We start from the raw sequence: 144,179 nt of genomic DNA on the forward strand, positions 1-144,179 counted from the left end.
ACCGGAGACGCGGTTTCCAAGCAAGGTTTGCTGTGTTTAGCTTACAAGGGTGGTCAGCTGTTTGGGTCTAACCTCACGGAACTGATTGCGAAGGCCAAGGCAAAAGAAACGGCTTTACCGCAGCGTAGAGCTGTGGCTTCTGCGTCTGGCAAGTCTAGTGCCGGTAGTAGTCGGCGGCCCTTTCGGCCCAGGGGACGGTTCGGTCAGCCCTCTTGGAGATCGGGTCGTCCCTCGTTTTCGGGAAAAAAGATCTCTCAGAAATCCCGCACTCCCTGGAAACAGAACTTCCGTCAAGACAAACGGGAAGCTGACAAAAAGCCCGCTAAGGCAGACTGAGCCAGGGTTTCACTCGAGGGTCCTCGAGTGGGGGGTCGCCTGCTCCAGTTCGAGTCGACTTGGGCGTCCCACGTTTCAGACGCCTGGGTGACGCGGGTTGTGTCGGCAGGCTATTTCATAGAGTTTCTTTCTCGACCCCCGGACAGATTTTGCCAATCTCGCATTCCGTCAGAGCCCGAGCTAGCTACCGCTTTACGGCGGGAGGTCGATTCCCTTCTGCAGAATGGTGTGGTGGTGCCGGTTCCGCCGGAGGATTGGGGAAGGGGGTTTTACTCCAACCTCTTTGTGGTCCCCAAAAAGGAGGACAAATTTCGCCCCATTCTGGATCTCAAAAAATTGAATCTGCATGTCCGGACCCGGAAATTCCGCATGGAGTCACTTCGCTCAGTTGTGGCCGCTCTGTCGCAGAACAATTTTTTTGTGTCAATCGACATTCGCGACGCTTATTTGCATATTCCCATCGGAAGGGCTCACCAGCGCTTCCTACGTTTTGCCATAGGTCAGGACCATTACCAGTTTGTGGCCCTGCCATTCGGGTTGGCATCAACGCCCAGAGTTTTTACAAAAATTCTGGCGCCTCTCATGGCGATCCTTCGAAGGCAGGGGGTGACAATTCTTCCCTACCTAGACGACCTTTTGATTGTGGCGTCCACAGAGGAGGAGGCAGTGAGGGCTCGCAATCTATCCCTTCAGCTCCTGGAGGACTTCGGATGGCTAGTCAATTGGAAGAAGTCATCTCTGGAACCGTCGCAGTCAATCCTGTTTTTGGGGATGCACTTCGACACGGTACGGGCAGTGGTGTCCTTGCCTCCGGACAAGCAAGCAAGTCTTCATCAACATGTACAGGTTATGAAGTCTTCGACGGCAATGTCCCTTCGAAGGTGTATGCGCCTTCTGGGTTTGATGGTGGCGTCAATGGAAGCGGTCCCGTTTGCTCAATTTCATTCCAGGGGTCTCCAAATGCTCATTCTGACCCGTTGTGATCGATCGCAGGCTTCGCTGGATCACAGTGTCATCATCTCCCACAGGGTGCGAGAGTCTCTAGGATGGTGGTTACATCCAGAAGCGTTATCCCAGGGGAAGTCCTTCCTCCTTCCGCGGTGGTCGGTCATAACCACCGATGCCAGTCTGACGGGCTGGGGGGGGGTCTGGAACGACCTCTGGGTTCAGGGAGTATTGTCGTCAGAAGAGTCTGTCCTGCCGATCAACCTCCTGGAGTTGAGGGCGATTTTCCTTTGCCTCCAACACTGGACGGTCCCTTTAAGCGGTCTGCCAGTCCGAGTGCAGACAGACAACGAGACGGCGGCCGCGTATATCAACCATCAAGGTGGGACGAGGAGCTCCAGGCTCATGATGGAGGTCTCTCGGATCATGGTATGGGCCAAAGTCAGGGTTCCAGCCATCTCCGCGATTCACATCCCAGGAGTCCAGAATATCACGGCGGACTTCCTCAGTCGCGAGAAGGTGGATCCCGGAGAATGGAGTCTTCATCCGGAAGTTTTTGCACTACTGTGCTCCCGTTGGGGAACTCCCCAAGTGGATTTGATGGCATCCAGGTTCAACGCCAGGTTACCGACGTTCATGTCTAGGTACAAGGACCCGGAGGCTGTGGCGGTGGATGCTCTAGTGGCTCCGTGGGACCAATTCGAACTGATCTATGTGTTTCCGCCGATATCCTTACTTCTTCTGGTGTTACGTCGGATCAAACTGGAGAGAGTCTCGGCTATGTTGGTGGCCCCAGATTGGCCAAGGAGGACGTGGTTCTCAATGCTGGTGTCGCTTCTGGCAGTGCCTCCGCTTCCACTTCCACTTCGCCCGGACCTGTTAACCCAGGGGCCCATTCGTCATCCGGACCTGAAGTCTCTGAGTTTGACGGCGTGGCTCTTGAGACCGAAATCTTGACCCGTCAAGGATTTTCAGCCGAAGTCATTGCCACTCTGCGAGCGGCCAGAGGTCCTGCTACCACTAGGATTTATCACAAGACTTGGAAGCCTTCTTCTCGTGGTGTTCCGGTTCTTCAAGGAACCCGAGGATTTTTTCCATTTCCAATTTGTTGGCCTTTTTGCAGTATGGGCTGGACAAGGGTTTGGCAGTTAGCACCCTGAAGGGTCAGGTTTCCGCTCTATCCTTGCTGTTTCGGAAGGCTATCGCCTCGCGTAGGGACGTACGTTCCTTTTTTCGTGGGGTAATCCGTCAATTTCCACCGCGGAAGGCACTTGTGACTCCTTGGCGGCTCAATCTTGTCTTGGAGGCTCTTCAACATGGGCCTTTTGAGCCTATGGGCTCTGTTAGCCTTTCATTGCTTTCCTGGAAGGTTGCCTTCCTGGTGGCGGTCACCTCTTTGAGAAGGGTTTCTGAGTTGGCGGCTCTTTCTTGCTCGCCTCCTTTTCTGGAGTTTCACCCGGATCGTGTAGTGCTTCGCACACGGGCGACTTTCTACCTAAGGTGGTGTCACAATTTCATGTTAACCAGGATATTGTGTTGCCCTCGCTCTGTCCAGAGCCGAGGAATGCGAAGGAACGGGCCTTGCACACATTGGATTTGGTGCGGGCGTTAAAGTTCTATTTGTCTATTACTCAAGGTTTTCGGAAGTCGGACTCACTTTTTGTGATTCCAGCAGGTCGTCGTCGTGGTCAACGAGCTTCCAAGGACACTATAGCTCGATGGATTCGGTCGGCCATTTTAGAGGCTTACCGATTTAAGGGCGAGCCTTGCCCAATTAAGATTCGAGCTCACTCCACGAGAGCTGTGGGTTCATCGTGGGCTTTTCATCAAGGGGCCTCGGCAGCTCAACTCGGCCGGGCGGCTACCTGGCGCTCCGTCCACACTTTTACAAAGTTTTATAAGGTGGACGTAAGTGCTTCCGCGGATGCGGCCTTAGGACGTAGGGTCCTGCAGGCGGCTGTAGTTTAGGTTATCTCCTTATCTTGTGTTTAGCGCTGGTTGCGCATTTATCTAAGTTGTTGGGAATCTGCCTTTGTTGTTTTTCCCACCCTTAATTTCTGGACTGCTTTGGGACGTCCCACTAGTAATGTCTGTGTCTCCCTTCCTTCCATTCTGCTGCTGAAAGACGGATTTTGGTAAGAACTTACCTGTAAAATCCTTTTCAGCAAAGGAAGGAGGGGAGACACAGCTCCCTCCCATGGCAGAAGTGTGTTGTTGTGTTTTCAGATGCGGCGTGACCCTTCTCTGATGGCGGTTATCTGGGCTGGGGCCGGCGCGCTAAGGCTCTGTTCCAGCATTGCCAGCTCATCGCAGTCTTCAGGTCCAGTGAGTAGTACCTGGGACTGTGTGTTTTTTTCTGTTATATGCATAACCTGGCTTCTTGCTTTTTTCTAAGTTTTTCAGAAGGGGTTGTGTTGCTCCGCTGGTGTTAATTGCTCTTCCTTAGCTTGTGTACGGACTGGAGAGCTGGAGTAGGAGGAGCCCAAGCTGGAGGGGCCGGTCAACACTTTTTTGTAATCTGAGGTGTTCTATCCTGTGTGGGCTCCGCCTACCCACTAGTAATGTCTGTGTTTCTCCCTTCCTTCCTTCGCTGAAAAGGATTTTACAGGTAAGTTCTTACCAAAATCCGTCTTTTCCGCTATCCCCATTGTTCTCATTTTATGTATCAACCTTTTGTGTGGAACTGTATCAAAAGCTTTTGAAAAGTCCATATACACAACATCCACTGCATTTCCTTGGTCCAGTCCAGAACTTGCCTCCTCATAAAAGCTGATCAAATTAGCTTGACAGGAACGGTCCCTCGTAAACCCATGTTGATATTGGGTCATGAGGTTATTCTTCTTCAGATACTCTAGTATAGCATCTCTTAGAAAACTCTCCAGGATTTTACCCACAGTAGAGGTTAAGCTTACTGACCTATAATTTCCAAGTTCGGTTTTTGTCCCCTTTTTGAATATTGGCACCACATTTGCTATACGCCAGTCCTGTGCTACAGACCCTGTTATTATGGAATCTTTAAAGATTAAAAATAATGTTCATCTATGACTTTACTTAATTCCTGCAGTACTCGCGGGTGTATCCCATCCGGGCCCGGGGATTTGTCAACTTTAGTGATTTTTTTTAGATTTTTAGACATTTAATGAAGAATTTTTGTTATCACTAATCATGTTTTCTGTCATGTGATTTTCTTGTGTAAATACTGTTGAAAAAAAATCGTTTAGCATCTTGGCTTTTTCCTCATCCAACATTTCACCCATAGTATTTTTAAGGGGGCCAACACTATAATGTTTTAGTTTCTTACTATTTATGTAGTTAAAGAATAGTTTGGGATTATTTTTACTTTCTCTGGCAATGAGTCTCTTTGTCTCAAACTTTGCTGCCTTGATTTGGTTTTTACAGAATTTATTTTATTTTCTGTATTTATTTAATGCCTCATCACTACCTACTTGCTTTAGTTCTCTAAATGCTTTCTTTTGTCACTTATTGTGCCCCTTACAGCTCTATTTAGCCATAGTGGTTTCCTCCTATTTCTTGCATGTTTATTCCCATAGGGTATATATTGTGCACAGGTCCTATTCAGGATGCTAATAAATGTCTCCTATTTGCTTTGTGTAGTTTTATGTCTCAGGATATCGTCCCAGTTTATTGCACTAAGAACCTCTCTCAACCTTTGGAAATTTGCCTTCCTGAAGTTTACTGTCCTTGCAACCCTTCTACTACACATTTTATTAAAGGATACATGAAAACTTATTATTTTGTTAACACTATTACCCAAGTGACCCCCAGCTCGTATATTTAATATGCGGTCTGGCCTGTTGGTTAATATTAGGTCTAGCAGTGCCCCCCTTCTTGTTGAGTCCTGAACCAGTTATGAAAGGTAATTGTCTCTCATTGTTGTCAGAAACCTATTACCTTTGCTTGAACTACAGGTTTGTGTTTCCCAATGTATTTCTGGGTAGTTAAAGTCCCCCATAATAATGACTTCTCCTTGAGTCGCTGCTTCATCTATTTGCTTTATGAGGATATTCTCTGCTGCTTCCATTATTTTTGGAGACTTATAACAAACCCCTATCAGTAATTTACTATTTTTCCCCCTCCCCTTATCTCCACCCACAGGGACTCTACATTTTCATTAGATTCATATATATTCTCACGCAAGATGGGTTTTAAGGATGATTTTACATATAAACACCCCCCTCGCTTGTTTGTATGGTCATTTCTGAACAGACTATAACCCTGTAAATTAACTGCCCAGTCATGGCTCTCATCCAGCCATGTCTCAGATATCCCCACCATGTCATAATTATTTTCCAACAAAATTAATTCTAATTCCTCCATTTTGTTGGTGAGGCTTCTTGCATTAGTGTACATGCATTTTATGTATCTCTCTGTACCTCTATTCCTTCTTACTATATTGACTTTTCTAACCCCACCTCCAGTTTCTTTATTTCTGCCCAGGTCACTATCTGCACTATCTTCCCCACCTATAAAATGAATACCCCCCACCCCCCCAATCCCTAGTTTAAACACTCCTCCAACCTTCTAGCCATTTTCTCCCCCAGCACAGCTACTCCCTCCCCATTGAGGTGCAGCCCATCCCTAGCGTGGAACCTGTAACCAACTGAGAAGTTGGCCCAGTTCTCTAGGAACCCAAACCCCTCCTTCCTACACCAATTCCTGAGCCACTTATTTATCTCCCTACTTTCCCATAGCCTCTCTGGCGTGGCACATGGTACAGGCAGTATTTCAGAGAATACCACCTTGGAGGTCCTTACTTGAAGCTTGCAGCCTAAATCCCTGAAATCATCTTTAAGGCCCTTCCACCTACCTCTAACTTTGTCATTTGTGTCAATGTGCACCATAACCGCTGGGTCCTCACCAGCCCCTCCCAGCAATCTGTCAACCCGATCAGCGATGTGCCGGACTCGAGCGCTAGGTAGTCAGCACACTGTTCGACGATCCTTGTCTTTGTGACAAATTGCCCTATCTTTTCCCCTAATAATTGAGTCCCCCACTACCAGCACCTGCCTGGCCTGCCCTGCTCTTCTATTTCCCCCCTTACTGGAGCTGACACTCCTCCGACTTTCAGAGGACATGCTTTGCTGCAGCAGTGCTACCCCTGTACTGACACTCCCCTCATCTCCCAACTTTGCAAACTTATTGTAGTGTGCCAGATCAGGACTAGCCTCCCTTGCATTCTTCCCTCTACCCCCCCCTCCTAACTGTCACCCAGCTAGCTGCCTCACTGTCCTGCAGCTACCTACTACCACCCTCCCTCACATCTACCCCAGTGAGCAGCTGCTCAGTGAGCAGCAGACTCCTTTCCATATTGTCAATGGAGTGTTGCCAGCTGCTCATTTAGATCTAGTACCTGGGCTTCCAAACGCACAACGTGCACACATCTCGCACAGCAGTATGCACCCACGCCGGCTGTTCAAGGATTGCATACATGTGGCAAGATGTACACACTGGATAGCATTGTCAATAATGGAGCTCATTTCCTAATGGGGATTGCACTAGACAGAAATGTTAAGTAAAAAGAAATGTAAAGATTTAATAAAATACAGACAGCAATTCAGTCTAAATTCCTCCCTTCCAAACTCCGTGAATCCAAAGTCACTGAATCAGAAGTCACACACATACTTCCGTTCGAACTTGCGCTCCAGTCACACTCAGCTCGTTCACACTTGCTAAGGAAGAAGATTTAAAGAGTTTTTTTCCCCCTTTAGCAGCAATCCAACCTACAGCTCAATGCACTTCCAAAGGACTGGAAGCCCCAAACAGCTGCCCTTTATAAACCAATAATTATGCCCCCCTCACCCTTAATGAACCCCTTGTGAGTATAGCTACACCTCAGGATTTAAGTGCAATGTAGTTAACCCTTAAACACACATGTAGTAAAATAAGAAACTGTAGAACTGTAGAGAGCAAATAGGTTTTAAAAAGTCCAATAAAATTAAACAGGTAGAAAAGCACTCAGCAGTTGACAATTCAGCAACTCACAGCAATTCACAGTGATATTTTCTGCAGGATTCCCAAATACCTTTTCACTGAATCACAAGTCACACACTTTCTTCCGTTTGCACTTACGCTCCGGTCACACTCAGCTCGTTCACACTCGTTAAGTATGTAGATTTAAAGAGTTTTTGTTTTTTTTCCTCTTTTGTAGCAATCCAACCTTCAGCTCAATGCACTTCCAATATATTGCTCCATGCTGAATAATGGACCCCATGTAATGCTCCATACAGGATTCTGGCCTCCATATAATGCTCCATGCAGGATGGGCCCCATATTTTTATTCATTTATTTTACTCACTTATATAGTGCCATTAATTCCACAGCGCTTTACATACATTATCGGCACTGTCCCCATTGGGGCTCACAATCTATATTCCCTATCAGTATGTTTTTGGAGTGTGGGAAGAAATCAATGCAAACACGGGGAAAACATACAAACTCCTTGCAGATGTTGTCCTTGGTGGGATTTGAACACAGGACCCCAGTGCTGCAAAGCAACAGTGCTAATGCTTCATGCAGGCTTGTCCCCATATAATGCTCCATCCAGAATACTGGCCCCAATATAATGCTCCATCCAGAATACTGGCCCCAATATAATGCTCCATCCAGAATACTGGCCCCAATATAATGCTCCATGCAGAATACTGGCCCCAATATAATGCTCCATCCAGAATGCTGGCCCCATATAATGCTCCATTCAGAATACTGGCCCCATATGATGCTCCATACAGGATTCTGGCCCCATATAACGCTCCATACAGAATACTGGCCCCCATATAGTGCTCCATGCAGGCTGGGCCCCAAATAATGCACCATGCAGGCTGAGCCCCATATAATGCTCCATGTAGGCTGGGCCGCAAATAATCCTCCATGCAGGCTGGGCCCCATATAGTGCTCCATGCAGTCTGGGTGCCATACAATGCCCCACATAATGCCCCACGCAGTCAGGGCCCCATATAATGCTCCACGCAGGCTGGGCCCCATATAATGCTTCATCCTGTATGGGCTCCATATAATGTCCCATGTTGTATGGCCCCCATATAATGCCCCATCCTGTATGGGTTCCATATAATGCCCCACCTTGTATGGGCCCCATATAATGCTCCATGCCTCCATACATAAAAAAATAAAATAATCAAATACTCACCTCTCCTCGCTGCGGCTACTCTGCTCTGCTCTGGACTCCTCAGCGTCGCCTTCTTCCTGCTCTCTGCGCTGTGACTGCGCGCCGGGATACCCGACGGTGAGTGGGCCCCCCGTCTGCTCAGGGCCCCGGTGCTTGCCTGGGTGCTGACGCTGGGCCTGGTTATAAGGTATAGCAGTACAGGATCACTGCTATTCCTTATGACCTGTCAGTGCTGCAGACTGTACTGTGCATGATCAAGCTATCTTGCTAGTGCCTGGTGACCCGAATGTCGACATGACAACACTGGCACTGAGTGCTGGCTGTCATTTGTCAGAATCAGCTGACACCCGGCAGCGATCACGCCCGCATAGCCTCTGTGCCCACGCGATTGCCAAGATGTAATAATGCGTATCTGGTCCATAAAGCCCAGAGCACACGGACGTATTAATACGTATAATGTCAGAAAGGGGTTAAAATAATTTATGTCTTTTGTATTATCAACCAAACCTGCTCCTTTGGTGCGATTTTTTTTTTTTTTTTTTTTAAAGGTAGATTTTCTTCTTTTACCTTTTATAAAGGTTCTCTGAATTAATGTTTAAGACATCTTTAAGCTTGTTTCAAATTCAGGAGATCATTTTGAACCCCTATAGTTAAGGATTTTTTGTGTAACCTTTCTAGAGTGCTTATTTGATAGAGCAAGGAGGAAACTTCTTTTTCTCTAACCTTTTTTAGGTGGGAACTTAGCGCGAGCAATTCACCTCGAATAACAGCTTTATTTGCTTGCCAAACCACTGGGGGAGGGGTGCCAGATCCTGAGTTTTCAAGGAAGTAGAGATCTAAAACCTTGGATATTTTGGTAATAATTTCCTCATTACCCAGCATAGATTTGTTTAACCTCCATGTAAAGTGAAGATATGGCCAATTCCAAGAATACAGGTTCATGATGAGATAGCGTTATAAAACCAATTGAGGTAGATTTAATCAGGGACAAACACAAGCTTTGAAGAAAGATGTAGTCAAGTCTATGATATGTGGAGTGTGGATTAGAAAAAAAAGTATAATCTTTCATAGAGGTTGAGGAGGCTCCAGGTGTCAATAAGTTGTAAGGAATTTAAAGATAAATGGATTCTTTTGAGGGCTCTTTATGACGAAGTGGAGAGACCAGTGGAAAAGTCAAAGAGTGGATTTAAAGTGGTGTTAAGATCTATACCTAGTATGAGAATGCCCTCTTTGAAGGAATTCAGGGTCTCTAATGTTCTGATGAGCCATGCTGATTGGCCCTTGTTTGGTACTTCAAGGTTACAGAGTGTGACAGTGGTATTAGTAACATATCCCTTAACAAAAACTTATCTGCCTTCTGCATCAATTAAGTGATCTTTTGACGTGAAGAGCAAAATTTTGGGTATTGCAATCCTAACTCCCTTAGCTGTAGCTGAGCTACACCTATGGAACCATAGACTAAAATTACCGTATTTTTCGGACTATAAGACGCACCGGACCATAAAATGCACCTAGGTTTTAGAGGAGGAAAAGAGAAAAAAAATATAAGCAAAAAATGTGGTCATGATGCCCTGTTAAGGGGGAGGGGGTCTGCTTCTGACACTGTTATAGGTGTAATGTCCCCTAATTCTGTTAATATCCCCCATCCTGGTATATATGGCCTTCTCTTTCCTGCTATACGTGGCCCTCATCCCCATCCTGATATGTATGGCACCCCAATCCCCCATCCTGGTATGCAAGGCTCCCTCATCCCTCTTCCTGGTATGTACAGTATGGCACCCTTCATCCTGTTATGCATGGCCCCCCTCACACCCATCCTGGATTGTATGGCAACTTCATCCTCTTCCTGATCTGTATGGCACTCTTCATCCCTATATGTATGGCCCCCCTCATCCTGGTATGTATAGCCCCCCTCATCCTGGTTTGTATGGCTCCCTACATCCATGTATGTATGGCCCCTTCATCCCTGTATGTATGGCCAACTTCATCCTTGTATGTATGGCCCCCCTCATGCCTCATCCCTGTATGTATGGCCCCTCTCATGCCTCATCCCTGTATGTAGGGCTCCCCTCATCCCGCTATGTATGGCCCCCCTCATCCTTGTATGCATGGCCCCCTCATCCTGGTAGCCGCGCAGCAGCTAAAGTGTGTGCGCTATTAGGGAGAATGAATGGTCACTGCTCCCCATACATGCAGTCCTGGCATGGTGAGCAGTGACTATTCCATTACAGAGCGTGACACAGTGCTGGAGGAGAGAGGAAGTGAGTATGAGTGTTTATTTTTTTTTTCTGTGCAGCGTGACGGGTATTAGCGGGTGCCAAGCATACCTGAATGAGGGGGACATAAATACAGGGATGAAAGGGGCCATAGATACCGGGATGAGGGGGGCCATACATACAGGGTGCCATACTTACCAGGAGCCGGGCTGGAAGCACAGTGTGTCAGTTATTAAGGAAAATTAATATTCACTACTCCCCACGCCCATGGACGTGGGGAGCAGTGAATATTCATTTTCTTTAGTAGCGGGCACAGTGTAGGCTGCAGCAGGTGGCTGCTGCCTCCTATGCACCGCTATTCCGCCACTGTCGCTTCCCCCACCACCCACAGCCACAGTATTTATGTATATCGGACTATAAGACATACCCCCACTTTGCTCCAATATTTTGGAGGAAAAAATTGCGTCTTATAGTCTGAAAAATACAGTAGAACCAGAAATATTTGGAGTGCGGCCTGATTTGCAGGCTATTGAAGCATACTATGGAACCTTGATTTCCAAATGAAAACCTTCTGAACTGTGTCAATGACTGCCTTCTGGACATCTGTCAAGTCAGCAGTCTTTCCCATGATTGTGGAGCCTACTGAAAAAGATTAATGGATCTTTTTAAACGCTTAGGAAGCCTTTGCAGGTGTTTTTTGTTAATTATTTTACTTTACTGAGAAAATTAGTTTTGTGTTTTCATTGGCTGTAAGCCATAATCATCAACATTAACAGAAATAAACACTTGAAGTAGATCACTCTGTTTTTAATGACTCTATATAATATATCAGTTTCACTTTTTGTATTGAAGAACTGAAATGAATTAACTTTTTGATGATATTCTAATTTAGTGAGATGCACTTGTACTTGTAACTTGAAGACATACTTGTAACTTGACGGTGAGCATGTGGGTAAACATATTGTAGTACAGAGTCAAAGAAAAATATCTATGGTGTGATGTGTTCACTACGGACCCTCTCTTTATCATAATTATATTCTCACCACATTTTACTATCACTTTCATTTTACTATTACTTAAACAAAAGCCAAGTTTTATGTCCTGCTACAGATAGATTATTGCAATGGTCTTCGGCCTTCCTGCAATTTATTGTAATTTCATCCCTCCAAGGAACATTTCTTCTGCAGGTTTATTCAAACACGACATAAACCAGTGCAGAGATCAACATAAACGTGGCCTTTCTGGCAATATGGGAAAACAAAACATAACTTATAGCACAGTCCATATACCTGTGGGGTTCGGTCCCCTCAGGGTACAATCAACAGTCCTGCACAGTTGCACATAACCACTTCCCTGGAGGTCTCTGGCCTCTACACACACAGAGAGAGAAAAAAACCATCAGTGGCTGGGCATTAAATTTCCTGAACCAAACCCTTGGGGTGGAGATGTGGTGAGTAGACGCTGCTGCATGTAACAAAGCAGGGCTTGAACAGCACCGATGCCGGGGAAGTGGCCCTGCACAGATGCCGGGGAAGCAGCCCGGGCCCCGATAACGAGTGGGCCCCCCTGATGGCCCAGGGCCATGTGACATGCCTGAGGCCCTGCACTGCCACATGACTGAGGAGCTGGACGGGACACAGGCCAGGGGGCAGGTGAGCGAGCTTCCCCAATCCCCATATATAAAATATTTTTATTGTGTGTGCGCATGTATGATGTGAATGTCTGTGTATGTCAGTGTGTATGACTGTGTATATATATTTATGTCTGTTTTATATGTGTCTTTAAGAATGTGTTCAAATATGTATGTGTATGTATCTGTGCGTGTCTGTATATTGTGTGTGTATATCTGTGTACCATGTTTATGTGTGTATGTGTGTGCATGCCTGTGTACCGTGTGCATGCGCATGTCTGTGTACTGTGTGTGCATGTCTGCGTATTGTGTGCATGTCTGCGTATTGTGTGTGTGTGAGTGTCTGCGTTTTGTGTGTGTGTGTCTGCGTACTGTGTGTGTGTGCGTGTCTGCGTATTGTGTGTGTGCGTGTCTGCGTATTGTGTGTGTGCGTGTCTGCGTATTGTGTGTGTGCGTGTCTGCGTATTGTGTGTGTGTGTGCGTGTCTGCGTATTGTGTGTGTGTGCATGTCTGCGTACTGTGTGTGTGCGTGTCTGTGTACTGTGTGTGTGCGTGTCTGCGTACTGTGTGTATTTGCGTACTGTGTGTGTGTGCGTGTCTGCGTACTGTGTGTGTGCATGTCTGCGTACTGTGTGTGTGTGCGTGTCTGCGTACTGTGTGTGTGTGGGCCTGCGTGTCTGCGTACTGTGTGTGTGTGCGTTTCTGCATACTCTGTGTGCGTGCATGTCTGCGTACTGTGTGTGCGTGCATGTCTGCGTACTGTGTGTCTGTGTGCGTGTCTGCGTACTGTGTGTGTGTGCGTGTCTACATACTGTGTGTGTGCCTACATGTCTGCGTACTATGTGTGTGCATGCGTGTCTGCGTACTATGTGTGCGTGTCTGCATACTGTGTGTGTGCGTGTCTGCATACTGTGTGTGTGCGTGCGTGTCTGCGTACTGTGTGTGTGTGCGTGTCTGCGTACTGTGTGTGTGCGTGTCTGTGTACTGTGTGTGTGCGTGTCTGCATACTGTGTGTGTGTGCGTGTCTGCGTACTGTGTGTATTTGCGTACTGTGTGTGTGTGCGTGTCTGCGTACTGTGTGTGTGCATGTCTGCGTACTGTGTGTGTGTGCGTGTCTGCGTACTGTGTGTGTGCGTGTCTGCGTACTGTGTGTGTGCGTGCGTGTCTGCGTACTATGTGTGCGTGTCTGCAAACTGTGTGTGTGCGTGTCTGCGTACTGTGTGTGGGCCTGCGTGTCTGCGTACTGTGTGTGTGTGCGTTTCTGCGTACTCTGTGTGCGTGCATGTCTGCGTACTGTGTGTGCGTGCATGTCTGCGTACTGTGTGTCTGTGTGCGTGTCTGCGTACTGTGTGTGTGTGCGTGTCAACATACTGTGTGTGTGCCTACATGTCTGCGTACTATGTGTGCATGCGTGTCTGCGTACTATGTGTGCGTGTCTGCATATTGTGTATGTGCGTGTCTGCGTACTGTGTGTGTGCGTGCGTGTCTGCGTACTATGTGTGCATGCGTGTCTGCGTACTATGTGTGCGTGTCTGCATATTGTGTGTGTGCGTGTCTGCGTACTGTGTGTGTGCGTGCGTGTCTGCGTACTGTGTGTGTGTGCGTGTCTGCGTACTGTGTGTGTGCATGCATGTCTGCGTACTGTGTGTGTGCATGCATGTTTCCATATGTGAAGGATGAGGTGGCAGCCTGGGACCTGTGTTGTGTACCTATATTTCTCCGCCGTATCTGTGCTTCATGAATCGTGGTATGTGCTAAAGGCGTCTACTGAGACTCTTTCGCCCGGGGCCCACAAAAACCTGGAGCCGGTCCTGGTAGGAGGTCTGCTATGTTCCCAAATGATAATCCGCATGTGCTGTGCACATGCTGCGGAAATTTCCGCTGCGGTTATCATTGCGGAAAAGTCCGCAGCACTACCAATTATTTTGCGGAATCGCGGCGATTTCGCCACCATTGACTTGCGTTGAATCGCTTAATATCCGCATGACTACATGTGCACATGTGGATATTAAGCGATTCAATGTGCGCATGGTACCCATGTCTGGATAAGAGGAGACTCTCCTCCAGACCCGGGTACCATAGTACCTGTAAAAAAAAAAAAAAAAGAATTTAAAATAAAAAATACATTATACTTACCTTTTGATTTGTCCCCGGTCTCCAAAGCGTCCTGGCTCCCCGGCAGCTCACGTTGGTCTAAAAGGACCTTCCATGACGTCATTTAGTCATGTGACGGGTCACGTAACCGCTGACGTCGGTGATCGCGTGACCCGTCGCATAACTAAATTACGTCATGGAAGGTCCTTTTACACCACCACGAGACACCGTAGAGACCGGACCATCGGATTAGGAGACCGGGGGCCATCGGAAGGTGAGTATATGTTTTTTTGTTGTTTTTTTTTTACCATTTTTATTCTTTATTTTAACAAACTTGGTCACTCTTTATAAAATCCATGCCGTTTGCTTGGATTTATATAGTGTGACAAAGTTGTCAAGCACTTTCCAAGTGATGCTAAAATCGCTTGGAAAGCTCTTGACAACCCGCATGCGAAATCGCATGATCAAAACCCTTCACAAACGCTGGTCCATGACTGAAAAAATGCATGTAAACCCGCATGCGTTTTTTCCGCCAGGTAGATGCAGAAACGCTCAGGAAAAATCCGGAGCATTTCTGCATCATGGGCACATAGCCTAACAGCCACTCACAAAAAAGATCCATCCCTGTCATGGCCGATTAACCCCTCTGAGGAAATAACATGCTGGAGTCAAATGGTTTTCACATTACGGGAGATAGCAATCTGCGTGATGCATATCATCCCCCCTACTTACATTGCCAGTGATCCTTTCAAACCGTCCTGGCAGGTTTTGACAACTGGAATGGTGTTCAGCTTTCACACCATTTATGGTTTCTGGTCTCCGTCAGAATACCGACTCTGGATCAACCTTACGGAACGGAAAACAATTTTTCTGACTCTCAGTTTTTCCTCATGCTGAGGAACCTTTAGCTTTGAGAACAGATGGACATCTCGACAGCGATGGCCTACTTTGAACCATTAGCAGAGCACATAGTGTGGTTGCTGACTTTGCCAGGCTAGTTAAACCTTGTGTCTGTTCACTTGGCTTGTTGCATTCCGTGACATGCTGTAACATTCCCAGAGTCCCCTATTCAAAAGAAAGAGACTAAAAAAGGCTTCTTTCAGGCTCATTATGGAGGAGAAAGTTTCTGCATACCATTTGTTTATTGTAAAGGAAGCGCAGTGGGATGTGCCTTCCTACACAGAATGCCACAGCAAAGGAGGGTATACTATGTAATATAGGTTTTCCTTAATCAGCTTCTATAGCAGACAGAAGTGGCAGACAGTCGCCCTGCAGTTGGCTGCAGGAGATCTCTACTTTTGGCATTACAGACATCTTACAGACTGTCTGGCTATGTGCCCACGATGCAGAAATGAAGCAGAAAATTTCTGCAGCATTTCTGCATCTCCCTGGCAGAAAAAACGCATGCAGATTGTGCATGCGTTTTTCCTGCAGAATACATGCGGATTCACATGCGTTTCCGCATGCAGATTGACAAGCGCTTTCCAGGCGATAGCATCACTTGGAAAGTGCTTGACAACTAGGTCACACTGTATAAATCCTTGCAATCAGCATGGATTTATACAGTGTGACCGTAAAAATTAAAACAAATAAAGCTATACTCACCCCCGAGGCCCCGGCGTGGCTGCAGCGCTCGTTCCTGTCTGGTTCCCGGCTGCCGGCATATCGCGAGACAGAGCGGTGAAGGGCCTGCGGTCACATGACTGTGACGTCACCGCAGGTCCTCAAGCGATGCCGGCATTCAGAGAGAAGATGCCGGACAGGTGAATATAACTTTATTTGTTATTTTATTCTTTTTTTTACAGGTAAAATGGTACCCAGGTCTGGAGGAGAGTCTTCTCTCCTCCAGAACTGGGTACCATCCGCACATAGAGACGCATAGAAGCCGCTTGTACAAATGTACAGTCGCGGTTTCTATGCATCTCAATGCAAGTCAATGGCGGGAGTTCCGCTGCGCTTCCGCAAAATTAAATGACATGGTGCGGATTTTTGTACGCATCATAAACGCTGAGGAAAAATCCGCAGCATGTGTATAGAACATGCGGAATCCCATTGGGGACCATGGGGTGCGGATTACCTAGCGTTTAACAAGCGTTTATGCTGCGGAAATTCCGCAGCATAAACGCTTGAAAAACGCTACGTGGGCACCCAGCCTCTCTAGGACCTAGCGGCTACCTTCCTCTTGTTAAATAACTCAATGGTCTGGGTGTATAAATACCTGCTGTGTATCATAGGGAGGTACTGGCAATATTCATTTACTTCTTGTGAAGGCTTTTGCAAGAGCAGTACTGCTTCCTCTCTGGTGCCTGAGTACGTGTGCGCATTTGTCTGGAGTTGTCTAAAGCTAAACAATTTCCCCTGTTTGTCATCCCTTGTTGCCTTTAGTGTTCTGTGGGGATCGACTACTGCTCATCTCCTCCCTTCCCTAGCCTGAGTCTAATGCCAGGGAAGGACAGAGCGAGGTACGCGTGCGGTGATTGGTGAAGAGCCAATATAGGGTCGATAGGGGAGATGGGATGACATTAGACCAGACTAGGAGGTTTCCACTCCCCCCTTTCCCTAGAGTCTGGGCTCTCTTTTTCTCTTCCCTTTGTGTTGCACTAAGTCTTTCCACACTTTGCATGACATTATCGCTGGCCAAGCACATTTTGAAAAGGAAAATAAAAACAAAAAAAAAACCTGACACTTTTTTTCTCTGTGTGTTTTTTTTTTTTCCTTTCTCCCCTGGTTTGGGTTCAGTTGCAGAGCTCGCAGAGCAGTTTCGCTCTCTGTTTCTGGAGGTGAATGACCTCCGCTGTGATGTTAAACAGCAGCATAAGTGGCTTCAGGTTGCCAATGTTGGGTCTCTGCATGTAGGCCTGCCCAGCCTGAACCCAAGGTTGCCCTCCCGGACAGGTATTCAGGAGGTAGGGACAAGTTTTTTGTATTCAAGGAGGCATGCAAATTGTATTTTGAACTTCGTCCTTATTCCTCCTGAAATGAGGAGCAATGGATTGGAATTGTGATCTCTCTACTGCAGGGAGATCCTCAGTCGTGGGCGTTTTCTTTACCCCAGGACTTGGTTTGTCTCCAGTCTTTGGAGGGTTTTTTTGAGGCTCTGTCCCTCATCTATGATGACCCTGACCGAGTCGCCTTGGCTGAGTCGGTTAGTGTAAATGTACAATTCGGAATTCTGTATATGGGCAACGGATTCCAAATGGAATGACTCAGCCCTTAGAAGTCAATTTTGTGAGGGGCTTTCTGAAAGGTTGAAAGATACCTGAAACCCCTCAGTCCTTGGAGGCTGCCATGCCGTTGGCCATACGTCTTCATAGATGCCTTTGGGATAGACGAGTGATACCACCTTCTCCGAGGCCTTCTGGTCGGGGTTGTGTACCTCTGCAGGGGGAGCGGTCTAGGGGTGTACCAGTACTGGGGGAGGTGGAGGAACCCATGCAGTTAGGGGGTATCTCTGCATCATACATCTCCCTGAAGATTTGCAAGAAAAAAGGCGTATTTTTTTTGTGGGAAAAAGGGACATTTTGTTGGGACCTGTCCTTCAATTCCTAAACAAAAGGAGACTCGATTAACTCTTGGTAGTCTGGAGTTGGATAACCAAGGGGTGCATTTGTGGCCAACCTGCAGTTCCAGCTTTGTCCTGACAGCAGATGTGGTGCTAGAGAGCAAAACCGAGAAAATTTCTGTGTTTGTTGACAGTGGTGCCGGAGTCAGCATGGTTGATGCTGAGTTTGTGAAAACTCATGGTCTTGCTTGCTGTACTTTAGATAAACATATTTCCATTTTCCCCATCGACTTGGCACCACTTGCTCAGAAAGCATTTACTCAGATTGTACATAATGTAAAACTGAGGGTGGGGTGAGTTCATTGTGAAATAATTCCTTGCTATGTCTTGGACAATCTTCCCACACCGATTGTTTTGGGTATTTCCTGGCTTGTTAAACATAACCCATTGGTGGATTGGCAAACGGGAGATTATTGAATGGGGAGATTACTGCCATGAGAACTGTCTAGATATTTCCCTTGCTACTGTCTCTACAGAAATATTACCTGCTTTTCTGTCTGGTTTTGAGGATGTTTTTTCTGAGAGGGGGTGTCAGGATTTGCCTCCTCGTCGTTTTTATGACTGTCCTATTAAACCTATCCCCGGAAAGTCTGGAGAAGGGACATATCAGACCCCCATCTTCGTCCGTGGTGGCAGGGTTCTTCTTTGTGAAGAAAAAAGATGACTGTCTACATCTCTGTTTAGATTTCCGGGCATTAAATCAAATTACTATCCTTGGCCCATACCCTCTTCCTCTGATTCCTGATTTGTTCATCCAGGTTGTTGGAGCTAAGGTAGTCTCCAAGTCGGATTCAAGGGGAGCCTCCAATCTGGTTAGAATCAGAGAGGGGGAAGTCCAGAGCTGTAAAGTCGAGGTCGGTGTCCATTTTGGTGGAGTCTTAATCGTAGTCGGTATAAAATGCTGGGCCGTGGAGTTGGTAAACTAAACCTTCGACTCCAACTCCGACTCCTCAATTTCCATGACACCCACTCCAACTCCGACTCCACGATTCCATCGTATATTGCTTTGGAATTCCTAACTAAATAAACCATCAATTCTCTCCCTAGCTCAGCAGCACCTCTCCCTACTCTGCCTGTCTGAAGGGTAGGGTCTTTATGACCGACAAATCTTGAATCTGGAATTTCTATGAACAATAAAATATTTCAGTCTATGTGAAGAAGCCAGTGCCAGGTCCTACTTGTGCACCGAAGTATACCCAGAAGTGTAGTATTTGGTATCATAAGTATTTTTTCTCAGGAGTTGGAGCCAAAACTAGGAGTGGGTGATAAATGAAGAATTTGTGCTTTTGTTTCTATTTTATACCTTTTCTTTGATTGTTCTTCACCTGGTTTTGACACCCACTCCTGAAAAAATATACTGACCGAATACTGACCAAAACTCATAGTGGGGCCGCGGCCAAATACGGATAGTGGGGCTATGGCCTAAGGCCAAGGATTGAAACTCACAACTTAATCATTGAATTCGGGTTTTTTCTTTTTGTCCCATTGCCACAGGTATATAAAATCCAGCACCTAAATATGCAGCCTGCCCCTTCAAACATTTGTAAAAGATTGACTCATTTTAAAGAGCATCCTGAATTCAGCATGTTTCTGTAAGGCCTCATACCCATATGTGAGAAAAAAAAGGTCCGTATTCTAGACCGAAGAAACGGACGAGTGCCATGCGAGTGTCATGTGACTGCTATGCGATTTTTCACACCTAGCATCCGTATTGCATCTATATACAATGCGTTTTTTTTCTCTGCAGCTATTATTCTGCAATCACTTACAGGATCATTTACAGTGTTCTGTGCTACAGAATGGTAATGTATCCGTAAAAATCAGATGGCATAAAGATGGTCCGTATGCCGTCCGTTTTTTTTTCTCGCACCTATTGACTTGCATTGGCGAGTCTCGTCCGAGATACGCGGCAATATGCAGCATGCTGCGATTTTTTTTCTCAGTTCGATTTCAGCTGAGAAAAAAAATCGCAAATTAGATGTAACCCATTGATTAGCATTGGTCAGAGTGCAATCCGATTTTTTATCGGATTGCACTCTTCCGTTTTTCTCGCAAGTGAGCCCTAATAACATGTTGTCACAAGTCAGTTCATGAAAGTCCAAAACAGACATGGTTGGGTGAGTTTGGAGTGGAAGAACTTGACTGACCTCAACTCTATCAGATACATTTTGGCTGAACTAGAGATTACAAGCCAGGTCCTCTTGTCCAACATCAGTGGCTAACCTGATAAATTCTCTTCTGGATGAATAGATAAAAAATTGCACACAAAAAAAAAAGTTTTTTTTAAAATGCCTTCCAAATGCGTGGGAGCTGTAATATTTCCAAAACGAGATCAACTCCATATTAATGACCATGCATTTAGAATGGAATATCATAAAAGCTCCTTTGGGATTAATGTGTATGTGTCCCAATTGTTTTATCCCAATAGTGTGTAATAGGTTCTGCATGTGTAAATCTTAAGGTGAATGAGAATTATAATCAGTTTTTGTATAAATTGTAGGAAACTATAAACAAAAAGAAAAAGCAAAAAAAAACAATCAATAGGAAGAGGCCGGTAACAGATAATGAAGATGAGGAGGTGCAGCCAAGGTAAGCAAGAAATATGGCTATCATTCCGGTATTGTTACATTGTAGTATAAGGCTCTGTTCACATGTCCAGTAGTTATTTCCATTTTTGGATCCATTTGATATGATAAAAATGGAAATATTCAATGCAAAATTATGTCATTTAAATAGGGACGAGAATGTCTTAAATTGTCTTCTTTTTTTACTGCAGTCCATTTTTTTAGCATGATAAATGTGAGGAGCTACCCATTTTCTAAAGACTATGATACTTTTCCAGCAACGGACCACCATTTTTGTTAATATTATTATTGTGTTTTATTAGTGATTTACTTGTCATGTTTTATATAGTTCTGCTAACTTGTCAGTGTGTACACTAGATTCACTTGTAAAATGTCCAGCATTCCACTAATCTGTATCTCAGGACATCTTTATCACAGGAGTCCATTGTTTCAACAGCCAATGGTCTCATTAGGTGAGTGGATTGAGACACAGTGGAGCCGTCATCACAGGGGGTCTTACATCTTTTCTCAAATGAAGGCTTCTAGAATATTCTTCATTGCTTTTGGCTTACAGTGAATGCTTGAGTGGGAGGGTGATCACTTCTGTGCTGGGAGGTGGCTGACCCCAGAGATGTAGAGAAAAAGACATGTTTTAGTGGGAGAGTTGATGGAAGGACACTGGAGAGATAGGACCTATGGCTGTGGCAGAAGAGATGATGGATGGATGGCTTGTGGAGTGTTGGAGCTCAGTTATCAACTGATCCCAGGTTGAGAACTTAAGGACTGAGAGAACTGTATTTTGGCCATTTACTTGGAATGCAAAATTATGTCATTTAAATGGGGACGAGAATGTCTTAAATTGTCTTCTTTTTTTACTGCAGTCCATTTTTTTAGCATGATAAAAGTCAGTGGTACATGGATCTTAATGGATGTCGTCTGCCGTGCCACCTGTTAACTAATTGTTTTTTAGAACTGTGAATGCCCAGAACACTGGAGGTGTTCAGAGACACTTGTAGTAAAAATTAATTTGTAGCAAGCTGTAAATGTTTTGTGCTACGTGTTTTCCCAGACACTCGTGCCTGAATACGCCTGGGAAGAAAAGGAGAAGAGGATGTATAATATATATGTATATATACAGTACAGACCAAAAGTTTGGACACACCTTCTCATTTAAAGATTTTTCTGTATTTTCTTGACTATGAAAATTGTACATTTACACTGAAGGCATCAAAACTATGAGTTAACACATGTGGAATTATATACTTAACAAAAAAGTGTGAAACAACTGAAAATATGTCTTATATTCTAGGTTCTTCAAAGTAGCCACCTTTTGCTTTGATGACTGCTATGCACACTCTTGGCATTCTCTTGATGAGCTTCAAGAGGTAGTCACCGGAAATGATTTTCACTTCACAGGTGTGCCCTGTCAGGTTTAATAAGTGGGATTTCTTGCTTTATAAATGGGGTTGGCACCATCAGTTGTGTTGTGCAGAAGTCTGGTGGATACACAGCTGATAGTCCTACTGAGTAGACTGTTAGCTGCTTTTTCTTGCCATAATACAAATTCTAAGTAAAGAAAAACGAGTGGCCATCATTACTTTAAGAATTGAAAGTCAGTCAGTCCGAAAAATTGGGAAAACTTTGAAAGTGTCTCCAAGTGCTATTGCAAAAACCATCAAGCGGTACAAAGAAACTGGCTCACATGAGGACCGCCCCAGGAAAGGAAGACCAAGAGTCACCGCTGCTTCTGAGGATAAGTTTATCCGAGTCACCAGCCTCAGAAATCACAGGTTAACAGCAGCTCATATTAGAGACCAGGTCAATACCACACAGAGTTCTAGCAGCAGACACATCTCTTCAACAACTGTTAAGAGGAGACTTTGTGCAGCAGGCCTTCATGGTAAAATAGCTGCTAGGGAACCACTGCTAAGGACAGGCCACAAGCAGAAGAGACTTGTTTGGGCTAAAGAACACAAGGAATGGACATTAGACCAGTGGAAATCTGTGCTTTGGTCTGATAAGTCCAAATTTGAGATCTTTGGTTCCAACCACCATGTCTTTGTGTGACGCAGAAAAGATGAACAGATGAACTCTACATGCCTGGTTCCCACCGTGAAGCATGGAGGAGGAGGTGTGATGGTGTAGGGGTGCTTTGCTGGTGACAATGTTGGGGATTTATTCAAAATTGAAGGCATACTGAACCAGCATGGCTACCACAGCATCTTGCAGCGGCATGCCATTCCATCCGGTTTGCGTTTAGTTGGACCATCATTTATTTTTCAACAGGACAATGACCCCAAACACACCTCCAGGCTGTGTAAGGGCTATTTGGCCAAGAAGGAGAGTGATGGGGTGCTACGCCAGATGACCTGGCCTCCACAGTCACCAGACCTGAACCCAATCGAGATTGTTTGGGGTGAGCTGGACCGCAGAGTGAAGGCAAAAGGGCCAACAAGTGCTAAGCATCTCTGGGAACTCCTTCAAGATTGTTGGAAGACCATTTCCGGTGACTACCTCTTGAAGCTCATCAAGAGAATGCCAAGATTGGGCAAAGCAGTCATCAAAGCAAAAGGTGGCTACTTTGAAGAACCTAGAATATAAGACATATTTTCAGTAGTTTCACACTTTTTTGTTAAGTATATAATTCCACACGTGTTAATTCATAGTTTTGATGCCTTCAGTGTGAATGTACAATTTCCATAGTCAAGAAAATACAGAAAAATCTTTAAATGAGAAGGTGTGTCCAAATTTTTGGTCCATACTGCATATACAGGTGCATCTCACTAAATAAGAATATTATCAAAATATTAATTTATTTCAGTCTTTCAATACAAAAAGTGAAACTCCTATATTATATGGAGTCATTACGAACAGAGTGATCTATTTCAAGTGTTTATTTCTGTTAATGTTGATGATTATGGCTTACAGCCAATGAAAGCACAAAAGTCATTATCTCAGTAAATTAGAATACTTTATAACAACAGCTTGATAAATGATTTTAAAATCTGAAATGTTTCCCTACTGAAATGTGTGTTCACTAAATGCACTCAATACTTGGTCGGGGCTCCTTTTGCATCAATTGCTGCATCACTGTGGCGTGGCATGGAGGCGATCAGCCTGTGGCACTGCTGAGGTGTTATGGAAGCCCACTTTGCTTTGATAGCAGCCTTCAGCTCGTCTGCATTGTTGGTTCTGATGTCTCTCATCTTCCTCTTGACAAGGTCTGACGAGTTTACTGGCCAATCAAGCACAGTGATACTGTTGTTTTTAAACCAGGTATTGGTACTTTTGGCAGTGTGGACAGGTGCCAAGTCCTGCTGGAGAATGAAATTTCCTTCTACCAAATTTTGTCGGAAAAGTGAAGCATGAAGTGCTCTTAAATTTCCTGGTAGATGGCTGTGCTGACTTCAGTCTGGATAAAACACAGTGGACCTACACCAGCAGATGACATGGCTCCCCAAACCATCACTGATTGTGGAAACTTCACACTAGACCTCAAGCAGCTTGGATTGTGTGCCTCTTCACTTTTCTTCCAGACTCTGGGACCTTGATTTCCAAATGAAAATTGGAACGCTGGGACCCTCTGCTGTGTGTCAATGACTGCCTTCTGCGTTCAAGTCAGCAGTCTTCCCTATGATTGTGGAGCCTACTTAAACAGACTAAGGGACCTAAACGCTTAGGAAGCCTTTGCAGGTGTTTTTTGTTAATTCTTTTAATTTACTGAGATAATTACTTATGTGTTTTCATTGGCTTTAACCCATAATAATCAACATTAACAGAAATAAACACAAATAAGTCACTCTGTTTGTAATGACTCTACATAATATGAGTTTCACTTTTTGGATTGAAGAACTGAAATAAATTAACTTTTTGATATTCTAATTTATTGAGATGCACATGTATGTGTATATATATGACGCGCCCCTGGGCCTGCTGTGTCGTGCGCACGGGGCTTACCCGGAGCCGGATCTCTTGAGGGTAGTAGTCTCCGTGGCGGTGACCCGGTCCGTGCCCAGGGAGTCAAACTGAGAACGGCAATGTCTATAATAATAGAGGTAGCAGGAACCACTCAGAGACGGTGCGGTGTAATTCAGGGTCTTTACTGGCAACACAAATAGACCCTCCCGGAGTACTTGCTAGCGATCGGGGCCTGGTCAGTCCTTGAGCAGATGGGATCTCCCCTGGCCAGGTGGAGTTATAGGCCTTCCCAACCAACTGCACTCTTCTGGCTACCTTGCTAGAGGCGGGTAAAGTAGCCCACGTCCCTGAGTATACCGTGTGGTGCTCACCCGTATGGCCGGTGACTCGGGGCCTTCAGTAGCTTCCGCTCCACAACGGCGGTGCTGGTCCCACGCGTGTGACCGTGCCTTCGGGTTTCTGGGCCAGAGGACCTGAAATCCCCTGCCGGTCGGTTTCTGCTGCGGGGTAGGAGTTAGTCCCCACAGCCTCGGACTCCGGGTCCGGTTAGAAATCTTCTCAGTCAGGGTGAGCGCTGCAGCTGCCAGCCCCTGACTCTTTGTAGTACTGCTTCTGCTGTTTCTCTCTAAGCTGTTTCTCTACTCTTCTTAACTAACTAACCCTGCCGCAGCCCCAGGTTTATATAGGGGAAGTTCTTCCCCTCCCAAGACTGGGCAGGAGGTGTGGCATGCACAGGATCCCTGACCAAAGGACCTCCCACCTGCTCTCAGACATAACATTACATTACTGTGGAAACCAGACCCCTGGGGTGCCACATTCCCCCCTAGTGAAATTTAGTACTCCGGGACTAAACAAATTTTAGAAAAACATAACAAGATATAACAATACAATAAAGAAACACATAAAGATGGTCACGGCGTGTCCGTAACCGGGTGCAGTCTCTGAAGAAAAGCAAGGTGTCCATTTCACCAAAACAGGGAGACGTAACCAGGTAGGGGTCTGTCCTGCCCCGAGTCCTTAACAGTCTTTTAGTCCGTCCTGGGTTACGCTCCAACTATGTACAAAGGATTCCCGGTGAATCCACCGAAGACTCCTATAAATAACTGGAAACACATAATTATACACAAGCAACAAGAAAAACAGGTAAACATAAATAAAACAGTTTATACACTTCAAATCCTCCAATGTGCGGGTAACTGGCCTCTAGTGGCCCTAGTGGACCTACGGAGCTGGCTGTCTGGCCCTGAACTACAGGGTGTGGGAGCTGTCAAGGGCAAACTGGGCAGCTGTCTATGGGCCCTTTGACTCACTAGGGGTACGGCAGGCTCACTATAAGCAGAGGGTTGATCCTCCTGGTCTGCTTGTGTGGAGTCTTCTGCCTCCTGGACCGGCTGTTCTTCCAGCTCCACCTGTTGCTCCGTAGGTGCTTGGGATGCTGGTTGAAGGAAGGTGAGTACGGGTACCACAACTGCACCATTGACTTGAGTCCAAGACCGAGGGAAGTCCCCGAGCACAGTACTAACCATATCTTCCCTTTCCTCTACGGGTCGATGGTCTTCTTGTTCCTCTTCAGGGTTCCTTAGTTGTTCGGGACACTTCTTTAGGTGATCCCGGGATACAATGGCTGTGGTCTCCCCTCCGTCTTTGCTGATGGTACAGACCTCCGGGTTCTCGTGGCTTGAGGGCAGTACGGTGTACGGGTCCTTCTCCCACTGGTCGTCCAACTTGTGGAGCCGTCTTTTCCTCTTCAAGACCTGCTCTCCGGGCACCAGGGGAACAGCGGGAGCATACTGGTTGTAAGTTTTCTCTTGTCTTTCCCTAGCTTGACAGAGACTTCGCTCCACGCTCTCCTGTACTTTCCGGTACTGCTGCTGCCTCTCTGTGTCCCAGTCTGCTTCTGGTGAAGTGTCCTCGGGTGTCAGGACTCCCATCTCCAGGTCAACAGGTAACTTACCAGGTCTCGCCCTCATTAGGTAAGCCGGGGTACAGTTGGTAGAACCTACCGGGATGTGGTTGTATAGGTCCACCAGATCGGGCAGCTTTTCAGGCCACTGACTGCGTTCTTCCAGGGGCAACGTTTTTAGAAGATCCATTACCACCTGGTTCATTTTCTCACAAAGTCCATTAGTCTGCGGATGATAGGGTGTTGTCCTTATCTTCCGGCAGCCATACAGATTGCAGAATTCCTGGAAGACCTCCGCTTCAAAGGCAGTTCCCTGGTCCGTCAGCACTTGGTCCGGGTACCCGTGTGGACGGCAGAAGTGCTGCTGGAAGGCTCTAGCTGCTGTTTGAGCCGTTAAGTCCTTGACGGGGACGACAACCAAGAACCGGGAGTAATGATCCACGATGGTTAACGCGTAGACGTAGCCACTTCTGCTTGGGGTCAGTTTTACATGATCCAAGGCTACCAGTTCCAACGGCTGCCGGGTGACGATGGACTGCAGGGGAGTTTTCTGGCTGGCACGGTCCTTCCTTCTCAGGTTGCACGGGCCACAGTCTCTGCACCACCTCTCGATGGTTCCCCTCATGCCTACCCAGTGGAACCGCCCGCGCAGCAGGAACTCCAGCTTCTTCCATCCGAAATGTCCAGCTCCGTCGTGGTATGCCTCCATCACCATGGCTGCGTCTCTTCGTGGCACAACTACCTGCCAGATTAGTTCATGCGTCCGGGAGTTAACCATTCTGCGGCACAGCTTCCCCTTGTAAAGGAACAGTCGACTCTTCTCTGCCCACAGTTGTTTGGCTTCCTCCGGAGCGTCTGGGTCAAGGCGAGCCTCCGGCCGAGTCAGCATCTCCTTCACCAGTTGGACGGCAGGGTCGCTGTCTTGCGTTTCCGCCCAGTTGTAGTGAGGTAAGGGGTTAAACGTAGCAGCCTGCTTATTCCTCACCCGGTGGGAATACTGAATAGTCCCATGACGGTGGAACGCGGGAAGTTCGACTTCTTCCAGTCCTTCTGGATCTTCTCCTCCGTCCGGTAGGTTGGGCATCCTGGACAGGGCATCCGCATTGGTATTGGAACGTCCTGCCCGGTATTTGATTGTGAACTCGTAGTTGGACAGACGGGCCATCCATCTCTGTTCTAGGGCACCGAGCCTTGCCGTGTCCAGGTGTGTCAACGGGTTGTTATCCGTGTACACGGTGAACCGGGAAGAAGCGAGGTAGTGCTTAAAGCGCTCGGTGACTGCCCACACCACGGCCAGGAACTCTAGCTTAAATGAGCTGTAATTCTCGGGGTTTCTTTCGGTGGGTCGCAGTTTCCGGCTGGCGTAAGCGATTACTCGCTCTTTCCCCTGCTGAATCTGGGACAGTACAGCTCCTAGCCCGATGTTACTTGCGTCAGTGTAGAGGATAAAGGGCTGGCTGTAGTCAGGGTACGCCAGGATTTCATCCCCCGTGAGGGCCATCTTCAGTTGACGGAAGGACTCTTCCTCCAACTTTTCCCATCTGAAGGGCGGCTTCTGATTCTTGGCCTTCCGGGACTGGCCTATCAGGAGATCCTGCATAGGTGCTGCCTTTTTGGTGAATCCGGGAATAAACCTTCGGTAGTAGCCTACCAACCCGAGGAACTGCCGCACTTCTTTTACGCTGGAGGGGCTTGGCCATTCCTTAATTGCGGTGATCTTATCAGGGTCGGGGGCCACTCCGTCAGCACTCACCACGTGTCCCAGGTACTGCACCTTTGGCTTCAGGAGGTGACACTTGGAGGGCTTCACCTTTAAGCCGTAACTTGCCAGAGCTTCGAACACTTCCGCCAGATGTTTCAGGTGGTCCTCATAAGTCTTGGAATATACAATGACGTCGTCCAGGTACAACAGGACCGTCTCGAAGTTTCTGTGTCCCAGACAGCACTCCATTAGCCGTTGGAAGGTTCCCGGTGCATTGCAGAGTCCGAACGGCATACAGGTAAACTCGCTAAGTCCCATCGGGGTGGTGAATGCGGTCTTCTCCCGGTCCGCCTCTGCTACAGGAACCTGCCAGTACCCGCTAGTGAGGTCCAAGGTAGAGAAGAAGTTAGCAGATTTCAAAGCAGCCAAAGACTCCTCTATCCTGGGTAAAGGGTACGCATCCTTGTGTGTGATACGGTTGATTTTCCGGTAATCTACACACATCCTCATGGTGTTGTCTTTCTTTTTGACTAAGACGAGTGGGGCTGCCCAGGGGCTACAGCTATCCCTGATCACCCCAGCCTCCTTCATGTCTCTAAGCATCCCCTTGGCATGTTGGTAGTGTGCAGGGGGTACGGGCCGATACCTCTCTTTTATGGGAGGATGGTCTCCCGTGGGGATGTGATGTTCTACCCCCTTGACTCGCCCGAAGTCTAACGGGTGTTTACTAAACACTCTCTCATACTCGTGAACCACCCGATAGACTCCTTGTTTCTGGTGTGAGGGAGTGGAGTCAGTACCCAGATGTAATTGCTGACACCAGTCCTCCATTGTTTTCCTAGAGCCATTACCTTCCTCCGGGTGAGATGGAGGCAAGGGTTCCACAGATTGCATAGAATTTTGGTTAATGGTATATAATTTGGCTAGCGTGGCATACCGGGGCAGGTACACTTCCCTCTTCCCGATATTTATTATGCGAACGGGCACCCTTCCATGGCCTACATCGACCACCCCCCGTGCTGTCAAAATGGTGGGCCTACTGTCTGAATAAACTGGCTCTACCATTGCCTGGTAGTCTCTACCTCTCAGACCAATAGCTGCCCGGCACCAAATCATCATTTCGCTTTTTGGGGGCATGGCAATGGGGAAAGGGTCACACATTCTTACGCTACCAATCTCACCGCCGGAGAGTTCCACCTGTTGCCGTTGCATCAGTGCCCGGATTTCTTTCTGGAGCACTCGCTGCTCACCGGAGCTGGCGTTCTTGGCAACCTGCTGTAAAAGGAAAATCACTTCTGCAAGACAATTTTCAATTACATTAGTTCCTAGAGTTATCTTCGGGTGACTCTCATGTTTGTCAATGTCTACAATGATCAGTCCCTGTGCTGCCAGTTCAACTCTACCAATTTTAATGGTCACCTCTTTAAATCCGATCTGTGGCACGGGCTGACCATTGCTGGCGATGATACTCAAGTCGTCGTCAGGGTAGCGGGTAATATCCGAGTCATTCCAGTACTGCTTAAAGAGCACGTACGGGATGGTGGTGACCTGTGACCCGGTGTCCAGTAGGGCACTCATGGGAATGCCATCCAGTACCACAGGCAAGACTGGACGTCCTCCCACATATTTGTCACGCCAGTTCGATGGGCCTGGTGATCTTTTTCCTGGGGGTTGGCCCTCTACCCCAGGTTGTGCCCATTTAAAGGACAGTACCTTGCCATATGTCCGGGTTGATTGCAGCGGCGGCAGATGGGTCGTCCGTCCTCGCTGTATCGGTCGCTGGGTCTTCCTCTGGCCGGTGGGGTCCTCCTTGGTCGACGCCACGGGATGTCCTCCGGTCCGGATGCCAGCTGGATCTTCCCTGGAGTGGAAACCTGTAAAGACTGCACAGTTCGGGTTAGCGCAGCAACGCTTTTAGCCAGCTCTTGAACTTGGTGGTGCAGGTCTGGAGCCGGGTCATTGTCCAAAGCCTGCGCATCAGCTCCCACAGGCCCTGCCGACAAGGGTATCGCCTCCTGGTGGTAAGCAGGAGTAGGGCGTTTGTGGGCTACAACGCCACCCGGTGCCGGTTCTCGGAGCACCCGGATGGCTCTGTCCTTGAACTGTGCAAAGTCTAGATGAGGGCCCTGTAAGGCCATTGCCCGCAACTGGGTTCGGTGGGCATTGCAATATAGTCCCTCTATAAATTGTTCAGTCAACAGCCTGTCCTCGTTTCCCACTCCATCAGGGTCGGTCTGTTTAATGGCCCTCAGGGCCTCTTGTAGGTTTAGTGCATAGTCCCTTATACTCTCATGCGCTCGCTGCTTGCACCCGTAGAATCTAAGCTTAATCTCAGCCGAGGTGCGGGTATCAAAGGTGTCCTTCAGCCGGGCTAATATCCCTGCGACAGTCCTCCTCCCAGGTGGCCAGGATTTTACCTCCCTTTTGGCTGCCCCGGTTAGTTGGGCCACCAGGATGCTCACTTTTTGCTCTTCGGTGAGGGGGTACACCTGGAAGAGGCTATCCAGCTTTTCTCTAAAGTCATGCAGGGTATGTGACTCCCCTGAGTACTGGGGTAGCCAAGCTGCTCCCGGGATATAGGGCATGGTGAAGGGCATAACTGCAGCAACGGTGGCGCTGGCGGGGGTTGAGGCAGTGAAGCTCTCCTCCGTATCCGACATCTTCCTCCCCCCTAGTGGACCGTGGCCTACCTTGCGATGATCCTGTTCCGTAGGCCGCGGCTCCGCAGTGGATCGGCAGGGTTGAGGACCTTCCGTCGCGCTCCTGTGACGTCGGCGTCTGCTGGGCTCCTTCCAGGACCTTACGCAACGTCCGGACGTGAGGCGGGGCTTCAGTTCTCGCGCGCTTTCGGAGTCCACGCCCCTCTTCTTCCCGCGCGGCGTCTTCAAGATGGCGCCGGATGGCGGGAAAACTTCACCACTGGTAAGTTTTTATAGTCTTTTTCAGGCACGCAGTACCCGGTGGTTGCGGGCACGAAATCCTGCCGACTACGCCAAAAGTTGACGCGCCCCTGGGCCTGCTGTGTCGTGCGCACGGGGCTTACCCGGAGCCGGATCTCTTGAGGGTAGTAGTCTCGTGGCGGTGACCCGGTCCGTGCCCAGGGAGTCAAACTGAGAACGGCAATGTCTATAATAATAGAGGTAGCAGGAACCACTCAGAGACGGTGCGGTGTAATTCAGGGTCTTTACTGGCAACGCAAATAGACCCTCCCGGAGTACTTGCTAGCAATCGGGGCCTGGTCAGTCCTTGAGCAGATGGGATCTCCCCTGGCCAGGTGGAGTTATAGGCCTTCCCAACCAACTGCACTCTTCTGGCTACCTTGCTAGAGGCGGGTAAAGTAGCCCACGTCCCTGAGTGTACCGTGTGGTGCTCACCCGTATGGCCGGTGACTCGGGGCCTTCAGTAGCTTCCGCTCCACAACGGCGGTGCTGGTCCCACGCGTGTGACCATACCTTCGGGTTTCTGGGCCAGAGGACCTGAAATCCCCTGCCGGTCGGTTTCTGCTGCGGGGTAGGAGTTAGTCCCCACAGCCTCGGACTCCGGGTCCGGTTAGAAATCTTCTCAGTCAGGGTGAGCGCTGCAGCTGCCAGCCCCTGACTCTTTGTAGTACTGCTTCTGCTGTTTCTCTCTAAGCTGTTTCTCTACTCTTCTTAACTAACTAACCCTGCCGCAGCCCCAGGTTTATATAGGGGAAGTTCTTCCCCTCCCAAGACTGGGCAGGAGGTGTGGCATGCACAGGATCCCTGACCAAAGGACCTCCCACCTGCTCTCAGACATAACATTACATTACTGTGGAAACCAGACCCCTGGGGTGCCACATATACACTGCTCAAAAAAATAAAGGGAACACTTAAACAACACAATGTAACTCTAAGTCAATAAATCTTCTGTGAAATCTACCTGTCCAGTAATGAAGCAACACTGATCTGATTGTGAATCAATTTCTCCTGCTGTTGTGCAAATGGAACAGACAACTGGTAGAAATAGGCAATTAGCAAGATACCCCCTATAAAAGAGTGGTTCTGCAGGTGGTGACCACAGACCATTTCTCTGTTCTCATCCTTTTTGGCTGTTGTTTTGGTCACTTTTTCATTTTGCCATTGCTCTCACCCCTAGAGGTATAGTAGCATGAGGCGGTATCTACAGTACAACCCACAGAAGTTGCTCAGGTAGTGCAGTTCATCCAGGATGGCACATCAATGCGAGCTGTGGCAAGAAGGGTAGCTGTGTGTGTCAGCACAGTGTCCAGAGCATGGAGCAGATACCAGGAGATGTGGAGGGAGCCATAGGATTGCAACAACCCAGCAGCAGGACCGTTACCTCTTCCTTTGTGCAAGGAGGAACAGGAGGAGCTCTGCAAAATGACCTCCAGCAGTTCACAGATGTCCATGTGTCTGCACAAACGGTTAGAAACCGACTCCATGAGGGTGGTATGAGGGCCCGACGTCCACAGATGGGGGTTGTGCTCACAGCCCAACACCGTGCAGGACGCTTTGCATTTGCCAGAGAACACCAGGATTGGCAAAGTCGCCACTGGCGCTCTGTGCTCTTCACAGATGAAAGCAGGTTCACACTGAGCACATGTGACAGACGTGACAGATTCTGGAGACGCCATGGAGAGAGATCTGTTGCCTGCAACATCCTTCAGCATGACTGGTTTGGCTGTTGGTCAGTAATGATGTGGGGTGGCATTTCTTTGGAGGGCCGCACAGCCCTCCATGTCCTCGCCAGAAGTAGCCTGACTGCCATTAGGTACCAAGATGAGATCCTCAGACCCCTTGTGAGACCATATGCTGGTTCAGTTGGCCCTGGGTTCCATCTAATGCAGGACAATGCCAGACCTCATGTGGCTTGAGTGTGTTAGCAGTTCCTGCAAGATGAAGGCATTGAAGCTATGGACTGGCCCGCCCATTCCCCAGACCTGAATCTGATTGAGCACATCTGGGACATCATGTCTCGCTCCATCCATGCACCACAGACTGTCCAGGAGTTGGTGGATGCTTTAGTCCAGGTCTGGGAGGAGATCCCACAGGAGACCATCCGCAACCTCATCAGGAGCATGCCCAGGCATTGTAGGGAGGTCATACAGGCACGTGGAGGCCACACACAATACTGAGTCTCATTTTGACTTGTTTTAAGGACATTATATCAAAGATGATACAACGAGTAATCAGTTAGGAAAAGACACTTTAGTGCTGTCATACATGTATATGTTTTATAAAGCAAAAGAAAATAGTATATAAGAAGAGTTTAAGTGAAAAAATATACAACGTATACCTCAGATATATTGTGTTCAGGAAAGCTACTGTTTACTCGTTGTATCATGAAATGATGTGTTTATATGTTATAAAATATGACATTGTTTCTGTATAGATCCTCATCCCTGATGAAAATCATGTTATGATTGAAACCATCGTCGGATTTTTTCTTTTGGATCAAATGAATAAAAGGATCTTCTTTTTGCATATTATCTCCTTGTCTTCCAGGATAGTATATTATATATTGGACATCTTTTTCCTGAGCACCAGAATATTATCGGTTGAACACAGCCTTATCCTCTATTATTACCATCATTTTATAGACGGTCATCTTGGCTAGCTCATACATAAATATGACTTGTAACTATGTAGTATATGATTTGTTACACAGAGTCCCGTCAAGTCACTGCTTAGTTATTGTTTTGCTCCAAAAAATCAACATTTTAATTTTTATTCAAGGACAGAAATCCTTAAAGAAGTCGTCCACTACTTTCACATTGATGCCCCATCCGTAGGGCATCAACAATTAAAAACACAAGAAATGCACTGTACAAGACCACAACATTATACTCTCATGGTCAATCCTCAATTCATATTATAATTCAAATATCGCAGAATGCAAAAATACCCCACAGGAAACCCAAGACAGTATATCAATGCCAAAGTAGTGGACAACCCCTTTAACTGTATTGACTGAACAGTACCATTATATGCCACCATAACATTACTAAATATGTAACTGTAACGAATACTGCCATATAGCTAGTAAATTATAAAATAATACTTTTCTAACATGACTTTAGCACCACCATACTGTAACTGAAAAGCAACATCATATTGTGACTTGATTGCTTGGGGGCTCAGCAGTTGGATCCCCAGCAATCAGTATGTTGTCACTTAATTCTAATTCTCATATAGAAGTTGGCTAAACCTATAATTTGGTCTTGAATCGGTTGACTATCTAATGTCTGTGGGGGCAGGGCTGATTGTAGCTTTTTTGTTGCCAGACGTGAATATTCAAGTGTCACTGCTCCCAGCAGTTCAATATAAACCTGCAATGAATAGACACAATTCCATCATTGTTTTTTTTGGAGTTTTGCTTTTAAGATATTCATTGTGTGGTAAAAGTGACATGTGAACATGATTCTCCAGGTCATTGCAATTACAGCAGTACCAAACTATCATAGATTTTTACTTTTTGTAAAAAAAAATGAAGATTTGGTTTGTGATGCCATTTTTGAAGACCTGTTATATTTTTATTCTTCTGTCCATAGAGCAATGTGAGGGCTGTTTCTTGCTTTGTAAGTTGAAATATTTATTGAAATCAATTCAGAGTGCAGAGAACATTTTGATGGCTTTTTGCTGCATTTTCAGGTGTGAAAAAGCAGTTCTATTACTTTTTTTCTCTGTACTGTATGGCTAGGTTGACACATGTTGGGTTTTTCAGTGTTTTTTGCTGCAGATTTTTATGCAAATTTTCAGCTGCATTTTGCAGTACCAGCAAAGTCTATAAGAAACCAGAATTCTCTATTCACACATCTTTTTTTTGCGTAATTTGGGCCTTGGTTGGGTTTTGGAAAATAGAGCATCTCACTTCTTTTAGCGTTTTTCCACCCATAGGAAGTAATGGGTGGGGAAAAAAATGCTGAAAAAACGCAGGTAACGTTTTTTCAGCGGTTTTGATCGCAAAATAGAATGGGGTTCTTTTTTCACAGAACTTTATGTACATGCATAAATAGAGTGTGGGGTTTTTACTCACTTGGGTGTGTCAGGAGGCAAACAGGAAGCATTTTCCTTTAAATGTTCGTGTCAGTTTATTACTTCATAAACCAGGCAAAAACAAAGGAATACAAACATCCTTTAGTTCAGGCAAAAACAAAGTAAAGAGTCCTTAAGGCAAAGTTTCTGCTTAGCCAGTCGTGTGGGCACACAGGCTGGATAGCATCCCGTTCTCTGGCTCAGTCAGGAGACCACAATACACAAGAGGCCTACTCCCTGCAAACACACAGACCATGTGCCAAACAACGGTCTCCATTTTATAGCTTAACCACACCCAGAGGTGAGGTATGTGGCTAGCTAGACCCGCCCATCTCTCCAACTACCCGCAACCCTGGCCAAACAGTCTTCTTAGTGCTTATGTGCACTAGAGCAACATTCTGGGTTATGTCACAGAGGACAGACATCTCTTTGATACATACCTCCCATCAACTATGTGTTCATTAGCTACCTTACATACCTCCCCCTCTGCCTATTTCAGTGGGGCTTGGCACCTTCTACTACTTGACAAGGGATTCTCGAGAGGGCATCGGCATTACCATGTACAGTTGTGCTCAAAAGTTTACATACCTCGGCAGAATTTTTGCTTTCTTGGCCTTGTTTCAGACAATATGAATGATAACAAAAAAACTTTTTCTCCACTCATGGTTATTGTTTGGGTGAAGCCATTTATTGTCAAACTACTGTGTTTTCTCTTTTTAAATCTTAATAACAACCAAAAACATCCAAATGACCCTGATCAAAAGTTCACATACCCTGGTGATTTTGGCCTTTTAACATGCACAGAATTTGTCACAAATGGGTTTGAATGGCTACTAAAGGTAACATCCTCACCTGTGACCTGTTTGCTTGTAATCAGTATGTGTGCATAAAAGCTGAGTGAGTTTCTGGGATCCAGACAGACTCTTGCATCTTTCATTCAGCCACTGACGTTTGTGGATTGTGAGTTATGGGGAAAGCAAAAGAATTGTCAATGCATCTATGGGAAAAGGTAGTTAACTGTATAACACAGGAAAGGAACACAAAGAGATATCCAGGGAATTGATAATGCCAGTCAGCAGCATTCAAACTGTGATTAACAAATGGATAATCAGGGGCTTTGTAAAAACCAAGCCACGGTCAGGTAGACCAACAAGAATTTCGGCCACAACTGCTAGGAAAATTGTTCGGGATGCAAAGAAAAACCCACAAATAATAGCTGAAATTCAGCACTCTCTAAAAACTAGCGGTTTGGCTGTTTCAAGATGTACAATAAGGAGGCACTTGAAGAAAAATGGACTGCCGGGTTGAGTCACCAGAAGAAATCCATTACTGCGCAAATGCCATAAAGTATCTCGCCTACAATACGCCAAACAGCAAAGAGACAAACCTCAAAACTTCTGGACCAAGGTAATTTGAAGTGATGAGACCAAAATTGAACTCTGTGACCACAACCATAAACGTTACATTTGGAGATAGGTCAACAAGGCCTATGATGAAAGGAACACCATTCCTACTGTAACGCATGGAGGTAGCTAGCTGATGTTTTGGGGATGTGTGAGCTACAAAGGCACAGGAAACTTGGTAAAAGTTGAAGGAAAGTTGAATGCAGCACCTTATCATAAAATACTGGAGGCAAATTTGCACTCATCAGCCCGGAAGCTGCACATGGGAGGTACTTGGACGTTCCAACATGACAATGATCCAAAACACAAGGCCAAGTCGACCTGTCATTGGCTACTGCAGAACAAAGTGAAGATTCTGGAGTGGCCATCTCAGTCTCCTGACCTCAATATCATTAAGCCTCTCTGGGGAGATCTGAAACGCACAGTTCATGCTAGATAACCCAGGAATTTACAGGAACTGGAGGCTTTTTGCCAAGAAGAATGGGCAGCTTTACCATGTGAGAACATAAAGAATCTCATCCACAACTGCCACAAAAGACTTCAAGCTGTCATTGATGGTAGGGGGGGGCAATACACAGTATTAAGAACTGGGTTATGTGAACTTTTGATCAGGGTCATTTGGATGTTTTTGGTTGTCATTAAGATTTAAAAAGAGAACACAGTAGTTTGACAATAAGTGGCTTCACCCAACCAATAACCATGAGTGGAGAAAAAGTTTTTTTGTTATCATTCATATTCTCTGAAACAAGGCCAAGTAAGCAAAAATTTTGCCGGGGTATGTAAACTTTTGAGCACAACTATAGCTTCGCTGCTCTATGTTCTACCTGGAAGGTGAAATCCTGTAGGGCTAAAAACCAGCGGGTGACCCTAGCGTTTTTTCCTTTTTTTCCCCTTCATTCATCTGAGTGGGGCATGGTCGAATACAAATCTAAACTTTCGTGCGATAGTACCGTAACGTGTCCACCACCCACTTTATGGCCAAGCACTCCTTCTCTATGATAGAATAATTTTTCTCGCATGAGTACAGCTTCCCACTCAGGTAGAGAACAGGGTGCACCTCCCTGTGTATCTCCTGGGAAAGGACTGCTCCTAATGTGACATCTGATGCTTCTGTTTGGAGTATAAATTTTTTCTTGAAGTTGGGGGCAACCAGAACCGGTTGCCTACACAGAGCCACTTTCATTTCTTGAAAGGCCGTCTCCGCCTCTCCAGTCCATTTGGCCATGGCTCATTTTGTTCCCTTAATGAGATCAGTCAGGGGTGCGGCCATCATGACGAAGTTTGGGATGAACCTCCTGTAGTATCGCACGATTCCCAGAAAGGTTCTAACTTGCTTCCTCGACAGTGGTTTCGGCCAAGCTTGGATTGGTTCCAATTTAGTGATTTGGGGTTTGATCTCGCCTCTACTCACTACATATCCCAGGTCTTTGACTACTACTTTCCCCATGGCACAATTTTTTCAGATTTATTGAAAACCCCGCCTTCTTTCGAGCATCAAACACCACCTGGACCTTTTCCAGATGACTTTTCCAGTCCAGTTTGCAATATCATCCAGGTACAGTTAGGTGCATATATATTTGGACAGAGACAACATTTTTCTAATTTTGGTTCTAGACATTACCACAATGAATTTTAAACAAAACAATTCAGATGCAGTTGAAGTTCAGACTTTCAGCTTTCATTTGAGTGTATCCACATTAAAATTGGATGAAGGGTTTAGGAGTTTCATCTCCTTAACATGTGCCACCCTGTTTTTAATAGGACCAAAAGTAATTGGACAATTGACTCCAAGGCTATTTCATGGACAGGTGTGGGCAATCCCTTTCTTATGTCATTTTCAATTAAGCAGAAAAAAGGCCTGGAGTTGATTTGAGGTATGGAGCTTGCATTTGGAAGGTTTTGCTGTGAAGTAAACATGCGGTCAAAGGAGCTCTCCATGCAGATGAAACAAGCCATCCTTAGGCTATGTGCCCACGATGCAGAAATGAAGCAGAAAATTTCTGCAGCATTTCTGCATCTCCCTGGCAGAAAAAATGCATGCAGATTGTGCATGCGTTTTTCCTGCCAGGGACATGCGGAAATGAAGCGTTGTTCATTTGCATTTCCGCATGCGGGTGTCAAGCGCTTTCCAAGTGATTTTAGCATCTCTTGGAAAGTGCTTGACAACTAGGTCACACTATATAAATCCATGCAACCGGCATGGATTTATATAGTGTGACCGTAAAGAATGTTAAAAATAAAAAATAAATCTTTACTTACCTTCCGATGGCCCCTGGTGTCTTGGTGCGCTCATGTGCTGGCTGCCGGCACATCGCGGGACACTGTACTGAAGGATCTGCCGTGACATGACTGTGACGTCAGCGTAGGTCCTACAGCCCTTCGCGATCTGCTCTCTAGCACAGGGAAGGAGTCCGGGGGCCGTCGGAAGGTGAATATAATCTTTATTTTTTATTTTATTCTTTTTTTTTACAAGTTTTATGGTACCTGGGTCCGGAGGAGAGTCTCCTCTTCTCCACAACCGGGTACCATCCGCACATTAGAACGCATGGAATGCGCATGTACAGATGCAGTGATGCGTTTTTCATGCTTTCTAATGCAAGTCAATGGCAGCGAAAAAGCAGCGCTTCCGCAAAATTAATGGACATGCTGCGGATTTTTGAGCGCAGCATAAACGCTGCGGAAAAATCCACAGCATGGGCATTGAAAGTGCGGAATTGCATTGGTGACCATGAGGGAAGGTTTCCCAAGCGTTTACGCTGCGGAAATTGCGCAGTGTAAATGCTTGAAAAACGCATCGTGGGCACACAGCCTTAAGCTGCAAAAACAGAAAAAAAAAAACATCTGAGAAATTGCTACAATATTAGGAGTGACAAAATCTACAGTTTGGTACATCCTGAGAAAGAAAGAAAGCACTGGTGAACTCATCAATGCAAAAAGACCTGGGCGCCCACGGAAGACAACAGTGGTGGATGATCGCAGAATAATCTCCATGGTGAAGAGAAACCCCTTCACAACATCCAACCAAGTGAACAACACTCTCTAGGAGGTAGGCGTATCAATATCCAAATCTACCATAAAGAGAAGACTGCATGAAAGTAAATACAGAGGGTTCACTGCACGGTGCAAGCCACTCATAAGCATCAAGAATAAAAAGGCTAGACTGGACTTTTCTAAAAAACATCTAAAAAAGCCAGCACAGTTGTGGAAGAACATTCTTTGGACAAATGAAACCAAGATCAATCTCTACCAGAATGATGGAAAGAGAAAAGTATGGCGAAGGCATGGTATAGCTCATGATCCAAAGCATACCACATAATCTGTAAAACACTGCGGAGGCAGTGTGATCGCTTGAGCATGCATGGCTGCCAGTGGCACTGGGTCACTAGTGTTTATTGATGATGTGACACAGGACAGAAGCAGCCGAATGAATTCTGAAGTATTCAGAGCCATACTGTGTGCTCAGATCCAACCAAATGCAGCCAAACTGATTGGTCGTCGTTTCAGACTACAGATGGACAATGACCCAAAACATAAAGCCAAAGCAACCCAGGAGTTTATTAAAGCAAAGAAGTGGAATATTCTTGAATGGCCAAGTCAGTCACCTGATCTCAACCCAATTGAGCATGCATTTCACTTGTTAAAGACTAAACTTCAGACAGAAAGGCCCACAAACAAACAGCAACTGAAAACCACTGCAGTGAAGGCCTGGCAGAGCATCAAAAAGGAGGAAACACAGCATCTGGTGATGTCCATGAGTTCAAGACTTCAGGCAGTCATTGACAACAAAAGGTTTTCAACCAAGTACTAGAAATGAACATTTTATTTACAATTATTTCATCTGTCCAATTACTTTTGGTCCCTTTAAAAACAGGGTGGCACATGTTAAGGAGCTGAAACTCCTAAACCCTTCATCCAATTTTAATGTGGATACCCTCAAATGAAAGCTGAAAGTCTGTGAACTTCAACTGCATCTGAATTGTTTTGTTTAAAATTCATTGTGGTAATGTCTAGAACCAAAATTAGAAAAATGTTGTCTCTGTCCAAATATATATGGACCTAACTGTATATCATTAAGTATTTTTTATGGGGTGCAAGGATTCAATCCATGACTCTCTGGAAGGTGTCAGGTGTTCCCTGCAGTCCAAACTGCATCCGAACATATTGGAAGCATCTCTCCGGCATAGATAACTCAGTCTTCTCTTTAGGCTCCCTGTGAAATAGGGATCTGCCAATATTCCTTCATCAACTCCAAGGCGGTTATGTACCTTGCTGGCCCAAGTCTCTAAATCAGCTCATAGACACGCTGTATCGTATATTGGTCGAATTTAGAGACCTCATTCAACTACCGATAGTCATTGCAGATTCTCCATTCGCCCTCTCGTTTTGAGACCAGTACAGTTGGGCTCGACCAACTGCTCTTGGATTCCTCAATGACCCTGAGTTTCAGCTTACGACTCACTTCTATGGAGATCAACTCTCGTCAGGCCTCAGGAATCTGATAGGGCTTCAAGTTCACTCGCACATGAGGTTCCGTCAGAACCTCGTGCTTTATAACCTTTGTGCATCCCGGAAATTTCGAGAACAGATCCCTGTTCTTCTGTAGCAATTCCCGACACTGCTGTTTTTGGTCTTTCATTAGTGTCTCCGCTATTGCGACTCCTCCAACCTCGCCTTCTGGTTTGGCCAACAAGTTAGGAGCTTCAATAGCCTCTCTGTCTTGCCACGGTTTGATGAGATTCACGTGATAGATCTGGTATGGCTTACGTCATCCTGGTTGATGAATCTTATAATTCACTTCACAAACCTTTTTCACCACCTCATAGTGCTATTGCCACTTGGCCAAGAACTTACTTTCAACAGTAGGAATTAACACAAGGACTCTGTCACCAGGAATGAACTGCCACACTCTGGCTGATCCGTTGTAGACCCTGACCTGAGCCTCTTGTGCCCGGAGGTGATGTTATTTTATGATGGACATCACCTTCGCAATCCTCTCCTTTATCAGGGCTACATGCTCGATGATGCTCCTTTGGGGTGTGACCTTGGCTTCCCAGGTTTCCTTTGCTACATCCAGGAGACCCCGCAGATGTCGGCTATACAGGAGTTCAAATGGCGAGAACCCAGTAGAGGCCTGTGGAACCTCTCAGATAGAGAACAACGGATATGACAGGAGACAATCCCAGTCTCTGCCGTCCTTTTCTATGACCTTCCTCAGCACAGTTTTGTTGAACCTCTCCACGAGGCCATCTGTCTGAGGATGGTATACTGATGTTTTCAGTTGGGAGATTTGCAAGACCTTACGCAATTCCTTCATCACCTTACTCAAAAAGGGTGTTCCCTGGTCGGTCAGGATCTATGTTGGTAACCCTGTCCAGGAGAAAACATTGACCAACTCGCGAGTTATACTCTTAGCTGAGGAGTTTCTCAGAGGGATCGCTTCAGGATAGCGGGTGGCATAGTCCAAGATGACCAATATATATTGATGCCCACAAGTAGATTTATCGAGGGGACAGACCAAATCCATAGCAATTCTCTCGAACGGCACTTCAATGATGGGCAAAGGCACGAGGCGACTTCGAAAGTGAGAGGTGGGGGCGGATAATCTGGCATGTAGGGCAGGACCTGCAATACTTTACTATTTCCTGGTGAAATCCAGGCCAATAAAGCTTCTGCATGATTCGTTCCTGCATTTTTCCACTCCCAGATGTCCTCCCAAGACATGTGAATGGGCCATGTCCAACACCCTTAGTCTGTAGGGCCCTGTACCAATAACTGTTCCACAAGCTCCTCCCTCACTTTCGTAACACGGTACAACAACTCCCCACTCAACATTAAATAGAGAAGTCTTGTGTCAGCCCCCGGCTCCTGTGCAATCCCATTCATGACCGTGACATTATTAAAGGCTTCCCTCATAGTTAGGTCCCTATGTTGGGCATATCCAAAATTCTCACTGGTCACCCCTAACTCCGGAATGTCTGACTCAGGAGACACTATCGCCTCATCATCCACAAGAACACAAAAGAGAAATCCGTCTGACTCTGGGTGTGGTGATACCTCTTATGCTATGTTCACACACGTTGTTTTTTTCTGCTGAAAATCTGCTGCTAACTTTTCTCTGGCAGGAAAACAGTTGCGTAAAAAACATGCATATTTGCTGCGTATTTTGTTGCATGTTTGCTGCGTATTTTTGACCAGCCATTACTTCCTATGGGTTAAAATATGCAGCAAAAACTCAGGTGCGTTTTCTGTGCAGAAACGCTGAAAGAAGTGACATGTTCTATTTTTCAATTACGCAAGCAAGGCAGAAAATACGCAGCAAACAAAAAGCAACATGTGTGAACAGAGAATTCTGGTTTCTCATAGACTTTGCTGGTACTGCTAGACCCAGCTGAAAATTTTCATAAGAATCTGCTGCAAAATACGCAGCAAAACACAACGTGTGTGAACAAACTGGTTTCTTATCAAAGCAAGAGAGCCCAGAACCCTTCCCCAACAGATCCCAAAACAAACAAAAGTCCCGGCCTATAATGATGGGGTGCAACAAGTCTTGGACAACAGCGACCTCGTGGGACTCAATACCGTGGGCCGTTTCATTGTCCACTCTGGCCGTGGGGAAGTCTTTAGCATCACTATGAATGCTTCTTTCCTGGGATCAGTTGGAGAGGAAATGTGGCCTTCACAAGTGTCACCAGACTCCCGGAGTCCAGCAGTCCCGTTACCTGCCAACCATTTACCTTCATAGGACATGCTTGTGGCCCCTCGTTGGGTGGACAGTTCACACTGCAGGCCAGACACTGCAGTCCATCTGCTCGAGCGTCAGGGGACAACGGGCAGCTATATGGCCTGGGCCGCTGCACTTCCAGTAAATAATTTCACTCGTAGGGACTTTGAGCATTACCTTCCCCGCTCCTTTGGACCTGGGACGTCCCACCCCCTTTTGGGCCTCCGCCCCCTGTATTGAGTGGGCTGCCTTCCCAGGGAGCCCTCAACCCCTTGTTATCTCTCGACCAGTCCATCTACATTCCGGGGACCACCTTGGGAAAACCAGGTCTTTACTGGCTTCGGCATGGAATGCACAAACCGATCCATCATCACTCGCTTTACCATCAGCGCAGGGGTAGAGGACTCCGGCTGCAGCCATTTTTGACCAGGTGCAAAAGGTCAAACATTTGGGAGCGAGGGGGTTTGTACCGGTAATACTCTCAGCGGTGGACCCACTGTGCCCTGACAGTCAATGTCACCCCCAGGTGCGCTAGAATTTCGGTTTTAAGTTTTCCATATTCCTTGGCGTCCTGCAGAGCTAAGTCATAGTAAGCCTTCTGGGACTCCCCCATCAAGTATGGCACCAGCACTTCTGCCCACTGCTCTGTCTGAAGTTTCTCCCTCTCGGTGACCCTTTCAAATACGGTCAGGAAGGCCTCTGTCATCCCCTGGGTCATTTTCTGTAGGGCTCTCCTTACTGCCTTCCAGATAGAAAAATCGTCCACTGACCTTGTCTTTGCGGTCACCGTGCCACGGATCGTCTCTGTAAGTAACTTGAACTGCTGCTGCTGTTGATGATACTCATCCTGTTGCTGCTGCTTCTGGAGCTGGATCTGCTGCATCAGCAACTTAGTGGTCTCTTGTTGCACCATTTTTTGCTACTGCATTAATTGCTGGTGTTGCTGATGTTGTGCCTGCTGCGCCTGCACCAAATGTTTCAGCAGGTCCTCCATTTTGTCTGCTGTCACTTGCTGGCTTGTGGCAGACTTCACCCTGAACATGCAGTCTTCCTTTTAGCGGTCACACGTTTCTGCTGGGAATGCTGTCCAAACTACTAACACCAATTGTGGGGTTTCTACTCACTTGTGTTCATCGAGAAGCATTTTCCTTTAAATGTCCATGTCGGTTTATTACTTCATCAACCAGGCAAAAGGAATACAAACAGCCTTTAATTCATGCAAAAACTAAGTAAAAAGTCCTTAAGGCAAAGTCTCTGGTTAGCCAGTCGTGTGGGCACACAGGCTGTGGATAGCATCCCTTTCACTGGCTCAGTCATGAGACCACAACACACAGGAAGCGTTCTCCCTCCAAACACACAGACCATGTGCCAAACACCGGCCTCCTTTTTATATTTTAACCACTCCCAGAGGTGAGGTATGTGGCTAGCTAGACTCGCCCATATTTTCCAACTACCCGTAACCCGGTCCCAGGTGCACCAAACAGTCCTCTTACTGCTTGCGTGCACTGGAGCAACATTCGGGTTACATCAGAAGACAGACATCTCTGTGATACATACCTCCCATCAACTATGTGTCCCTTAGCCACCTTACAAGAGACAGTAGGACTGTTAAAAAAAACGCACAAAAAATACAGTAAAACCTGCATTTTTGACACAGCTGATTTCCTGCCAGAGACTAGGTTTTGCTGCAGATTTGTGACGCTGAAAAACCAGACATGTGTGAACAGAGCTTATGTGTTTTTATGCATATGGACATAACAAAATATTTTTAATTGTGTATTTTATTTTAATGAGGGAAGGCAACACCAGAGCCATTATCTTTTCATGAATATATCACAAGAACATTTCATCAGTGTATAAATACAGCACCAGCACCACCATCAGTACTTAAACACAGCTGATACATAAATTCATCACTAGAACCATAATCAGTAATTGAATATAGCACTGGAACCATCATCAATGCACAAGTACAGTATCAGAACCCTCATCATTACTTGAATACATCAGCAGAACCACCAACAGTACATGAATACTTGACTAGAACTACCATACAGAGATAACAATATCACCAGAACCACCATCAATACATTAATACATAATCAAAAAAAAACAGAATTTGTGCATGATTACTTTTCCAGAATCATCATCAGTACATAGATACAGCACTAAGCTTAAAGGATTTGTCCTGTTAAACTCTGAAAATGTTGTACCTCTGCGCAGTTTGTTATTAAAAAATAAACCAGCTGTACTCATTGTCCCCAGGTCCACTGATACATTTCAGCTGCTGCACTAGTGTCTGGAATTGACTGCAGTCCTGATGTCACTTTGACAATGAGGCAGCTAATAAGTAAGCTCTGCCAGAATAGATAGAATGACTTGCTCAGAGCCGCTGAGCTAGGTTGTTGTCTGCCACACTGTCGATGTGACATCAGTAATGCAGCCAATTCCAGACACCGATGCAGAAGACTTAGCACTGCACCTGGAGACAGTTTGTAATGCACGTATTTTATGTTTATACAGTATAACAAACTGCACTTGGGTAAAAAAAATTCTGAATTGTGACACCTCCTTTAAAGGTGCTCTGTCAGCACAAAATTACTGCTCAAACAAAGTACAAGCTCTCGGTGCATCACCGCTGGGCCAATAATTTAAATTTCACTTTCTCATCTGCTTTGTTTCCATCTATCTCTGCCTTTCTCAGGCCTTATGAATTTAGAGCTGATAATCAGAGAAGAAAGGAGTATGAAGCAGATGTAAAGGTGAATTTAAATGATTGGCACAGCCGTGAAGAACCAAGCACATGTACTTAGCTTGAAGAGTCATCCTTTGCTGAGTCCCTTTAATACAGCAATCAATTGCAATGTCAAATCTTGCCCCAACATATAAATTTTTATCTCCCAAATCTATAACTCCCAGTATGTCCATAACAATGGTAAGGAGATATTAAGCGTTGCTATCAGTCAACATCAGACTGCGGACTATGCAGAAGCCACAGTACTGATGAGACAGGCAACATCACAAATAAACATTTATATCCCGGTACTTTATAAGCGACATCTTCTCTGATTGGTGTTGTTTTCTTTCTATTCTTCTCCATGTTGTCCAGACGCCATGATGACTTTTCACATCCACAGCTTGTGTCTACAGATTTCCATCTTCTCTAGTCTTCTGCAGCACATCCCAACACAGTACCTTTCAAAATAAGAGTATCATTATAATGTTCCTGATTGAAAATATCTGCCCTATGCTGCAGGGCTGTGGAGTCGGAGTCGTGGAGTCGGTGTCCATTTTGATGGAGTTGGAATCGGAGTTGGTATAAAATGGACCGACTCCAACTCCTAAAATATATAATAAATTGGGTACAGTAGTTCAATGAAGTTTGTGGGGAATATTTTTTTCATAATAATTTGGGAAATTTATGAAATGTCCTATAAATGTCTGTCCTATTCCTCATCTAAGGGTCTAGGACGTGCAAGAAAGAGTTTCCAGTTTGTCAGGGAGTGCTTCCAGGTGATTCATTACGTACTCCAAATCTTTCAGGAATAATCCAGTTTATTTTTATACAAACAACGTGTTTCGGCTATACATAACATTAGCCTTCATCAGGTAAAATCATAATTGTCTTTAAAGGATACATTTATATAGAATAAAAAGAGGAGGAGGAACTAATCCAACCCCTCAATCAATTTTCAGCAATTTAAAACACATGTGCAATTTCTAAAAGGTATTAAGCAGTTAATAAAAAGTGAACTCTATGAATTTAGAAAGGGGAGAGGGGAAAAAATAAAAAAAAAATAAAAAAAACACCACTATATATTGTTTTTTCCTATTCAATAAAATTTTTTCTATAAAATTGTTTGTCATATGACTCCATTTACTATCCTATTTTCTACTTCACTGATAAGGGAAAAAGGGTCTAGACTTTTATCTGAGATGAATCTGTGCTGCTACAGTAAATTTATCACTTAAACATGAACTATGTATGTCTGAGTCGGAGTTGAAGTCGGTGTCATGGAAATTGAGGAGACAGAGTCGGAGTCGGAGGTTTGGCTTACCGACTCCACATCCCTGCTATACTGTGCCCCTGAATAATTGCCCCTCACTGTGCTTCTTGTACAAAATTTGACACCCACTTTGTCCTTCTCAAGATATATGTCCTAAACTTCCCTCTACTAGAAAATATTTCCTCCACAATATCCCCCCTTATGATTTATAACCGCTACACTGCTCTCCTTGTCAACCACAGCCTCCACACAATTCTGTCTTAGGAGCGATGACCGCCACAATTGTCCTTATGAATTATAACCACCATACTGTTTGCTCATATTAGCTATAACCGCCAGACTGTTTTCCCTTTTGAACTATAATGTCTACATTCTCTGATTTTGTGAACTATAACTGCCACACTAACCACCCTTATGAACTTTAACCTCCACACTGTTCCCTTATGAGCTATGACATCCACACCATCCCCAGTTTATGCTGTCCCCTATCTACTAATTATGTTGATGCTCTAGCCATCTCCACACTGTCCCTTCTTTATCAAGTCTCCCACAAGCTGTCCCCTCTCCATTCATACTTCCCCCTCATGCTGCCCCCTCTCCATTCTATCCCACACACGATGCCTTCTCTACAAACAGTTCACCACAAGCTGCCCCTTTTCAATACTGTGCATCCCACAAGCTATCCTCCTTACTGACAACATAATGTTCCTCCCATGCTGCTTTCTAGCACATTTCTCCCCCCTCTTGAACCATGTTCTCCCATACTGCCCTCTCATACTCAAGGCTGTGGATTCGGAGTCAGTGTTCATTTTGGTGAACTCGGTATAAAATGGACCGACTCCTAAAATATATAATAAATTGGGTACAGTAGTTCAATGCAGTTTGTAGGGAATATGTTTTCATAAGAATTTGGGAAAGTTATGAAATGTCCTACAAACGTCTGTCCTTTTATAGTCTAAGGGTGTAGACTTTTAGCTGAGATGAATCTGTGCTATCGTAAATTTATCACTTAAAGATGAGCCATGTATGAGGGATTCGGAGTCATGGAGTCGGAGTCGGTGTCATGGAAATTGAGGAGTCAGATTCGGAGGTTTAGCTTACCGTCTCCACAGCCCTGCTCATACTAATACAAAATTATAGTTTTCAGTGTCTTCAGCTAATACCGAGAACTTACCTTAAAGAAGTTGTCAACAACTTTTACAATGATGCCCTATACGTAGAATAGGGCATCATCGTCTGATTGGCTAGGGTCCAGCACCCTCGCCGATCAGCTGTTATCGGTGGTGGTGGCGGCTGCTGGAAATGCTTACTTGTAGAGCTTGGCCATCTAATTGTAGTGGCCACCACGGGGTACTGCATATCCGCCTCCTATTCAATTCATTGGGAGGCAGATATACAGTACCCACAGCGACCTCAACAACTAGATGGCCAAGCACCGCAAGTAAGCACTTTTGGCCAACGACAGCTGCTGCCGACACGGATAGCAGCTGATAGGTGTAACGAGTCTGGGAGGTGGAACCTCTGAGCAACTATACAAAGGGGCAGTCCTTGTAAGGAAGCGGGTGGCTCCCAGGGAAGGCGGGCAGGTAGTCACGGCAATTGACAGGGACAGTCTCTGGGTAGAAGGGGCAGGAGGTCACGGCTAGTGACGGGGACAGTCTCTAGACAGGCGGATGGTCACGGCAAGTGACAGCAGGGTAAGAGTCTCTAGATGGGCAGGTGGTCACGGCAAGTGACAGCAGCGAAAGAGTCTCTAGACGGGCAGGTGGTCACGGCAAGTGACAGCAGGGAAGAGTCTCTAGATAGGCTAGCAGGCAGGTAGCACGTGAGCGCTCCCAGGTGAGCGGGCAAGAGTCTCTGGACAGGCAGGTGGTCACGGCAAGTGACGGCAGAGCCTCCAGGTAGGCTAGCAGGCAGGTAGCAGGTGAGCGCTCCCAGGTGAGCGGGCAAGAGTCTCTGGACAGGCAGGTGGTCACAGCGAGTGACGGCTAAGCCTCCAGGTAGGCTAGCAGGCAGGTAGCAGGTGAACGCTCCCAGGTGAGCGGGCAAGAGTCTCTGGACAGGCAGGTGGTCACAGCGAGTGACGGCTAAGCCTCCAGGTAGGCTAGCAGGTAGGTAGCAAGTAAGCGCTCCCAGGTGAGCGATTAAGAGTCTCTGGACAGGCAGGTGGTCACAGCAAGTGACAGCTAAGCCTCAGGTAGGCTAGCAGGCAGGTAGCAGGTGAGCGCTCCCAGGTGAGCGAGTAAGAATCTCTGGACAGGCAGGCAGGTATCAGGCAGGTATCTGGCAGGTACTTCCTGGTCCGCAGGCGGACTGATCCATAGACAGACTGGCAGGTGCTGGTAGGCAGACTGTCGGACCACAGGATAGCAAGCAGGTAAGCAGATATCAGGCAGGTATCAAGCAGGAATCTGGCAGGTGACTGGCAGGTAACTGGTAACGGGACCTGAGGGCTGAAGCAGAGTTGAAAGGCTTTGCAACAACATTGCTCGGGCACCTCCATTTTGGAGGAGGTGCCTTATATATGGTGAGGTCCTCCGGCCATTGGCCGGGGACTCCTTAGGACAACGCGCGCGGCCCCTTTAAGAGAGGGGGAGCGTGCTCGCGCGCCCTAAGCACAGAGGCCGGGAAGCAGCGCGCGCTGCCAGCAGAGCGGGAGGAAGCCGCCGGGCACGGAGCGGAGAGGTGAGGGGAACGGCGTCCCTGTCTGGCAGGAGGCAGGGACGCCGACACTACAATAGGCCAGGGTCCGCCAGCCCTGCCAATCAGACATTGATAGAGCATCAATATAAATCTAGTGGACAACTTCTTTAATGCACCTCTAAAGCACAGCTGTGATGTCAGCCGTAAAATAAGTTCACTTCATTATGCCACTGCACATCGTGGAGGTGGAGGATGAGCGCTTATTCTCTGCCGTGCCAGTCATTTGTGCAATTGTGAACATGTGTATAAGTGTAACATACCTGGTGGCGGGCTTGCATGGTGCACCATCTCTCACTATGTAAGATCGCAAACTTGATCTTCAGTCCAGTCTGCTAGCCTGGCTTCTATTCATGCTGTCTGTTTGTCTCTGTTCTGACTGCTTAGGGCGGCGGCCCGGTTACTTCCTGTTTCTTGTAGCTGCTGTGGGCACACCCCTAATGCATACTCAGCCTATTGCAGTCTGTCACTGGATATTTAAACCAGCTCCACCTGAAAGCTGATGCCTGAGCAGCTCTATCATTTAGTGTGCTCCTTGACTCTGAATGTGCTAGGTCCTGTTCTGTGTTTTCTTGCCTGTCTTTCTGCCTTCCTGGAGGCTGTATTTCCAGGCCAGTCTGAACATGCTCCTAGCCTGTTCGTCCCGCTTTCTAGGGGCCGCATACCTAGATCTGTTACCTGTGTTTTCTTGCCTGTCTGTCTGCCTTCCTGGAGGCTGTATTTCCAGGCCAGTCTGAACACGCTCCTAGCCTGTTCGTCCCGCCTTCTGGGGGCCACATACCCAGACCTGCTCCTGTATCTCGCTGCAGTGTCAGCTCCTGTCTGAACACTCAGTTCCTGTCTGAACACTCTCCTAGCCTGTTTCCTGTTTTTCTCTATGTCCGTTTTTCCCTCTATGTCCCTTTTTCTGCAGAGTCTGAACCTGCACCTAACTCCTACTCGTTGTCGCTGTACTTCCGTTTGTGAGTTTAGAGTCCACTCGCTACTTCATTGAAGTATCTTGTGTGTATCTGGTTCTGCCTTTCCCTTCCAGTCTGTTCGGTGTGAACAGAGCCCTGTCCCCTCTGCTCTGACTTGCTCACCGCTCTGGCGGATTCTGCCCGCTCTGCCTTGCTCACCGCTCCGGCGGTTTATCTCTGCTCTGCCTTACTCACCGCTTCGGCGGTTTCTGCCCGCTCTGCCTTGCTCACCGCTTCGGCGGTTTCTGCCCGCTCTGCCTTGCTCACCGCTCCGGCGGTTTATCTCTGCTTTGCCTTACTCACCTCTCAGGCAGTTTCTGCCCGCTCTGCCTTGCTCACTGCTCTGGCGGTTTCTGCCCGCTCTGCCTTGCTCACCGCTCCGGTGGTTTCTCTCTGCTTTGCCTTGCTCACCGCTCCGGCGGTTCCTGCCTGCTCTGCCTTGCTCACCGCTCCGGCGGTTTCTGCCTGCTTTGCCTTGCTCACCGCTCCGGCGATTCCTGCCTGCTCTGCCTTGCTCACCGCTCCGGCGGTTCCTGCCTGCTCTGCCTTGCTCACCGCTCCGGCGGTTCCTGCCTGCTCTGCCTTGCTCACTGCTCCGGCGGTTCCTGCCTGCTCTGCCTTGCTCACCGCTCTGGCGGTTTCTCTCTCCTCTGCCTTGCTCACCTCTCCGGTGGTTTCTCTCTGCTCTGCCTTGCTCACCGCTTCGGCGGTTCCTGCCTGCTCTGCCTTGCTACTTCATTGCAAGTATCTTGTGTGTATCTGGTTCTGCCTTTCCCTTCCAGTCTGTTCGGTGTGAACAGAGCCCTGTCCCCTCTGCTCTGCCTTGCTCACCGCTCCGACGGATTCTACCCGCTCTGCCTTGCTCACTGCTCCGGCGGTTTATCTCTGCTCTGCCTTACTCACCGCTCCGGCGGTTTCTGCCCGCTCTGCCTTGCTCACCGCTCCGGCGGTTTATCTCTGCTGTGTCTTACTCACCGTTCCGGCGGTTTCTGCCCACTCTGCCTTGCTCACCGCTCAGGCGGTTTCTGCCCGCTCTGCCTTCCTCACCGCTCCGGCGGTTTCTCTCTGCTCTGCCTTGCTCACCGCTCCAGCGGTTCCTAACTATGCTTACCCCTTTAATTTAACTGCACTAATACACTTCTACACCCTGACATTTTCTTTAAATATTGGAAGCAGCAACTTGATGACGTTGAAATCCCTACTAAGATCACATTAGGCTGGAATATATTTAGAAAATACATTATAAACGAATCATGGAGAGAGACTCAGAATAAAATAATACACGGGGCCATTTACGCTTTTAATATACCGAAAAAAGATCCCTTGTCAAATAGGATGATTGCATGCCCTAAATGTCATCACCCATACTCTGATCTTATGCACGGCCTATGGTCCTGCCCTGATTCAACAGTATACTGGAATCAAGTCTCAGATGTGATAAAGACTATATGGGGCCCAGGATACACTCTCTCTCCATATGTAGCCATACTACATCATTGGAATAACCCAGAAAACCCTGACCAAAAATCAAAAGGCCCCCCAAAACTACTTCATGCTCTATTCTTCCTGGCAAAAAAAGTTACTTAAACATTGGCTGGATCCTATCATTCCCCCTATAGCAGAGCTAATAATCCAAATGAAACATTTTATGGGAGTAGAGCAATTAGATACCCTTTGTAACAAAGAACAGCAAGCTGGCAAATTTCTATCAAAATGGAAGCAGTTTATTATAACATGCTGTTCTCTGTCTGAAAAGAATAAAATTGTCAAACCATTTACTTCTACAGAATGGTATATTCTGGAGGATCTAAATAATAACCTAGGACTCTTACGTGTTAACTAAAGCAGGGGAGATAATCATCACAATTTATCGTTATTTAATTAATTCCATTGACTGTAGATGACTGTAACTTGCTAATACTTAGTTTAGATGTCTATTTGTTAAGCCAGCTAACCGGAACTTATTGATTATTCATTGTGGATGATCTGTGTACAGGTTCCTTATTATGTGCATCCTGGCTTTGATTTATTTGTTTTATATGTCTTTCTATGATTTGTTCTGTTGAAAAAAACAAATAAAAATGATGTTTGAAAAAGACTGATGTATCTGATAGGGACGCCACTGTCACAGTTCCTCCTTTGGTGGAAGACGGCGAATATGAAATTTCTCGTATCTTGAATTCTAGATGGCATAGAGGGAGATTACAGTATCTTGTCTCCTGGAAGGGTTTTGGTCCCGAAGATAACTCCTGGGTAAGGACGGATGATGTATCTGCTCCTAGGCTTGTTAAAGCTTTTCCACAGGAGGTTTCCGGATAGGCCTGGGCCTGGAGAATCCGGAGGATCCTCATAAAAGAGGGGGTACTGTTAGAACCCTCCTGTTTGTTTTTTCCATCTTGTGTTTTGCGGTCACGTGACCATTTGCCTTTATATTCCAGCTCCGCCCTTCTGGCTGTGCTGGACTTCAGTGTTTGACTGTTTCTCTAGCCTGGTGCTTTGGTGCCCTTCTCTGTCAGTTCGCTTGGTCGCTTGTATTTTACCTGCTCTGTTTCCCTGCCAATAGTATTTAGCTTTGCTTTTCCGTAGGTTATGCCCGTATTTATGTTGGAGCAATTGATATAAATCGTATCTTAATTTTTGTAATTTTTGGAGAGTTGTGTTTACGGGGCTGTTTTTATGCATTTCTTCTAGTGAGGCTTTGTTTTGGTTGATTTCCTCTATTTGGCATATTCTTTCTTTTTTGTTTTGGGATGCTATTTGAATTAGTTTTCCTCTAATATAAGCCTCATGAGCATACCATACTGTTGATGCGGACACGTTGGGTGTATTATTAATTATAAAATATTCTTTCAAGGTCTCCTGCAGTTGGGGCCTAATTTTATGTGTTGCGATTAGGTAATTATTTACTCTCCATGGGGAGTATGTCGTGTAGTTGTATCCCTCTTTAATGTGTTACGAGATGGGCATGGTCTGACCATGTGATGTTACCTATCGTGGCTTTTGGATGTCATGTAATAACCATTTATCTGTAAGAATTAGGTCGATTCTTGAGTAGCCTTTGTGTGAATGTGAATAGAACGTGTAATCACGTACGGAGGTGTGCAAAACTCGCCAAACATTGTAGAGTTCTTCTGCCAAGAGAGTCTGAGAAAGAGAACGAGCTTTTTCTTTTTTTGAGGATGTACAGATTTGTCTATGCCTGGCATGGGGTGATATTAAAATCCCTGCGCACCAGGAGGGCTTTTTTTTTGCATCTGTTATTACCGCTAAAGTTTCCTTAACAAAGGAAATCTGCTTGGAATTAGGGGCATATTTGGAGGCGATCGTGTAAGTTTTGTTATTTCTTCTGCATACTAAGATGATGTATCTGCCTTCATTGTCTACAATGCTGTTGATCAATTGGAAGGCGACGGTGTTTTTTATCACTATTACTACTCCCCTTTTTTACCAATTGCGTGAGAGTGAAACACATTGGGAAGTTTCTGTTCTGCAACCTATGTGCGTCAACACTGTTTAAGTGAGTTTCTTGAACACACAGTCGGGCCTCTCTCCATAGGAGAGATCTTTTAACCCCTTTATGACCTGGGGCATACTAGTTCGCCCCAGGTCATCATACCCGCGGTTCAGCACGGGCTCCGGCGCTCAGCCTGCGCTGAACCAGTGATTTATACAACTGACATGTGCTCGCAACAGCCGCGGGTGGAATCGCGATCCACCCCCAGCTGTTAACCAGTTAAATGCCGCTGTCAATCTTGGCATTAGCCCCGCCCATCGGTGTTCCCATCACATGATCGCGGGTCACCGATGGGTTGGCATGACAACCCGCGGTCTGCAGCAGACCCCAGTGGTTGTCATGTCCTGATTGCTATGAGCGCCGCCGGCCAGTGGTTGATGCTCATAGCAAGTGAACAATAGAGATGAGCGTTGTTCTACTCGAACTGTTCGCCAATCTCAAATTCGAGCTGTTTTGGGCGGTGTTCGAGCCATTCGGCGAACACGAACAATTTGAGAAAAATTCGGCTGTTCGAGGTTATGTTCGATAACTGTTCGTGCACCAAAATCATAACTGGATTTTTTCTCAGTAATGATGAAAATTAATGTTAATACGCAGTTTGAGTGTACAGCGGGGTGGGGGGAGGGGCAGGGGATGGATCTCTGCAGGAACAATGAAGATCTCCATTTTTTTTTCTCTTTCCCGCATTTGCAGTGGGGAGGTGCAATCTGTCAGCCTATCAGCAGCGCACACACGGAGCGAAGTGCTTTTTTTCACACAAGCAAGGGCATGTGTCATTGGCAGTGTATGTCACATGTCCTTGCCCTATAAGACCAAGCCATTTTCCCCGTCGCCACCATTTTCTCACTGCTGCAGCTGCGTGTTAGACGGCACCGCTGTTGCTGTGTGCGCTATACCTTGTTAATTTCAAGCCAATTTTCGCACAAATCTACAGATAGCTTGGGAGTAGGGAATAGTTGTGATTGCAGTCCTTTTAAGGACTAGGTTACAGCATTTCCTACGACTTTTATCAGGGAGGTCTGTGCTCTTAAATAGATAGATTGTGGCAGTAAAGACTAATTGTAATTGGAGTCCTTTTCAGGACTAGGTTACATCAGTTCCTATCAGTTTTTGCCAGGCAGGTCTGTGCCAGTGCTGTGCAAGTTTTTTTCACAGCATTTGGCTGAATCTAGCAAAGCTAATCCTTTTTGGCCTATTGCAGAGTGTGTTAGTCAGTGGAGTAGCCTATCTGTGTTGCAAGATATACCACCTGTGTATAGAATACCAATTTTTTTACTGCACCTAGTGAAGTAAAATCTTTTGGGCATAGCATCATTCTATTAGTCCATCTATACTGACCTCCATCAGGTTGCAAACTGAATATAATTTTTTTCTGCATCTAGCTCTGAAAAAATATTTGGCCTTCTAGTAGTGTGTCGGACTTTCTCTATTAGTCCATCTATACTGACCTCCATCAGGTTGCAAATTCAAAATAATTTTTTGTATGCATCTAGCTCTGAAAAAATATTTGGCCTTCTAGCAGTGTGTGGGACTTTCTCTGTTAGTCCATCTATACTGACCTCCATCAGGTTGCAAACTGAATATAATTTTTTTCTGCATCTAGCTCTGAAAAAATATTTGGCCTTCTAGCAGTGTGTCGGACTTTCTCTATTAGTCCATCTATACTGACCTCCATCAGGTTGCAAATTAAAAATAATTTTTATCTGCATCTACAGTACTTCTGAAAAAATATTTGGGCTTCTAGCTGTGTGTGGGACTTGTTGTATTAGTCCATCTATACTGACCTCCATCAGGTTGCAAACTGAATATATTTTTTTCTGCATCTACCTCTGAAAAAATATTGGGCTTCTAGCTGTGTATGGGACTTGTTGTATTAGTCCATCTATACTGACCTCCATCAGGTTGCAAACTGAATATATTTTTTTCTGCATCTACCTCTGAAAAAATATTGGGCTTCTAGCTGTGTGTGGGACTTGTTGTATTAGTCCATCTATACTGACCTCAATCAGGTTGCAAACTGAATATATTTTTTTCTGCATCTACCTCTGAAAAAATATTGGGCTTCTAGCTGTGTGTGGGACTTGTTGTATTAGTCCATCTATACTGACCTCCATCAGGTTGCAAACTGAATATATTTTTTTCTGCATCTACCTCTGAAAAAATATTGGGCTTCTAGCTGTGTGTGGGTCTTGTTCTATTAATCCATCTATACAGACCTCCATCAGGTTGCAAACTGAATATAATTTTTTTCTGCATCTAGCTCTGAAAAAATATTTGGCCTTCTAGCAGTGTGTGGGACTTGTTCTATTAGTCCACCTATACTGACCTCCATCAGGTTGCAAATTCAAAATATTTTTTTGTATGCATCTAGCTCTGAAAAAATATTTGGCCTTCTAGCAGTGTGTGGGACTTTCTCTGTTAGTCCATCTATACTGACCTCCATCAGGTTGCAAACTGAATATAATTTTTTTCTGCATCTAGCTCTGAAAAAATATTTGGCCTTCTAGCAGTGTGTCGGACTTTCTCTATTAGTCCATCTATACTGACCTCCATCAGGTTGCAAATTAAAAATAATTTTTATCTGCATCTACAGTACCTCTGAAAAAATATTGGGCTTCTAGCTGTGTGTGGGACTTGTTGTATTAGTCCATCTATACTGACCTCCATCAGGTTGCAAAATGAATATATTTTTTTCTCCATCTACCTCTCAAAAAATATTTGGGCTTCTAGCTGTGTGTGGGACTTGTTGTATTAGTCCATCTATACTGACCTCCATCAGGTTGCAAACTGAATATATTTTTTTCTGCATCTACCTCTGAAAAAATATTGGGCTTCTAGCTGTGTGTGGGTCTTGTTCTATTAATCCATCTATACAGACCTCCATCAGGTTGCAAACTGAATATAATTTTTTTCTGCATCTAGCTCTGAAAAAATATTTGGCCTTCTAGCAGTGTGTGGGACTTGTTCTATTAGTCCACCTATACTGACCTCCATCAGGTTGCAAATTCAAAATAATTTTTTGTATGCATCTAGCTCTGAAAAAATATTTGGCCTTCTAGCAGTGTGTGGGACTTTCTCTGTTAGTCCATCTATACTGACCTCCATCAGGTTGCAAACTGAATATAATTTTTTTCTGCATCTAGCTCTGAAAAAATATTTGGCCTTCTAGCAGTGTGTCGGACTTTCTCTATTAGTCCATCTATACTGACCTCCATCAGGTTGCAAATTAAAAATAATTTTTATCTGCATCTACAGTACCTCTGAAAAAATATTTGGGCTTCTAGCTGTGTGTGGGACTTGTTGTATTAGTCCATCTATACTGACCTCCATCAGGTTGCAAACTGAATATATTTTTTTCTGCATCTACCTCTGAAAAAATATTGGGCTTCTAGCTGTGTGTGGGACTTGTTGTATTAGTCCATCTATACTGACCTCCATCAGGTTGCAAACTGAATATATTTTTTTCTGCATCTACCTCTGAAAAAATATTGGGCTTCTAGCTGTGTGTGGGTCTTGTTCTATTAATCCATCTATACAGACCTCCATCAGGTTGCAAACTGAATATAATTTTTTTCTGCATCTAGCTCTGAAATAATATTTGGCCTTCTAGCAGTGTGTGGGACTTGTTCTATTAGTCCACCTATACTGACCTCCATCAGTTTGCAAATTCAAAATAATTTTTTGTATGCATCTAGCTCTGAAAAAATATTTGGCCTTCTAGCAGTGTGTGGGACTTTCTCTGTTAGTCCATCTATACTGACCTCCATCAGGTTGCAAACTGAATATAATTTTTTTCTGCATCTAGCTCTGAAAAAATATTTGGCCTTCTAGCAGTGTGTCGGACTTTCTCTATTAGTCCATCTATACTGACCTCCATCAGGTTGCAAATTAAAAATAATTTTTATCTGCATCTACAGTACCTCTGAAAAAATATTTGGGCTTCTAGCTGTGTGTGGGACTTGTTGTATTAGTCCATCTATACTGACCTCCATCAGGTTGCAAACTGAATATATTTTTTTCTGCATCTACCTCTGAAAAAATATTGGGCTTCTAGCTGTGTGTGGGACTTGTTGTATTAGTCCATCTATACTGACCTCCATCAGGTTGCAAACTGAATATATTTTTTTCTGCATCTACCTCTGAAAAAATATTGGGCTTCTAGCTGTGTGTGGGTCTTGTTCTATTAATCCATCTATACAGACCTCCATCAGGTTGCAAACTGAATATAATTTTTTTCTGCATCTAGCTCTGAAATAATATTTGGCCTTCTAGCAGTGTGTGGGACTTGTTCTATTAGTCCACCTATACTGACCTCCATCAGTTTGCAAATTCAAAATAATTTTTTGTATGCATCTAGCTCTGAAAAAATATTTGGCCTTCTAGCAGTGTGTGGGACTTTCTCTGTTAGTCCATCTATACTGACCTCCATCAGGTTGCAAACTGAATATAATTTTTTTCTGCATCTAGCTCTGAAAAAATATTTGGCCTTCTAGCAGTGTGTCGGACTTTCTCTATTAGTCCATCTATACTGACCTCCATCAGGTTGCAAATTAAAAATAATTTTTATCTGCATCTACAGTACCTCTGAAAAAATATTTGGGCTTCTAGCTGTGTGTGGGACTTGTTGTATTAGTCCATCTATACTGACCTCCATCAGGTTGCAAACTGAATATATTTTTTTCTGCATCTACCGCTGAAAAAATATTGGGCTTCTAGCTGTGTGTGGGACTTGTTGTATTAGTCCATCTATACTGACCTCCATCAGGTTGCAAACTGAATATATTTTTTTCTGCATCTACCTCTGAAAAAATATTGGGCTTCTAGCTGTGTGTGGGACTTGTTGTATTAGTCCATCTATACTGACCTCCATCAGGTTGCAAACTGAATATATTTTTTTCTGCATCTACCTCTGAAAAAATATTGGGCTTCTAGCTGTGTGTGGGTCTTGTTCTATTGATCCATCTATACAGACCTCCATCAGGTTGCAAACTGAATATAATTTTTTTCTGCATCTACCTCTGAAAAAATATTGGGCTTCTAGCTGTGTGTGGGACTTGTTGTATTAGTCCATCTATACTGACCTCCATCAGGTTGCAAATTGAATATAATTTTTTTCTGCATCTAACCCAGCCAATAGTTTTGGCCTAATACCACAGTTTGGCCACTCAGCTCTGCTCGGTTACCATCCATTGTTTTTTTGTGCAAACAACTCCAGAGTTGTGAATTAGTTAACCACCAAAATGAGTGGAAAAAGGCCTGCTGCTGGTGGAAAGGGGAATAGGCGTGTTGGGAAGGGGAAAAAAGGTTGTGTCCGTGGGGTAGGTGTTAAAGCAACAGTAACATCTGCAGAAGAAAGACCATCTTCCAGCCAAACTAAAATGTCTACTTCTTTTAGCGGACAATGTGATAAGATCCCTTTCTTACGGCCACGCCAATTGCTACAAATTCCAGATGAGGCACAAAAACAGCAGGTGCTTCAACGGATATCAAGTGCTCCTTTAAGTGGGCTCTCCTCCACATCAACTTCAACATCACAAATACTCCAGTCCTCAAAGGTGTCACCCCAATCGCACTTGCTTCCTCACAGCTCCCAAATCTCCAGCTGCCCGTCTGAGTATGAGGTAGAACAGATGGTTGAGTCTGCAGAGCTGTTTACTCATACTATAGCCTGGGAATCAGAGGTCGACTCCAGCGCTTCTGTGAATCCAGACGAGGAAATGATCTGCACTGATGCCCAGAATCTTTATGAGTAGTGTTGAGCCACCCCCGTAGTGTTCGAGTTCGGTTCGGTTCGCCGAACACCCGTGTGTTCGCCGAACTGTTCGTCGAACTGTTCGTCGAACACCTTCGAACACCGTTAAAACCAATGACAGGCAAACAAAAACACATAGAAACACATAGAAAACACCTTCAAAGGTGTCCAAAAGCTGACAAACTGCTCAGAAGACATAACTAACACATGGAAAAGTGACAAGTACATATAGTCATGCGAAAATAAAAGAGGTGGAGGAGTAAAAGGAGGGGGAGACACAGATATAGGCATGTCATGCCCTTCTAAAATCCAAAAAGTGAGAAGCCGACACGGCCAGTCCGCTCCTGCCCGTGCCACCTCCGTGTCGCCGGGTTTGTGCCAGAGCCGTGGTGAACCCTGATGGCCAGCCCCCCTCTCCCAATACTGGTGCCTGTCCGCTGGTGGGTCGAGCGAGCCCCCCTGTGGTGGAGGCAGCTCTAAGCTTTTTAATTTAAATTGTCTCTCTAATTTGAATGAATACACTTTAAATCCATTTACAAGGATCTATTGGAGGGCAAGTCTCATGCCAGCAGCCGCGTAATTCCAGCTCCAGTAGCGTCCACTAAAGCTGCTGCAGTTAAAAAGCTTTTATAAGGATCGAGCTCGGCTGTCCACCGCAAGGCATCCTACTGCCAGTCCCAGCCCCTATGCCTTGGAGTGCCTCCTGATGCTCTTCACTGAGTATCCCATGGTCCCGAAGCATTTCCTTTGAAAAAATTAAGTGTCTAAACTACAGGTGGTGTAGCTTGCTTAACAGCCGGGATAATCTGCTGACTAGCAGACACTGCTACTAGGCACAAAGTATTTCCTGGGCTAGATGCAGTTAAAAATTTGTAATTAGATACTCTCGTTGGATGCTGAGAAAGCATTCCATAGAGTCTCCTGGCACGCCATATATGATTCTCTTAAAAAGCTTGGGGTAGGGGTCTAGGGGACCCTTTTATAGCCAAAATCACGGCCCTGTATCGCAATACGTCACCTAGGCTGAAGATAAATGGAACTGTAGCACCCTGAGGGCTCGGTTGCTACAGACGTATTGCACCTCACCCAGAGGTGTGATATCTCACTCTCAGGTAAGGATGGAGTGTGGATCAGGACCCGACACCTGCATGCATTACACCACATTGCCGTGGGGCAGGGCGACCAATATGCCCCTGAGATGGGCACGTCAGTCCCTGTCCCTGGCTGGAGTGGGGGGAGGGAACACTGAGGAAGGGGAACCCTGTAGTGCAGGAGCAGGGAGGACGCAGTTCCTGGGTGCATTGAGAAGGGAGTATAAAAGGTGGGCACCATCTTAGTTCAGTGCAGAGAAGTCTGAGCAGAAGTGGCAGGGAGCAGGGGCTCTGCATGAGCTCTGCTCCGGAGGCGGGCCTAGTAACAGAGGCCCAGGCCTGGAAGAGGGAGAAGGAAGGAAGAGGAGCGGAGAAGGATCCAGGAACGAGGAATGAAGGGATCCCAGGGGTGCGGACGGGCGAGTCGCCACCGCACGCCCGAATCGACCTGCGTGGAGGGGTCAGGCCAAAGGGGGAGACCGGTCCCCTAACTAGTGGAGGCAGGAAACGACCCTCAGCTAGAAACCGGAGGCTGTGACATTTTATGTGGCGCAGCCCCTCGCTACACCCGCTAGGAAGGCACCACATAGGGTCAGGGAAACTGGCGCCAAGTTTACCAAGAGGAGGCCCGAGGCAGCCGGACAGAAGTGTTGGTAAGAAAGGCCAGACAAAGGACACACAAAGGGGGTCCTGTGAAGTGCTCCAAAGTTATCTGGGAGTTGTCTGAGCCCCTCACCTGGTGAGCACAGTACGACGTGGGCAGCCGTTACCTGCAGATGTGGTCTTTATAATAAGAACTGTGAGTAAAGGCCCTGGACTGCATCACTGACTCCGTGTCGTTACTGCTGCTGCCCTGCACCATCACCCCCATCCTCCGCATACACTGCCCTGAGGCTATACTCCTCCCGTGGGGAGTTATGCTACGCTCTGCTGCACCCACAACACCAGCCTCAGCGGTCTGCCCTGTAGCGGCGGTTCACTCTGACCGCAATCCACGGGTGGCGTAGTCGGACATTCAAACATCAAAACCACATAAATAGTTCCGCCACTGGTTTGACCGCCCTGAGCCACTGAACCGGGTCGCCGCCACGAAGACTACAACCACCAGCATCCACCAAAAAGGGTCCGGCTCCGGGTGTCCCAAGGCCCAGGGGGTGCATCAGAACATTTTCATCACCTTTCACAATCACCAATGGGACAAGGCAGGGATGTCCTCTGTCCCCTCTCTTATACATCCTAGTGACGGAGCACCTGCTCTCATCAATTTGCCATAACCCCAATATTAGGTAGATTGAGGTGGAAGGCACCGAGTACAAGTGCTCTCTATTTGCTGATGATGTCCTAGTATATATCACTCAATCACATATATCCATCCCTGCTGTTATGGCTGAAATAGATCACTTTGTTACATGGTAAAATTTTAAAATCAATGCAGCGAAGTCTGAGGCCCTCGATGTCTCCCTCCCCAAATCCATATAGGATTCCATCCAGTCCAACTTTCCCTTTGCCTGGCCCTCACAGGGTATCAAATACTTAGGAATTCCTATTCATAGAGACCTCTCCCATCTATGTTATCTTAATTTTGGGCCCTTTATTGAACAACTCCATACAGACCACGGTTGGCAAGTTAGAACTGTAAGATTCACTACGTGAACCGCTGGTGTTTTGTGGAAAAGCACATGTACACCGCGTTCCAAATTATTATGCAAAAAGTGTTTAGGAGTGATAAGGGAAGAATTTGTTTGTTTGTCAGTTAAACTCATTGATGGTGATGTGTGTCAGGGCTCTTTATATCACTGTAAGCAATTGCAGACACCTGTGCTAATTAATTTGGCAGGTGTGTCCAATGAAAGGCAAGACTACTTAAGAAGGCTCTCTCACATTATTAAGCAGCCTACATTTTCTGCCAAAATGGGAAAGAAAAAGGATGTGTCGGCTGCTGAGAAGCAACAAATTGTGGAGTGTTTAGGTCAAGGCATGACTACAATCAACATTGTGCGATGATCAGGATGAAGTGTCTTGGCAATCAAGAAGTATGTAGCTGATTCACAGTACACACGTGTGCGTGCTGATAAGGGCAAATTGAGGACTCTTTCCTACAGGCAATTACGTCAGGTTGAAAGAGCAGCGGCAAAAAAGCCTTGTCATAGCAGCAGACAAGTTTTTGAAGCTGCTTGTGCCTCCAACGTCCCCCGAACAACAAGATGCAGGGTCCTTCAGAGGTTTGCAGCTGTGCATACGCCATCCTGTCGACCTCCTCTATCCACTTCACACAAGCAGAAACGGCTCCAGTGGGCCAAACATTACATGAAGACTGATTTCAAAACTGTTTTGTTCACGGATGAGTGCCGTGCAGCGCTCGATGGTCCAGATGGATGGAGTGGAGGATGGCTGGTTGATGGACACCCCACGCAAACACGGCTACAGCGCCAACAAGGAGGAGGTGGAGTAATGTTTTGGGCTGGAATCATGGGGAGAGAGATTGTCGGCCCCTTTAGGATCCCTGAAGGCGCTAAAGATGAACTCCATAATGTATGTGGATTTTCTCAAACAGCACTTCCTGCCATGGTTCAAGAAGAAGAACCGTGTATTTCACAGCAAGATCATTTTTCTGCATGATAATGCACCATCTCATGCTGCACATAAAACATCTGCATCTCTGGCTGATATGGGCATAAAAGGGGACAAACTTATGGTGTGACCCCCATGCTCCCCTCACCTCTACCCCATTCAGAACCTTTGGAGCATCATTAAAAGGAGTGTCTATGATGGCGGGAGGCAGCTCACATCTAAGCAACAGCTCTGGGAGGGTATTCTGTCCTCATGCAAAACAATTGAAGCAGAAACCATCCAAAACCTGACAAATTCAATGGACGAGAGAGTTCAGAAGCTCCTTTCGAACAAGGGGTCCTATGTGAAAATGTAACATCACCTAGAATAAAGTTTTGAGTTGAAAACTGTTTGATTTCAGTTTCTAACAACCTGCTAATGCTTATAATTTCAAAAATGACCATTTTTTTGGTCTTTATTAAAATGAAAAGGTTGATCGAAAAGTTTGGGGGATCTAAGAGTGTGGCAACCCAGTAGTCATGATTACTTCGAATTCTGACAATATGAGGGTCATGCTGCAGGTAGTGCAGCAAGAAGGCACTTATGTGTCTTGCGCATCTCGGAGCCCCAAAATTATTTTCCGGGCTAGATGCAGCTAAAAATTATTTTTAATTTTAAATCTGGTGGAGCTTATTATAGATGGCCTAATAGGATCAGTGCTGCACACTGCTACAAAGCCCAAATTATTTTCCAGTCAAGATACAGATAAACATGATTAGTAATTTGAAAGCTTAAAACGTTTGGTAGGGTGATTTTAACCAATCATCAAGCTTTTACTCTCCCCAGGATGACACAGGGGTAGAAAAGTCGTTTCGGATCCATGATTTGTTCATCTTTATGAACGTGAGTCTGTCTACATTATCAGTGGAGAGCCGCGTGCGCTTATCTGTCAGCACACCACCAGCAGCGCAGAACACACGTTCAGACAGAACGCTGGCTGCGGGGCATGACAAGATCTCCAAGGCGTAAGTGGCTAGCTCCGGCCATTTATCCAGATTGGAAGCCCATAAAGAGCAAGGGTCCAGTGACACAGTCGTGGCTTCAATGTTTACTTGGAGATACTCCTGTACCATCGTCTCTAGGCGTTGACTATGTGTCAGACTTCTTGTCTCCTGTGGCCTTGCAAAGGATGGGCTAAAAAAGTGGTGAAATGATTCCGCAAAATTGATGTTACCACCAGATACTGTGGTTCTGTTACGGTTTGAGTGCTGAACACTTGACGGTCCCACGGTTGGCAAGTTGGAACTGTGAGATTCACTACGTGCACCACTGGTGTTTTGTGGAAAAGCACATGTAAGATTCTGCAACAGTCTCTGCTGATACTCCTGCATGCGTGCATCCCTTTCTATGGCAGGAATAATTTCTGCAAATTTACTTTTGTACCGGGGATCTAACAGTGTGGCAACCCAGTAGTCAGGATTATTTCTAATTCTCACAATTCGAGGGTCATGTTGCAGGTAGTGCAGCAAGAAGGCACTCATGTGTGTTGCGCATCCAGGAGCACCAAGTCCCTGTTGTGTTGGTGGCGAGGTAACAATCATGCTTCCTTCCTCTGTCCTCTCCCCCCAACCTCGCACAACAGAAATGTGATCAAGGTCTCCCTCATCTGATGAGTCTTCCATCAGTTCGTCCTCCACTTCTTCCTGGGCTCCTGCACCTTCCTCACTAGTTTGGCTGCTACCATGCGCCCTGGTAAAACCATCTCCCCCACCCTCACATGCCTGCCGCCTTGGTGCTGCCGACCTTCTGGACCTTGCAGATGTTAGCCCTTCCGCATACAACTCCTCCTCCTCTACTTCCTCCACCTCCTCTTGTGCCACCACCTGACTCCGAATTCTGTTTAACATGTGCTCCAGCATGTAAATCACCGGAATAGTCATGCTGATAATGGCATCGTCAGCACTAAACATCTTCGTCGCCATTTCAAAACTGTGCAGAAGGGTGCATAGGTCCCTGATCTGAGACCACTCCTCCAGCGTGATTTGCCCCACCTCTGAATCTCGTTGGCCCAGGCTATACGTCAGAACGTATTGCACCAGGGCTTGTCGGTGCTGCCACAGTCGCTGCAACATGTGCAGAGTTGAATTCCACCGGGTAGGCACATCGCATTTTAGCCGGTGAAGTGGCAGGCCCAACGACTTCTGTAGAGATGTAAGTCGCTGAGCTGCGGGATGCGAACGGCGGAAGTGAGCACACAGCGACCGTGCCCTCTGCAGAAGGCCATCTAGTCTGGGATAGTGGGCTAAAAATTGCTGGACAACCAGGTTCAACACGTGAGCCATACAAGGCACGTGTGTGACATTGCCCCGGCGAAGGGCCGCACCCAGGTTTGCAGCATTGTCGCACACGGCCTTCCCTGGTTTCAGGTCCAGTGGAGACAACCATTCATGAAATTGGTTCTCCAGAGCTGACCACAACTCCTCAGCTGTGTGACTCACATTTCCCAGACATTTCAATGTAAAAACCGCCTGATGACGTTGAGCCCTACTGCCAGCATAGTAAGGAGGTGTGCAGGATCCCTTCTGCGCAGTTATAAAGCTTGTGGCATGACCAGACAGGCTTTGGGTGCAGGTGGAAGACCGAGAGGAGGTTGAGGAGGCAGAAGCAGTGGAGGAACTTTGACATAAAGAGGATTGACGCACAACTCGTGGGGACGGCAAGACTTGGACAGCAGCCCCTTGTCCTGCTGTCACCATAGTTACCCAGTGCCCAGTCAGCGACATGTAACGCCCCTGTCCATGCCTACTCGTCCAAGTGTCTGTGGTGAAATGCACCCTGTCACACACAGAGTTTCTCAAAGAAGCGGTGATGTTGTGTGCGACATGCTGGTGGAGCGCAGGCACACCTTTCTTTGAGAAGTAGTGCCGACTGGGCATCTGGTACTGGGGCACTGCGACGGACATAAGGTCTCGAAAATCCTCTGTGTCCACCAGGCGGAAAGGCAGCATTTCTGTAGCCAAGAGCTTGCAGATGGTGAAATTCAACCTCTTAGCTTTCTCATGGCTAGGAGGAAATGGTCTTTTACTTGTCCACATCTGAGGGACCGAGGGCTGGCTATTGTGCTTAGACGGGGTTGATAAGGGTGTCCCCGGCAAACTGCCGGTCTGTGAGGAAGATGCAGGCGGACATGTTAGGTTGCCTTGATCCAAAGGTGGTGCTATCGATGTCGGACAGCGCTCAACACCAGCTGGTGTTACCACCTCCAAAGAAAATGATGACCTGCCAATCACGCTGGCTGTTGCGGGTAAAGAGGTGGCAGGTCTGCGCCCCAAAACAGGTGTGACTGCTGTCCCCCCAGTCACAGAGGATGAAGAGGCCGCGGATGCACAAGATATGGCAGACGGAGGTTGGCCCGGCCGGCTAGGCCGCATTGTAGCACACTGAGCTTCCCACTGCAACTTATGCTTCATGTCCATGTGCCGGTTCATGCATGAAGTACTCAAACTATGTATTTTTTGGCCTCTACTTAGCTTTTGCTGACAAATGTTACAGATAACACGAGTTGGGTCATCTTTATCGATCTGAAAAAATGCCCAGGCTATGCAAGGCTTAGCACCCATGCGACCTGAAGAGCCACCACGACTTGTGGTGAGAGGCAGAGTTGTGTTTGAGGATGCAGTTGTTGACGTGCTTCTAGTACTACGTCTCTGTCCAGGAAGGCGCAACCTGACCTCGTCGTCACTAGCATCTTCCTCCACCTCCTCTGCTGACCTCATCTCTTGGCTGACTGTGGGTTGACAGTAAGTGGGATCTCCGACCTCATCATCATCACCCTGTGCGTTATCACACCCGTCGTCCTCAGAGCCAACCTGTTCCTGCCCTGACAAAAAACTAAAGTTGTCGCTCCAATCAGGTATTTGAGTCTTATCATCGTCTTCCTCATTGTCTCCACCAACAGGAGTTACAGTTTGGGAATGAGGGTCTACATTATGGTCAGAACCTTCTGCGTCTGGTCCTGGATCCGACTCATAAAGATTCTGGGCATCAGTGCAGATCATTTCCTCGTCTGGATTCACAGAAGCGCTGGAGTCGACCTCTGATTCCCAGGCTATAGTATGAGTAAACAGCTCTGCAGACTCAACCATCTGTTCTACCTCATACTCAGACGGGCAGCTGGAGATTTGGGAGCTGTGAGGAAGCAAGTGCGATTTGGGTGACACCTTTGAGGACTGGAGTATTTGTGATGTTGAAGTTGATGTGGAGGAGAGCCCACTTAAAGGAGCACTTGATATCCGTTGAAGCACCTGCTGTTTTTGTGCCTCATCTGGAATTTTTAGCGATTGGCGTGGCCGTAAGAAAGGGATCTTATCACATTGTCCGCTAAAAGAAGTAGACATTTTAGTTTGGCTGGAAGATGGTCTTTCTTCTGCAGATGTTACTGTTGCTTTAACACCTACCCCACGGACACAACCTTTTTTCCCCTTCCCAACACGCCTATTCCCCTTTCCACCAGCAGCAGGCCTTTTTCCACTCATTTTGGTGGTTAACTAATTCACAACTCTGGAGTTGTTTGCACAAAAAAACAATGGATGGTAACCGAGCAGAGCTGAGTGGCCAAACTGTGGTATTAGGCCAAAACTATTGGCTGGGTTAGATGCAGAAAAAAATTATTTTGAATTTGCAACCTGATGGAGGTCAGTATAGATGGACTAATACAACAAGTCCCACACACAGCTAGAAGCCCAAATATTTTTTCAGAGGTACTGTAGATGCAGATAAAAATTATTTTTAATTTGCAAACTGATGGAGGTCAGTATAGATGGACTAATAGAGAAAGTCCGACACACTACTAGAAGGCCAAATATTTTTTCAGAGGTAGATGCAGAAAAAAATATATTCAGTTTGCAACCTGATGGAGGTCAGTATAGATGGACTAATACAACAAGTCCCACACACAGCTAGAAGCCCAAATATTTTTTCAGAGGTACTGTAGATGCAGATAAAAATTAGTTTTAATTTGCAACCTGATGGAGGTCAGTATAGATGGACTAATAGAGAAAGTCCGACACACTACTAGAAGGCCAAATATTTTTTCAGAGCTAGATGCAGAAAAAAATTATATTCAGTTTGCAACCTGATGGAGGTCAGTATAGATGGATTAATAGAACAAGACCCACACACAGCTAGAAGCCCAATATTTTTTCAGAGGTAGATGCAGAAAAAAATATATTCACTTTGCAACCTGATGGAGGTCAGTATAGATGGACTAATACAACAAGTCCCACACACAGCTAGAAGCCCAAATATTTTTTCAGAGGTACTGTAGATGCAGATAAAAATTAGTTTTAATTTGAAACCTGATGGAGGTCAGTATAGATGGACTAATAGAGAAAGTCCGACACACTACTAGAAGGCCAAATATTTTTTCAGAGCTAGATGCAGAAAAAAATTATATTCAGTTTGCAACCTGATGGAGGTCAGTATAGATGGATTAATAGAACAAGACCCACACACAGCTAGAAGCCCAATATTTTTTCAGAGGTAGATGCAGAAAAAAATATATTCAGTTTGCAACCTGATGGAGGTCAGTATAGATGGACTAATACAACAAGTCCCACACACAGCTAGAAGCCCAAATATTTTTTCAGAGGTACTGTAGATGCAGATAAAAATTAGTTTTAATTTGCAACCTGATGGAAGTCAGTATAGATGGACTAATAGAGAAAGTCCGACACACTACTAGAAGGCCAAATATTTTTTCAGAGCTAGATGCAGAAAAAAATTATATTCAGTTTGCAACCTGATGGAGGTCAGTATAGATGGATTAATAGAACAAGACCCACACACAGCTAGAAGCCCAATATTTTTTCAGAGGTAGATGCAGAAAAAAATATATTCAGTTTGCAACCTGATGGAGGTCAGTATAGATGGACTAATACAACAAGTCCCACACACAGCTAGAAGCCCAAATATTTTTTCAGAGGTACTGTAGATGCAGATAAAAATTAGTTTTAATTTGCAACCTGATGGAGGTCAGTATAGATGGACTAATAGAGAAAGTCCGACACACTACTAGAAGGCCAAATATTTTTTCAGAGCTAGATGCAGAAAAAAATTATATTCAGTTTGCAACCTGATGGAGGTCAGTATAGATGGATTAATAGAACAAGACCCACACACAGCTAGAAGCCCAATATTTTTTCAGAGGTAGATGCAGAAAAAAATATATTCAGTTTGCAACCTGATGGAGGTCAGTATAGATGGACTAATACAACAAGTCCCACACACAGCTAGAAGCCGAATATTTTTTCAGAGGTAGATGCAGAAAAAAATATATTCAGTTTGCAACCTGATGGAGGTCAGTATAGATGGACTAGTACAACAAGTCCCACACACAGCTAGAAGCCCAAATATTTTTTTAGAGGTACTGTAGATGCAGATAAAAATTAGTTTTAATTTGCAACCTGATGGAGGTCAGTATAGATGGACTAATACAACAAGTCCCACACACAGCTAGAAGCCCAAATATTTTTTCAGAGGTACTGTAGATGCAGATAAAAATTAGTTTTAATTTGCAACCTGATGAAGGTCAGTATAGATGGACTAATAGAGAAAGTCCGACACACTACTAGAAGGCCAAATATTTTTTCAGAGCTAGATGCAGAAAAAAATTATATTCAGTTTGCAACCTGATGGAGGTCAGTATAGATGGATTAATAGAACAAGACCCACACACAGCTAGAAGCCCAATATTTTTTCAGAGGTAGATGCAGAAAAAAATATATTCAGTTTGCAACCTGATGGAGGTCAGTATAGATGGACTAGTACAACAAGTCCCACACACAGCTAGAAGCCCAAATATTTTTTCAGAGGTACTGTAGATGCAGATAAAAATTATTTTTAATTTGCAACCTGATGGAGGTCAGTATAGATGGACTAATAGAGAAAGTCCGACACACTACTAGAAGGCCAAATATTTTTTCAGAGGTAGATGCAGAAAAAAATATATTCAGTTTGCAACCTGATGGAGGTCAGTATAGATGGACTAATACAACAAGTCCCACACACAGCTAGAAGCCCAAATATTTTTTCAGAGGTACTGTAGATGCAGATAAAAATTAGTTTTAATTTGCAACCTGATGGAGGTTAGTATAGATGGACTAATAGAGAAAGTCCGACACACTACTAGAAGGCCAAATATTTTTTCAGAGCTAGATGCAGAAAAAAATTATATTCAGTTTGCAACCTGATGGAGGTCAGTATAGATGGATTAATAGAACAAGACCCACACACAGCTAGAAGCCCAATATTTTTTCAGAGGTACTGCAGATGCAGATAAAAATTAGTTTTAATTTGCAACCTGATGGAGGTCAGTATAGGTGGACTAATAGAATGATGCTATGCCCAAAAGATTTTACTTCACTAGGTGCAGTAAAAAAATTGGTATTCTATATACAGGTGGTATATCTTGCAACACAGATAGGCTACTCCACTGACTAACACACTCTGCAATAGGCCAAAAAGGATTAGCTTTGCTAGATTCAGCCAAATGCTGTGAAAAAAACTTGCACAGCACTGGCACAGACCTGCCTGGCAAAAACTGATAGGAACTGATGTAACCTAGTCCTGAAAAGGACTCCAATTACAATTAGTCTTTACTCCCACAACCTATCTATTTAAGAGCACAGACCTCCCTGATAAAAGTCGTAGCAAATGCTGTAACCTAGTCCTTAAAAGGACTGCAATCACAACTATTCCCTACTCCCAAGCTATCTGTATATTTGTGCGAAAATTGGCTTGAAATTAACAAGGTATAGCGCACACAGCAACAGCGGTGCCGTCTAACACGCAGCTGCAGCAGTGAGAAAATGGTGGCGACGGGGAAAATGGCTTGGTCTTATAGGGCAAGGACATGTGACATACACTGCCAATGACACATGCCCTTGCTTGTGTGAAAAAAAGCACTTCGCTCCGTGTGTGCGCTGCTGATAGGCTGACAGATTGCACCTCCCCACTGCAAATGCGGGAAAGAGAAAAAAAAATGGAGATCTTCATTGTTCCTGCAGAGATCCATCCCCTGCCCCTCCCCCCACCCCGCTGTACACTCAAACTGCGTATTAACATTAATTTTCATCATTACTGAGAAAAAATCCAGTTATGATTTTGGTGCACGAACAGTTATCGAACATAACCTCGAACAGCCGAATTTTTCTCAAATTGTTCGTGTTCGCCGAACGGCTCGAACACCGCCCAAAACAGCTCGAATTTGAGATTGGCGAACAGTTCGAGTAGAACAACGCTCATCTCTATTTATGAGTCGGATCCAGGACCAGACGCAGAAGGTTCTGACCATAATGTAGACCCTCATTCCCAAACTGTAACTCCTGTTGGTGGAGACAATGAGGAAGACGATGATAAGACTCAAATACCTGATTGGAGCGACAACTTTAGTTTTTTTCAGGGCAGGAACAGGTTGACTCTGAGGACGACGGGTGTGATAACGCACAGGGTGATGATGATGAGGTTGGAGATCCCACTTACTGTCAACCCACAGTCAGCCAAGAGATGAGGTCAGCAGAGGAGGTGGAGGAAGATGCTAGTGACGACGAGGTCAGGTTGCGCCTTCCTGGACAGAGACGTAGTACTGGAAGCACGTCAACAACTGCATCCTCAAACACAACTCTGCCTCTCACCACAAGTCGTGGTGGCTCTTCAGGTCGCATGGGTGCTAAGCCTTGCATAGCCTGGGCATTTTTTCAGATCGATAAAGATGACCCAACTCGTGTTATCTGTAACATTTGTCAGCAAAAGCTAAGTAGAGGCCAAAAAATACATAGTTTGAGTACTTCATGCATGAACCGGCACATGGACATGAAGCATAAGTTGCAGTGGGAAGCTCAGTGTGCTACAATGCGGCCTAGCCGGCCGGGCCAACCACCGTCTGCCATATCTTGTGCATCTGCGGCCTCTTCATCCTCTGTGACTGGGGGGACAGCAGTCACACCTGTTTTGGGGCGCAGACCTGCCACCTCTTTACCCGCAACAGCCAGCGTGATTGGCAGGTCATCATTTTCTTTGGAGGTGGGAACACCAGCTGGTGTTGAGCGCTGTCCGACATCGATAGCACCACCTTTGGATCAAGACAACCTAACATGTCCGCCTGCATCTTCCTCACAGACCGGCAGTTTGCCGGGGACACCCTTATCAACCCCGTCTAAGCACAATAGCCAGCCCTCGGTCCCTCAGATGTGGACAAGTAAAAGACCATTTCCTCCTAGCCATGAGAAAGCTAAGAGGTTGAATTTTACCATCTGCAAGCTCTTGGCTACAGAAATGCTACCTTTCCGCCTGGTGGACACAGAGGATTTTCGAGACCTTATGTCCGTCGCAGTGCCCCAGTACCAGATGCCCAGTCGGCACTACTTCTCAAAGAAAGGTGTGCCTGCGCTCCACCAGCATGTCGCACACAACATCACCGCTTCTTTGAGAAACTCTGTGTGTGACAGGGTGCATTTCACCACAGACACTTGGACGAGTAGGCATGGACAGGGGCGTTACATGTCGCTGACTGGGCACTGGGTAACTATGGTGACAGCAGGACAAGGGGCTGCTGTCCAAGTCTTGCCGTCCCCACGAGTTGTGCATCAATCCACTTTATGTCAAAGTTCCTCCACTGCTTCTGCCTCCTCAACCTCCTCTCGGTCTTCCACCTGCACCCAAAGCCTGTCTGGTCATGCCACAAGCTTTCTAACTGCGCAGAAGGGATCCTGCACACCTCCTTACTATGCTGGCAGTAGGGCTCAACGTCATCAGGCGGTTTTTACATTGAAATGTCTGGGAAATGTGAGTCACACAGCTAAGGAGTTGTGGTCAGCTCTGGAGAAGCAATTTCATGAATGGTTGTCTCCACTGGACCTGAAACCAGGGAAGGCCATGTGCGACAATGCTGCAAACCTGGGTGCGGCCCTTCGCCGGGGCAATGTCACACACGTGCCTTGTATGGCTCACGTGTTGAACCTGGTTGTCCAGCAATTTTTAGCCCACTATCCCAGACTAGATGGCCTTCTGCAGAGGGCACGGTCGCTGTGTGCTCACTTCCACCGTTCGCATCCCGCAGCTCAGCGACTTACATCTCTACAGAAGTCGTTGGGCCTGCCACTTCACCGGCTAAAATGCGATGTGCCTACCCGGTGGAATTCAACTCTGCACATGTTGCAGCGACTGTGGCAGCACCGACAAGCCCTGGTGCAATACGTTCTGACGTATAGCCTGGGCCAACGAGATTCAGAGGTGGGGCAAATCACGCTGGAGGAGTGGTCTCAGATCAGGGACCTATGCACCCTTCTGCACAGTTTTGAAATGGCGACGAAGATGTTTAGTGCTGACGATGCCATTATCAGCATGACTATTCTGGTGATTTACATGCTGGAGCACATGTTAAACAGAATTCGGAGTCAGGTGGTGGCACAAGAGGAGGTGGAGGAAGTAGAGGAGGAGGAGTTGTATGCGGAAGGGCTAACATCTGCAAGGTCCAGACGGTCGGCAGCACCAAGGCGGCAGGCATGTGAGGGTGAGGGAAATGGTTTTACCAGGGCGCATGGTAGCAGCCAAACTAGTGAGGAAGGTGCAGGAGCCCAGGAAGCAGTGGAGGACGAACTGATGGAAGACTCATCAGATGAGGGAGACCTTGATCACATTTCTGTTGTGCGAGGTTGGGGGGAGAGGACAGAGGAAGGAAGCATGATTGTTACCTCGCCACCAACACAACAGGGACTTGGTGCTCCTGGATGCGCAACACACATGAGTGCCTTCTTGCTGCACTACCTGCAACATGACCCTCGAATTGTGAGAATTAGAAATAATCCTGACTACTGGGTTGCCACACTGTTAGATCCCCGGTACAAAAGTAAATTTGCAGAAATTATTCCTGCCATAGAAAGGGATGCACGCATGCAGGAGTATCAGCAGAGACTGTTGCAGAATCTTACATGTGCTTTTCCACAAAATACCAGTGGTGCACGTAGTGAATCTCACAGTTCCAACTTGCCAACCGTGGGACCGTCAAGTGTTCAGCACTCAAACCGTAACAGAACCACAGTATCTGCTGGTAACATCAATTTTGCGGAATCATTTCACCACTTTTTTAGCCCATCCATTGCAAGGCCACAGGAGACAAGAAGTCTTACACATAGTCAACGCCTAGAGACGATGGTACAGGAGTATCTCCAAGTAAACATTGAAGCCACGACTGTGTCACTGGACCCTTGCTCTTTTTGGGCTTCCAATCTGGATAAATGGCCGGAGCTAGCCACTTACGCCTTGGAGATCTTGTCATGCCCCGCAGCCAGCGTTCTGTCTGAACGTGTGTTCAGCGCTGCTGGTGGTGTGCTGACAGATAAGCGCACACGGCTCTCCACTGATAATGTAGACAGACTTACGTTCATAAAGATGAACAAATCATGGATCCGAAACGACTTTTCTACCCCTGTGTCATCCTGGGGAGAGTAAAAGCTTGATGATTGGTTAAAATCACCCTACCAACCGTTTTAAGCTTTCAAATTACTAATCCTGTTTATCTGTATCTTGACTGGAAAATAATTTGGGCTTTGTAGCAGTGTGCAGCACTGATCCTATTAGGCCATCTATACAAAAGCTTCACCAGATTTAAAATTAAAAATAATTTTTAGCTGCATCTAGCCCGGAAAATAATTTTGGGGCTCCGAGATGCGCAAGACACATAAGTGCCTTCTTGCTGCACTACCTGCAGCATGACCCTCATATTGTCAGAATTCGAAGTAATCATGACTACTGGGTTGCCACACTCTTAGATCCCCCAAACTTTTCGATCAACCTTTTCATTTTAATAAAGACCAAAAAAATGGTCATTTTTGAAATTATAAGCATTAGCAGGTTGTTAGAAACTGAAATCAAACAGTTTTCAACTCAAAACTTTATTCTAGGTGATGTTACATTTTCACATAGGACCCCTTGTTCGAAAGGAGCTTCTGAACTCTCTCGTCCATTGAATTTGTCAGGTTTTGGATGGTTTCTGCTTCAATTGTTTTGCATGAGGACAGAATACCCTCCCAGAGCTGTTGCTTAGATGTGAACTGCCTCCCGCCATCATAGACACTCCTTTTAATGATGCTCCAAAGGTTCTGAATGGGGTAGAGGTCAGGGGAGCATGGGGGTCACACCATAAGTTTGTCCCCTTTTATGCCCATATCAGCCAGAGATGCAGATGTTTTATGTGCAGCATGAGATGGTGCATTATCATGCAGAAAAATGATCTTGCTGTGAAATACACGGTTCTTCTTCTTGAACCATGGCAGGAAGTGCTGTTTGAGAAAATCCACATACATTATGGAGTTCATCTTTAGCGCCTTCAGGGATCCTAAAGGGGCCGACAATCTCTCTCCCCATGATTCCAGCCCAAAACATTACTCCACCTCCTCCTTGTTGGCGCTGTAGCCGTGTTTGCGTGGGGTGTCCATCAACCAGCCATCCTCCACTCCATCCATCTGGACCATCGAGCGCTGCACGGCACTCATCCGTGAACAAAACTGTTTTGAAATCAGTCTTCATGTAATGTTTGGCCCACTGGAGCCGTTTCTGCTTGTGTGAAGTGGATAGAGGAGGTCGACAGGATGGCGTATGCACAGCTGCAAACCTCTGAAGGACCCTGCATCTTGTTGTTCGGGGGACGTTGGAGGCACAAGCAGCTTCAAAAACTTGTCTGCTGCTATGACAAGGCTTTTTTGCCGCTGCTATTTCAACCTGACGTAATTGCCTGTAGGAAAGAGTCCTCAATTTGCCCTTATCAGCACGCACACGTGTGTACTGTGAATCAGCTACATACTTCTTGATTGCCAAGACACTTCATCCTGATCATCGCGCAATGTTGATTGTAGTCATGCCTTGACCTAAACACTCCACAATTTGTTGCTTCTCAGCAGCCGACACATCCTTTTTCTTTCCCATTTTGGCAGAAAATGTAGGCTGCTTAATAATGTGAGAGAGCCTTCTTAAGTAGTCTTGCCTTTCATTGGACACACCTGCCAAATTAATTAGCACAGGTGTCTGCAATTGCTTACAGTGATATAAAGAGCCCTGACACACATCACCATCAATGAGTTTAACTGACAAACAAACAAATTCTTCCCTTATCACTCCTAAACACTTTTTGCATAATAATTTGGAACGCAGTGTACATGTGCTTTTCCACAAAACACCAGTGGTTCACGTAGTGAATCTTACAGTTCTAACTTGCCAACCGTGGTCTGTATGGAGTTGTTCAATAAAGGGCCCAAAATTAAGATAACATAGATGGGAGAGGTCTCTATGAATAGGAATTCCTAAGTATTTGATACCCTGTGAGGGCCAGGCAAAGGGAAAGTTGGACTGGATGGAATCCTATATGGATTTGGGGAGGGAGACATCGAGGGCCTCAGACTTCGCTGCATTGATTTTAAAATTTTACCATGTAACAAAGTGATCTATTTCAGCCATAACAGCATGGATGTGTTTGAGTGATATATACTAGGACATCATCAGCAAATAGAGAGCACTTGTACTCGGTGCCTCCCACCTCAATCCAACTAATATTGGGGTTATGGCGAATTGATGAGAGCAGGTGCTCCGTCACTAGGATGTATAAGAGAGGGGACAGAGGACATCCCTGCCTTGTCCCATTGGTGATTGTGAAAGGTGATGAAAATGTTCTGACGCACCCCCTGGGCCTTGGGACACCCAGAGCCGGACCCTTTTTGGTGGATGCTGGTGGTTGTAGTCTTCGTGGCGGCGACCCGGTTCCGTGGCTCAGGGCGGTCAAACCAGTGGCGGAACTATTTATGTGGTTTTGATGTTTAAATGTACGACTACGCCACCCGTGGATTGCGGTCAGAGTGAACCGCCGCTACAGGGTAGACCGCTGAGGCTGGTGTTGTGGGTGCAGCAGAGCGTAGCATAACTCCCCACGGGAGGAGTATAGCCTCAGGGCAGTGTATGCGGAGGATGGGGGTGATGGTGCAGGGCAGCAGCAGTAACGACACGGAGTCAGTGATGCAGTTCAGGGCCTTTACTCACAGTTCTTATTATCCAGACCACGTCTGCAGGTAACGGCTGCCCACGTCGTACTGTGCTCACCAGGTGAGGGGCTCAGACAACTCCCAGATAACTTTGGAGCACTTCACAGGACCCCCTTTGTGTGTCCTTTGTCTGGCCTTTCTTACCAACACTTCTGTCCGGCTGCCTCGGGCCTCCTCTTGGTAAACTTGGCGCCAGTTTCCCTGACCCTATGTGGTGCCTTCCTAGCGGGTGTAGCGAGGGGCTGCGCCACATAAAATGTCAGAGCCTCCGGTTTCTAGCTGAGGGTCGTTTCCTGCCTCCACTAGTTCGGGGACCGGTCTCCCCCTTTGGCCTGACCCCTCCACGCAGGTGGATTCGGGAGTGCGGTGGCGACTCGCCCGTCCGCACCCCTGGGATCCCTTCATTCCTCGTTCCTGGAGCCTTCTCCGCTCCTCTTCCTTGCTTCTCCCTCTTCCAGGCCTGGGCCTCTGTTACTAGGCCCGCCTCCGGAGCAGAGCTCATGCAGAGCCCCTGCTCCCTGCCACTTCTGCTCAGACTTCTCTGCACTGAACTAAGATGGTGCCCACCTTTTATACTCCCTTCTCAATGCACCCAGCAACTGCTTCCTCCCTGCTCCTGCACTACAGGGTTCCCCTTCCTCAGTGTTCCCTCCCCCCACTCCAGTCAGGGACAGGGACTGTCGTGCCCATCTCAGGGGCATATTGGTCACCCTGCCCCACGGCAATGTGGTGTAATGCATGCAGGTGTCGGGTCCTGATCCACACTCCATCCTTACCTGAGGGTGAGATATCACACCTCTGGGTGAGGTGCAATACGTCTGTAGCAACCGAGCCCTCAGGGTGCTACAGTTCCATTTATCTTCAGCTTAGGTGACGTATTGTGATACAGGGCCGTGATTTTGGCTATAAAAGGGTCCCCTAGACCCCTACCCCAAGCTTTTTAAGAGAATCATATATGGCGTGCCAGGAGACTCTATGGAATGCTTTCTCAGCATCCAACGAGAGTATCTAATTACAAATTTTTAACTGCATCTAGCCCAGGAAATACTTTGTGCCTAGTAGCAGTGTCTGCTAGTCAGCGGATTATCCCGGCTGTTAAGCAAGCTACACCACCTGTAGTTTAGACACTTAATTTTTTCAAAGGAAATGCTTCGGGACCATGGGATACTTAGTGAAGAGCATCAGGAGGCACCCCAAGGCATAGGGGCTGGGACTGGCAGCAGGATGCCTTGCGGTGGACAGCCGAGCTCGATCCTTATAAAAGCTTTTTAACTGCAGCAGCTTTAGTGGACGCTACTGGAGCTGGAATTACGCGGCTGCTGGCATGAGACTTGCCCTCCAATAGATCCTTGTAAATGGATTTAAAGTGTATTCATTCAAATTAGAGAGACAATTTAAATTAAAAAGCTTAGAGCTGCCTCCACCACAGGGGGGCTTGCTCGACCCACCAGCGGACAGGCACCAGTATTGGGAGAGGGGGGCTGGCCATCAGGGTTCACTGCGGCTCTGGCACAAACCCGGCGACACGGAGGTGGCACGGGCAGGAGCGGACTGGCCGTGTCGGCTTCTCACTTTTTGGATTTTAGAAGGGCATGACATGCCTATATCTGTGTCTCCCCCTCCTTTTACTCCTCCACCTCTTTTATTTTCGCATGACTATATGTACTTGTCACTTTTCCATGTGTTAGTTATGTCTTCTGAGCAGTTTGTCAGCTTTTGGACACCTTTGAAGGTGTTTTCTATGTGTTTCTATGTGTTTTTGTTTGCCTGTCATTGGTTTTAACGGTGTTCGAAGGTGTTCGACGAACAGTTCGACGAACAGTTCGGCGAACACACGGGTGTTCGAAGAACCGAACCGAACTCGAACACTACGGGGGTGGCTCAACATTAGTGAACAATTCTGCTGCATATAGGCGATCTGCTCATCTCCTGTATGCAGCAAAGCCGATCTAACCCAAAATAGTATCAATAAAAACGTCAGCTCGACGCGCAAAAAATAAGCCATCACCTGGCCCTAGATTCTGAAAAATGGAGATGCTCAGGGTCTCGGAAATGGCGTGGCTTTTTTCTATAAGGAAACTTTGGATTTTTTTTTCACCACTTAAATAAAAAGAACCTATACAAGTGTGGTATCTACGAACTCGTAATAACACAGAGAATGATAATAGCAGGTCAGTTTTAGTATTCAGTGAATGTGGAAAAAAAAAAAAAAAAAAACATTTTGTTTTGCTATTTCACCGCACTTGGAATTCTTTCCTCGTTTTCTAGTACATGATATGGTAAGAACCAGTGATGTCGTTCAAAAGTACAACTTGTCCCGCAAAAAATAAGCCCTCACATGACCATATTGAGCGAAAAATATAAAAGTTATGGCTCTGGGAAGAAGGGGAACAAAAAATTAAAACGGAAAATCGCAAGTTCATTAAGGGGTTAAGCAGACTATTTAACCCTTTCACGTTGATATTCAAAATGTGAAGTACCATATACAAAATACAGAGAAAATCTATATGACACCACTAGACAGTTAGGGAAGAATGGGGAAATAACAAAATACAAATCTCAAAAGATATAAATAACTATAACAGTTCCAAGAATAGAGTCCGGTTCTAAGTGAACCTACTGGACATGCCGCGCTATCCAGTATACAACAAAGGGAAGTGAGAATGAAAAAATATTTTTCTCGTGCTACCGCAGAGTATTGGAAAAAATAGTTGTATGATCTGCTCAAAACAAAATAATAAAAGATCTAGGCAGAGCAACTAAATTGAGGGTACAACGGTTAGGAAAGTAAACTTGCTGCTTGTTCAGATCCACTCCTTCCTCAACATCGGCGGTTTCTTCTTCTTTATTAGAGAACTTGTCCCTTCTTCCACAGTCGCCAGCGACCACTTCTGCATCAGAGTCATTCCCTGCCGAGGAGATGTCAGGACATGTGTGACTCCTTTCTTAGTCATGATCAGCTTCCAGGGTAGCCCCACTTGTACACGATCTCGTTGTCTTGCAGGATTTTGGTCGCTGTAGAAAACTCGCACCTCCTGTTCAGAGTGACAGCAGACAGATCAGTGAACATCATGATGCTCCTGAACCTGTCCGGAAGCTCTGGATTTCCCGCCGCGTCTTTGGTTATGGCTTCTTTAAAGTGGAAAAAGTGAAGCCGGGCAATTACATCTCTGGGTGCAGAGGTGGGGGCACTTTTGGGTTTGGGGATCCTGTGCGCCCTGTCTATTAGAAGGTCCCGCTGATCCTTCTCAAGGATTAATGCAGTAAAAAAGTCCATTAGGAACTCCTTCAGTGCGTCTGCAGCAATACTCTCCGGTATCCCTCTAAAATGTAGATTATTGCGTCTGAAGCAGTTCTCCATATCCGCCAACTTTAATCTCCGTGCATTAATCTCCTCATCTGCCTCATTATGAGCGTCGACCAGATTATTGTGAGCAGTAGTGAACTCCTCCAACTTCTCCTTAATATGTGCTTTTCTATCTCCAATGTGCACAATGTCTTTCTGTAATGCAGTGAAGGTGGAGGTAATATCACTGTGTATGCCCTGTTTAAGATCCCCTAAAAGGGACTTCAGTGTGGTCTTTGTAATGGGGGCAGAGCTGTGCCATGTGTCAGGTGCATTTGATACTTGCTGTTTGGTGTCTGGAGGTCTCTGGGCTGCAGGATTGCGATCCACATGGGTCCTCTGTCAGGAGGTGATGTTCCTGTGCAGGTCTCGGACTATAACCGCTCTTATTAGGTGAGGTCTGACCCGATAGCAGAGGATCAGACCTCATGGAGCGTTCTGCACCGCCTCTGGCTGCATGATGAGTTCTACGGCAGCCATCTTGGATTTTACAGGGTGCCTGCCCTGTGCCACATCTCTGCTCTTTGTGGTGCGCCCCATCGCCGCCCAAAGTGTACCAGAGCTTGTGCTGCACGATATTAAGGTAGTCCTCTACTTTTTTTTGCGCTGTGAGCCGCTATTCGACGGTGGAAGCTCGGAGCTGGGTCTATGTGCGGCCGCTCAGCTCCTCATCTGGACACACCCCCTAAATAACATTTCCCACATGTCTACTTTACATCAGCACAATTTTGGAACCAACATTTTTTAAAAATGGGTTAAAAATTGACCAGCGACTTTGAGGGGCCTTTATGACAGAAAATACCCAAAAGTGACACCATTCTAAAAACTGCAACCCTCAAGGTGCTCAAAACCACATTCAAGAAGTTTATTAACCTTCCAGGTGCTTCACATGATTTTATGGAATGTGGAAGAAAACAATGAACATTTACCTTTCTTTTTTCACAAAAATGTTACATTAGACTCAAATTTTCTTATGTTCACTCACAAGGGTTTTCAACAGGAAAAAATGAACCACAATATTTGTTGTGCATTTTCTCCTGAAGAAGCCGATACCCCATATGTGGGGGAAAACCACTGTTTGGGCACACGGCAGGGCTCAGAAGGGAAGGAGCGCCATTTGACCTCTTGAATGTAAAATTTGCTTGAATAATTTGCGGATGCCATGTCGGGTTTGGAGAGTCACTGATGTGCCTAAACAGTGGAAGCCCCCCACAAGTGACCCCATTTTGGAAACTAGACCCCTCAAGGAACTTCTCTAGATGTGTGATGAGCACTCTTAAAAATAAAGAAATCACTTTTTAGGAAAATGAAAAAATCACTTTTTCCACAAAAATGATGTTTTAGCCCCAAATGTTTTTATTTTCACAAGGGTAAGAGGAGAAAATGGACCGTAAAAACTGTTGTGCAATTTCTCCTGAGTACAGCGATACCCCATATATGGGGAAAATACACTGTTTAAGCGCACGGTAGGGTTCAGAAGGGAAGGAGCATGGTGTGACTTTTTGAACGCAAAATTGGCTGGAATCGAGAGCGTATGCCATGTCACGTTTGGAGAGCCCCTGATGTGCCTAAACAGTGGAAACCCCCCACAAATGACCCTATTTTAGAAACTAGACCCCTCAAGGATTTTATCAAGGGTTATAGTGAACATTTTGAACCCAGAGGTACGACACAGAATTTGATACCCATTAGGTCATCATATTGAATAAGTTGTCATTAGTATTGAGCGCATGTGCTTGCTACTTGAGTTTGCATCGGGTATGCACCATGTATTGCGGGTGCACGAGTGACATGCTCGAGTCCCCGCCCCTCATGTTTCATGGTTGTTAGACACCCAAAAAAAAAACATGCGGGGATCGCTCGTGCATGGCAGGCAATCCCTTCAAGTTTTTTTGGCTGTATAACAGCCGCAAAACATATGGGGTGGAGACTCGAGCATGTCACTCGAGCATCTGCAATTCTCGGTGTATACCCGAGCACCCGATGCGAACTCAAGTAGCAAGCAGTTGCTCTCAACACTAGTCGCCATATGGTCATCATTTTTTTTTTTTAACTTTTGATAAAATCCTAACCCCAACCCTATCTCCAACCCTAACTACTAGCACAACCCTAAAAGTAACACAACCCTAACCTTAGCACAACCCTAATCCTAGTACAACCCTAAGCCTAGAGGTTTTTTTAACGCCTTTCCTTGTGATTAGACGACTTTATTCTTTCGGTCAGTGCAATTACAGCAATACCAGATTCATATCGGGTTTTTATGTTTGGCAGATGTCACACACTAAAATACACTTTTTTTTGCAAAGGCTAGTTTTTGCAATCATTTTTCCATATTTTGACCGACAGTCATGTAAGGGCTTGTTTTTTGTGGGACAAGTTGACGTTTTTATTGGTACCATTATCGGGCAAATTACATTTTTGATCGCTTTGTTTTTTATGCAGTTCCGCGTGTGGTAAAATTGATAAGGCAGCGATATTCTTCGGGTACGACATTTATATAGTTTTTTTCATGTTTTGTCGCTTTTACACAATAAAAAATATTTTATAGAAAAAAAATTTTTTTTGCATCGCTTTATTCTGAGAGCAGTAACTTTTAGATTTTTTCGCTGATGGAGCTGTATGGCAGCTTATTTTTTTGCAGAACAAGATGACATTTTCAGTGGTACTATTTTTATTTACATTCGTCTTTTTGATCACTTTTTTTTGTTTGGCTGTATGATGATAAAGCATAGTTTTTTGATTAGTTTTTTATTTCTTTTTTTTACTGTGTTCACTAAAGAGGTTAAATAGAGGGATAGTTTTATAGGACAGGTCTTTCCGGGCGCCGCAATACCAAATATGTGTACTTCTAATATATATATATATATATATTTTCATAATAATATTTATTTATGGGTACAGAATATTTTTATTTTTTTGGATTTTTTCTTTTTTTTTAAATATTTTTACTATTTTTTTTTTCACTTTCTGATAACTCTTTTACACTTTGTCCCACTATGGGACTTTCATTTTTTTGCAGGCCGATCACTTTTAAAGCATAGGGATGCAGTAGCATCCTTGTGCTATGCAGGCTGTCAGCCCTGGACTGGCACAAGTTAGATAAATCGTGCATTGCACACACTCTACCTATCTTCCTGATGCCTGGTGACCCAGATGTTGTCATGGTATTCAAGGTTAGAGGGGCGCTCTTAACTCTGCTTGCCCCGGAAATGCACAGCCTCTGTGCGGGCGCGATCACATTGTGCGTAATCGTAGGTACCTGGTCCATAAGTACCAGGGCGCAGGGACGTACTATTACTGACAATGTCAGAAAGGGGTTAAAGTGCATTTACTCCTCGCAAACGCACCCAAAAACACATCTATATCATAAATAATTTTAAAAAATGACGCGGGGTCCCCCCTACTTTTGATAACCAGCCTAGGTAAAGGAGACAGGTGCGGGCTTATATTATCAAGCTGGGAAGATCCATGGATATTGGCCCTTTCCCAGCCAAAAAATTAAAGCTTTCAGCCGCCCCAGAATTGACGCATTCATGAGATGCGCCAATTTGGGCACTTTGCCGACTCTTCCCGATTGCCCTGGTGCGGTGGCAATTGGGGTAATAGTTTATGGGGTGGATGTCAGCTTTGTAATGTCAGTGAGCAACAAGCCTAATGGTTATTAATGGAGAGTTGTCTATCAGACACCCCCATTACTAATCCAGTAGTCATAAAAAAAACCACAGGAAAAAATAGTTTATTTTAAAAAACACTCCCACACACCTTGCTCGCCAATTTATTAAAAAGCAAACAAATCAACATGAAGATCCGACGTAATCCAGCCACTTAGAAGTAGTCCAAAAATGGGAACCTGAAAGACATAAAAAGAGAGTTAACTAAATGAAAACAAGAAACATTCCCTCATTCACCAATTTATTATTAATAATAATTCCTGCTGCTGTGATGTGACCCATTGGGGTTCCCACGACGTCTCGCGATTCTGTACAGCAACCTTTGGTGCGTCATTCTGAGAACGACAATTCACAGATCACTCCTGGTAATGTCTCACGAGCGATGACATCAGTAACTTAGTAACGTCATCGTTCGTGAGGGACCTATGAAGGGACCTATTAGCACATTCCAATAAAATGAATGAAAATTATTGCGTGAACTGTTGTTGTTAAACTTTTTATTGGTACTGTACATGAGCATCCCTTTATAGGGAACCCCTTCGGTGCTGTTACTTTTTCTTCACTTTGTAACTTATTACGCAAGGGACTATCCTCTTTTTTTCATATATCGTAAAGTTCTAGATGTAAAATTTCCTTAGTCCATGTCTGTGCATGTGAATGGTTAAAGTGGATCTGTCACCAAATTTCACAATCCTTCCTGCACTGCTACTGGTGGCATCTCACACGGCTAAATGCATGCGGATATATTGTCCTCTATTTGCTTCTTCTTGAACATTGGTTTGTGGTTGTTCTCCCTATGATCAGAATGCACCTTGGTGTTTCTAGGTTCTCCCCTGATGTAATATATTTTTTTTGTTCCTTAAAGGGAACCTGTGACGTGAAAAAAAGCTATTTATCTGCAGATATGGGGTTAATCTGCAGAGTTATAGCGTCCTGAACCTGCACTGCACTTAGACCCCCGCTCTCAGGAGGAAATTAACTTTATTCCTCCTGGTAGTGTTCTGGGTTCAGTCACCGGGATGGTGCCGGTGTGGTTCAGTCACCGCTCTGTGTATAGAGAGGGCAGCTGTAACCGCATCCCCGGCTCTGAGTAATGCTGAGCTGCTTTCAGTCAGTGCCAGTGATGTGGTTACCGCCACCGCTCACTATACAGAGTGGTGACTGAACCTACACCTGTGCCACTCCCGAGATGGAAACCCAATGGATGCCGGGAGAAATAAAGTTCATTTCCTCCCAACAGCAGGGGATTAAGTGTCGGCGCCGGGCGGGTTCAGAATAGTATTAACCTAGAGATTATCCCCATATGTGCAGGCTAATTTCGTTTTTTCACATGACAAATTCCCTTCAAGTAAAGAAGCTTTTTTTATTGTAGTTATTATTTCTTACAAGCATGTAGTAATGTGTTTTTTTGTTTTGTTTTTTAAATCTGCAGTGCAAGCGGACCTTTAGACCGCACCTATTATAGCGGTAAGACATTTTATGAAAATTCAGATGGTATAATGAAATATGTGACTTTATATTTTATTCCAAAATTTTTATAGGTTTTATTAAAGGTACGGAAAGTATTCAGACCCCTTTAAATTTTTCACTCTTTGTTTCATTGTAGCCATTTGGTAAATTCTAAAAAGTTCATTTTTTTTCTCATTAAAGTACACTCTACACCCCATCTTGACTGAACATAAACAGAAATGCAGAAATTTTTGCAAATGTATTAAAAAAGAAAAACTGAAATATCACATGGTCATAAGTATTCAGACCCTTTGCTCAGTATTGAGTAGAAAGACCCTTTTGAGCTGGTACTGCCATGAGTCTTCTTGGGAATAATGCAACAAGTTTTTCACACCTGGATTTGGGGATCCTCTGCCATTCTTCCTTGCAGATCCTCTCCAGTTCCGTCAGGTTGGATGGTGAACGTTGGTGGACAGCCATTTTCAGGTCACTCCAGAGATGCTCAATTGGGTTTAGGTCAGGCATCTGGCTAGGCCAGTCAAGAATGGTCACAGATTTGTTCTGAAGCCTCTCCTTTATTATTTTAGCTGTGTGCTTAGGGCCATTGTGTTGTTGGAAGGTGAACCTTCAGCCAAGTCTTAGGTCCATAGCATGATGATGCCACCACCATGTTTCACAGTTGGGATTGTATTGGGCAGGTGATGAGTAGTGCCTGGTTTTCTGCACACACACCGCTTAGAATTACCACCAAAAAGTTCTATCTTTGTCTCATCAGACCAGAGAATCTTATTTCTCATAGTCTAGGAGTCCTTCATGTGTTTTTGAGCAAACTTTATGCGGGCTTTAATATGTCTTGCAATGAGCAGAGGTTTCCTTCGGGCCACTCTGCCATAAAGGCCTGACTGGTGGAGAGCTGCAGTGATAGTTGACTTTGTGGAACTTTCTCCCATCTCCCTACTGCATCTCTGGAGCTCAGCCACAGTGATCTTGGGGTTCCTCTTTATCTCTCTCACCAAGGCTCTTCTCCCACGATTGCTCAGTTTGGCTGGACGGCCAGGTCTAGGAAGACTTCTGGTGGTCCCAAACTTCTTCCATTTAAGGATTATGGAGGCCACTGTGCTCTTAGGAACCTTGAGTAATGCAGACATTCTTTTGTAATCTTGGCCAGATCTATGCCTTGCCTCAATTCTGTCTCTGAGCTCCTTGGGCAGTTTCTTTGAGCTCATGATTCTCATTTGGTCTGACATGTACTTTGAGCTGTAAGATCTTGTGTGTACCTTTCCAAATCAAGTCCTATCAGTTTAATTAAACACAGCTGGAATCCAATGAAGGAGTAGAACCATCTCAAGGAGGATCACAAGGAAATGGACAGCATGTGACTTAAATAAGAGTGTCTGAGAAAAGGGTCTGAATACTTATGACCATGTGATATTTCAGTTTTTCTTTTTTAATAAATTTGCAAAAATTGGAGTTGGGGAACACTTTTTTAGTGTGTGACAGCAGCCAAACATAAAAATCCGATATACAGTGGCTTGCAAAAGTATTCACCCCCTTCGCAGTTTTTGTGTTTTTCTACCTTACAACCTGGAATTTAATTGTTTTTTAAAGGCTTTGCATGAGATCATGTAAAGAACATGCCTACAGCTCTGAACATTTGGTTTTATTTTTGTTGTGAAGCAAACAACAAATAGGACAAAATACCTGAAAACTTCAATGCGCATAACTATTCACCCGTCTAAAGTCAGTACTTAGTAGAAGCTCCTTTTGTAGCAATTACAGCTGAAGGTCGTTTTGGGTTAGTCTCTATGAGCTTTCTACCTCTTGCCACTGGGATTTTTGGCCATTCTTCAAGGCCAAACTGCTCCATCTCCTTCAAGTTAGATGATTTCCTCTGGTGAACAGCAATCTTCAAGTCTGACTACAGATTCTCAGTTGTATTACAATCTGGGCTTTATCACTACAAAACATTTAGGCTATGTGCCCACGATGCAGAAATACTCCGGATTTTTCCTGAGCGTTTCTGCATCTCCCTTGCAGAAAAAACGCATGCGGATTGTACATGCGTTTTTACTGCCAGGGACATGCGGATGTGAAGCGTTCTTCACATGCATTTCTGCATGCGGATTGACAAGCGCTTTCCAAGCGATTTTAGCATCACTTGGAAAGTGCTTGACAACTTGGTCACACTATATAAATCCATGTGTGTTATATAGTGTGACCTTAAAGAATGTTTAAAAATAAAAAAATTAATCTATACTTACCTTCCGATGGCCCCCGAAGTCTTGCTTCGCTCCATTCTCCCTTGCTGGCAGCTCGCGGTACACTGCACTGAAGGATCTGCCATCACATGACTATGACGTCAGCGCAGGTCCTTCAGTCCATCGCAAACTGCCGGCATGGGAGGATGAGCGCAGCGGGGGCCGTCAGAAGGTAAATATAATATTTATTTTTTATTTTATTCTTTTTTTACAGGTTCTATGGTACCCTGGTCCGGAGGAGAGTCTCCTGTCCTCCACACCCGGGTACCATCCGCACATTGAAACACTTGGATTCCGCATGTACAGATGCAGTGATGCGTAATCCATGCAAGTCAACGGCGGCGAAAAAAATAATTGGTAGTGCTGCGTTTTTTTCCGCAATGATAACCCGCAGTGGAAATTTCCGCAGCATGTGCACAGCACATGCGGATTATCATTGGGGACCATGGCTGGCCTTCTACCATTCGTTTCGGCAGCATTTTTGTCGCTGCGGAAACGCTTAAAAAAAACGCATCGTGGGCACACAGCCTTACACTTTTTCCCTTAAACCATTCGAGTGTTGCTTTAGCAGTATGCTTTGGATCATTGTCTTGTTGGAAGGTGAACCACTGTCCCAGTCTCAAATCACTGACAGACTGAAACAGGTTTTGCTCAGAAATATCCATGTATTTCGCAGGATCCATCTTTTCCTGGACTTGAACAATTTCCCCTATCCCTGCTGCCGAAAAACTTCCCCATAGTATGATGCTAACACCACCATGTTTCACTGTGGGGATAGTGTTCTTGGGGTGATGAGTTGTGTTGGTTTGGCACCAGACATAGCGTTTACTTTGGTGGCAAGAAAGTTCAATTTTGGTCTCATCTGACCACATCGCCTTCCTCCACACATTTGAGGAGACTCCCACATGTCTTTTGGGAAACTCAAAATACCTTACAATTTTTGTAAGTAAAGGCTTTTTTTCTTGTTCAATTATGTTTATTGGTATTTTAAAACATTTTAAAGGGAGAAATGCACACACAATATAAGCCTAAAGGTTGGGGGAGAGTAGGGGAGGTAGGAAAGCTAGGGGGAAGGAAGGAAGGGGAAGTAAAAGGTAATTCCTTTTGAAAATATGGAAAAGAGAGGCAAGTGTACAAAAAGCTGTCTTTGAATTTTACATGTAACTTATACTTGTTAAAATTATAGCTTATTCCTTATGAATTAATTGCTGAAAAAAGAAAGACAGAAAAATTAGTAAGACACATATAGTACATTAAAAGTAGCTTAATGATATATGTGGACACTTGCCGGGGATCAAGATGTTCTCCATCGACCTGGGGGGAAGGAGTTTGATTTAAGTTTCCATTCAGTCAGAGTGAAGTATGAATAGAAGTTCGCTGACCTAATGCAAATATTGAAGATTGTTTCAATTGGAAGATGAAAAAAAAGGATTATGATCTTTTTATAATCTGGTTCTTGAAGATGGATTGTAATTCTATGGTAATAGTCCAAGATGGAAAATTGTATTACAATCCAGATGAAATCCAAGACATAGACCCAAATTGACCCATATTTTAATCGAATTTAGTATGAATTGTAATTCAAGTGTTTATAATGTTATAATCTTGGTTAAAATCCGTAGATATTAGCTGATATTTATTCACCTAGTCCAAGAAATTCTAAGCAACACTAGACACTGTGAAAATATTACTATACACTTAATCCTATGTGGTTATTTGTTTCAAACCCATCAGGATAACAGAGACTCTAAATTCAATTAAAAATCAATATTTTTTATTCATTATCCATATAAAAAACAGAAAAACTATTTTTTTTTTTTTTAAAAATGACAGGGGACATCCAGAAAAGAGAGATGCAATATATAGCTTGGTCATATCACATTCATCATGATTGTATAGCCGAAAACTAAACCACCTTATTCACTTGATGCATATTTGAACCGGTATTATAGACAGATGTAAACAGATTTGACAAAGTGCAAATTATGCAATACTCAGTCAAATATAATAAATTAAATTAAATGGTAGGGAGTCAGACATTTACATCTATGATCATAAAGTGCTAAGTGCTTGTATTTAGAAAAAATTGTCTGCATTATTTCATTGCATTAGTTGGACCGTAAGCAACTGCTTACAACTATGCAAAGTGCCATGGAGTAGTCAATATACCTATTAAAAATTGGTAAGAAAGTAAGAAAAGATCAAAGATATCTAATGATAGGCCAGGCGTCCTGGGGAGCCTTCCATAGGAAGTTATCCCATCAATCATGTACCAGTTGTAAGGTGCTTTGATGGCGCATCGTGCACGTGTATACTACACCTGTTTGCAAAAGGGACTTCCGGGTGGTGCGCAGTGGAATGCATGTGTGGAACACACGCGGTCCACATGTAGCGTATCCCCGGAAGTCAGTAGGTGATGTTACACCCGTGTGCGCACAGCTCCCATGGACCGCACGCCACTATACAGGAACCGGACCCGTGGAGTAAAGCCTAGCTGTGCAGAGCAGTGGAACGCATGTGTGGAACGCATGCGGACCACATGGAGTGCAACCTCAAAAAGGTCCATCCCCACTTCCTAAACCATGAACCTGTAGGACATGGCATACATATCAAGGAATGACAAGGGAAAATGGGAGGGGAATGGGGAAGGAAGGAGGGAAGAAGAAAAGAATAAACCAAATGTAAAGACAGAAAATAGATGCTGTAGGAGCATCGATTACCATAAAGTGAAATGTGAAGGGGATGGGGGGGGTGAAAATGAAAGTAAAAGTGTAAATTAAAAAAGAAAAATCATGTATGAATGAAAATATGTATTTGTTGAATGTGAAGTGTATAAATAACGAAAATAATGTATGTATAGTGAAAAAGCAAAGAATAAGTGAAAAGTAATAAAACAAATATATGTAAGTAAGTGTTAATATGTCTATTGTCAAAGAGAAGCTAAGTGTAACAATTAGAAACATTTAATTGTGCTAGGATTTTATGCCACGCAATCACGGAGAATAAGGGGAGAAGCCTACACAATGCCACGAATTTCAAAAATATTCAATATGTTTCAGATTCACTTGTTAAAGGGACACAGCGCCATCTATAATTATAGTCCATGCATATCATTGGTAGATGGTTCCAAACTAATGTTCCTTGATTCTAATTGTCCATTATCATGGATCTCCACAGAAGGCTCTAGGAACACCATCCCCTTCGGAAGGAGGAGTCATCCAGGTCACCAGACTCCACCCCAAGTAGCCAAGGCAGCAGGTAAGTAGTGGATATAAGTAAGTCTTTGATTTGGGATAAAAACACAATCAATTAGAAGTACATAATGGTTTGTAAAGAGGACTACTCATCCTTTACAGTACCCATGATACACAAAAATGAAAAATGAGAATGGGGGCGGGAGGGAAAAAAGGGAACAAGGGAAGGGAAATTGGACCTAAGATCTATTTAAAAGCTGATTACAGCATAATTCTCGGCTACCCTATAAACGGCCTCTCAGACGCCAGGAAAAATGGTCAGAATGAAAAAAAGGGAAAAGTTAAAAAGGTATTAAAATACCATAAGATAAAAACATAAAAAATAGCCACCCTGAAATAAACATGAAACCTACCAAGTCGAAAAAAATGGGGGAAGAAATATGAATAAATTACAAGAAAGAACTAAAACCCGTAGCTTCATTTAAACCCTGTGGATTCAAGGTACCCAATCGAAAAATCCAATGACTTTCTAACTAACCTAAGGCTTTTCCAAGATCTCCACCCCTTAGACCTAGGACTATCTGATCTATGGCAAATGCCTTAAGGCCTTTAGGGGAACAATTGTGGTACAGTTTAAAATGACGCGGAATAGTTTTAATGTGGGGTCATCAATGCCAAGTGCTTTTTCGATGTCCTTCACATGCTCTCTTTCCCGTATTTTGAATTCTCTCGTGGTAAAGCCAACTTAAAGTTTTCGGTAGCGACATTCGGCATAGTAGATTACTCCTTTGGAGCTGTAATTCAGATGTTTGCATTTCTGGAAAGTTCTGGTGCCATCATGGTTGGCAAATGTTTTGGCTTTCACGAGATTCCAGCAAGCCTTACAGTGGCCACAAGGAAAGAAACCCTGTGGAATAGTAGAAGGTTCCTTGTTTTTGGCAGTTGGATCATAGTAACTATGTACTAATATATCTTTCAGATTTCTACATCTCTTTGCCACCATTGATGGGGCTGAAGGGAGAATTTTGGACAAAACATGGTCCTTAAACAAAACTTTCCAATGTTTGTTGATAATTGATGTCAATTCATCCTATTGGTTATTATACGTTGATATAAACCGTACCTCTCCATCATTATTTGTATCAATCTTCCTGGGCGCATTATGAATGAGCTGTTCTCTGGATACTTTTTTGGCTCTCATATATCCGCGTCTAATTTGTCTTCGACTGTAACCCCTATCCAAAAAGCGTTGAGCGAGATTAGTGGCTTGTTGTTCAACTGACCAATAGGGATTCCCCTAATGGTGGAGGGCAAATGAGAAGATTCTGCATGTAGCAGTGAGTTAGTGGCCATAGACTTGCGATATATATCCGTAATGACACGTCCTTCACTAGAAATGTGGATTTTGAGATCCAAGAAGTCTAGCTCTCTATGAAAATGATATGTCAATTTAATGTTAAGATTATTATTATTATTGAGAGCTTTCATCAGAATATCCAAATCCCCCACTGACCCCTCCCACATAAACCATAAGTCATCGATATATCGCATCCACCCTTGCACCAAATCAATGCCAGGAATTGATTTCCCTGGAATATGTCCCTCTCCCAAGCTCCTATAAACAAATTGGCATAGGAGGGGGCACAAGAGGCCCCCATCGCTGTGCCCTGTAGTTGTAAATAAAAAAAATTATGAAAAATAAATACATTATGCTTGAGGACATATTCCAGGAGGATCAATATTAAGTCAGCTAGCTCTGAATCCAAATTTGCAGATGTCAGATACCAAGATGCCGCTCTCAAGCCATCTTCATGTTTTATACAAGTATACAAGGCTTCCACATCTGCCGTTACCATGATGGCTTGGTCTGGAATATAAAGGTGGTTTAATCTTTGGAGAGCCGCATTGGTGTCCTGGATGAATGATGGTAGGGTGGATACGATAGGTTTCAAAAAATAATCAATGACGTCAGAAATTACCTCACATAATCCCCCATTGCCTGAAACAATGGGTCTACCGGGGGGTCAGTGTGCTTTTTGTGGACCTTTGGAATGAGATACAATGTGGGAAGTTTTGGATGAAAGTTATTAATTGTATCTAACATTTTTTGGGTAATAATACCCTTCTCCAAAGCCTTCTCCATGATGAAAATTAATTCATTGTGGAAGGTAGGGGTCGGATTATATACCAGTTTTTTTATAGCAAGATGGTGGGCTTGTTTTTGGTATAAATAGGTGGGCCGCACCACCAGATTCCCCCCCGTATCTGCTGGTTTATATACCACGTCGGGGAGGGATTGTAATTCTTTTACAGCTGCTCTCTCCTGTTTATTAATGTTTGACTTCCAGGGGGACAGCTTGGAAGAGATTGAATGTCATTAGTAACTAGTTTGGTGAAGACATCGACCGCTGGGCATGTACTTAGAGGGGGGAACTTTTTGGATTTGTGAAAAAGGTTCGAAGGAATGTTACCAAAGTTTGTAAGTTGATTTTCATCATCCAATGATTCCAAAATCTGAAGTGCTTCCCTTTCTTCCACGATGGAAAACATACTCTGATGGTCGGCATTGTTATGCAATTTTTTAAAAACTAGCTTTATAGCAAGCAGATGTACATCTCTCACCGCCGAGAACGTGTCTAAATACGAAGAGGAGAAAACGTCAAACCTCTTTCAAGAACTCTGAGTTGAATTTCTGATAGAACATGTGAAGACAAGTTAATTACCCTTAAGCGGTTCTCTCCCTTTTTGGTTCCAGCAGCCTTAGCAAACATATCCTGAAATCTTCGTTCCTGTCTTTTGCCCTTGTCCATATGAAAGCCCCTACTACTGGTGCTATCAATATCACTAGAGGATGAAAAATTCATCCGTCTGTGACTGATAAGGACTTTCAGAAGACTGACCTTGATTGAAGACTTTAGTGACGTTTTTATGTTTTTTAATCTGCCAGCGAAATATTTTATTGTTCTCAAAATCAGTTAGATCTCGTTGGTGTTTCTTAGATTTTATCTGACTGATATCTCCTTCCCATTTATTTATATCAGTCATAAGTTTTTCAAAATTTTCCCCTGTAATCTCCTTGTGAATAGTTTTCTCCAATGCCTCCAACTCATCATCCAAGTCACCAAGGGTTTTAGTATTTGTTTCAATGATGATATGGATGAAATCCAGCGAGCATAAAGTTGCGGCCTTAATCCATTTATTGCTCAAAGTCTCATCTTTTAGATCAAAAGATGGGTACACTTGTATACGTAAGCCACGTGGGATGATTCTTTTGGTATAATAATTCTCTAAGGATGTTTTATTCCACCATACACTGGATGTTCCCTGTTTGAATAGATCTGAAGCCTTAGTTTGCCAGGCATTCATTCTGGCTTTTAAATCCATTTTAAGTATTTTGAATGGACCAATCTGTTTGAAAACAGCAAACATAATTATTCACATAGTCCAAGAAATTCTAAGCAACACTAGACACTGGGAAAATATTACTATACACTTAATCCTATGTGGTTATTTGTTTCAAACCCACCAGGAAAATCCCAGACTCTAATTTCAATTAAAAATCAATATTTTTTATTCATTATCCATATTAAAAAAACAGAAAAACAAAACAATTTTTTAAAAATGACAGGGGACATCCAGAAAAGAAAGATGCAATATATAGCTTGGTCATGTCACATTCATCATGATTGTATAGCAGAAAACTAAACCACCTTATTCACTTGATGTATATTTGAACCGGTATTATAGACAGATGTAAACAGATTTGACAAAGTGCAAATTATGCAATACCCTAATTAAATTAAATGGTAGGGAGTCAGACATTTAAATCTATGATCATAAAGTGCTAAGTGCTTATATTTAGAAAAAATTGTCTGCATAATCTCATTCCAATAGTTGGAGAGTAAACAACTGCTTACAACTATGCAAAGTGCCATGGAGTAGTCAATATACCTATTAAAAATTGCTACAAACTTACCATATTGACAGCATTTACCTCTCAGAACCCATACGCCGTTTCGCTGTTAAGCTTCTTCCGGGGGTGTGTCTATCCACTGAGGGGCTTGAGTATATATAGAGCCATGTAGCCAATTGCATCATCTGATGTATGAAAAAGAAAGTAAGAAAAGATGAAAGATATCTAATGATAGGCCAAGCTTCCGGGGCTGGTGCGTCCATAGGAAGTTATCCCATCAATCATGTGCCAGCTGTAAGGTGCTTTGATGGCGCATCGCTTGCGTGTATACTACACCTGTTTGCAAAAGGGACTTCCGGGTGGTGCGCAGTGGAACGCACGCGGTCCACATGTAGCGCATCCCTGGAAGTCAGTAGGTGATGTCACACGCCCGTGTGCACAGCTCCCATGCTTATTCTTTGCTTTTTCACTATACATACAGTACAGACCAAAAGTTTGGACACACCTTCTCATTTAAAGATTTTTCTGTATTTTCATGACTATGAAAATTGTACATTCACACTCTAGGCATCAAAACTATGAATTAACAAAAAAGTGTGAAACAACTGAAAATATGTCTTATATTCTAGGTTCTTCAAAGTAGCCACCTTTTGCTTTGATGACTGCTTTGCACACTCTTGACATTCTCTTGAATGGGACTTGAATGGTGTGGCCCCCATGCTCCCCCGACCTCAACCCCATTGAGAACCTCTGGAGCATCATCAAAAGGAGTGTCTATGATGGCGGCAGGCAGTTCACATCTAAGCAACAGCTCTGGGAGGGTATTCTGTCCTCATGCAAAACAATTGAAGCAGAAACCATCTAAAACCTGACAAATTCAATGGACGAGAGAGTTCAGAAGCTCCTTTCGGACAAAGGGTCCTATGTGCAAATGTAACATCACCTAGAATAAAGTTTAGAGGTGAAAACGATTTGATTTCAGTTTGTAATAACCTGCTAATGCTTATAATTTCAAAAATGACCATTTTTTTGTTCTTTATTAAAATGAAAAGGTTGAAAACTCTGCTGTGCATAATAATTTGGAACATGCATTTTGAGTGCAGTTTGAGTATTTTATTTTTTTTAAATATACTGTTATCATAGGCAGTTTGTACAAAAACCTTTCAATTGTACTCTAATAGTTATTTGACTGGAAAATTACAATGACTGCAATTCATATAGGTAATTTGGGAAAATCTGAGAAAATATTATTTGCATAATAATTTGGAACACAGTGTATATTGCATCTCTCTTTTCTGGATGTCCCCTGTCATTTTTTTTTTTTTTTAATTGTTTTTCTTTTTTTTAATATGGATAATGAATAAAAAATATTGATTTTTAATTGAAATGAGAGTCTCTGTTATCCTGATGGGTTTGAAACAAATAACCACATAGGATTAAGTGTATATTAGCTGATATGTAGTCTGTGATGACTGAGTAAATTACTGCGATTTTATTCCCGTTGGTGATAATTAGCATTGGGATTAGATTTGTTTCAAGATATTTTGCAGTTTTAGGCTGCGTGCCCACTATGCGTTTTTCAATCGTTTTTGCCACGGAATTTCCGCTGCGAAAACGCTTGGTAATACGTGCCCCATTGTCCCCAATGATAATCCGCATATTCTGTGCACATGCTGCGGAAATTTCCGCTGCAGATTATCATTACGGAAAAATACGCAGCATGTCCATTAATTTTGTGGACACGCTGCGTAATTGCCGCCATTGACTTGCATTGAATCGCTTAATATCCGCATGACTACATGTGCACATGCGGATATTTAGCGTTTCAATGTGCGGATGGTACCGGGGTTTGGAGAAGAGGAGACTTTAAGATGAAGAATAAACATTATACTTTCCTTCCGATGGCCCCTGGTCTCCATAGCGATGCGTCTTGGCTCCACAGCGTCTCGCGATGGTCTAAAATGACCTTCCATGACGTAATTTAGTCATGTGACAGGTCACTTGACCGCTGACGTCGGCGGTCGCGTTACCTGTCACATGACTAAATTACGTCATCAAAGATCCTCTTAGACCACCGCGAGCCGTACAAGAGACCGGACTCACCGGAGAAAAGACCGGGAGCCATCTCAAGGTAATCATAATGTTTATTTTTTACTATTTTTTTTTTCAACTATTAACTTGGTCACACTATATAAATCCATGCCGGTTGCATGGATTTATATAGTGTGACCAAGTTGTCAAGCACTTTTCCAAGTGATGCTAAAATCGCTTGGAAAAGCGCTTGATAACCTGCATGCAGAAATGCACGCAAAAACGCTTGACAAGCGCTTCTACCTGGCAGGAAAAATGCATGTAAAATCCGCATGCTTTTTTCCTGCCAGGAAGATGCGGAAAAAATCTGCAGCATTTCTGCATCGAGGGCACTTAGCCTTAATGTTCTTAGGAGATTTAGTCCTACTGGCAAAAAAGGAAGTAAATCTTGCTTCCTAAATTGACCTGCAAAGTTGCTGATTCTAACCAACAGTAGCTTATTCCCGCACAAAGTGTTATGGATCCGAGTGGTGGAACCTCTGTGCTGCGGTGCAAGGAGGGACCAAAGGGGCGTGAATAAGTATCTACTCGGACTGACCAAGGTCGCACGGCGGCTCAAATGACTCCATGAACCAGGGAGGGACCGAGCAGAGGGACCAGGTGCCACTCTGGGCCAGTCTTTGTATGAGAGTAGGTAACTCCCATGGGTCAGATGGCAGGGACTGACCGGTACAGCAGATGAGCACGGCAGGCAGGCTGATGGGTGGTCCGGGTAGACAGACTGGCGGACACCCCGGGTAACTGGCTGGAGCCTCCTGGTAGGCAGGCTGGTAGGCACAGCAGGTAACAGGCAGGAGCCTCCAGGTAGACTGGCTGGTAGGCACAGCAAGTAACAGGCAGGAGCCTCCAGGTAGGCAGGCTGGTAGGCACGGCAGGTAACAGGCCAGAGCCTCCAGGTAGGCTGGCTGGCAGGCAAGACAGGTTACTGGTAAGTTCTCTGGGTAGGCGGACTGGCTAAGCCCATAACAGACTGGCGGGTTGGACCGTAGGCAGACTGGAGTGTGTTCCGGCTGGTGGAGACAGGTAGCAGGTAAAGGCTCCAGATAGGCTTACTGGCCAAGCCGAGAGACAGACTGGCAGACTGGATTGGAAGCTGACTGTCGGGCTGGACTGGTAGTCAGGCTGGCGGGCTAGACTGGTAGTAAGGCTGGCAGACTGGACTGGTAGTCAGGCTGGCGGACTGGACTGGTAGTCAGGCTGGCGGACTGGACTGGTAGTCAGGCTGGCGGACTGGACTGGTAGTCAGACTGGCAGCGGGACCTAAGGGCTGAAGCAAAGTTAGCACACAGAGCAACAACCTTGCACAGGCACCTCCATTTTGGAGGAGGTCCCTTATATGTGAGAAGTCCTCCGGCCATTGGCCGGGGACTCCTTAGGACGGCGCGTGTGGCCCCTTTAAGAGGGAAGGATTGCGCGCGCCTTAAGCACAGTGCCCAGGAAGCTGCGCGTGCCGACTGCAACAGCAGGGGAGCCTCAAGACGCCGGGGCAGGAGCGCGGCGGTAAGGGGGACGGCATCTCTGCCTGGCAGAGGGCAGAGATGCCGATGCTACACAAAGTAGTTATTTTGTAGTTTGTTAGACAGATTTCCTGGCTTGTAGAGTGGCTCTTGATAGATCTATAAAGAGATGAAATCATAATGGGCCTATAGTTTTTGAGTTCCACATCATTGATAGTGGTATTTCTTGTTAAAAAGGAGTAGAAGTTTACTTTAACGTCTCTTGGAATATCGGGAGAGATGTAATGAGGCTTTGCAATCCTATAGACCTTGGCGACTGTCTTATCATTGCATATGTTTGAAATTAGTTGAGCTAGTATTTTGGTGATATAGCTATCTAATTTAATTGGTTGGACTGATTTAGGAATGCTTCTTATTTTAAATTGTTCCTTCTAGAAATGTCTTCAAGATTAGACATCTTAGCTTTAAAAGATGAGACCTTTTTGTAAAGAATTAATTGAGCTCACCATCTCCGAATGATTTTGTGTTGTTTACTAAGATACTACCTTATCGATTCTTACTTTCATTTTTGTAATTTCAGAGGATGTAACTAAACTACCGTATTTTTCGAACTATAAGACGCACTGGACCATAAGACGCACCCCAAATTTTGGGGTGTAAAATAGGAAAAAAAATAATTTTTATAAGATGGGGTCCGTCTTATACTCTGATTAGGTATTTTACCTTGGGGGGGGGGTGGAGCAGGATCGCAGGTCCCTCCATTTCCTGCCTCAGGAACTAGGCGGCAGCAGAAGAGGTGAGATGCTGGTGTCTGGTTGGGGCCTGGCCTGGCCTGTGGACTGGGGCCTGGCCTGTGGACTGGGGCCTGGCCTGGCCTGTGGACTGGGGACGGGCCTGGGGCTTGTGGACGGGCCTGGGGCCTGGACCTGTGGACTGGGGCCTGGCCTGGCCTGTGGACTGGGGCCTGGCCTGTGGACTGGGGCTTGTGGACGGGCCTGGACCTGTGGCCTGGGGCCAGTGGACTGGGGCCTGTACCTCTGCTGGTGTCCGGCGGTGATGCAGAGGAGCCGGGGCCTCTGTCGGGCTGTGAGTGGTTTCCGGAGATGCGGCAGAGCAGCGTGTGCGGTTTCCGGCGTCCTGAGGCTGTGATCTGCAGGAAAATGTACTGTTCGGACCATAAGACACACCCCCACTTTCCTTCCAAATTTTGGGGAAAAAAACTGCATCTTATGGTCTGAAAAATACGGTATGTGAATCAGGGCTATTGACCTCCATTAATATATCCTTAATGAATGTCTCTCATGGCATTGCTTGAATAAGGGTAACTTTGTCTATTGCGGTAGTAGTTTTGTGAAGAAAATTACCTTCTGGGTTAGTCAAGTACCTGTCTAAAATATTAACTTGAGTTGGGGTGGGGCGACATTCAAGGGATTGAAGTAGAGCATTGCAAATTCTCCTCAAACTCTTCTGTTACAGGTGAGTTGGTAGCATGTATGTTCTTAATGAAATAATTATTAAGGACCTGAAATGACTGATGACCATTAGACTCGTTATAATTATTTTGTGATTGGATGCCTTTTGAGTTTTCAGAGCTTGCATCTGACGTGTCTAAGGGGTATTCAGATTGAATTGAGACAAAGCTATTGCTTCTATGGTAAGAAGATGTAGAGGATGTGTTAGTATAATTTAGACCATTGGTTCGTAAGGTTGCAGATTCTTTCTTTCTCTCTTGGAGATTTAACCCTCAACTGGTGAGGTGGGGTTTTTGTCACGCAACTGGTGGTGGGGTTTCCAATACCCCAGTGTTTAGAAATCTCTTATTTTTACTGAAAATGCAAAGATCACATTAGTTTTAATCGTTTTCTTATTGGCGATTGATTACACATGAGTATAACAATTTTTTGACACCCACAAGTATCGGAAAATGTAATACTTTGATGATTCAATCCGAGGGCATTATGAAACGTGGCAGAAGATCAAAAATTCCCTGGGGTGTGCCAAACCCCACCTCACCAGTTGAGGGTTAAATCCTCTGTGTTAATGCGCTCTTGAGAACTCATCTCCTGATAGCTATTCTCAGTTTCTTGATTAGATTCATGTGATTGACAGGTGGCAGACAGCCTTTTAAAGGTCTCTTCATTATTTAAGGGTAGGAGTTATGATCCTTTGATTATGATTGTTCCTCATCTGGACATATTTAAGGGGAAGCATAGATGGAAAGTTTAATCCCTTATAAAGAAACGCATATCTCTCCATTAATTATAAACTCCTCTATGCCATTATTGTTTGGCTGGAGTAGCAAGCTTTTATATTGGAATAGTAGTCTGTGACTGCTACTGACAGTTCCTGGATGCTCTTTTCCTGTTAACAGTCACTATCCATGGACTCATATCTCTGACAGGGAGACAATCCCTGCCTGTAATTTGTCTCCAAATCCTCTCCATTTGTCCATCTATCATCGATTTGCCTCCTATCCATTCCTGTTACAAGTTGCTCAGCTGTTGTACTCTCCTGCTTGCTATATAGAGGCTGTGCCTCTGCCTCCTGTCTCTCCCCGGCTTCTGTGCCGGTGCTGCGCTCACAACACTTAATAATTGGTGGCAAAAACCCTGTTGGCAAGCACAGCAGTCAGACGTTTTTTGTAGTTGATTATGAGGGTTGCGCACATGTCAGAAGGAATTTTGGACCACTCCTCTTTTCAGATCATCTCTAAATAATTAAGATTTTGAGGCTGTCGCTTGGCAATTCGGAGCTTCAACTCCCTCCATAAGTTTTGTATGGGATTAAGGTCTGGAGACTGGCTAGGCCACTCCATGACCTTAATGTGCTTCTTTTTGAGCCACCCCTTTGTTGCCTTGGCTGTATGTTTTGTGTCATTGTCTTGCTGGAAGATCCAGCCACGACCCATCTTCAGTGCTGTTACTGAGGGAAGGAGGTTGTTGGCCAAAATCTTGCGATACATGACCCCATCCATCTTCCCTTCAGTATGGTGCAGTCATCATGTCCCCTTTTGCAGAAAAGCACCTACAAAGTATAATGTTTCGCCCACCATGCTTCACGGCTGGGACGATGTTCTCAGGGTTATACTTATCCTTCTTCCTCCAAACACGGCGAGTTGAGTTAATGCCAAAGAGCTCAATTTTTGTCTCATCTGACCACAGCACCTTCTCCCAATAACTCACAGAATCATCCAGGTGTTCATTCGCAAGCTTCAGACTGGCCTGCACATGTGTCTTCTTGAGCAGGTGGACCTTGCGGGCACTGCAGGATTTTAAACCTTTAAGGCGTAATTTTCGGTGACTGTGGTCCCAGCTGCCTTGAGATAATTAACAAGTTCCCCACGTGTAGTTTTAGGCTGATCTCTCACCTTCTTCATGATCAAGGATACCCCACGGGGTGAGATTTTGCATGGTGCCCCAGATGGATGTCGATTGACAGTCATTTTTTATTTCTTCCATTTTCTTACTATTGCACCAACAGTTGTCTCCTTCACATCCAGTGTCTTACTTATGGTTTTGTAGCCCATTCCAGCTTTGTGCTGTTCTATTATCTTGTCCCTGACATCTAGGTTTTCCGCACTGGGAGCAAGAATTCAGTTTGGCGCAACCCCCCTTCCTCATGCGGTTTGAGTAGTCGTCATGTGACCGTTCATTCATATGCGAATTACACACTTACAATCATGTGCCAACTAGCTGCTCTTCCTAATTCTCAATGTTCAGTGAAAAACTGAGAGCAGCAACCAGAAACGCTAGATTTCACTTGACCGTAAGTATGCAAATCGCTTGAGTGAATTGGCCATGTGATGACTTCTGGAACTAGCAAGCTGAGTTGACAGTGACTATATTACACGCTTTTAGGATTGGAATGCTACGGGGCAGTCATTCTAGGTGACAACAGGCTTCTGAATTCTCACAATGCGTGTACTGCACACTTTTAGGATTCTTCCATGATGGCGGCAAGAGTGTACGGTCATACAAACGCAGTGTTTGCAAACTTCCAACCAGATTCCGACTAGATGTGTCCAGCCTCACTCAATTAATTTTAATTTAGCGAGGCCATGCATGTCTAGTCGGCACATGATTGCATGTATGTAAATCGCATACATGTGGTCTCTTGACTTCCTGCTCTCATCGATGGCACCAGAGAATCCAGTTAGGTTGCAGTGCTCACTGTGGGAATTCAGAAGTCTGCAGTCACGTAGAGTAACTGCATACTTTCATTACAAACTTAGACAACCCTTTTAATGCTCCTAACATAAATAAAAATATAGTAACCTATAATTTGTCAAACACAATGCTTTATTAATATAGACATGTATCACGTAATCATACAAGTCATGGATTATTACATGTGTACACGATCAAATTCAATAACAGCACAATAATACATCAATAAAATCACTATCAGTACAGAAATGCATCAGTAGAACTGACATCCATACAGAAACACACCATCACAAACCTCATCAGTACAGATATACATCACCAGAACCACCAGCAATACAGAAATTCATTACCATAATGACTAGCAGTACATAAATACATCACCAGGACCACCATTGATACATCACCAGAACCACTTTTCATTCATGAATTCAGCACCAGAACCACCATCAGCACAGAACTACATCACCAAAACCGGCATCAGTTCATGGTACATTAATAGTAATGTCAGATCAGATCCATACACATTTGTATCATTTTTATCGCATGAACCTAAACTCCCAGTATATCCTTAACAATGGTAAGATGATGCTGGGAGTTGTTGTTATAAATCATCATCAGGCTGCGGACCATGCTGAAACCACAGTACTGATGAGAATTAGTATCACATACAAACATTTACGTCCAGGTACATTGTCTCTGATTGAAATCATTCTCTATTCTTCATCTTGTTCAGACGCTATATTGACTTTTCTCATCCACACTTTGTCTTTGTAGACTTCCATCTTCTCCGGTCTTGTGCAGTACATCACCACACAATGCCCATAAAAATAGTAGCGTGATTATAATGTTCCTGAATAAAAATAACTGCCCTATGCTGAGTCCCTCAATAAATAATTGCCTCTCACTGTGTTCCCTGAACAAAATATGACTTCCACACACTGTCCTCCTTATGGTACTTGCCCTTCATTTCCCCTCTCCTATACTGTATATACTGGGCCCCCTCTTCACACTGTCCTCTCACACTGTCTCCCCTATAGTGCCCAGTCTCTACACTGTGCCCCTCATCACATTCCCCATCCTCGGCACACTGTACTCCCATGCTGCCCTTTCTTTATACTGCCCCCACACACTATTCCTCTCAATAGTCTCCGCACACATTTTTCCCCCCTTCCTCATACTGTCTCCTCACATATTTATCCCCTCAGTGTCTATTTTGTCTACTTGCACCCCATACTGTGTCCGCACCCATTCCCACACTTTGCTCACCATACTGTGTCTGTAACCATCTGTCAGGGAAATATTGAGAGATATTGAAAATTTTCCTTCTCCCCCTGAAGCCCCCCTCACCACTCCCTTATCCCCTATTTGTCACGAGACAAGAGCTGACACTCCACGCAGCTGTCTGTATGCCAATAACAGTACAAGAATCTCAATAGCCTATTCTATTTAACATACGAATGCAGTTCCTCTTAGCATAGAACTGCGAAGTAGACACCTCCAGCAGATGGGCAGAGATGGAAGGAGAGAGGAAATGGCTCGTTAGGCATCAAACGCACTTACAATAATTAAGACAATTCCCCAACCACAAACTGCAGGATTTTTGACTCCGATACGAAATACGGAATAACTAAAGTTCCATACGTCCGATAATAACGGGACCTATATTTTTAGTGGCAGGGTCAGCCAAGGAATAATATGCTTATTTTTGCATAGCCATAAACCCCTCCGTGGAGCTGTAGCGCAAAAGCACCAGAATAACGGATCGAAACTGCGCCATGTGTGGTCTCTAAATGAAGCTAAAATCATAACGGAAAAAATGGCGTCGTTTGCAAGCTTCTGCGATCAACAAGCGATAAGTTATCCCAAAAGCAGGTTTTAAATACAAACATGAAGGGTGGAGCCCGAGCCCACATGATGTCATCACAGGGTTGTGTGGGCCGATCTTCCCCTTCGACACAAGGGAGCCGACAGAAGATTGATCAATGTTCTTTGCCAAGTGGGTATAGAGACTATAAGCAACAGATTGCTTTAGATAACGCTCAAATCAAATCTGGGAGCCCCCCCTACAGCTATACTTATTCGTCTCTGCGAACTCTATAATAAGTTTCTTCTGTAATCCTATTTTATGTAACTGTCTATTCTGTACTATAAATGTCTCCTTTATAACATCCTTGTATATATTTTTCCTAAACACTGCCTCCCTTTTGGATTAAATATAAATATTTCTGTTTCTTTTGTCCTGTAATCGCTCCCTCCCCCGAAGCCATATGCTACCAGAACGCAGGCGTCCGGCCAGGCCTGTATTATATTTCAAACTCGGCCGGTGGTGGCAGCCAATAATATTAATAATTGGGCTATTGTGAAGCTGACAGTGATCGTATGGAGGGCGTAAACACATATTCCATGCGTTGGAATCCAGAGGTGTGACGCCATACGCCCACTGGTTGCTTGCCGATACCTCCGTAGTGAGTAGTGGGGCCGTGTGCTCGCGGATCCCTGACAAAATCCTGATAGTGACGGCACGGTGAGGTATTGCGTGATCTCCCCGGTGTCGTCCCTGTGGAATACATGACACCATCCCTCCCTCTCTTGCTCCCAATACTGTGTCTGTACCCATCTCCCCTTCCTCGCTCCCCATACTGTCAGCACCCATCCCCCCTTGCTCTCCATACTGTGTCTGCACCCAACTCTGATCGCTCCCCATACTTTCTCCTCAAATCCCTCCCCACCCTATTACAACAAATCTTCTGTCCAGCTTCACTGAAGCACTTACCACCGACGTTGTATGCACCTCTGCGGTGCCGCTGATCTGATTACGCTGCTGATGTCACCCAGATGTGATTCGGAAGTGAAAGACGCGAGTACATTTGAATGCTGAAGCTGGCGCGCTGTGCCTTCTCTAATCCATCTGTTAGCTTAACATTATGTTGGGCCTCCCAATACAGTATACAGTATAAAGGCATCACACAGCCCTCATACAGTATGATAGTCCCACATGGTCCACTATATAGTAGGATTGTTCTCCACAGTCCCGAGTCTCTGTCCCCTCTTCTAACCTGTGTCTCAGTGAATGCGCATGGCGTGATGCAGTGATGTCACCGCGCAGCCTGATATCCCCTGTGTGGTGCTGGCCTCCAGCTGGCCAGAGGTATCCTGTGGCCTAACAGTAAGTGATGTGGCACTAATATAGTAGCTCTATGCTCAATCACAACTGTTAGGGTATGTTCACACTAGGCGTTTTTTCAGCGTTTTTCTCTGCAGCAAAACCTGATCTCTTGGCAGGAAAGAAGCTGCGTCAAAAACTCCAGTTTTGGTGCGTTTTTCAAGATCCCAAAATTCAGCTTTGCTTTCATCACAGAAGCATGAACACATGTCACCAATGCAAAATATATGTGAAACTATATTAACCCGAATTACAAATATAACAGTTGAGGGAGGTTAATTGTTCAGGAATAGTTTACTTAAGACACTGGCAGTGCATTGAGTTTATAGGACACTATTTATTTTCAAACTATGGTCTGCCATTGAGTTGCTCAGGTATTGTTCAATCACACACCTGGCTCAACCAAGGTTTATTGTTGTAAACATCAAAAATTTAATTAAACTGTACTAATCCAAATTGTAATCTCAGGTGACCAAGACAAGATGGTAAACTTGGGAAAAACACAAAAATAAATGAGTTTCACATACTGTTGTACTTGATTTTTTTTCACTAAAAATGCAGCAAAGCCTGATGTCTGTGTTCACACGAGGCGTTTTTTGCTCTATTGTACAACAAAAAAACATGCAAAGCACAAAATACTGATGACACAAAAACCAAGGTGTGTGCATGAGATTTCTGAAATCTTAAACTTTGCTGGTACTATAAAACACAGCTGAAAATTTTCATGAAAAAAAAGCTGAAAAAAAACCTAGTGTGAACGTGCCCTTATCAGTATCAGCATCCACAGGAAGCTGATATTGTTAACAGTGTACCAGACAGTGTGGCCCACGGCTGTACCGACCCGTCTAATGGCCAGTCTGGCCCTTTGTATGTGTAGTGCTCTGTCTTTTTATCATGGTGGTCAGCTACATCCTTAATGCATTAGTATTGTGATCAAGTATTGGTAAATTAGGCTGCTTTTTGCTCTTACAGTTTTGGGGGATTTAATGTCCTTTTCAGTGAATTGCTTGTAATTTTAGTGTAGGAACTCACAAGAAAATGGGGACCTATGACACAGGTTACAAACTTGCATATTTTGCTCAAAATATAAACCATTAACTCTAATATTTTTAATCTTTGCAGGATACAACCAGGCTCTGTAGTGTTGGTGGGGAAAATAGGATGGTTGGCGCACTTATACATAATAAGCCGGCGTGGTGCACTACACGTATCTGTGTGACTGGCACATTATGCAGGTTTTATTCACATGCATCTAGAATTCTAATCATTCACCCCTTTCCCTATGAATGGTCGGTGTGAGTGGTTGTTCACCAGTATTTTGCACCTGTGCTACCTCCCAGCTTTTATCCCTGGAGCTTGCTGTAGCCAGCAGTTAAAGTATGAACTTATGACTTTTCTTACAAAATCTTCAGTTTTTCTCAAATTAGTTAATGCAAAAATGTATACACCCCACATCAAAAACTACTACATCTAGTATTTGGTATGAGGTTCATGACTTTTAAGGACAGCACCAAGTTTTCTAGGCATGGAATGAACAAGTTGGTGACATATTGCAACATCTATCTCTTCCCTTTTTTCAAGAACAACATCTTTTAGAGCCTGGATGATGGATGAGAGTGATGCTTAAAGGGGTTTTTCACATGAACAAAAGTACATTTTAATCAATAGATTTTGGAATAATAAGTTCCACAATCGGATGTGTTTAAATAAAATGTTTCTTTGCTGAGATAATCTTATAAATGTGCCCCTGTTGTGTACTGTATAATGGCCGTGTCTCACCGACCATACAGAGACATAGTCTGATAATGCCACATCTCTTGGGCAGGGGGTGGGGGGAGCAAAAGAGTATACAGACATTACAGCATGGGTTCACAGCTGATTCTTTTTGTGAGATAAAACATTTCCCTGCCTGTTCTTAAACAATGTTATACTTCAAAGAAAGAATCATCTGTGGTCCCCTGATGTAATGTCTGTTCACTTTTTTTCAACCCCCTGCCCAGGAGATGTAGTATGATCAGATCATGTTCCTGCACGGTTAGACACAGCCATTACACAGTACACAGCAGGGGCACATTTATAAGATTATCTCAGCACAGAAACCTTTTTTTTAAACACATCTAATTGTGGAAATTATAATTATTTCAAAATCTATTGATTAAAATGAACTTCTGTTCATGGAACAACCTCTTTAACTTGTCTCTTCAGAATTCCCCATAGGTGTCTTGATTGGGTTCAGATTAATTCTTGGCCACTGAATCTCTTTCCCCCAGTTCTTCAAAAATGTAACATATACAGTACAGACCAAAAGTTTGGACACACCTTCTCATTTAAAGATTTTTCTGTGTTTTCATGACTATGAAAATTGTACATTCACACTGAAGGCATCAAAACTATGAATTAACACATGTGGAATTATATACTTAACAAAAAAGTGTGAAATAACTGAAAATATGTCTTATATTCTAGGTTCTTCAAAGTAGCCACCTTTTGCTTTGATGACTGCTTTGCATACTCTTGGCATTCTCTTGATGAGCTTCAAGTGGTAGTCACCGGAAATGGTCTTCCAACAATCTTGAAGGAGTTCACAGAGATGCTTAGCACTTGTTGGCCCTTTTGCCATCACTCTGCTATCCAGCTCACCCCAAACCATCTCGATTGGGTTCAGGTCTGGTGACTGTGGGGGCCAGGTCATCTGGCGTAGTACCCATAAATATTATGCCTCGTCAGGAATGACCTGACCTATGAAACAATCCGACTATTTACCCCTTTAGTGAACACGGTAAAAAAAAAAAAAAAAATGAAGGAAGGAAAAAAAGGTGTTTTATCATCATGCCGCTGAAGAAAAAGTGGAATAAAACGCGATCAAAAAGACAAATGTAAATAAAAATGTTACCGCTAAAATCATTACCTTGACTCTGTCAGCCGAAATATGAAAAAATTATAGCTCTCAAAATATGGCGATGCAAAAACTAGTGTTTGGAGAAACTAGTGTTTGGAGGAAAAAAAAGCACTTTTAGTGTGTGACACCTGCCAGACATAAAAACCCCATATAAACCTGTTATCGCTGTAATCGCACCGACCTGAAGAATAAAGTAGTCTAATCACTTACAAGGAATAGCGTAAAAAATAAATTAAGCCAATTCTTCACCTGCTGCTGATTTGTTCCTTCTGCCTCCCAAGGATTGCAGTAAGGCTCGGCTCACATTTATCCTGTGCTGAGCACTCACAGTGCTTCCTGTGTAAATCTCTGAAATACGTGATTCAGACGGAACCCCCGGCGGAAGATTTCCTATAATGAGGCAAATGGAGACCCTGTGGACGCCGTGTGGCCTGTAATCCCACGATGTCCGTCTTTTTTTATTAGGTGTGCATAAAAAAGTGCCGTCGGCCATAGTTTTATTCACCTCTGAAAAAAAAGGACACTGCTAAACAGAGGCCAGACAGGGTCCAGAGTAACTCTGCTGCCTCATTATAATGAATGGATCCCTCTGGAGTTTCATCTGAATTACGTCACTCTTAGATTTAAATGGAAACCCCGATATCACTGCTGAGCTTAGAGCACAGGATAAATGGGAACATTTTACATAACATTTTGGATCACAATAAAAGCTTTGGCTCAATCCACGAAAAAAGCAAGTACTCACTCAGGTCCATCATCTGTTAACGGAAATATAGGGGGCTTCCACGTTATTAGTAGCACAAAAGCTCTGGAAAAGCGAAATGGCTCTTACCCCCAAAAGAAATTCAGTAAATTCTGTGCTCCCAAATACAAATGCCCACCTCCCTTTTGAGCCCCACAGTGTGCCTAAATCGCAGTTAGCATCCACATGTTTGGCATTACTTTTGCGACAAGAGCCCGCCTAATTTACGGGTGCATGTCTCCAGAAGCACAAGCTAGGCGTAACGTACTGGTCGCTACAATGGCAGTTTGCAATTTTCAGTCAGCAGCATCCACTGTTGCTTGTTTCTGGATAACACTCATGTAGTTAAAATCCTCACCACACCTGTACATAAATTCTCAAAGGGGTATAATTTCCAAAATGGAGTCACTTGAGGGGAGATTCTGCTCTTTTAGCACTTAGGGTCTCTGTTAATGGAGTCTGCAAACTATTCTAGCAAAATCTGCGCTCCAGGAGGCAAATAGCGCTCCTTCCCTCCGGAGTCTCACGATGTGGCTAAGCAGTACTGTACAGCCACATATGGGGTATTTCCACATTCAGCATAAATTGTGGGACAAATTTTGGTGCCATTTTTACCCATTTTCCTGTGTGAAAATGTAAAATCTAAAACAAAACTTTGGTGGTGAAAAATGTAATTATTCTTTCTTCACCGCCCAATGGGGTAAATTTCTGTGAGGCACATGTGGTGTCAACATGCTCACTGCACCGCTAGATGAGTTCATTTTCCCTGCTAACCTTGTGAAAATGAAAATATTAGGGGCTAAAACAAATTTTTTGTGGGGAAACTACTGTATATATTTTTTGATTTTTACACATCCATGTTGTAAAATTCTGTGATGCACCTGTGCTCACCACACATCTAGATTTATTCCTTGTGTCTAGTTTCCAAAATGGGGTAATTTGCATGGTTTTTCCACTGTTAAAGCACATCAGGGGCTTTCCAAACGCAATATGACACCTGCAGACTATTCCATCAAAGTGTGCATTCCAAAATTTCTCTTCTTCCTTTCTGAGCCCTGCCGTGCGCCCTTCAATAGTTTTACCCCACATATGGGGGCATCAGCGTACTCAGGAGAAATGGCTCAACAACTTTTGGGGTTCAATTTCTCATGTTATCCTTATGAAGATAAAAAAAATGGGGCCTAAAAGATTATTTTTGTTCAAAAAAAGTGTTTTTTTTTTTATTTTCATGGCTCTACATTATAAACTTTTGTAAAACACTTGGGGTTCAAAGTGCTCACTATACATCTAGATAAGTTCCTTAAAGGGTCTAGCTTCCAAAATGGGGTCACTTGTGGGGGTTTTCCACTGTTTAAGCCAGGGCTGTGGAGTTGGTATAAAATGGACCGACTCCGAAAATATATAATAAATTCGGTGCAGTAGTTCAATACAGTTTGTGGGGAATATTTTTTCACAAGAATTTGGGAAAGTTATGAAATGTCCTATGAATGTCCTATTCCTGATCTCAGGGTCTAGACTTTTAGCTGAGATGAATCTGTGCTACAGTAAATTTATCAATTAAACATGAGCAATGTATGAGGGAGTCAGAGTCATGGAGTTGGAGTTGGTGTCATGGAAATTGAGGAGTCAAAGTCCAAGGTTTGGCTTACCGACTCCACAGCCCTGGTTTAAGCACATCAGGGGCTCTCCAAACACGATATGACACACACAGACCATTCCATCAAAATGTGCATTCCAAAATTATACGTCTTCCTTTCTGAGCCCTGCCGTGTGGCCAAACAATAGTTTTACCCAACATATGGAGGCCTCAGCGTACTCAGGAGATAATTTTTGTTGAAAAAAAGAGATTTTTTTATTTTCACGGCTCTACGTTATAAACTTTTGTAAAACACTTGGGGTTCAAAGTGCTCACCACACATCTAGATAAGTTCCTTAAGGGGTCTAGTTTCCAAAATAGTGTCACTTGTGGGTTGTTTCCCATGTTTAGGCACATCAGGGGCTCCCCAAACACGACATGGCGTCTGCTAATTATTCAAGGAAATTTTACATCCAAAAAAATCAAATGGCGATGCTTCCCTTCCGAGCCATGCCGTGCTCCAAAACAGTGGATTTCCCCCACATATGGGGTATCGGTGTACTCAGGATAAATTGCATAACAAATTTTGAAATTTTGGGGTCCATTTTTTCCTGTTGTACAGCCGAGCATGTGTTTGCATCTTCTTGTTGACATGACTGCTACTAGAAGGTAGGACTGTGGAGTCGGTTTGCCAAACCTCTGACTCCTCAATTTCCATGACACCAACTTCCTCATGCATGGCTCATATTTAAGTGATAAATTTACTGTATCACAGATTAATCTCAGCTAAAATTCTAGACCCTTAGATGGGGAATAGGACAGACATTTATAGGACATTTCATAACTTTCCCAAATTCTTATGAAAAAATATTCCACACAAACTGCATTGAACTACTGTACCCAATTTATTATACATTTTAGGAGTTGGAGTCGGTCCATTTTATACGGATTCCGACTCCACCAAAATGGGCACCGACTCCCGACTCCACAGCCCTGCTAGAAGGGAGCATGCCCCATATTTTTGAACTAACCAAACAGATATCATGGCGCTGGAGCTCTGAACAGCACTGGAACAGGCCATGTCCCCTCTTCTCAGGGTGGCTGTTCCTTACGGGGGGGGGATGTGGGGCTGAACACTTGTGTATCATGTAATGACCCGGATGGGAAGGGTGAGTGGTCAGGAGCAGATTCTGTCATGTGGAATTGCAAGGGTTATAAAGATAATTAAACTGCACTGACCATTTTGTCTTTATAGTGTATGAGTGCAGGAACAGTACACATTTTTTTTATCTCCCCAGAGTACCCCTTTAAATAAATGCGAACCTACATATGTTTTGTATCTGCAAACTTGTAATGACCTGGAGAATCATAATGGCTGGTTAGTTTTAACATTTAGTGAGCATGGTAGATAAAAAAAAAAAAAAAACAGTTGTGGAATTGCACTTTTTTTGGAATTTCACCACACTTGGAAGTTTTTTTTCCTGTTTTTCAGTACATTATAGGGTAAAATCAATGATGTTGTTGAAAAGTACAACTCGTCCTGCAAAAAAATAAGTCCTCACACGGCCATATTGACAGAAAAATAAAAAAAGTTAAGGCTCTAGAAAGAAGGGGAGCAAAAAGCGAAAGCACAAAAATTGAAAATGGCCAGGGGGTGAAGAGGTTAATTTGCATAAAAAACATGAATCAAAAACGCAATATGTGAACATTGCCTATCACTGACAGGTATAATGTATTGCAGTGCTGGAGCATTGAAATGTGTTGTACCAGTAATCTAGAGTAATAAAAATTAAAATCCTATAGGACAAAGTAAAAAAAAAAAAAGTAAAAAATTGTAAAAATCTAAAAAAAAAATTACAAAATAAAAATAATAAACATACCAATAAATAACTATATTTATGTAAAAACAAAAATAAAAGTACACATTTGTTATCGTCGAAATGACCTGATCTATAAAACTGAAGTTAACCCCTTCAGTGAACACCGTTAAAAAATAAATTAAAAACTTGGCAAAAAAACTGGAAAAGCAAATCACAGTGGGCTGTGCCTTTCTACACAGAAGCCCACGGCAGAGAAACGTATGCTATACAGTATGTTTTCCTTGCAGTGCGCCCCTATAACTGATGGATGACACCGATCCTGACTGTGGCCAATGTCAAGCACAAACAGAGTGTGTACCTAGCCTTACAGTTGTCTCTGTTCACATCAGTTTTACTTTTTTAAAGTGTGATAGTGGCATGTAAAAGACTTCAACATGGTGGCCATCAGTTCTATTGACCATGTGCCCACCGTGCAGTATGGACGCAGATTTCCGAAGGGTTATCTTGATTGCCGGATGCCCACTTTTTAAAAAATTATGTCTGTCAGAAAATTGTCGACAAAGCCAAATTGTTTTTGTAATTGGTTTTATTTTATTTTTAAGTAGTAAATCAAAAGAAGAATATATAGATTTGGTATCCCGTAACCATACTGACCCATAGAACAAAGTTAACAGATCACCACCACATTACCACAAAGTGAGCAGAGCTGATGCAAAACTCCAAATAAGAATTTGTGGAACTAGTGTTTTTCTCCTCACCGTTTCCACTTATTTCATAAATAAATGGTGTTCTGCAAATAACAAGCCCTCTTGCAGCTATGTTGAAATATAAAAAGTTTATGGCTCTTATTAGAAATGGAGTAAAAGACAAAGTTACACTATCCTGGGAAAAAGCTCTATGTCTACCTCGTTGCAACCTCCTGCTCAGGGTTTGTTATTCGAAGGATGACATGTGTAATAGATTCCTTTGACTAAGGCCCCCTTAACACATCCATGTAATACTGGTACCATTGTCATCAGTATTTTGGATCAGTGTTCCATCCGTGTGCCATCCATTTTTTTTCCACTATGACTTCAGAAATATCAATTCAAAAGCTTCTCCTATACTTTGCAATGTTAAACATGTACAGCACAAAGATGTTACAAGAATGTTTTACACAGAGCCATAAACTTGTATTGGCCCTTGTCATCCATGCAGCCGGGAGAAAATGGACTGGTCTCCATGTGGTTCATACGAAGATCACCATAGATTATAATAGGTATGTGTGGATACTTGTCTCCGGTGCATGTGAAACCGGATGCCACATGTACCGGAAACACGTACATGTGAAGGAGGCTTTAGGGCTCTTTCACATGTCTTGATATTTCCGGTACCAGAAACACCAGTACCGGAGATATCTGTGTCCGTGTGTGGATCACACGTACAGGGGCTGGGGAATCAGTGTACAGTTAGCCCTGTTCCCAAGCACCGGGTGGGTGCTGAACTCTGCCTTCATCATAGTTCCCTGCTTGCGCTGTGATCAGCACCAGCAGGGACTATTTTGAGAATAGAAGTGTCTGCTCCCGCAGTGTCCAACTGTAGAAATGAGAATTAAACAAAAAAAAACTTATACACATCTGTCCTAAGTGTCCACTGCTGTAATCCATGCAACCACTCACACAGAGGAGCCGGGGAAAATGGCTCCTGCAGCAAGAGGGCACCGGACCTCTGCTGAGCTCATCAAGCGGTGTCCTGTCACTCACTGAGCGCAGCTCCGGGGCCCGCTCGCTGCAGCACGTCATTCTCCGCGTGTGATCATTCGCATGGATTACAGCGGGGGGACACCTAGGACAGGTGAGTATAAGTTTTTTTTATTTTACAGTTGGACACTGTGGGAGCAGAATACTACTATTCATCATTGTCCCTGCTGGTGCTGATCGCAGTGCAAGCAGGGAACAATGATGAGGGCAGCATTCAGCACCCGACACTTGGGAACAGCGCTAACTGTACCGCTGATCCCAGGCTCCGGTACGTGTCATACGGATAGCATCCGTGTGCCGTATGTGTTTACACAGACCCATTGACTTGAATGGGTCCATGTGATCCAAGCTGCTGGCCAAAAACAGACATGTCTACGTGTGTGTCACTCGGACACACGGTCCGTGGAAACACACTGACATTTGCGTAGACCCATTCATTTGGTGTCTTGGGTATGTGTGGAAACTGACACCACACGTACCGGACACACTGACGTGTGAAAGAGCCCTTACACTGTATGAACAAGGATGGAAAGTCACCTCTTAATCATTGAATTCAGGTTTTCTCTTTAGGTCCCAATGGCACGGGTATATAAAATCCAGCACCTAAACATGTAGTCTGCCTCTGCAAACATTTGTGAAAGAATGGCTTGTTCTAAAGAGCTCACTGAATTCAGCATGTTGCTGTAATATGTTGTCTTAAGGCAGTTCATGAAAGTCCAAATAAGCCATAGTTGGATGAGTTTGATGTGGAAGAACTTGATTAACCTCAACTCCATCAGATACCTCTATCAGATGAGCTAGAGATTGCAAGCCAGGTCCTCCTGTCCAACATCAGCGACTGACCTGATAAATGCTCTTCTAGAAGAGTGGATAAAAGTCAACATAGAAATATTCCCAATTTTTTTTTTAAGAAAGCCTTCCAAAAGAGTGGAAGCTTTATTACCTGCAAAGGGAGATCAACTCCATATTAATGACCCTGGATTTAAAAAGGAATGCCATAAAAGCATCTCTGGGAGTAATGTGTATGTGTCTCAATAGGTTTATCCATATGGTGTGTAATAGGTTCTGCTTCTTCCAATGGTGAGAGGTGGAGACTGCTGCTTTTGACAATGTGTAAATATGGAGATGAATGAGAATCATAATCAGTTTTGTTATATATTTTAGGAAGGCAACAGAAAAAAAGAAAAAGGCCAGTAATTGAGGAAGAGGCTGTAGAGGCAAAGTAAGCACAAAATAAGACTTTTGTGGATGTGGACATACCAAATATTTTAAATTGTTATTTTATTTTTAATGAGGGAAGGCATCAACAGAACCATCATCATTAAATGAATATGTAGCACCCCGAGGACTCGGCTGCTACAAGGGTATTGCACCTCAGCCAGAGGTGTGGTATTCTACTCCCGGGTAAGGATGGAGTGTGGAACAGAGCTCAGTAGGCTGCATGCACTACATACATCCCATTTCCGGGGGACAGAACTACGGTACTCCCACTAAATAGATGTGCAGGTACGACAGCGTCTGTCCCTGGCTGGAGTGGGAAGGGGGGTGGAACATCCCAGTAGTGTAGGGGCAGATAGGGGAGGGGCTCTGGGCATAGAAGTAGGAGCCCATTGGGTGCTAGTCACCTAGGCTCACACATAGAGGGAGTATATATGGTGGGCACCATCTTAGGACAGGGAGAGAGAGAGAGGTTCTGTGCAGAGAGAGGGCTGACAGGGAGCTGTGGCTCCGGCTGGGCCCAGCTCCAGAGCCGGGCCTGAAGCAGAGAGAGAGAAGGAGACAGAGAGGCCCAGAGACGCAAGGAGAGAGGGAACCCTGAGATCCCACAAGATTACGGGTGAAGGGTTGGCGGAGCAGGGTACCGGATCCCAAACTGGTGGAGGCAAAATCCATCCTCAGCCAGGAACCGGAGGTCGTGGTCAAGATTTGGCACGACCCTCACTACATCCACCAGGAAGGCATACCACGGATAGGGTCAGGAAAGCCAAGAAAGGTTTTGCCACCAAGAGGCCCGAGGGAGCCGGACATAGGTGGATCCCTGGTGAGAACTGCCGGTAGGAAGGAAGAGAGGGGAGCTCTGGACCACGCTCTGGATCTACCTGGTAGTTGGCCGAGTCCCTGACCTGGTGGACGCAGCACGCCTCGGGTGGTCCTACTGTGCACAAGTGACCGGATAAAGAACAGTGAGTAAAGCTTTTGAAACTGCACTTCAGGCCTCCGTGTTTCATTGCCACACCTGCACCCTCAGTACTGGGACACCCGCACCATCACTCCCCTCATTCAACTCACAAGCGCTGCCCTGAGGCTATACCCCTCCCGTTGGGGGTTATACCATCCACGCTGCACAATTCTACCACCGGCCACAGCGGTCTGCCCGGCAGCGGCAGCTCCATAGCTGCATTCAACGGGTGGCGTAGTCATCTAAACATCTACTGCTAATACTAAGCCACACAGTTTGATACCCTGGGCACGGACCGGGTCACCGCCACAAGGACTACTACCCCTGTCCAGATCCGGCTCCGGGTATCCCCTGAACATGGCCCAGGGGGCGCGTCAACTTTGGCGTAGTCGGCAGGATAACGTACCCGCAACCACCGGGTACTGCGTGCCTGAAGAAAAGTTTACAAGTACCATAAGAAGAAGTCTCCCGCCGATTCCAGAGGGTCCCCGCCATCGGACGCCATCTCGGATCGTTTCCCGCCGTTTGCCCGCCATCTGCAGCCTTTTCCCGCCATCCGCAGTGTTTCCCGCCATTAGGAGGCGATTCCCGCCATCTGAGACGATTTCCCGCCCTGGCAGAGCGGACGCCATTATGGGCGTGCCAGAGGGTGGCAAGAGACGACCTCCCATCGTGGGCCTGGTCCCAAAAGAGCGCCAAAAGCAAAGACCGCCCCCACCAGCAGAGACTGCAATGATAAAAATGTCCATCAGCGTGGGGGGGCTGCCCCTGGAACTGACAATCACCGAGTTGCCCCGGAACCACCCTCAGTATGGGCGGGTCAAGAACAAAAGAGAGAGGATGGGTGCAGCCTGGAGGAGTCTGGAGAGATCGCACCCGGAGATGGAGGGAGAGTCAGGCAGCACCGACCCCATGGTCAGGAGCCTGTTGCAGGCCGCCACCCCAGAAGGCCTGGTGGAGATCCTGGCACAGCTCCCCAAAGATCGGGAGCATGCACAGACCGCACTGGAGGGCTTGGCTCGGAAGATGGCCCGAGTGCAGCAGGAAGCGCTGGCCGAGTGGAGCAGAGAAATGGCCCTGCAGGCTGGAACCCGCCAGCCTAGGACGCCACCCAGGATGAGGAGCCTGTCTGCCTCTGAGGATGGTGCAGGAGGGACGAAGGCCGGAGACGACGCCGTGGAAGGAGCTGAAGAGATGGAAGCAGGTAAAGGGGACGACACCACCCCATGCCCCGTAGCCGTAAGCCTGTTCCAGCTCCCCGTCGCAGAGCCCGAAATCCCACTCACCGTGCCCGTTGCTGCACCGCCACCGCTCCAAACTAGGCCTCAAGCGGCAGGAGCCGCGGCCACGCCTCCCGTGACTTCACGCGCCTCAACCCTGAGCGCGACCAAGCAGGAAGCGCCACCGGCCTGTTCGCAGGGCCGAGTACCCCCGGGAGCAGCCGTCTCCACAGTGCCCTTCACATTCAGAGTGCCCCCGGGCGCCGCTGAAACCACCGCGCCCTCAACCTCCACCGTGCTACCCCTGGGTGAAGACCTGTTCGCACAGCACACCTGCCCGGACGGGCAGCCCTTTGTGTGGCCACCGGAGTTTGTCAATCCCCGACTCCGGCAGGAATGGCCCCTGTGTGAGCCCCTGATCCCGGCTCCGGCGCCCGCCAAGATCACCCCACTCCCGCTGGAGGAGGCGCAGTTCGCATGGGACCCCACTGGTGAAAACCTCATGGGGTTCACTCAAGAGACCCGGGCGGCCGCAGCCCAGCGTGCGGAGTGCTGCCGACAACAACTGGAGGTCTTCAAAAGAGAACGGCAAGAGAGGCGGGTCCGTGAGGAGCGGCTGCAGGTCCAGAGTGCGGAGCAGAAAAGCCGGACCCGGCGAAACCCCCGTGCGGCCCACGGTCCCCGCGCCACCGGGACCGTGATCAAGTTCCAACTGGAGCACGGCTGGGGCTTTATAAGGGATCACAGAACCCCCGGCGACGTCTTTGTCACCCGCAGGGATGTTGAGAGCCACCTGCCGGAGGGACATCGAGGACGTGACCTTTACCTGGGTGACGAGGTCACCTTCACCCGGCATCAGTGTGCCAAAGGACCGTACGCCCTTCATGTACACCGGTTGACGGAGGAAGAGCTGCGGCAAGAGGGAGATCAAGAGGACCCGGACGGGTTTGAAGATTACCCTCAGGAAGGAGCAGGAGGGCATCGTCACCAATAGGAGGTGCACAGTACTGTACAAAGTTACCCGTAAGGGTATAAGAACTGTTGTGAGTAAAGAGCATGGTCCCCGTTGGGACTAGAGAACTATTACCCGTGTGTCCCTATCCCTAACCAGGCTGAGGACTGTGAGCAGCCATTCGTACTCCCCACTGGCCGAGGACTGAGAGCGGCCACCACCCATGTAAATAGTTGCGCTTCCTAAGGCGCCCCCTACTGGTTTTGAAAGGAACTGCTTTCTACAGTTGCACTCTACCTGGGCACAAGTTGCACCGTGGCCAGAAGATCAAGAATATGTTTACATGAAAGTGTTTTATATGAAAAAGATTTATATTGAAGAGTTAATGTTTTATATATTTTATATGTAGTGCCCTAAAAAAAAAAAAAAAAAAGATGTTTGTATGTTTCCTGTGTTTTTACTCTTTTCCAGCCCGAGGACGTGCTGTGGTTTACCAGGGGGGAATGTAGCACCCCGAGGACTCGGCTGCTACAAGGGTATTGCACCTCAGCCAGAGGTGTGGTATTCTACTCCCGGGTAAGGATGGAGTGTGGAACAGAGCTCAGTAGGCTGCATGCACTACATACATCCCATTTCCGGGGGACAGAACTACGGTACTCCCACTAAATAGATGTGCAGGTACGACAGCGTCTGTCCCTGGCTGGAGTGGGAAGGGGGGTGGAACATCCCAGTAGTGTAGGGGCAGATAGGGGAGGGGCTCTGGGCATAGAAGTAGGAGCCCATTGGGTGCTAGTCACCTGGGCTCACACATAGAGGGAGTATATATGGTGGGCACCATCTTAGGACAGGGAGAGAGAGAGAGGTTCTGTGCAGAGAGAGGGCTGACAGGGAGCTGTGGCTCCGGCTGGGCCCAGCTCCAGAGCCGGGCCTGAAGCAGAGAGAGAGAAGGAGACAGAGAGGCCCAGAGACGCAAGGAGAGAGGGAACCCTGAGATCCCACAAGATTACGGGTGAAGGGTTGGCGGAGCAGGGTACCGGATCCCAAACTGGTGGAGGCAAAATCCATCCTCAGCCAGGAACCGGAGGTCGTGGTCAAGATTTGGCACGACCCTCACTACATCCACCAGGAAGGCATACCACGGATAGGGTCAGGAAAGCCAAGAAAGGTTTTGCCACCAAGAGGCCCGAGGGAGCCGGACATAGGTGGATCCCTGGTGAGAACGGCCGGTAGGAAGGAAGAGAGGGGAGCTCTGGACCACGCTCTGGATCTACCTGGTAGTTGGCCGAGTCCCTGACCTGGTGGACGCAGCACGCCTCGGGTGGTCCTACTGTGCACAAGTGACCGGATAAAGAACAGTGAGTAAAGCTTTTGAAACTGCACTTCAGGCCTCCGTGTTTCGTTGCCACACCTGCACCCTCAGTACTGGGACACCTGCACCATCACTCCCCTCATCCAACTCACAAGCGCTGCCCTGAGGCTATACCCCTCCCGTTGGGGGTTATACCATCCACGCTGCACAATTCTACCACCGGCCTCAGCGGTCTGCCCGGCAGCGGCAGCTCCATAGCTGCATTCAACGGGTGGCGTAGTCATCTAAACATCTACTGCTAATACTAAGCCACACAGTTTGACACCCTGGGCACGGACCGGGTCACCGCCACAAGGACTACTACCCCTGTCCAGATCCGGCTCCGGGTATCCCCTGAACATGGCCCAGGGGGCGCGTCAAATACATCACCAGAACATTCCATCAGTATTCCACAAGCATCACCATCAGTACTTAAATACCCCATTGATACATAAATTCATCATTGGTTGGGTGAAGCCATTTATTGTCAAATTACTGTGTTTTCTCTTTTTAAATCTTAATGACAACCAAAAACATCCAAATGACCCTGATCAAAAGTTCACATAACCCAGTTCTTAGTACCGTGATTTGCCCCCTCTAACATCAATGACTGCTTGAAGTCTTTTGTGGTAGTTGTGGATGAGATTCTTTATGTTCTCACATGGTAAAGCTGCCCATTCTTCTTGGCAAAAAGCCTCCAGTTCCTGTAAATTCCTGGGCTGTCTAGCATGAAATGTGCGCTTCAGATCTCCCCAGAGTGGCTCAATGATATTGAGGTCAGGAGACTGAGATGGACACTCCAGAACCTTGAACTGTCTGCATCTGAATCTAGGAGCGCAATCTGAGGTATCAGTAAGGAATTGGTGGATGCTGCCTTCCATGCTAATTGTAGTGTCTTGTGATGGTGTAGGTGTCTATCTTCTCTTTTGCCACCCATCTGGTTAGGTAAAATGCAATCTGATTAGTTGTGGATTAGGGCCCAGGAGAACAATGAACACGTCTTCACTCCACATTTGCTAGGACAATGCCCCCACCATGATGGTTTTATTAGTTAAAATGTTATTTTTATTTTGTTTTTAATACTAAAAGAGACCTTGATTTGTATGTTTCTGCAGTAAAACATGTGGGTGTAAAGACATCCCCCCCCGCAAGTTCATCTGTGTCGTGGAAGATTCAGAGTTGTAAGTAATTTTGACAACATAGAATAATAGAAATAAAAGATTAACAATTTATATAACTTTTGAATTCAACTTAAACTTAACTTAAAGTAAAAGTTAATATTAACATAATATGCATAAAGCAAAGTGATAGTGTCTTTTCTAGCCATATATATGCTGTTTTGCACAGCTGGACCATTCTAGGGCTAAGCCAGGTGCTGTGCTATCTATTTTGGCTATATGCTCTTATTCAGGGCTGTACGCGCTCATAGGCAAAGGCCTGTCATGTCAGGGATGCGAGTGGCTAGTAAAAGTTTGTTTTTCTCTGTTTGGTACTGTACTTAAAGGCTCAGTTCACACGATGCGTATTTCATGCGTTTCCGTGGCGTTTTTGCAGTTGCGTAAACGCCGCTGAAACGCATGAAAAACGCATGGTAGAAGGGCAGCAATGTTCCCCAATGGAAATCCGCATGTGCTGTGCCCATGATGCGGATTTTTCCGCAGCGTAAACGCTGCGGTCAAAAATCCGCACCATGTCAATTAATTTTGCGGAAACGCGGCGATTTCGCCGCAATTGACTTGCATTAGAACGCGCCAATTCCGCAAGACAGCATCTGTACTTGCGCTATTGGCGCGTTCTAATATGCGGATGGTACCCGGGTGTGGAGGAGAGGAGAGTCTCATCCACACCCAGGTACCATTAAAAAAGCTGTAAAAAAGGAATAAAATAAAAAATAAATGTATTCTTACCTTCTGTCGGCCCGCGCAGCGCTCCCGCTTGCTTCCCGGCACTTGCAGTGAGTTGTAGGACCTGCGGTGACGTCAGAGTCATGTGACGGGTCACGTGACGCTGACGTCGGCAGGTCTTTCAATTCAAAGTTGCCGGGAGAACGGAGTGAGCAGGACAGCGCGGGCCATCGGAGGTAAGTATATACACTCTCTCGGGTCACACTATATAAATCCATGCTGGTTGCATGCATTTATATAGTATGACCTAGTTGTCAAGCACTTTCCAGGTGATGCTAAAATCGCCTGGAAAGCGCTTGTCAATCTGCATGCGGAAACGCATGTGAATCTGCATGTGGATCCGCATGTATTCTGCAGGAAAAACGCATGCACAATCTGCATGCGTTTTTTCTGCCAGGGAGATGCAGAAATGATGCAGAAATTTTCTGCTTCATTTCTGCATCGTGTGCACATACCCAAAGGGAACCTAAGAACACAGCTTTTCAGAGTAAAATATTCATGGCTGAGTTCATTCAGTCAGTGATGGAGATATGCTGCCCACGGATTAGGCAGCATGTGTCCATTTCCCTTTAACCCCTTCACTCCCGGGCAATTTTCTGCTTTGTTTTCATTTTTGATTTTTGTTCCCTTTCTTCCCAGAGCAATAACTTTTTTATTTTTCCCTCAATATAGCCATGTGAGGGCTTGTATTTTGAGGAAGTTGTACTTTTGAAAAACATCATTGAATTTACCATATAGTGTACTGGAAAACAGGGAAAAAATTCCTAGTGCCAAAGTTTTTTTTTTTTTAAATAAGTGCAATTCCACAATTGTGTTTTTTTTACCATGCTAGCTAAATTCTAAAAGTGATCTGCCATTATTATTCTACATGTCTTTACGAGTTCACAGATACCAAACATGTATAGGTTCTTATTTGTTTAAGTGGTGAAAAAAAATCCAAAGTTGGTAAAAAAAACAAAAATGTCGCCATTTCTGAGTCCCGTAGCGTCTCCATTTTTCCGGATTTTGGGCTTTATTTTTTGTGGCCTGAGCTGACGTTTTTATCGATACCATTTTTGGGTACATACAATGTTTTGATCCCCTTTTATTGCAATGTTGAGGCGACCAAAAAAATTTAATTCAGGCGTTTTGAATTTTTTACTCATTATGCCGTTTACCGATCGGATTAATTATTTTTATATTTTGATAGATCGGGCATTTTTGAACCTGCCGATACGTATATCACAAATATGTGTTTTTTTTTTTTTTTTATATAGTTTTATTTTGAATGGCGCAAAAGGGTGTCGATTTGAACTTTATATGGTTTTAATTTTTTTAAATATTTTTGGAAATCTTTACTTTTCTTGGGAGACTTCAACTGCGGTTATCCAATTGCTTGTGCTGAACATATTAGGGTTTCAGCCTTGCTATGTGTAGCAGAAATGCTCATATGCTATGAACGCTGGCCACTGGGTGGCGCTCATAGCAGACAACCTGCAGTCTTCTACAAAACCCGTGTTGGCAGGCCAACCCATGGGCGCCCCGCGATCATGTGACAGGTGCGCCGATGGCCGTAGCCATTGACGCGCTTCCCGCCCGGGCATGTTAAATGCCGCTGTCAGAGGTTGACACCAACATTTAACATGTTAACAGCCGCGTGTGGATCACGATTACACCCGCTTCTGTTAGAGACACATGACTGCTGATCAGATCAGCTGTCATGTGCCTGAAAAGATCAAGGCTCAGCGCCGGAGCCTCATCAAAGGGAGAGACACAACATACGACTTCCCTATACGTCACGTCGTGTCATAGAATCATAGAATCATAGAATCATAGAATGGTAGAGTTGGAAGGGACCTCCTGGGTCATCTGGTCCAACCCCCTGCTCAAAGCAGGATTCACTAGATCATCTCAGACAGATGTCTGTCCAGCCTCTGTTTGAAGACGTCCATTGAAGGGGAACTCACCACCTCTCGTGGCAGCCTGTTCCACTCATTAATCACCCTAACTGTCAAAAAGTTTTTTCTAATATCTAATCTGTGTCTCCTCCCATTTAGTTTCATCCCATTGCTTCTAGTCTTTCCTTGTGCAAATGAGAATAAAGATGATCCTTCTACAATGTGACAGCCCTTGACATATTTGTAGACAGCTATTAAGTCTCCTCTCAGTCTTCTTTTTTGCAAGCTAAACATTCCCAAATCCTGCAACCGTTCCTCATAGGACATGGTTTGCAGACCAGTCACCATTCTGGTTGCTCTTCTCTGAACTTGCTCCAGTTTGTCTATGTCTTTTTTAAAATGTGGTGCCCAAAACTGTACACAGTATTCCAGATGAGGTCTGACCAAAGAGGAGTAAAGACCGATAATGACTTCACGTGATCTAGACTGTATGCTTCTGTTAATACATCCCAGAATTGTATTTGCCTTTTTTGCAGCTGCATCACACTGTTGACTCATGTTCAGTCTATGATCTATTAGTATACCTAAGTCTTTTTCACATGTACTGTTGCTTAGCTCTATTCCTCCCATTCTGTATATGCTTTTTTCATTTTTATTGCCCAGATGTAGTACTTTGCATTTTTCCCTGTTAAAAACCATTCTGTTGGTTGCTGCCCACTGCTCCAGTTTATTTAGGTCTTTTTGAATCCTCTCTCTCTCTTCTCTAGTATTAGCTATCCCTCCTAGCTTTGTGTCATCAGCAAATTTAATCAGTTTACCCTCAATTCCTTCATCTAAATCATTGTTAAAGATGTTGAACAATACAGGTCCCAGGACGGAGCCCTGTGGTACCCCACTTGAGACATTCATCCAGCTGGATGTGAAGCCATTTACAACCACCCTTTGAGTCCGATCACTAAGCCAGTTATGAATCCACCTAACAGTTGCCTGGTCCATTGCATACTTGGTCATTTTTTCAATAAGGATGGTGTGAGATACTTTGTCAAATGCTTTGCTGAAGTCAAGATATACTATATCTACAGCATTTCCCTGATCCACCCAGTCAGTGATTCTGTCATAGAAGGAAATTAAGTTAGTCTGACATGACTTGTTAGTTACAAACCCATGCTGACTCTGGTTAATCACTTCATTCTTATCCATGTACTTACATACATGTTGTTTAATAATTTGTTCAAAGATCTTTCCTGGAATAGAAGTCAGACTCACCGGCCTATAGTTCCCTGGGTCCACCTTCTTCCCCTTTTTGAAGATAGGAACAACATTTGCTCTTCTCCAGTCTTCTGGGACTTCTCCTGTTCTCCAAGAATTTTCAAAGATTGAAAGGGTTAAGCTCAGTACTAAACAAAAGTTTGAAGAATCCTTTTTATGCAATGGTTTTCCTTTTTTTATTGGAAAGTACTCATTGTAGATTTAGACTTAAGGCTGTGTGCCCAAGATGCGGATTCAAAGCTTTTCCGCAACGGCGTTTCCACCGCGAAAACACATTAAAAACGCTTGTTAAGTTGTCTTCCATGTTTCCCAATGATAATCCGCATGTGCTGTGCACATGCTGCGGAAATTTCCGCTGTGGATTATCATTGCATAAAAATCCGCAGCACAACCAGTTATTGTGCAAAATCGCCGCCATTGACTTGCATTGAACTGCATACATACATACTTGCGGATGTTATGCGGTTCAATGCGCGGATGGTACCTGGGTCTGGTGAAAAGGAGACTCTCCTCCAGACCCGGGTACCATTAGTAAAAAAAGAATTAAAACGTAAAAAATAAATAAAAAAAAAACATTAAAGTTACCTCTTTGGAGGTCCCCAGTCTCCTCACCGGTGGCGTCTTCTGTCCTCGGCGTCCCACGGTGTTCTGAAAGGACCTGCGGTGACGTAATTTAGTTATGTGATGATCACGCGACCTCTGACGTCAGCGGTCGCGTGACCTGTCAGCTGACTAAATGACGACCACAGGTCATTTCAGGACGCCGAGGACAAAGGATGCAACGGAGAGGTAAAAAGTATAATGTTATTTTTTTATTTTTTATATTTTATATTTATATTTTAATTCTTTTTTTTTTTACTATTGATGCTGCATTTAAAGCAGCATAAGTTGGTGACACAATATAAATCAATATAAATCAATGCCAGTTGCAAGCACTTTTCCAAGTGATGCTCAAAATCGCTTGGAAAAGTGCTTGAAAAAACACATGATAAAATGCATGCAAAAACGCTTCTCCCTGGCAGAAAAAACGCATGTAAAATCCGCATGCTTTTTTTCTGCCAGGGAGAGGCAGAAACGCTCAGGAAAAATCTGCATCAGTTCTGCATTGTTGGCACATAGCCTAAAGGTTTAACACATATCCTGGTTTGTTTTAAGTGTATTTCTTTACTCCTAGTTTCCATTTGTGTTCCTTCGTGATTTTGCTGCCTTCAGTCTGAATCTACAATGAGCACATTTCAATAAAATAAAGGAAAATTATTTATGTTCAAACTTATTATTGGTACTGTATATGAGCATTCCTTTATAGGGAACCCTTTTGATGCTGTTAGTTTTTCTTCTCTTTGGAACATATTAGCAAGGGGCTGTCCTCTGTCTAATAAAATATCCTTGCGTTCTGAACCTGCCTGGCGCCGGCATTTAGACCCCTGCAGCTGGCAGGAAATTAACTTTATTCATTAACTTTATTAATCAGAGCAGTGACTGAACCAATGTTGGTGCCACCCCCATGACTGAAACCTAATCACTACCGGGGGAAATTTAATTTGGGGGGTCTAAGTGTCAGCGCAGGGCAGGTTCAGAATTGTATTAACCTGCAGATTATCTCCATATGTGGAGGTTAATTGCGTTGTTTCACTTGAAAGTTTCCCTTTAATGTAAATTTCAGTACTATTGTTTTACTCTATAACAGTTTTCTTTTTTAATTTTTTTATTGTAGTTAATATTTTGCACATGCATGTAGTAATGTGCTTTTTTCTAATCTACAGCATTGTGGAACATTTGTATCATTCATGCGGTATGTCCTTATTTTATTTATTCCAAATTTTTATGTCTTTTATAAAGGATACATATAAACAATGGCTTAGTGATAAACCCTTCACAGTTAGCAAATAACTGCATGCAGTTTGACAAGTGACACATCCCTGAATTCTGTGTTTCAGCCTCTATCTCCTGCTGTCCTCAGATTACATAGACAAAACCTGCTGACAGATTCCCTTCAATAGAGCATGGATCTGGGGTCAGCAATTAGTTTTCTCAAGGGCTCACATAAGAGACTGTGACTGTTGTGCAGGGTTAAACCAACACACTGAATTTAAGAATATTAGTAGAAATATTAAGCAAAGTTATTATTATATTAATTTTGACTGCTTGCTATTTATCACAAGCATGTTGATCAACTGCCACTATTAATAGAGCTTATTGTAACGTGCTCTTACTTCGAGCAGCCAATCAAAACCATATAATTTATTGATTTTTATATCGCCCATGCCCCAAAGCTCCCTCCCACGCACAGTATAATAGCCATCACAGCCACCATACACATAGTAGATGCCCCTATGGCAGGATGACTACTGTTCACCCTACACATTTTATGGTACCCCATACATACAGTATCATTCCTCAAAGTTCTCCCCCAGACACACACAAGGTATGATACCAAACAGATCCCTCCTCACACAGCCACCATATGCACAGAATGCTGCCCACAAAATGTGTTGGCTCCACACCCCCAATTCAATATGATTGCCCCACTGTACCCCTGTGACTGTCTGAACCCAACCTGAACAGCTGTGGGGGAATTCTAAAGAGACAAGTTAAGAATCGCTCTACATTCAGGCTCTAAAAAGGTCCTTCTATAAGAATAGAAAAAGATAGATGTTACAATATGTCACCAACTTATTCGTTCCATGTCTAGAAGACTTGGTGCTGTCCTTAACAATATAGAGGTCATACAAAATACTACATGTAGTAGTTTTGATGTGGGGTGTATACATTTTTGCATCAACTAATGTGGGAAAACTGAAGAGTTCGCAATGAAAGTTATAATATTAACCTTACCTTTATGCTTTATGGGTCAAAAAAAATGTTCTGTGAAACCCGTCTTGTCAGCATTTTGGAAATTGTTCTTGTGTTCAGTGAGGTATTAGTTAAAATCCTACTTTTTGAAGGAGTTGTGGTCACTTTTTGCTGAGCACTGCAAAAAAAATTACATTTAAACATGCATAAATATATCACCTATTTTCATGTTACATACATTATTGTATTACCCTGACTAATCAGTATTTCCTCTAATTACTATTTAGCATAAGAAGAGCATGACTCTTCATTTGTCAGGTATGTACTGCACATTACCATTCCATGTCTCCTAACCTTGTCTTGTGGTAATCAGTATTAACCTTCCTGACAGCCCCATTATTCAAGTTTGACACATCAATTTATGTGGTAATAACTGTAAAATGCTTCTGCCAGTGATACTGAGATTGTGATTTTCTTTTCTCTTTCGCTTCATTAGGTGACCCAGGAAACCATGGGTGTATGCTGCTGCCACTAGGAGGCTGACACTATGCACAAAAAAGTTAGCTTCTCCCCAGCAATGTACACCCCACTGACTGGCATTAAGTTAATCAGTTTAGTTTAGTGTCAGTAGGAGGTGGACACTGATATATTACTAGACCCAGATTTACCTCGAGTTTCATAGTTTTCCAGTAGTGTCTCCCTCTTCTTCAGAAGGCTCTTCTCCTAGATTAGCTCTGGAGGGATACAGTGTGCGACGGTCACACTGTACTCCCATTTAAAGGCTATGAGTATGGTGTGAACTGCCACTCCATTTCCTCATGACTATCGGCTAGGACCCCAACCCCTTACAGTGTGTTCAGGTGATCCAATCGTCGTTCCTCGCACCCCTCTCCTGCCCGGTTGTCTACCAGAGCTTGACAGTTTCAGGAGCGGTGGACGTCCTACAACCCAATGAAGCCTGGACATCTTTTGATCCCTCTACATCTTCAGGGATGGAGAGATACTTCTTTTTCGCTCTCCATCAGGTTCCCATTCCAGAGGCTAAGAGAAGACAAAGTTCGATAGGAAGAAGAAAGAAGATTCCATAGGCATGGGGCTGATTTTATTGTTATTGTGTACTGTTACATTGTGCCTACCCGGGCACGTTAGTCTGAACTTTGTGCATTTATCTCTACAGGGGCCCTGCTTATTTGTGTTTCCCCTGCAGCAGGCTGTATCTGGGCATGTTAAATGGGACTCTAGGCTCCTTGCAACGTCTTTTACAGCCTTCATGCCGCAACCCCCCTCTTCGCCGGCCTCACTTTCTAATTTAGGCTCTGGCTTCAGTGTGGCCTAGTTGCAGTGTTTAGCTCCTCCCCTTCCCTGTCCCCTCAAGCGGGCTTTTCTCTGTCTGTGGTTAGCTCCGCCCTTATCCGGCCTCATTGAGTGGGCTTCTCTGTCTGCCTCGGTCAAGTCCCCTTCCCAGTGGCGCGGAATCTGCGTGCCTTTTTACCTCCTCTTTCTCCTGCTTCATCCTGCTGCCCCTATTTGCCGACATCCAGACAGCTTGTGACAGGCGCTTTCCTCCGGTCGCCCTGAGCCCTCCCTTCTCCAGGAGTATCTTCAGCAGTTCCTTCCTGGTACATCCTCTCCTCAGACTACTAGCAGCAGACTTCAGGACCTCATCACTTCTGTGGGTAAGCTCTGCTCTGCAAACTGGCACTCTCCTCAGCAAATCTTTACCTGTCCCCTGACCTCTGGCATTAGTTAGTGACTCTGCCGTCTCTTTTATCATGTCTAAGTCTAAAGGAGAGCACTCTCGCCCTCCAGCCTCTACTACTCTGGTAACTGAATTTGTCTGTTCTTTATGTAAATGCAGTCTCCCTTCGGGTCAGTTTTCTTTCCTCTTTCAGAACTGCAACATTACTCCCGCTCCTGCTACCCCAGAGGTCCCATTGCGTCCGGAGTGGGTCTTCCCCCTATCATGGGTAGGCGACTTCCCTGTTACCCTGGTAAGGTCCGTGACAAATTGTATCTCAGACCCTGGTATCTGTATTATACAGATTAGCTACGCCTGCTTCTACCACTGCCAATGAATCACAGGAACCTCCGGCTAAGCCTACCAATTTCGGCTGTAAGAGATCTAGGCAGGAAAGCCGTTCCAGGTCCTCCTCTCTCTCCCACACTCCCCCTGGTCCTTCCCGGCGGGCAGCTTCTTCCCGGTCCTCATCCCCTGACTCACCTGTCGAGCCAGACTCGGATACGTTTACCGAACCTGACTCTGACATGGACTATGACCAGGCCTCTAACAAGTGGGACATAGTTCAGAGCCTTATTGTAGCTGTTAACCAAACCTTTAACATTAAGGATACCGCTACGGAAGCGGCTGAACAGCCAGTTTTGTTTTTGATGGGCTAGACCAACCCCTAATTTATTCGCTGCTCAAAACGAATCTACCCGACTAGATGCTTCCAGAGAGGGAAGCGTCTCGGCATCCTGTACCCCTTTGCCTCTGACGTTACTGAAAACTGGACCACATCCCCCATGGGTCTTCCCGTTACGGACGGGGCATCCCTCAAGGACTCCCATGACAGGCTCATAGAGTAGTTTTCCAAATCAGCCTTTGAAGCAGCATCTTCCATGTTGTGCACTGCCTTTGCCACTACATGGGTTTCAAAATCCATCTCTGCATGGGCTAAACAACTCCGTCAAGTCATCCTCACTGGAGCTCGGGCTGAGGAGTTAGCTGATTTGGCGGATCAGATATCTCATGTGGGAAAATATGTGGTATCTTCCTCCTTTTACGCCGCTTCATGTGCCGCTCAAGTGGCCAGTAATGTAGTGGCCATCCGCAGAACCATTTAGCTAAAGGCGTGGCAAGTGGACTTGACATCTAAGAAGTCCCTTACCAATCTGCCTTTCCAGGGATCGCAGCTATTTAGTACCAAGCTGGACCAGATTATTAAGGACGCCATGGTAGGGACAAGCTCTCTCCTTCCTCTGGCCAAACCCCGACGTCCTCCTCCGAAACGTAAGCTTTGGTCTTTTCGGCCCTTTCATCCACGGATGAGCCCTCAAGCTGGGAGAGGCAGCAGGCACGTCAGGAGAGGAAAATGGTTTCCTTTAAGCCAACCCCTTTCAAGGCAGATCCTCCACGGCCCAGCCTGGCATGTTCTGCTCCGCTTTACTCACTACCACCCAGGGATTCCCACAGGTTGGGCGGTCGTCTCATGTATTTCAAGGACATCTGGCTAGCTTCCATTGAGGACGCCTGGGTCAGAGAAGTTGTATCTTCAGGATACAAGACAGATTTTGTTTTGTGGCCCTGAGATTACTTCGAATCCCGCTCCCCAAGGGATCCATCTCTGGTCCTTGGTTTTTTTGGAAGCCGTTGCCTCTCTCCTCAAATCAGGGGTCATCGTTCCTATTCCAATTCAGGAACGTTTCACAGGCTTTTATTCGAGACTCTTTGTGGTTCCAAAGAAGGACTGGTCAGTTTGTCCCATCCTGGATTTAAAATTACTGAACAGAAGGGTTTGTCTTCACCATTCGTTCAGTAATAGCTTCCATGGAGTTGCAAGAGTTCCTGTGCTCTATAGACATCCAAGACACCTACCTCCATGTCCCTATCTTCCCAGTGGATCAGAGATTCCTGCGCTTTGCGGTACTTCAGGACCACTTCCAGTTCGTCACCCTGCCATTCGGCCTTTCTACAGCTCAGACTTTTCACAAAGATAATGGCAGTGGTAATGGTCCTTCAGGTCAGGGGCCTAGTGATCATTCCTTACCTTGAGACATTCTCGTCAAGGTTCCATCCTTCTCCCTCGCCCAGGAGAGTCTTTCCATTGCTCTTAATACACTGTCTCGACTCGGGTGACTTGTAAACAGGAAAAAATCTTGTCTTGTTCCTACCCAGCGCCTGATCTTCCTCGGCATCCTATTCTCCGCGCACCAGCCGATTGGTAGCTCTCTTCAGACCCTTTATCGCTCTGCTCGGCTTTGGCGGTCCTGGGGAGGATGGTGGACGTGTTGGTAGCGATTCCTTTTGAGCAGTTCCGCAACAGACCACTTCCGCACGCCATCCTTTCCTAATGGAACAGATCATTTCTCTCCCTTGACCGTCCAGTTCGGATCTCGTCCCGGGTCAGGATGTCTCTGAACTGGTGACTGTGTTCCCCTCTTATTAATCAGGGTCGATTCTTTCTCCCCATTCACTGGCAAGTGGTGACTACAGATGCCAGCCTCCTTGACTGGGGAGCGGTACTCCACATCATTGCTGTCCAGGGACATTGGTCGCAGAAGGAGTCCACTCTGCCGATCAATATTCTAGAGATCAGAGCCATTCCATTGTTCCTTCGTCACTGCAGGACCTTCTCGGAGGCCTACCAGTCCGAGTTCAGACAGACAATGCCACGGTGGTGGCATATGTCAACCACCAGGGAGAGACTCTGAGTCCTTTGGCATTATCCGAAGTCTCCAAGATCCTTCTCTGTGCTGATAGCAGGGTGCCGGCAATATCCGCAGTCCATATCCCCGGCGTCGAGAACTGGTCCGCCGATTTTCTCAGTCGCGATGGTATGGTCTCTACATCAGGACGTCTTCCTTGAGATTTGCCTGAGGAAGGGCACTTCGGTTGTAGATCTCATGGTGTCCTGGTTTAACACGAAGGTGCCGCAGTTCATCTCCAGGTCCCACGACCCCCTCATGGTGGGAGTCGATGTGCTGTCGAAACCCTGGTTGCAATTTGCACTTCCTTATCTGTTCCCGCCTCTTTCCCTTCTTCCCAGACTGTTGAAGATCAAAGAAGAAGGGGTGTCGGTCATCATGATCGCTCCGGATTGGCCCACGAGGTCCTTGTATGTAGAGGTCGTCAGTCTTCTCGCAGATGCCCCTTGGAAGCTCCAGGACAGATCACCTCTGCTTTCCTAGGGCCCCATCTCCCACCGGAAATTCTCGGTTGCTCGATTTGACGGCTTGGCTGTTGAAACCCTGGTCCTAAGAGCATCTGGATTTTCAGAACGAGTTATTCAGACGATGATCTGGGTATGGAAGCCATCATCGTCTCGAGTATACTATCAGATGGCCTTTTTCCATTGTGAGATTAATCACAACGCACCTATGACATTCGCCCTTCTGGCAATTTTGGCCTTCCTTCAGGCTGGGCTTGACGCACGACTTGCTGTCAGCTCCTTGAAGGGCCAAGTCTCTGCACTTACTATCCTCTTCCAGAAGAATTTGGCATGAGCAGATCGCCTCTATGTAGTAGAAATGCTCACTTGCTATGAGTGCCGACCACTGGGTGGCGCTCAAAGCAATTGAGACATGCCAATCCATCGGTGACCCACGGTTACGTGACGGGGTCACCGATGGGCGGGGCTTAGGACATGCTTCCTGTAAGTGCAAGTTAAATCCCGCTGTCAGAGATTGACAGCGGCATTTAACTGGTTAACAGCCGCAGGTGGATCGCGATTCCACCCGCGGCTGTTGTGGGCACATGTCAGCTGTATAAATCAGCTGACATGTGCCCGGTTCAGCGTGGGCTTAGCGCCGGAGCCCCCGCTGAACCGGCCTTTCCGATGTGGTGCGTACTATTACTGACCACGTCGGAAAGGGGTTAAAGATCCAGCAAAGGTGTATCAATTAGCAGCAGAAGGTGGAGATCACCGATGGATCCTCCGATGATGGAAGGATCAAGAATATGTCTGCAAGGGCAAGTACAGAGACTTTCTATAGCTGGATCCAGAACGACTGTCTGTCAAACCTGACACAGCTGTGACAACAGCTTTGCAAAGCGGCAACCTGGTCCTCCATCCACACGTTCACCAAGTTTTACAGGTTTCAGCAGATGCCACCCTAGGTAGGAGAATCCTGCAGGTGACAGTGGTTAGTTCTCCAACCTGAATGGAGTTTCTTTCTGTTGTTTCCCTCGCCAGGGACCGGTTTGGGACATCCCATGGTTTCCTGTGTCCCCCAATGAATCAATAGAGAAAGCAGGATTTTTGGTTACTCACCGTAAAATCTGTTTCTCAGAGTCTTCATTGGGGGACATAGCACCCCCCCATTTTGACAGCTTTACTAACTTTTATTGTTATGTTACAGTTTATTTTTTTCTTGTATTCCTCTCTGTTTAATGTTGCTTCTCCTACTGCTTGTATACAAACTGATTAACTTAATGGCAGTTGGTGGGGTGTACAATGCACAAAAAAATAGCTCCTCCCCAGCATAGTGTCAGCCTTCTAGTGGCAGCAACATACACCCATGGTTTCCTGTGTCCCCCAATGAAGGCTCTGAGAAACAGATTTTACGGTCAGTAACCAAAAATCCTGTTTTTGTAACACATTGTACCTGGTACTGGTAAATTTAGATCAGTATGTTTTGTTGTTATTCATGAAAATATTTCAAAGTTTCAGAAAATTTTGAAAAATATTAAACTTTGAAAGTTAATTGTATACCCTTAATGACCTATACAGTAGTGTTCAAAATAATAGCAGAGTTCAAAAACATGAGTTAAGCACAAAATCTTCATATTAGTTTTTATTTCGATTCATTGGAAACATTGCACACTGTTTTCTAATTCAAAACATGAAGAGAAATGTATATAACTTTTAACTACTTTACAGAAAATAACAAAAAAAATGAACATTGGGCTGTTCAAAATAATAGCAGTGTCTACATTTGTCTTTACAAACTCACAATATGTACTCTTTTTTGAAGATTTAGCATTCCTGTGGATCACTGACCTAAAATTTAGTTGTATACCCACAGTTTTTTTGGAACTGCTTCATATCTATGTTGCATAGAGTCAACGAACTTCTGGGACCTGTCAACTGTTATTCCAGCCCAGGATGCTTTGACTACATCCCACAACTTTTTGGCATTTGTTGGCTTTGCCTCAGAAACTGCATTTTTTATGTCACCCCACAAGTATTCTATCGGATTAAGGTCCGGGGATTGGGCTGGCCACTCCATAACCTCCAATTTGTTGGACTGGAACCAAGATTTTGCTTGTTTACTGGTGTATTGAGGGTTGTTGTCTTGTTGAAACACCCATTTCAAGGGCATATCCTCTTCAGCGTAAGGCAGCATGACCTCTTCAAGTATTTTAATATTTACAAACTGGTCCATGATCCCTGGTATGCGGTAAATAGGTCCGGCACCATAGTAAGAGAGACATGCCCATATCATGATGTTTGCACCACCATGCTTCACTATCTGAAGTGAACTGTCTGCCGCCCTTGGACCCAAAAAGAACAATTTTACTTTCATCAGTCCACAAAATGTTTCTCCATTTCTCTTTAGGCCAGTTGATGAGTTCTTTGGCAAATTGTATCCTCTTCAGTATGTCTTTTTTTTAACAGTGGGACATTCGAGGACTTCTTGCTAAGAGATTAGTTTCACACATGCATCTTCTGTCACAGTATTCACAGTTAACTGGAGACTGTCTTTGATCATCCTGGAGCTGATCACTGGTTGTGCCTTTGCCATTCTGGCTATTCTTAGATCCTTGCAAATGGTTGTCTTCTACTTTCTTCCACATCTCTCTGTTTTTGCTTTCCATTTTAAAGCATTGGAGAGCATTTTAGCTGAACAGCTTATCATTGTCTGCACTTCTTTATAAGTTTTACCCTCTCCAATCAACTTTTTAATCAAAGTACACTGTTCTTCTGAACAATGCTTCAAACGAATCATATTTCTCAGACTTTCAAGGAGAAATGCATGTACAACATGTGCTGGCTTCACCCTTAAATAAGGGCCATCTGATTCACACCTGTTTCTTCACAGAATGATTGACCTCACTAATTGATCTCCACACTGCTATTATTTTGAACACACACCCCTACAATTAATTATTCAAATACACAGACTCCAAAACATGCAGATCATGAAGGCTGAGTCTGTTGGTTTTCTTAGAATCTACTGCAGCAACTGGTAAATTGTTTGACATGTGGTAATATAATTTATGCCAAAAACAGTGATTAATCTGGTTAGTCGTATTGGACTGCTATTATTTTTGCAATGCTGCTTACAGGATAAATTGCATAATAAATTGTGCAGGGTAAAATTTGTGTCTGAAGTAATATTTTAGCTGAATGGAATTTGACTAAACTGTATTTTTAATACTGGTTTTCCTAAACTGAATTGGTCAAATAACTTCACCCAGTCCACACTTACTTTTACTTTGCATGATAACAACAGCCGTGGCTGTGATTAGTATGTACTCCAGCGGTTCAGTATGCTTCTTAGCACAATTTGGTGAATACATAATGGCCTTCGCATTTGATTCCCCTCATTATCCTACCACCCACCCCTCTGTTGTAACTTGTGGGGTTGAACACCTGTGAGCAGGGTGCCCGTGACAGGGCATCCACATTGCTTTGTGACTTCCTAGCTCGATGTTCCACTGAAAAACTAAATTTTTTCAAGGACAGAGACCATCTGATGACCCCAGCATTCCCCTCATTGCTTGTCTAGGCATATATAGATAACTGTTGAGTAAACCCGCTGTTATGTTCTGCTACCAAAGCTAAGGAAAGAGAGGAGATCTGTCCCTACTATAGGACTCAGCTGAAACCCTACGATGTAACAGGGAACCTGATCCTGCGATCAGACCTGCTAAAGTCCTAATCTAGTCTGTACGGAGACCTATAGATGTGGGGAGGGAATCCCTACAAGTACTAAGGACTGGGAGGAATATGGGACACCTCCTAACAGAAATAGTAGCAGACAGACGAACAAACAAAATAGATAGAACATAGAGGTCCGTAGACCAAGCAAACTAACAGAGTTAGATACAGAGCACAGGCTAGCTAGAAAGTAGATATACAATGAAGTCCAGCAAAGCCAGAAGGGCGGAGCAGGATTAAATAGGCCAACAAGGTCATGTGACCAGCAAAGGAAAAAAAACCTAACAGCAAGGTTCTAACAGTACCCCCCCTTCTAAGAGGATCCTCCGGATCCCCTAGGACCAGGCTTATCAGGAAATCTCCTGTGAAACGCTCTGATAAGTCTGGACGCGGAAACATCATCTGACCTCACCCAAGAGTTATCCTCGGGTCCGAAACCTTTCCAGGCCACAAGATACTGCAAACTACCTCTATACCGTCTAGAGTCAAGGATGCGAGAAATTTCATATTCCCCGTCCTCCACCACCGGAGGAACAGAGGCAGAGGCGTCACCATCCGACACAACAGCTTTTTTTAACAGAGAGACATGAAATACCGGATTAATTCTCCAGGAGGTAGGAACCTCCAACCTAACAGCAGATTGGTTGACAACCTGAAGCACCTTAAAGGGCCCTACAAACTTGGGACCCAATTTCTTAGAAGGAATCCTCAACCGCAGATTCCTAGAGGACAACCAAACCATGTCACCAACAGCGAACAAAACCTCCTGTCGTTTCCTATCAAAGTAGTCTTTAGATTTTCTGTTGGCCTCCTGAAGATTACCACGCACATCCGTCCAAACTCTTTCCAAATCACCGGAAAAATTCTCCTCCTCAGGCACGGCAGATCCCAACTTGGAGAACGACCCAAACGACGGATGTCTCCCAGAACAACAAAAAAAAGGCGAACAACCAGCAGAAGAAGATGTATGATTGTTCAGAGCAAATTCGGCAAGTGGCAGAAACTCAGACCACCCCTCTTGATTGTCTGCCACAAAACAGCGCAAGAACTGCTCAACATCCTGGTTTTTCCTTTCTGTCTGGCCATTAGATTCAGGATGATATCCGGACGAAAACGACAAATGAATTCCCAACCTGTCACAAAAGGCACGCCAAAAACGAGCCACGAATTGAGGACCCCTATCAGAAACAATGTCAGTAGGAACGCCATGAAGTCTGACAATTTCCTTGACAAAGGCCTTAGCGAGAGTTTTCGCGCAGGGCAGTTTGACAAAGGGAACCAAGTGACACATCTTGCTAAAACGGTCCACGACCACCCAGATGACAGTAAAACCCTCAGAGGGGGGAAGGTCAGTTATAAAGTCCATAGCCAAATGTGTCCAAGGAGCACTGGGGACCTCCAAAGGACAAAGCAACCCCGCAGCAGGAGTATGTGAGGACTTAGATCTAGCACATATAGTACATTGGCGCACCCACTTAATGACTTCCTTCTGCCATCCAGGCCACCAAAAACTGCGACCCACCAGTCTCTTGGTCTCAGAGATTCCGGGATGACCTGCCAATCGAGATTCGTGACACTCAACAAACAAATCTCTCCTAAAGGTCCCAGGCACAAACAACCTCCCATGAGGAGTGTTAGATGGGGCATTCTCCTGAGCTTTAAGAATCTCATCTTCCAAAACGGAGTCCAAAGCAGCTATCACAACACCTTCTTGTAAAATGTTCTCCTCTTTCTCAGCACCGACTATGGGAGAAAAACTGCGAGACAAGGCATCCGCCTTAACATTCTTAGTACCAGGGATGTAAGTAACGGAGAAATTAAACCGCGAGAAAAACAGTGCCCACCTAGCCTGACGGGCATTCAGGCGCTTTGCAGCATCAAGATATATCAGATTTTTATGATCCGTAAGAACCTGAACGGGAAATTCCGCACCTTCCAAGAAGTGGCGCCAGTGTTCAAATGCGAGTTTAATAGCCAATAATTCCCGATTACCAATATCGTAATTCAGTTCAGTCTCCGAAAAATTTTTTGAAAAAAAGGCACAGGGATGTAATCCATCCCCGTTATCCTGAGACAATACTGCGCTAACCCCCACAGAGGAAGCATCAACCTCAACCAAAAACGGCCTGGTAACATCAGGCTGCATAAGGATGGGAGCAGAGGTGAACCTCTCCTTGAGATACACAAAAGCTTCAATGGCCTCAGAAGACCACTGAACCGCATCAGCACCTTTCCTGGTGAGATCAGTCAGAGGTTTGACAATACTAGAAAATTTTTTTATGAATTTTCTATAGTAATTGGCGAAACCCAAAAACCTCTGTATCGATTTCAAACCAATAGGCCTAGGCCATTCCTGCACAGCCTGAACCTTAACCGGATCCATCTCAAAACCTTTACTGGAGATAATGTAGCCCAAAAAACTAATTCTCTGTACAGCGAACTCACATTTCTCCAGCTTAGCAAAAAGCGAATTGTCCATTAATAACTGTAATACCTCACGCACGCTCCGCCAATGAGACTCCAGATCCGGCGAATAAATCAAAATGTCATCCAAATACACAACCACATTTTTACCGATCAAAGGTCTAAGGATGTCATTAATCAGATTCTGAAAAAATGCAGGAGCATTAGTAAGACCAAAAGGCATAACCAGATTCTCAAAATGACCCACAGGAGTGTTAAAAGCAGTCTTCCATTCATCACCCTCCTTCATGCGCAACAGATTGTATGCCCCCTTAAGGTCAATTTTAGAGAACCACTTGGCCCCCAATAACTGGTTAAACAGATCAGGAATCAATGGCAGTGGGTAAGGATTGCGTACCGTAATTTTGTTAATCTCACGAAAATCCAGACAAGGACGTAAACCGCCGTCCTTTTTTTTTACAAAAAAAAATCCAACCGCCACAGGAGACTTAGAGGGCCTAATGTGACCGGCGGCCAAACTTGTCTGTATGTATTCCTCCAAAGCCTTCCTCTCAGGAATAGTAAGGTTAAATAAACGACTTTTAGGAAGAGTCGCTCCAGGGAAAAATTCAATAGAGCAATCATAGTCTCTATGGGGAGGCAAAACCTGCGATTCCTTCTCAGAAAAAACTCTCCAAAAATCCTGAATAGGAACAGGCAATTCTCCCCTATCCAAAGCTGCAATACGCCCGTTACAACACTTGTCATAACATTTATGGCTCCAGGATTTAATTTCACTGGTAGACCAATCCAGTACAGGATTGTGAAATTTTAACCAGGGTAAACCCAATATTACTGGAGAAGGCAAGTTATTCAACACTACCAAATCCAATTTCTCATGGTGAACACCATTAATAGTGAGAGGAAATTCACTGACCTTGAGAGTAATATTCTTCAAAGGGGAGCCATCCACAGAAACCACAGCAATGGGGGATGATAAAGGTTCAGGTTTTAAATTGAGTTTTTCCACGAATCCCCCATCAATTACATTCAGTGTAGACCCACAATCCACAAACACCCGAAATTCCATTAATTTTTCCTGAGCAATCGTGGAAGCAGCTAAAAATACACCCTTGGAATTTAAACAGGCAATACGGGCATGACTGACCATTTTTTTTTCTTTCTTCATACGAAGCTCACAGCCTTTAATCAAATGACCAGATTTTCCGCAATAGAAACACAAGCCTTCCGAAAAACGACGGTCTTTTTCTTGAGAGCGAGGTGCCACCGATCCAATCTCCATCGGTTCACCACTGTTAGTACACACATTATCATAACCAGAAACTGACATAGCAGAGGATTTGCTCTCATTAACCCTAGCACGCAGTCTCCTATCCACCCGTATAGCTAATTGCATAGCCTGTTGCAAATCTTCAGGTGTAGGATAAGCAATTAGCAGGTCTTTAACCCTTTCACTGAGCCCAGCAAGAAATAGACTTTTCAGAGCAGAATTGTTCCACCCTGTTTGAGTGGACCAACGACGAAAATGAGTACAATATTTTTCCACATTACCTGATCCTTGTTTTAAACGTCTCAACTCAGTCTCAGCTGATGCCACACGGTCAGGATCATCATATAATAGTCCTAAAGCAGAAAAAAAACTATCCACTGATCTGAAGCATGTATCACTAGGTTGCAAAGAAAAGGCCCACTCCTGAGGCTCTTTGCGCAAAAGTGACATTATGAACCCTACGCGCTGGGATTCATCCCCAGAGGACTTGGGTCTCAAACGAAAATACAATAAGCAATCATTTTTAAATGAAAAAAATTCTCGATGTTCACCAAAAAATAAATCCGGCAAACATAACTTAGGCTCCAAGAAATATGCTCCAGGACAGTTACTCACGTGCTGACGGAGCTCGGCCACTTCCAGAGAGAGTCCCTGCAGGTGTTTAGCCAAATCCTGAACCGACACCATGATGGAACAGAAAAATCTTTCCTTAGAGAATTTGCAGGCTGGACTTACTGTTATGTTCTGCTACCAAAGCTAAGGAAAGAGAGGAGATCTGTCCCTACTATAGGACTCAGCTGAAACCCTACGATGTAACAGGGAACCTGATCCTGCGATCAGACCTGCTAAAGTCCTAATCTAGTCTGTACGGGGACCTATAGATGTGGGGAGGGAATCCCTACAAGTACTAAGGACTGGGAGGAATATGGGACACCTCCTAACAGAAATAGTAGCAGACAGACGAACAAACAAAATAGATAGAACATAGAGGTCCATAGACCAAGCAAACTAACAGAGTTAGATACAGAGCACAGGCTAGCTAGAAAGTAGATATACAATGAAGTCCAGCAAAGCCAGAAGGGCGGAGCAGGATTAAATAGGCCAACAAGGTCATGTGACCAGCAAAGGAAAAAAAACCTAACAGCAAGGTTCTAACACCCGCAGTCATTGGGCTCTGCAGTCAGGGAGAAGTTGGCAGCCACCACATGTCCTGGCCCTTGGCACAGCCAGCACCTGATAGCAGTGGGACTTCTGGTCAGCGAGATCGGTTTAGGGTATACTGGACTCTTCCCCCTCAATTGTGGCATGGTCCAGACTAACCGCAGCAGAGAATCGTATCCCTTTCACATGTTTCTGGGCTCGTAGGGCCTGGCATGATATTTGCAGTGGGGCAGAATCTCGTACAAAGTCGTGTGTGGCCACCTTACCCTAGATCAGGCCACCTGATATAGGCTTCATGGGTCCCCTTGTCACGCCAAGCGCTGTATGGCTACTGGCGAAGGTCGCACCAACTGGTCGACTACTACCCTCTCTACCATCTAGGCTGGGCTCAAGGTCTCAGGCTGGAGCCATTTTTTACTGTAACTGTAACAAATCAAACGCCAAGCTGGGCTGGTTTCCACAAATGACCACTGGTACTCAAGGTGTTCCCATACATATGTATTAACTTCCATACGGGCAAGGATCTCACCTTTGAGTTTCCCATAGTTCTGGCCATCCTCCTGGCGGAGGTTAAAATACCTCCGTTCCTGGCTGGGAGTCTTGCATCAGGAACGGAGTCACCACTTCAGCCCACTGGAAAATTGGCAAGCTCTCCCACTTCGCTGAGCATTCAAACATGGTGAGGAAAGCTTCTATGTCATCCTCTGAACTCATCTTCCTCAGTGTCGACCTGACGATGTCCCAGGCCTCAAGACGAACCAGGGTTGGCAGTCTCTCGCAGGGCCACAGTCTGTTGCAGAATCAGATTGTTCGTCTGGTTCTACTGGTACAGCTGTTGCTGTTGGTGCTGCTCCTGTTGTTGCCACTTAAACTGCAGCTGCTGCTGCTGGGGGAGGACCAAGTTCTTTAGTAGTTCCTACATATTTTCCACGGGCCTGATTTGTAATTTTGCAGCCTTGATTACCGACACGCAGTTTTCTTCGGGGTATGTCTCAATTCACACTGCTCGCATTCTCCACCATTTGTAAGGCAGCAGTGTTTCCACCAGAAAATTTAGTGAGACAGTGACCAAGGCAAGTTAAGTAAAATGTCCTTTATTGTCCAAATACTGCACACATGAAATTGCTCACGTCCGATTAGCAGCTGGGAGCACTTCAATAAAGCCGAGTGCTGCTAGCACTTGCAACCCCGTAAGGTTCTCGGGTGCCATCATTGATGCCCACGTTGCTGGCTCTGGTCTATGCTAGCTTCACATATCCAGTCATACATCCACAGTGCCTTCAGTTCTGCTTCATGTGAAATCCAAAACTTATCTGCAGGTTTAAATAAAAAACATGACCATGGGCCATTTGTACGGTCCAGAATGGAGGGAGAGATCCGTCCCACTACCATCCTACAGATCTCTCCAAAAATAAAAGCCCAATACAGGTTTTCCTAAACTGACTTGGTCAAATAACTTGACCCAGTCCACACTTTTATTTTGTATAGTAACTGTGATTACTATGCTCTCCAGCGATTCAATATGCTTTTAAGCATATCCTGGGGGATACATACCGGTCCTCGCATATAATTCCACTCACTGTCTCACAGTAGGCTTGTTGCTCTTTACGCTGTTTAACTGTCAAGTAATATATTGTATCTATATAAAGGTCCTTTATTTCTGGGATCATCTCTGAGCTCTTGGTTTCATGATTGTGGTATTATCTTAGTTATATCTAACATTATTACACTGTGTGACTTTCAGTATTTCTTATGACATGTACAATTATATTGATAATATATGCTAATTAATTTCCTAGTGTTGCTAGTGCCACATTACAATTGTAAACCGATGGCTACAAAATGTGGAGGGGGGGGATGCCTCTTGCATCAGGGAGACTT

The sequence above is a fragment of the Phyllobates terribilis genome, unplaced genomic scaffold, assembly GCF_046119375.1.
Source record: "Phyllobates terribilis strain yellow unplaced genomic scaffold, ASM4611937v1 Scaffold_26__1_contigs__length_17865784, whole genome shotgun sequence".
Lineage (NCBI taxonomy): Eukaryota > Metazoa > Chordata > Amphibia > Anura > Dendrobatidae > Phyllobates > Phyllobates terribilis.